The sequence below is a fragment of the Silene latifolia genome, chromosome Y (genome assembly GCF_048544455.1).
Source record: "Silene latifolia isolate original U9 population chromosome Y, ASM4854445v1, whole genome shotgun sequence".
Taxonomy (NCBI): Eukaryota; Viridiplantae; Streptophyta; class Magnoliopsida; order Caryophyllales; family Caryophyllaceae; genus Silene; species Silene latifolia.
The window spans coordinates 307,609,658-307,753,836 of record NC_133538.1 but is presented as its reverse complement, the minus strand read 5'-3'; the positions used below and the strand labels follow the sequence as shown (position 1 = coordinate 307,753,836).

Sequence of the window (144,179 nt, the reverse complement as noted above, 5' to 3'; positions counted from 1 at the left end):
CCCAAAAAGGGTTCACTCGGCCCCTCTAGGATGTCTTTTTGTCTAGCCGCCTTCGAATGAAAAGCAAGGGAACTAATCAAACCCTAATCCCTTTCCCGTCTAGTTTTAGGACTCCCGGTCCCCCCAAAAAGGGTTCACTCGGCCCCTCTAGGGTGTCTTTTTGTCTTGCCGGCTTGGATGAGAAGAAAGGGAAAGGGTTTAGGGTTTTATTAGGGGGATCCGTGGTAGTAGTCCGCCTAATCAAACCCTAAACCCTTTCCCGTCCCGTTTTAGGATACCCGGCCCCCCAAAAAAGGGTTCACTCGGCCCCTCTAGGTTGTCTTTTTGTCTTGCCGCCTTCAAAAGAGAAGCAAGGGAAAGGGTTTAGGGTTTGATTAGGAGGATTCGCGGTAGCGGTTCGCCAAATCAAACCCTAAACCCTTTCCCGTCCCGTTTTAGGATACCCTGTCACCCCAAAAAAGTGTTCACTCGGCCCCTCTAGGGTGTCTTTTTGTCTTGCCGCCTTCAAATGAGAAGCGGGGGGAAAGGGTTTAGGGTTTGATTAAGGGGATCCGCGGTAGCGGTCCGCCTAATCAAACCCTAAACCCTTTCCCGTCCCGCTTTAGGATACCCCCCCCCCAAAAAAAGTGTTCACTCGGCCCCTCTAGGGTGTCTTTTTGTCTTGCCGCCTTTGATTGAGAATTAAGGGAAAGGGTTTAGGGTTTGATTAGGGGATCCTAATCAAACCCTAAACCCTTTCCCGTCCGGTTTTAGGATATCGATCCCCCAAAAAGGGTTCACTCGGCCCCTCTAGGGTGTCTTTTTGTCTTGCCGCCTTCGAATGAGAAGCAAGGGAAAGGGTTTAGGGTTTGATTGGGGGATCCGCGGTAGCGGTGTGCCTAATCAAACCCTAAACCCTTTCCCGTCCCGTTTTAGGATACCCGGCCCCCCAAAAAAGGGTTCACTCGGCCCCTCTAGGGTGTCTTTTTGTCTTGCTGCCTTGAATTGAGATGCAAGGGAAAGGGTTTAGGGTTTGATTTGGGGGATCCGCGGTAGCGGTTCGCCTAATCAAACCCTAAACCCTTTCCCATCCCATTTTAGGATACCTGGTCCCCCAAAAAAGTGTTCACTCGGCCCCTCTAGGGTGTCTTTTTGTCTTGCCGCCTTTGATTGAGAAGCAAGGGAAAGGGTTTAGGGTTTGATTAGGGGATCCTAATCAAACCCCAACCCTTTCCCGTCCGGTTTTAGGATACCGCATCCCCCAAAAGGGTTCACTCGGCCCCTCTAGGGTGTCTTTTTGTCTTGCCGCCTTCGAATGAGAAGCAAGGGAAAGGGTTTAGGGTTTGATTGGGGGATCCGCGGTAGCGGTGTGCCTAATCAAACCCTAAACCCTTTCCCGTCCCGTTTTAGGATACCCGCCCCCCAAAAAAAGGGTTCACTCGGCCCCTCTAGGGTGTCTTATTGCCTTGCCGCCCTCAAATGAGAAGCGAGGAAAGTGTTTAGGGTTTTATTATGGGGATCCGTGGTAGCAAATCCGCCTAATCAAACCCTAAACCCTTTCCCGTCCCGTTTTAGGATACCCGGTCCCCCAAAAAGGGTTCACTCGGCCCCTCTAGGATGTCTTTTTGTCTAGCCGCCTTCGAATGAAAAGCAAGGGAACTAATCAAACCCTAATCCCTTTCCCGTCTAGTTTTAGGACTCCCGGTCCCCCCAAAAAGGGTTCACTCGGCCCCTCTAGGGTGTCTTTTTGTCTTGCCGCCTTCGGATGAGAAGAAAGGGAAAGGGTTTAGGGTTTTATTAGGGGGATCCGTGGTAGTAGTCCGCCTAATCAAACCCTAAACCCTTTCCCGTCCCGTTTAGGATACCCGGTGCCCCCAAAAAGGGTTCACTCGGCCCCTCTAGGTTGTCTTTTTGTCTTGCCGCCTTCAAAAGAGAGCAAGGAAAGGGTTTAGGGTTTGATTAGGAGGATCCGCGGTAGCGGTTCGCCAAATCAAACCCTAAACCCTTTCCCGTCCCGTTTTAGGATACCCGGCCCCCCAAAAAGTGTTCACTCGGCCCCTCTAGGGTGTCTTTTTGTCTTGCCGCCTTCAAATGAGAAGCGGGAAAGGGTTTAGGGTTTGATTAAGGGGATCCGCGCGTAGGCGGTCCGCCTAATCAAACCCTAAACCCTTTCCCCGTCCCGCTTTAGGATACCCCCCCCCCCCCAAAAAAAAGTGTTCACTCGGCCCCTCTAGGGTGTCTTTTTGTCTTGCCGCCTTCAAATGAGAAGCAGGGGAAAGGGTTTAGGGTTTGATTGGGGGATCCGCGGTAGCGTTTCGCCTAATCAAACCCTAAACCCTTTCCCGTCCCGTTTTAGGATACCCGGTCCCCAAAAAAGGGTTCACTCGGCCCCTCTAGGGTGTCTTTTTGTCTTGCCGCCTTCGATTGATAAGTAAGGAAAAGGGTTTAGGGTTTGATTTGGGGGATCCGCGGTAGCGGTTCGCCTAATCAAACCCTAAACCCTTTCCCATCCCAATTTAGGATACCCGGTCCCCCAAAAAACGGTTCACTCGGCCCCTCTAGGGTGTCTTTTTGTCTTGCCGCCTTTGATTAAGAAGCAAGGGAAAGGGTTTAGGGTTTGATTAGGGGGATCCTAATCAAACCCTGAACCCTTTCCCGTCCGGTTTTAGGATACCAGATCCCCCCAAAAAGGGTTCACTCGGCCCCTCTAGGGTGTCTTTTTGTCTTGCCGCCTTCGAATGAGAAGCAAGGGAAAGGGTTTAGGGTTTGATTGGGGGATCCGCGGTAGCGGTGTGCCTAATCAAACCCTAAACCCTTTCCCGTCCCGTTTTAGGATACCCGGCCCCCCAAAAAAGGGTTCACTCGGCCCCTCTAGGGTGTCTTTTTGTCTTGCTGCCTTGAATTGAGATGCAAGGGAAAGGGTTTAGGGTTTGATTTGGGGGATCCGCGGTAGCGGTTCGCCTAATCAAACCCTAAACCCTTTCCCATCCCATTTTAGGATACCTGGTCCCCCAAAAAAGTGTTCACTCGGCCCCTCTAGGGTGTCTTTTTGTCTTGCCGCCTTTGATTGAGAAGCAAGGGAAAGGGTTTAGGGTTTGATTAGGGGGATCCTAATCAAACCCTGAACCCTTTCCCGTCCGGTTTTAGGATACCAGATCCTCCCAAAAAGGGTTCACTCGGCCCCTCTAGGGTGTCTTTTTGTCTTGCCGCCTTCGAATGAGAAGCAAGGGAAAGGGTTTAGGGTTTGATTGGGGGATCCGCGGTAGCGGTGTGCCTAATCAAACCTTAAACCCTTTCCCGTCCCGTTTAGGATACCCGCCCCCAAAAAAAGGGTTCACTCGGCCCCTCTAGGGTGTCTTATTGCCTTGCCGCCCTCAAATGAGAAGCAAGGGAAAGTGTTTAGGGTTTTATTATGGGGATCTGTGGTAGCAGTCCGCCTAATCAAACCCTAAACCCTTTCCCGTCCCATTTTAGGATACCCGGTCCCCCCAAAAAGGGTTCACTCGGCCCCTCTAGGATGTCTTTTTGTCTAGCCGCCTTCGAATGAAAAGCAAGGGAACTAATCAAACCCTAATCCCTTTCCCGTCTAGTTTTAGGACTCCCGGTCCCCCCAAAAAGGGTTCACTCGGCCCCTCTAGGGTGTCTTTTTGTCTTGCCGCCTTGGATGAGAAGAAAGGGAAAGGGTTTAGGGTTTTATTAGGGGGATCCGTGGTAGTAGTCCGCCTAATCAAACCCTAAACCCTTTCCCGTCCCGTTTTAGGATACCCGGCCCCCCAAAAAAGGGTTCACTCGGCCCCTCTAGGTTGTCTTTTTGTCTTGCCGCCTTCAAAAGAGAAGCAAGGGAAAGGGTTTAGGGTTTGATTAGGAGGATCCGCGGTAGCGGTTCGCCAAATCAAACCCTAAACCCTTTCCCGTCCCGTTTTAGGATACCCGGCCCCCCAAAAAAGTGTTCACTAGGCCCCTCTAGGGTGTCTTTTTGTCTTGCCGCCTTCAAATGAGAAGCAGGGGAAAGGGTTTAGGGTTTGATTAAGGGGATCCGCGGTAGCGGTCCGCCTAATCAAACCCTAAACCCTTTCCCGTCCCGCTTTAGGATACCCCCCCCCCCCCCAAAAAAAAAGTGTTCACTCGGCCCCTCTAGGGTGTCTTTTTGTCTTGCCGCCTTCAAATGAGAAGCAGGGGAAAGGGTTTAGGGTTTGATTAGGGGGATCCGCGGTAGAGTTTCGCCTAATCAAACCCTAAACCCTTTCCCGTCCCCTTTTAGGATACCCGGTCCCCCAAAAAAGGGTTCACTCGGCCCCTCTAGGGTGTCTTTTTGTCTTGCCGCCTTCGATTGATAAGTAAGGAAAAGGGTTTAGGGTTTGATTTGGGGGATCCGCGGTAGCGGTTCGCCTAATCAAACCCTAAACCCTTTCCCATCCCAATTTAGGATACCCGGTCCCCCAAAAAACGGTTCACTCGGCCCCTCTAGGGTGTCTTTTTGTCTTGCCGCCTTTGATTAAGAAGCAAGGGAAAGGGTTTAGGGTTTGATTAGGGGGATCCTAATCAAACCCTGAACCCTTTCCCGTCCGGTTTTAGGATACCGGATCCCCCAAAAGGGTTCACTCGGCCCCTCTAGGGTGTCTTTTTGTCTTGCCGCCTTCGAATGAGAAGCAAGGGAAAGGGTTTAGGGTTTGATTGGGGGATCCGCGGTAGCGTCTGCCTAATCAAACCCTAAACCCTTTCCCGTCCCGTTTTTAGGATACCCGCCCCCAAAAAAGGGTTCACTCGGCCCCTCTAGGGTGTCTTTTTGTCTTGCTGCCTTGAATTGAGATGCAAGGGAAAGGGTTTAGGGTTTGATTTGGGGGATCCGCGGTAGCGGTTCGCCTAATCAAACCCTAAACCCTTTCCCATCCCATTTTAGGATACCTGGTCCCCCAAAAAAGTGTTCACTCGGCCCCTCTAGGGTGTCTTTTTGTCTTGCCGCCTTTGATTGAGAAGCAAGGGAAAGGGTTTAGGGTTTGATTAGGGGGATCCTAATCAAACCCTGAACCCTTTCCCGTCCGGTTTTAGGATACCAGATCCTCCCAAAAAGGGTTCACTCGGCCCCTCTAGGGTGTCTTTTTGTCTTGCCGCCTTCGAATGAGAAGCAAGGGAAAGGGTTTAGGGTTTGATTGGGGGATCCGCGGTAGCGGTGTGCCTAATCAAACCTTAAACCCTTTCCCGTCCCGTTTTAGGATACCCGCCCCCCAAAAAAAGGGTTCACTCGGCCCCTCTAGGGTGTCTTATTGCCTTGCCGCCCTCAAATGAGAAGCAAGGGAAAGTGTTTAGGGTTTTATTATGGGGATCTGTGGTAGCAGTCCGCCTAATCAAACCCTAAACCCTTTCCCGTCCCATTTTAGGATACCCGGTCCCCCCAAAAAGGGTTCACTCGGCCCCTCTAGGATGTCTTTTTGTCTAGCCGCCTTCGAATGAAAAGCAAGGGAACTAATCAAACCCTAATCCCTTTCCCGTCTAGTTTTAGGACTCCCGGTCCCCCCAAAAAGGGTTCACTCGGCCCCTCTAGGGTGTCTTTTTGTCTTGCCGCCTTGGATGAGAAGAAAGGGAAAGGGTTTAGGGTTTTATTAGGGGGATCCGTGGTAGTAGTCCGCCTAATCAAACCCTAAACCCTTTACCGTCCCGTTTTAGGATACCCGGCCCCCCAAAAAAGGGTTCACTCGGCCCCTCTAGGTTGTCTTTTTGTCTTGCCGCCTTCAAAAGAGAAGCAAGGGAAAGGGTTTAGGGTTTGATTAGGAGGATCCGCGGTAGCGGTTCGCCAAATCAAACCCTAAACCCTTTCCCGTCCCGTTTTAGGATACCCGGCCCCCCAAAAAAGTGTTCACTAGGCCCCTCTAGGGTGTCTTTTTGTCTTGCCGCCTTCAAATGAGAAGCAGGGGAAAGGGTTTAGGGTTTGATTAAGGGGATCCGCGGTAGCGGTCCGCCTAATCAAACCCTAAACCCTTTCCCGTCCCGCTTTAGGATACCCCCCCCCCCCAAAAAAAAAGTGTTCACTCGGCCCCTCTAGGGTGTCTTTTTGTCTTGCCGCCTTCAAATGAGAAGCAGGGGAAAGGGTTTAGGGTTTGATTAGGGGGATCCGCGGTAGAGTTTCGCCTAATCAAACTCTAAACCCTTTCCTGTCCCCTTTTAGGATACCCGGTCCCCCAAAAAAGGGTTCACTCGGCCCCTCTAGGGTGTCTTTTTGTCTTGCCGCCTTCGATTGATAAGTAAGGAAAAGGGTTTAGGGTTTGATTTGGGGATCCGCGAAGTAGCGGTTCGCTAATCAAACCCTAAACCCTTTCCCATCCCAATTTAGGATACCCGGTCCCCCAAAAAACGGTTCACTCGGCCCCTCTAGGGTGTCTTTTTGTCTTGCCGCCTTTGATTGAGAATTAAGGGAAAGGGTTTAGGGTTTGATTAGGGGGATCCTAATCAAACCCTAAACCCTTTCCCGTCCGGTTTTAGGATATCAGATCCCCCCAAAAAGGGTTCACTCGGCTCCTCTAGGGTGTCTTTTTGTCTTGCCGCCTTCGAATGAGAAGCAAGGGAAAGGGTTTAGGGTTTGATTAGGGGGATCTGCGGTAGCAGTCCGCCTAATCAAACCCTAAACCCTTTCCTGTCCCGTTTTAGGATACCCGGTCCTCCCAAAAAGAGTTCACTCGGCCCCTCTAAGGTGTCTTTTTGTTTTGCCGCCTTGAAATAAGAAGCAAGGCAAAGGGTTTAGGGTTTGATTGGGGGATCCGCGGTAGCGGTGTGCCTAATCAAACCCTAAACCCTTTCCCGTCCCGTTTTAGGATACCCGGCCCCCCAAAAAAGGGTTCACTCGGCCCCTCTAGGGTGTCTTTTTGTCTTGCTGCCTTGAATTGAGATGCAAGGGAAAGGGTTTAGGGTTTGATTTGGGATCCGCGGTGGGTCGCCTAATCAAACCCTAAACCCTTTCCCATCCCATTTTAGGATACCTGGTCCCCCAAAAAAGTGTTCACTCGGCCCCTCTAGGGTGTCTTTTTGTCTTGCCGCCTTTGATTGAGAAGCAAGGGAAAGGGTTTAGGGTTTGATTAGGGGGATCCTAATCAAACCCTGAACCCTTTCACGTCCGGTTTTAGGATACCAGATCCCCCCAAAAAGGGTTCACTCGGCCCCTCTAGGTTGTCTTTTTGTCTTGCCGCCTTCAAAAGAGAAGCAAGGGAAAGGGTTTAGGGTTTGATTAGGAGGATCCGCGGTAGCGGTTCGCCAAATCAAACCCTAAACCCTTTCCCGTCCCGTTTTAGGATACCCGGCCCCCCAAAAAAGTGTTCACTCGGCCCCTCTAGGGTGTCTTTTTGTCTTGCCGCCTTCAAATGAGAAGCAGGGGAAAGGGTTTAGGGTTTGATTAAGGGGATCCGCGGTAGCGGTCCGCCTAATCAAACCCTAAACCCTTTCCCGTCCCGCTTTAGGATACCCCCCCCCCCCCCCCCCCCCCCCCCAAAAAAAAAGTGTTCACTCGGCCCCTCTAGGGTGTCTTTTTGTCTTGCCGCCTTTGATTGAGAATTAAGGGAAAGGGTTTAGGGTTTGATTAGGGGGATCCTAATCAAACCCTAAACCCTTTCCCGTCCGGTTTTAGGATATCAGATCCCCCCAAAAAGGGTTCACTCGGCCCCTCTAGGGTGTCTTTTTGTCTTGCCGCCTTCGAATGAGAAGCAAGGGAAAGGGTTTAGGGTTTGATTGGGGGATCCGCGGTAGCGGTGTGCCTAATCAAACCCTAAACCCTTTCCCGTCCCGTTTTAGGATACCCGGCCCCCCAAAAAAGGGTTCACTCGGCCCCTCTAGGGTGTCTTTTTGTCTTGCTGCCTTGAATTGAGATGCAAGGGAAAGGGTTTAGGGTTTGATTTGGGGGATCCGCGGTAGCGGTTCGCCTAATCAAACCCTAAACCCTTTCCCATCCCATTTTAGGATACCTGGTCCCCCAAAAAAGTGTTCACTCGGCCCCTCTAGGGTGTCTTTTTGTCTTGCCGCCTTTGATTGAGAAGCAAGGGAAAGGGTTTAGGGTTTGATTAGGGGATCCTAATCAAACCCCGAACCCTTTCCCGTCCGGTTTTAGGATACCGCATCCCCCCAAAAGGGTTCACTCGGCCCCTCTAGGGTGTCTTTTGTCTTGCCGCCTTCGAATGAGAAGCAAGGGAAAGGGTTTAGGGTTTGATTGGGGGATCCGCGGTAGCGGTGTGCCTAATCAAACCCTAAACCCTTTCCCGTCCCGTTTTAGGATACCCGCCCCCCAAAAAAAGGGTTCACTCGGCCCCTCTAGGGTGTCTTATTGCCTTGCCGCCCCCTCAAATGAGAAGCGAGGAAAGTGTTTAGGGTTTTATTATGGGGATCCGTGGTAGCAAACCGCCTAATCAAACCCTAAACCCTTTCCCGTCCCGTTTTAGGATACCCGGTCCCCCAAAAAGGGTTCACTCGGCCCCTCTAGGATGTCTTTTTGTCTAGCCGCCTTCGAATGAAAAGCAAGGGAACTAATCAAACCCTAATCCCTTTCCCGTCTAGTTTTAGGACTCCCGGTCCCCCCAAAAAGGGTTCACTCGGCCCCTCTAGGGTGTCTTTTTGTCTTGCCGCCTTCGGATGAGAAGAAAGGGAAAGGGTTTAGGGTTTTATTAGGGGGATCCGTGGTAGTAGTCCGCCTAATCAAACCCTAAACCCTTTCCCGTCCCGTTTTAGGATACCCGGCCCCCCAAAAAAGGGTTCACTCGGCCCCTCTAGGTTGTCTTTTTGTCTTGCCGCCTTCAAAAGAGAAGCAAGGGAAAGGGTTTAGGGTTTGATTAGGAGGATCCGCGGTAGCGGTTCGCCAAATCAAACCCTAAACCCTTTCCCGTCCCGTTTTAGGATACCCGGCCCCCCAAAAAAGTGTTCACTCGGCCCCTCTAGGGTGTCTTTTTGTCTTGCCGCCTTCAAATGAGAAGCAGGGGAAAGGGTTTAGGGTTTGATTAAGGGGATCCGCGAGCGGTCCGCCTAATCAAACCCTAAACCCTTTCCCGTCCCGTTTTAGGATACCCGCCCCCCCCAAAAAAGGGTTCACTCGGCCCCTCTAGGGTGTCTTTTGTCTTGCCGCCTTCAAATGAGAAGCAGGGAAAGGGTTTAGGGTTTGATTAGGGGGATCCGCGGTAGAGTTTCGCCTAATCAAACTCTAAACCCTTTCCCCGTCCCCTTTTAGGATACCCTGGTCCCCCAAAAAGGGTTCACTCGGCCCCTCTAGGGTGTCTTTTTGTCTTGCCGCCTTCGATTGATAAGTAAGGAAAAGGGTTTAGGGTTTGATTTGGGGGATCCGCGGTAGCGGTTCGCCTAATCAAACCCTAAACCCTTTCCCATCCCAATTTAGGATACCCGGTCCCCCAAAAAACGGTTCACTCGGCCCCTCTAGGGTGTCTTTTTGTCTTGCCGCCTTCGAATGAGAAGCAAGGGAAAGGGTTTAGGGTTTGATTAGGGGGATCCTAATCAAACCCTGAACCCTTTCCCGTCCGGTTTTAGGATACCAGATCCCCCCAAAAAGGGTTCACTCGGCCCCTCTAGGGTGTCTTTTTGTCTTGCCGCCTTCGAATGAGAAGCAAGGGAAAGGGTTTAGGGTTTGATTGGGGGATCCGCGGTAGCGGTGTGCCTAATCAAACCCTAAACCCTTTCCCGTCCCGTTTTAGGATACCCGGCCCCCCAAAAAAGGGTTCACTCGGCCCCTCTAGGGTGTCTTTTTGTCTTGCTGCCTTGAATTGAGATGCAAGGGAAAGGGTTTAGGGTTTGATTTGGGGGATCCGCGGTAGCGGTTCGCCTAATCAAACCCTAAACCCTTTCCCATCCCATTTTAGGATACCTGGTCCCCCAAAAAAGTGTTCACTCGGCCCCTCTAGGGTGTCTTTTTGTCTTGCCGCCTTTGATTGAGAAGCAAGGGAAAGGGTTTAGGGTTTGATTAGGGGATCCTAATCAAACCCCGAACCCTTTCCCGTCCGGTTTAGGATACCGATCCTCCCAAAAAGGGTTCACTCGGCCCCTCTAGGGTGTCTTTTGTCTTGCCGCCTTCGAATGAGAAGCAAGGGAAAGGGTTTAGGGTTTGATTGGGGGATCCGCGGTAGCGTGCCCTAATCAAACCTTAAACCCTTTCCCGTCCCGTTTTAGGATACCCGCCCCCCAAAAAAAGGGTTCACTCGGCCCCTCTAGGGTGTCTTATTGCCTTGCCGCCCTCAAATGAGAAGCAAGGGAAAGTGTTTAGGGTTTTATTATGGGGATCTGTGGTAGCAGTCCGCCTAATCAAACCCTAAACCCTTTCCCGTCCCATTTTAGGATACCCTGGTCCCCCAAAAGGGTTCACTCGGCCCCTCTAGGATGTCTTTTTGTCTAGCCGCCTTGAATGAAAAGCAAGGAACTAATCAAACCCTAATCCCTTTCCCGTCTAGTTTTAGGACTCCCGGTCCCCAAAAAGGGTTCACTCGGCCCCTCTAGGGTGTCTTTTGTCTTGCCGCCTTGATGAGAAGAAAGGAAAGGGTTTAGGGTTTTATTAGGGATCCGTGGTAGCAGTCCGCCTAATCAAACCCTAAACCCTTTTCCCGTCCCGTTTTAGGATACCCGGTCCCCCAAAAAGGGTTCACTCGGCCCCTCTAGGTTGTCTTTTTGTCTTGCCGCCTTCAAAAGAGAAGCAAGGGAAAGGGTTTAGGGTTTGATTAGGAGGATCCGCGGTAGCGGTTCGCCAAATCAAACCCTAAACCCTTTCCCGTCCCGTTTTAGGATACCCGGCCCCCAAAAAAGTGTTCACTCGGCCCCTCTAGGGTGTCTTTTTGTCTTGCCGCCTTCAAATGAGAAGCGAGGGAAAGGGTTTAGGGTTTGATTAAGGGGATCCGCGGTGGCGGTCCGCCTAATCAAACCCTAAACCCTTTCCCCGTCCCGCTTTAGGATACCCCCCCAAAAAAAAAAAGTGTTCACTCGGCCCCTCTAGGGTGTCTTTTTGTCTTGCCGCCTTCAAATGAGAAGCGGGGAAAGGGTTTAGGGTTTGATTAGGGGATCCGCGGTGAGAGTTCGCCTAATCAAACTCTAAACCCTTTCCCCGTCCCCTTTAGGATACCCGGTCCCCAAAAAAGGGTTCACTCGGCCCCTCTAGGGTGTCTTTTTGTCTTGCCGCCTTCGATTGATAAGTAAGGAAAAGGGTTTAGGGTTTGATTTTGGGGATCCGCGGTAGCGGTTCGCCTAATCAAACCCTAAACCCTTTCCCATCCCATTTTAGGATACCCGGTCCCCCAAAAAAAGGTTCACTCGGCCCCTCTAGGGTGTCTTTTTGTCTTGCCGCCTTTGATTAAGAAGCAAGGGAAAGGGTTTAGGGTTTGATTAGGGGATCCTAATCAAACCCCCTGAACCCTTTCCCGTCCGGTTTTAGGATACCGTATCCCCCAAAAAGGGTTCACTCGGCCCTCTAGGGTGTCTTTTTGTCTTGCCGCCTTCGAATGAGAAGCAAGGGAAAGGGTTTAGGGTTTGATTGGGGGATCCGCGGTAGCGGTGTGCCTAATCAAACCCTAAACCCTTTCCCGTCCCGTTTTAGGATACCCGGCCCCCCAAAAAAGGGTTCACTCGGCCCCTCTAGGGTGTCTTTTTGTCTTGCTGCCTTGAATTGAGATGCAAGGGAAAGGGTTTAGGGTTTGATTTGGGGGATCCGCGGTAGCGGTTCGCCTAATCAAACCCTAAACCCTTTCCCATCCCATTTTAGGATACCTGGTCCCCCAAAAAAGTGTTCACTCGGCCCCTCTAGGGTGTCTTTTTGTCTTGCCGCCTTTGATTGAGAAGCAAGGGAAAGGGTTTAGGGTTTGATTAGGGGGATCCTAATCAAACCCTGAACCCTTTCCCGTCCGGTTTTAGGATACCAGATCCTCCCAAAAAGGGTTCACTCGGCCCCTCTAGGGTGTCTTTTTGTCTTGCCGCCTTCGAATGAGAAGCAAGGGAAAGGGTTTAGGGTTTGATTGGGGGATCCGCGGTAGCGGTGTGCCTAATCAAACCTTAAACCCTTTCCCGTCCCGTTTTAGGATACCCGCCCCCCAAAAAAAGGGTTCACTCGGCCCCTCTAGGGTGTCTTATTGCCTTGCCGCCCTCAAATGAGAAGCAAGGGAAAGTGTTTAGGGTTTTATTATGGGGATCTGTGGTAGCAGTCCGCCTAATCAAACCCTAAACCCTTTCCCGTCCCATTTTAGGATACCCGGTCCCCCCAAAAAGGGTTCACTCGGCCCCTCTAGGATGTCTTTTTGTCTAGCCGCCTTCGAATGAAAAGCAAGGGAACTAATCAAACCCTAATCCCTTTCCCGTCTAGTTTTAGGACTCCCGGTCCCCCCAAAAAGGGTTCACTCGGCCCCTCTAGGGTGTCTTTTTGTCTTGCCGCCTTGGATGAGAAGAAAGGGAAAGGGTTTAGGGTTTTATTAGGGGGATCCGTGGTAGTAGTCCGCCTAATCAAACCCTAAACCCTTTACCGTCCCGTTTTAGGATACCCGGCCCCCCAAAAAAGGGTTCACTCGGCCCCTCTAGGTTGTCTTTTTGTCTTGCCGCCTTCAAAAGAGAAGCAAGGGAAAGGGTTTAGGGTTTGATTAGGAGGATCCGCGGTAGCGGTTCGCCAAATCAAACCCTAAACCCTTTCCCGTCCCGTTTTAGGATACCCGGCCCCCCAAAAAAGTGTTCACTAGGCCCCTCTAGGGTGTCTTTTTGTCTTGCCGCCTTCAAATGAGAAGCGAGGGAAAGGGTTTAGGGTTTGATTAAGGGGATCCGCGGTAGGTGTCCGCCTAATCAAACCCTAAACCCTTTCCCGTCCCGCTTTAGGATACCCCCCCCCCCCCAAAAAAAGTGTTCACTCGGCCCCTCTAGGGTGTCTTTTTGTCTTGCCGCCTTCAAATGAGAAGCAGGGGAAAGGGTTTAGGGTTTGATTAGGGGGATCCGCGGTAGAGTTTCGCCTAATCAAACTCTAAACCCTTTCCTCGTCCCCTTTTAGGATACCCTCCCCCCAAAAAAGGGTTCACTCGGCCCCTCTAGGGTGTCTTTTTGTCTTGCCGCCTTCGATTGATAAGTAAGGAAAAGGGTTTAGGGTTTGATTTGGGGATCCATGAGGCTTTCGCCTAATCAAACCCTAAACCCTTTCCCATCCCAATTTAGGATACCCGGTCCCCCAAAAAACGGTTCACTCGGCCCCTCTAGGGTGTCTTTTTGTCTTGCCGCCTTTGATTGAGAATTAAGGGAAAGGGTTTAGGGTTTGATTAGGGGGATCCTAATCAAACCCTAAACCCTTTCCCGTCCGGTTTTAGGATATCAGATCCCCCCAAAAAGGGTTCACTCGGCTCCTCTAGGGTGTCTTTTTGTCTTGCCGCCTTCGAATGAGAAGCAAGGAAAGGGTTTAGGGTTTGATTAGGGGATCTGCGTAGCGATCCGCCTAATCAAACCCTAAACCCTTTCCTGTCCCGTTTTAGGATACCCGGTCCTCCCAAAAAGAGTTCACTCGGCCCCTCTAAGGTGTCTTTTTGTTTTGCCGCCTTGAAATAAGAAGCAAGGCAAAGGGTTTAGGGTTTGATTGGGGGATCCGCGGTAGCGGTGTGCCTAATCAAACCCTAAACCCTTTCCCGTCCCGTTTTAGGATACCCGGCCCCCCAAAAAAGGGTTCACTCGGCCCCTCTAGGGTGTCTTTTTGTCTTGCTGCCTTGAATTGAGATGCAAGGAAAGGGTTTAGGGTTTGATTTGGGGGATCCGCGGTGGCGTTCGCCTAATCAAACCCTAAACCCTTTCCCATCCCATTTTAGGATACCTGGTCCCCCAAAAAAGTGTTCACTCGGCCCCTCTAGGGTGTCTTTTTGTCTTGCCGCCTTTGATTGAGAAGCAATGGAAAGGGTTTAGGGTTTGATTAGGGGATCCTAATCAAACCCCGAACCCTTTCACGTCCGGTTTTAGGATACCGATCCCCCAAAAGGGTTCACTCGGCCCCTCTAGGTTGTCTTTTTGTCTTGCCGCCTTCAAAGAGAAGCAGGAAAGGGTTTAGGGTTTGATTAGGAGGATCCGCGGTAGCGGTTCGCCAAATCAAACCCTAAACCCTTTCCCGTCCCGTTTTAGGATACCCGGCCCCCCAAAAAAGTGTTCACTCGGCCCCTCTAGGGTGTCTTTTTGTCTTGCCGCCTTCAAATGAGAAGCAGGGGAAAGGGTTTAGGGTTTGATTAAGGGGATCCGCGGTAGCGGTCCGCCTAATCAAACCCTAAACCCTTTCCCGTCCCGCTTTAGGATACCCCCCCCCCCCCCCAAAAAAAAAGTGTTCACTCGGCCCCTCTAGGGTGTCTTTTTGTCTTGCCGCCTTCGATTGAGAATTAAGGGAAAGGGTTTAGGGTTTGATTAGGGGGATCCTAATCAAACCCTAAACCCTTTCCCGTCCGGTTTTAGGATATCGATCCCCCAAAAGGGTTCACTCGGCCCCTCTAGGGTGTCTTTTTGTCTTGCCGCCTTCGAATGAGAAGCAAGGGAAAGGGTTTAGTGTTTGATTGGGGGATCCGCGGTAGCGGTGTGCCTAATCAAACCCTAAACCCTTTCCCGTCCCGTTTTAGGATACCCGGTCCCCCCAAAAAGGGTTCACTCGGCCCCTCTAGGGTGTCTTTTTGTCTTGCTGCCTTGAATTGAGATGCAAGGGAAAGGGTTTAGGGTTTGATTTGGGGGATCCGCGGTAGCGGTTCGCCTAATCAAACCCTAAACCCTTTCCCGTCCCATTTTAGGATACCCGGTCCCCCAAAAAAGTGTTCACTCGGCCCCTCTAGGGTGTCTTTTTGTCTTGCCGCCTTTGATTGAGAAGCAAGGGAAAGGGTTTAGGGTTTGATTAGGGGGATCCTAATCAAACCCTGAACCCTTTCCCGTCCGGTTTTAGGATACCAGATCCCCCCAAAAAGGGTTCACTCGGCCCCTCTAGGGTGTCTTTTTGTCTTGCCGCCTTCGAATGAGAAGCAAGGGAAAGGGTTTAGGGTTTGATTGGGGGATCCGCGGTAGCGGTGTGCCTAATCAAACCCTAAACCCTTTCCCGTCCCGTTTTAGGATACCCGCCCCCCAAAAAAAGGGTTCACTCGGCCCCTCTAGGGTGTCTTATTGCCTTGCCGCCCTCAAATGAGAAGCGAGGAAAGTGTTTAGGGTTTTATTATGGGGATCCGTGGTAGCGCCTAATCAAACCCTAAACCCTTTCCCGTCCCATTTTAGGATACCCGGTCCCCCCAAAAAGGGTTCACTCGGCCCCTCTAGGATGTCTTTTTATCTAGCCGCCTTCGAATGAAAAGCAAGGGAACTAATCAAACCCTAATCCCTTTCCCGTCTAGTTTTAGGACTCCCGGTCCCCCCAAAAAGGGTTCACTCGGCCCCTCTAGGTTGTCTTTTTGTCTTGCCGCCTTCAAAAGAGAAGCAAGGGAAAGTGTTTAGGGTTTTATTATGGGGATCTGTGGTAGCAGTCCGCCTAATCAAACCCTAAACCCTTTCCCGTCCCATTTTAGGATACCCGGTCCTCCCAAAAAGGGTTCACTCGGCCCCTCTAGGATGTCTTTTTATCTAGCCGCCTTCGAATGAAAAGCAAGGGAACTAATCAAACCCTAATCCCTTTCCCGTCTAGTTTTAGGACTCCCTGGTCCCCCAAAAGGGTTCACTCGGCCCCTCTAGGGTGTCTTTTTGTCTTGCCGCCTTCGGATGAGAAGAAAGGGAAAGGGTTTAGGGTTTTATTAGGGGGATCCGTGGTAGTAGTCCGCCAAATCAAACCCTAAACCCTTTCCCGTCCCGTTTTAGGATACCCGGCCCCCCAAAAAAGTGTTCACTCGGCCCCTCTAGGGTGTCTTTTTGTCTTGCCGCCTTCAAATGAGAAGCAGGGGAAAGGGTTTAGGGTTTGATTAAGGGATCCGCGTAGCGGTCCGCCTAATCAAACCCTAAACCCTTTCCCCCCCGCTTTAGGATACCCCCCCAAAAAAAAGTTTTCACTCGGCCCCTCTAGGGTGTCTTTTTGTCTTGCCGCCTTCAAATGAGAAGCAGGGGAAAGGGTTTAGGGTTTGATTAGGGGGATCCGCGGTAGAGTTTCGCCTAATCAAACTCTAAACCCTTTCCTGTCCCCTTTTAGGATACCCGGTCCCCCAAAAAAGGGTTCACTCGGCCCCTCTAGGGTGTCTTTTTGTCTTGCCGCCTTCAATTGATAAGTAAGGAAAAGGGTTTAGGGTTTGATTTGGGGGATCCGCGGTAGCGGTTCGCCTAATCAAACCCTAAACCCTTTCCCATCCCAATTTAGGATACCCGGTCCCCCAAAAAACGGTTCACTCGGCCCCTCTAGGGTGTCTTTTTGTCTTGCCGCCTTTGATTAAGAAGCAAGGGAAAGGGTTTAGGGTTTGATTAGGGGGATCCTAATCAAACCCTAAACCCTTTCCCGTCCGGTTTTAGGATACCAGATCCCCCCAAAAAGGGTTCACTCGGCCCCTCTAGAGTGTCTTCTTGTCTTGCCGCCTTCGAATGAGAAGCAAGGGAAAGGGTTTAGGGTTTGATTGGGGGATCCGCGGTAGCGGTGTGCCTAATCAAACCCTAAACCCTTTCCCGTCTCGTTTTAGGATACCCGCCCCCCAAAAAAAGGGTTCACTCGGCCCCTCTAGGGTGTCTTATTGCCTTACCGCCTTCAAATGAGAAGAAAGGGAAAGTGTTTAGGGTTTTATTATGGGGATCTGTGGTAGCAGTCCGCCTAATTAAACCCTAAACCCTTTTCCGTCCCATTTTAGGATACCCGGTCCCCCCAAAAAAGGTTCACTCGACCCCTCTAGGGTGTCTTTTTGTCTAGCCGCCTTCGAATGAGAAGCAAGGGAACTAATCAAACCCTAATCCCTTTCCCGTCTAGTTTTAGGACTCCCGGTCCCCCCAAAAAGGGTTCACTCGGCCCCTCTAGGGTGTCTTTTTTTCTTGCCGCCTTCGGATGAGAAGAAAGGGAAAGGGTTTAGGGTTTTATTAGGGGGATCCGTGGTAGTAGTCCGCCTAATCAAACCCTAAACACTTTCCCGTCCCGTTTTAGGATACCCGGCCCCCCAAAAAAGGGTTCACTCGGCCCCTCTAGGGTGTCTTTTTGTCTTGCCGCCTTCGAATGAGAAGCAAGAGAAAGGGTTTAGGGTTTGATTAAGGGGATCCGCGGTAGCGGTCCGCCTAATCAAACCCTAAACCCTTTCCCGTCCCATTTTAGGATACCTGGCCCCCCAAAAAAGTGTTCACTCGGCCCCTCTAGGGTGTCTTTTTGTCTTGCCGCCTTCAAATGAGAAGCAGGGGAAAGGGTTTAGGGTTTGATTAGAGGGATCCGCGGTAGCGGTTCGCCAAATCAAACCCTAAACCCTTTCCCGTCCCGTTTTAGGATACCCGGCCCCCCAAAAAAGTGTTCACTCGGCCCCTCTAGGGTGTCTTTTTGTCTTGCCGCCTTCAAATGAGAAGCAGGGGAAAGGGTTTAGGGTTTGATTAAGGGGATCCACGGTAGCGGTCCGCCTAATCAAACCCTAAACCCTTTCCCGTCCCGCTTTAGGATACCCCCCCAAAAAAAAAAAGTGTTCACTCGGCCCCTCTAGGGTGTCTTTTTGTCTTGCCACCTTCAAATGAGAAGCAGGGGAAAGGGTTTAGGGTTTGATTAGGGGGATCCGCGGTAGAGTTTCGCCTAATCAAACTCTAAACCCTTTTCTGTCCCCTTTTAGGATACCCGGTCCCCCAAAAAAGGGTTCACTCGGCCCCTCTAGGGTGTCTTTTTGTCTTGCCGCCTTCGATTGATAAGTAAGGAAAAGGGTTTAGGGTTTGATTTGGGGGATCCGCGGTAGCGGTTCGCCTAATCAAACCCTAAACCCTTTCCCATCCCATTTTAGGATACCCGGTCCCCCAAAAAACGGTTCACTCGGCCCCTCTAGGGTGTCTTTTTGTCTTGCCGACTTTGATTAAGAAGCAAGGGAAAGGGTTTAGGGTTTGATTAGGGGGATCCTAATCAAACCCTAAACCCTTTCCCGTCCGGTTTTAGGATACCAGATCCCCCCAAAAAGGGTTCACTCGGCCCCTCTAGAGTGTCTTCTTGTCTTGCCGCCTTCGAATGAGAAGCAAGGGAAAGGGTTTAGGGTTTGATTGGGGGATCCGCGGTAGCGGTGTGCCTAATCAAACCCTAAACCCTTTCCCGTCCCGTTTTAGGACACCCGCCCCCCAAAAAAAGGGTTCACTCGGCCCCTCTAGGGTGTCTTATTGCCTTACCGCCTTCAAATGAGAAGAAAGGGAAAGTGTTTAGGGTTTTATTATGGGGATCTGTGGTAGCAGTCCGCCTAATTAAACCCTAAACCCTTTTCCGTCCCATTTTAGGATACCCGGTCCCCCCAAAAAGGGTTCACTCGACCCCTCTAGGGTGTCTTTTTGTCTAGCCGCCTTCGAATGAGAAGCAAGGGAACTAATCAAACCCTAATCCCTTTCCCGTCTAGTTTTAGGACTCCCGGTCCCCCCAAAAAGGGTTCACTCGGCCCCTCTAGGGTGTCTTTTTTTCTTGCCGCCTTCGGATGAGAAGAAAGGGAAAGGGTTTAGGGTTTTATTAGGGGGATCCGTGGTAGTAGTCCGCCTAATCAAACCCTAAACACTTTCCCGTCCCGTTTTAGGATACCCGGTCCCCCCAAAAAAGGTTCACTCGGCCCCTCTAGGGTGTCTTTTTGTCTTGCCGCCTTCGAATGAGAAGCAAGGGAAAGGGTTTAGGGTTTGATTAAGGGGATCCGCGGTAGCGGTCCGCCTAATCAAACCCTAAACCCTTTCCCGTCCCGTTTTAGGATACCTGGCCCCCCAAAAAAGTGTTCACTCGGCCCCTCTAGGGTGTCTTTTTGTCTTGCCGCCTTCAAATGAGAAGCAGGGGAAAGGGTTTAGGGTTTGATTAGAGGGATCCGCGGTAGAGTTTCGCCTAATCAAACCCTAAACCCTTTCCCGTCCCCTTTTAGGATACCCGGTCCCCCAAAAAAGGGTTCACTCGGCCCCTCTAGGGTGTCTTTTTGTCTTGCCGCCTTCGATTGATAAGTAAGGAAAAGGGTTTAGGGTTTGATTTTGGGGATCCGCGGTAGCGGTTCGCCTAATCAAACCCTAAACCCTTTCCCATCCCATTTTAGAATACCTGGTCCCCCAAAAAAAGGGTTCACTCGGCCCCTCTAGGCTGTCTTTTTATCTTGCCGCCTTCGATTGAGAAGCAAGGGAAAGGGTTTAGGGATTGATTAGGGGGATCCTAATCAAACCCTAAACCCTTTCCCGTCCGGTTTTAGGATACCCGGTCCCCCCAAAAAGAATTCACTCGGCCCCTATAGGGTGTCTTTTTGTCTTGCGCCTTCGAATGAGAAGCAAGGGAAAGGGTTTAGGGTTTGATTAGGGGATACGCGGTAGCGGTCTGCCTAATCAAACCCTAAACCCTTTCCCGTCCCGTTTTAGGATACCCTGAGGGGTAATATCCGTATAAAACCCTTAAATTTTAGGACTATAACGTAAAATTAACATGCGATTTATGGTCATAAAAGAAAAACAATAGAGAAACGATAAAGAACAAGAATCAACCTCGGGTCCTTTGAAATGCGGCCTAAGAACAGAAATCAAAGTAGATTTCCTCATAATCGTTGTACCCAAGACCGTCTGAGACTATGCCCCTTATGCTAGAAATACTCTCTAATTGACTTGCAATATTGAGAGAGTTGTTGTGAGGTTTTTCGATGTGAGATCTAGAATTTCAGAGGAAATTGCCCCGAAACCCTAATTTGTTTGCAAATTAGATGATTAGGTCACAAAAGGAGAGTCCTCTTCCTTTTGTTCCATTCGGCCGTGGGTTATAGAAGGAGGGAGTGGGCTTTCCACTTTCTCCTTATTTTTAACTCGTGGTCCGACACCATTTTCGCTAAATGTATATGACGGGATTTTATTATAAATCATCATCGGTTATCGGTTATTAAAATATCAACTAGTAACATGACTCAGTCGATATATTAATACATGTCCGACAAAGACAATATTGTATAATTAATTCAATATACATCAATTAAATATAATCGTTTATATTCAATTTACGAATTAACCGCTTAATTCGTCTTAGCCATTATTATTTAATCCGTATTAAATAATTATCTCAACATCGCATTTGACTAATTATTAGTCAATAACTCCGACTAACTGCTTAGTCATATTAGGCATCAATATGACTGTATTTTCATACCGTCACATCTCTCAAACGTATCCTATAGGTGTGACTTTTAGGGACCAGTTGATCACCGCCATATGTATGACAATAACGCCAAACTTATCTAGCAAGCCAACCGTTATTGATAAACGTGGACCAACCGATAATAATACAAAAGTATACCCTTTGATCCTTTTAGAGATTTAAATGTTATTGCACTAATTGTAGAGGACACCAGCCCTAACAAGCTCCCACTTGTCCGTACAAGTGTATGTGCAATAACGTTATCCGCACTAACCGGAGGACACGGCTCCAACAAACTCCCACTTGTCCGTACAAGTGTATGTGCGATAACGATTCTCATATTCATTTAAAATTTCTCCCACTCAATGTAAAACAATTTGCGATCCGGATCCGCAAAGGTCGTATTTTACAATCAATCAGATCAAGAGTGGTTTCCCGACTAGAGAGTAACTCAACCGATAAAACGACCGTATTCGAGCATGGCCATGCATTTCAGCTTATAGCTCCTCGAGTGGTCCCGAGAAATATCGAGTACCGATAAAGGTCAATATTTCCTTCAACTCGACTCCTACCGATTTAAGCACAGCATGAAATGACCCGTAAAAATCTACTTGGCCCCCTCACACGGATGACCGTGAGAAAGAAACCAAAGTCACCCAAAATCCGCCTTAGTCTCAAGAGACAATCGATAGTCAAAAGAATCGACTCTTAGGATCACCATGGAGGTCCTATCCACGACCTGGCACCGAATGTTATAAAACATTTAGGACTCCATGTCGATGTCACAATTGTGTCCTACGAGATATCCGTATAACTCGCCTCTCGTGATTGGTCACAACCTTTTTGACTTATGGCTCGTTGAACCCACCATCAACCAAAGATCACAAAATAATTGCCGAGTTATCACTCACGTGGGCAATTAAGGACCAAAAATATAATGTTTGTTCTGTTCACTTTGTGGTGTTCAAAATTGTCGTACAAATCCACATGAAAAACAAAATATATAAATATCAAAACGATGATGTCGTATAGAGTACAAAAGAGAATGAATCTAATCCATAAAAGAGTACTACAACTCGGAACACGTTTAATTCCCATGGAATTAACATGCCCTTCATGCTTATCTTGTCGTAATGGTTTAGTGAGAGGATCTCTATGTTATCATCTCAGAACAATCTTTTCTATCACTACCTCCTTTTGCTCCACGTAATCTCGGATTAGATGAGCTTTCCGTTGTACATGTCTAGACTTGTTGCTAGACTTAGGCTCCTTAGCTTGGAAGATGGCACCTCTATTGTCGCAATAGATGTTGATCGGGTCATTCGAACTAGGCACGATAGTCCTTGTAAGAATTGACGCATCCATATCGCTTCCTTTGCGACTTGACGCTGCATAGTACTCGGACTTCGACGTAGAATCTGCTGTAACAAATCCAGATCGAGATTTCGAGTCATCTTGATCCGTTTTGGAAGCTAGGATCTCACAGAACGGTTGCGCATAGCTTTTGTTCCCCTCCATAAGTCAATGCCCAATCTTTAGTCCTCCGTAGGTACTTAAGAATGTTCTTGACAGCCATCCAATGTGATTCACCTGGATGCTGTTGGAATCGACTTGTCATACTCAATGCATATGCCACATCCGGACGTGTCCATATCATGGCATACATGATTGATCCTATAGCCGAGGCATAAGGAATCCGTGTCATGCGCTCTTTCTCTTCCGGTGTCTCCGTGCCTCGAGACTTGCTCAAATGCACCCCCGGAGCCATAGGAAGAAACCCCTTTTTGGAGTTAGTCATGCTGAATCTCTCTAGTATCTTGTCTATATAAGACTCTGATCGAGAGATAACATCCGACGTGATCTATCTCGATAGATACGGATGCCCAAAATTCTTTGTGCCTCACCCAGATCTTTCATCTGGAAATGGTTCTTCAACCATACTTTTACCGAAGTTAAGAGAGGTATGTCATTCCCAATCAGGAGTATGTCATCGACATACAATATTAGGAAGACAATCTTGCTCCCACTCGACTTGATATATAGACATGGTTCCTCGACCGATCGAGTAAATCCATTTTCTTTTATCACTTGGTCGAAACGATGATTCCAACTCCTAGAATCTTGCTTAAGTCCATAAATGGAACGCTTAAGCTTGCATACTTTCTTAGGATGTTCAGGATCGATGAAACCTTCGGGTTGTACCATGTACAACTCTTCCTCCAAAAAACCATTTAAGAAGGCTGTTTTCACATCCATCTGCCAAATTTCATAGTCATGAAAAGCGGCAATCACTAAGATAATCCGAATGGAACGCAGCATGACTACGGGTGCAAAAATTTAATCGTAGTGCAAACCTGGCACCTGGGTGAAACCTTTAGCAACTAGTCGTGCTTTATAGATATCTTGTTGACCTTCCACAGAATGCTTTATCTTGTAAAGCCATTTGCATTGAAGGGGACGAACCTTAGCAGGTAAGTCAACAAGAACCCATACGTTGTTCTCATACATAGAGTCCATCTCGGATTGCATGGCCTCAAGCCATAGCTTTGAGTCGGAACTAGTCATGGCACCTTTATAGGTTGCGGGTTCACTACTTGTTAAGAGTAGAATGTCATCTATGTCATGTTCCTCGACCATACCAATGTATCTCATGCGGAGGAATAGAGACTCTTCCCGACCTCCTAGGTTCCTCAGGAATATTAACCGTAGCCGGGATTGAAGGAATTGGTTCCTCCAATGGTTGCTCGGTATTTGGTTCTGGAATCTCCGACAGTTCGAAGGTTCTATTACTCTTTGCATTCTCGAGAAATTCCTTCTCTAAGAATGTTGCACTAGCCGCAACAAATACACGTTGTTCGGTTGGCGAATTCAAGTAATGACCAAGCGTTCCTTTAGGATAACCTATAAAGTATGTCTTGACCGATCGCGGGCCGAGCTTATCCTCGTGTCTCCACTTTACATAAGCCTCGCAGCCCCAAACCCGTATAAAGGACAAGTTAGGGACCGTTCCCTTCCATAGTTCATATGGAGTCTTGTCAACAGCTTTAGACGGACTTCGGTTAAGTATTAGAGCAGCTGACAAGAGCATAACCCCACAATGAGTCAGGCAACTCGGTGTGACTCATCATGGATCGAACCATATCATGTAGTGACTCATCATGGATCGAACCATTCAACTGAGGTGTTCCAGGTGGAGTTAAATGCAAGGTAATGCCACAGTCTTTGAGGTGTTGATCAAATTCGTGAGAAAGATACTCGCCACCACGGTCTGAGCGCAGTGTTTTAATCTTTCTACTCAGTAGGTTTTGTACCCGATTCTGGTATTCCTTGACTTTCTCAAAGGATTCACTTTTGTGCTTCATTAAGTAGACATAGCCATATCTACTTAAATCATCCGTGAAAGTGATGAAATACCTATAGCCTTCTCGTGCGGTGATTGACATAGGTCCACACACATCCGTATGTATGAGTCCTAATAGGTCAGCAGCGCGCATTCCAACACCTTTGAAGGAAATTCGAGTCATCTTACCAATGAGACATGATTCACACGTGCCAAATGATTGAAAATCAAAGGCCGAGATAGCGCCATTCTGTATGAGCTGTTTAACGCGTTTCTCATTAATGTGTCCCATACGGCAGTGCCATAGATAAGTTTGATCTTTGTCACCAATCTTTAACTTTTTATTCATTACGTGCAATATTTCAGTGGTCTGATCTAAAACATAAATTCCATTCATGGAGACTGCCTTGCCATAAATCATATCGTGTAATGAGAAAATGCAAGTATTATTCTCTATTACAAATGAAAAACCAAGTTTGTCAAGTGCAGAAACTGAAATAATGTTTTTAGAAAGACTGGGTACATAATAGCAGTTATATAAAAATAACTCAAATCTGCTGGAAAGCTGGATCACGTATGTTCCCCTCGAGACGGCAGCCACTCGTGCTCCATTCCCGACACGCAGGTCCACCTCACCCTTTACGAGGGGTTCTGTGACACCCTCACAAGAAAGAGTACTATCAAATGGCGTTAAGGGAGGATTAGCAAGGAACAAAGGACAAGTTAGGAGTACAAGCGTAGCTTTTAAAGTAAAACTGAAGGGAGTTTAGAAGGAGGATAAGCACCAAGAGATTAAGAATAAGGCGAGATACAAAAAGAACGAGAAACATCTTCAAGGAAGTAGAAGCATTCTTCAAAGGTTGAACAATCTTCAATCCTCAGCAATAGGCACTAAATCTTGATCTTCTTAAAATATAAGTGTCCTTTCAATGGAACGGAGATACTCTTGGCGATCACTCAAGAACATCCATATTCCAATTCAAAGACATAAAAATACATTTTTACACCAACAAATGATAAAACTAATTATCAGACGTCTCCAATAACAAGCTTTAACACTAATTGACGTTAAAACCAGTGAAAAACATTAAAATATTTTCAAAACCTTTAGTTCAATTTTTTTTTTTTTTTTTTTTTTTTTTTTTTTTATAATAAGGGTAATAACTCCATTAGCTATAGATAAGCTCACGGTCATTGATCCAAGAACGCAACAATTATTAAATGACAATCAACAAACAGGTTAGTACCTAACAAAGAGCAAACACAAAGAGACTACAACATAAGATCCTAAATCTACCCATCTTACCCATCTCTCAAGTTTATTATTTTAAGGTCAAGTTATTTATATTGGGGTGCACAAACGTGCGTCGGGAGCAAATATGCTCTGATACCAACTGTGACACCCTCACATATTGCGGAAAAGTAAACACGTAATTCTAGATGCATGGATATGTTTGTAATAGGTTCATTATAGTAAAAACCTGTAATTTTTAAAACTTTTCCTAAACCATTCACAAACATCTCCAAATTTAAGAGTGCCAATACCTGCAAAAGCTAATAAACTAATTTACATAACCACGCTAAAGACACGGGGATATAATGATACAAACCAAATATGAGAAAGGGAGACATATGTCCCTAAAATGTATGTGACATAAAAAGGGTTTAAGGGTTACAATAAAATAAAACCAATCTAGGTCCCAAGGTTACTTTGCTCGCTAGCTCGTCCATGTACCCCATATATGCATCACCTACCTGTCATTCGCATTTTATACAAATACGAAAGCCACGCGGTCGAGGGGGAGTAACTCCGAGTTCTCCCAGCCACGAAATGTCATAATTAATGTAACATGTAAACATAAGAATATGAATATGAATAACACATAGCCTTAGCATATAGATGCTAGACAATCGTGCTTATCATGTGAACAACAATATAACAACACATAGTCCTAGCATGCGAATACTAGACCGACTCATACTACACTATCATGTGAATCACATAACATCCAGGAATCCAAACTCTATCAACCATAGCCGGCTTGCATCTCACCTTCTATGATTCATAGAATCACCATACAAGAAAGGGCAATATATCAAAGACAGGCATAAGTTCTTAGTCCCGTCAATAGTCACTTTGTAACTCAAATCTATACCACGAGGTAGGGAAGGTAATCGAACCGGTATCTTGGCTCAGCGGTTACTATTAAGAAAACATGGCCAAGAGACAACACAACCCTAGCCTAAAATCTGCGCAGACCTAGACATGCGGATACACACCACCGCACCCAAGACTCACAACTTTTTTTAAAACAAAGTGAAGTGAGTACCCTAAGGACACCACCGAAGGGTCGGCTAGTACTTAAGCTGACCCCATACTATCAAAATAAGTACCTGAGGTCATGCCCCAACTTGGATAAACATCCACTAGTCAGGAACACAAAGGCTATCAAGCAGTGAACATATACTCGTCAGAGACTATAAAGACCTATCTATGATGAAGGCCGAAATACTCACCTAGGACCTAGTCACAGCTAGTCTATTTTATTAAGTTGGATAAAATTCTTTTAATTGCTATTTTGAATTTAATTACATCATTTGACGATTTATATATATATATGCTTAGCTAATTAATTAATTTCATCATAAGTCGATACGTTAATTTTAATAATCATTAATAAGTTTATTTAAAGTTAGTTCGAGTTTATTGAAATTAGTTCGAGTTTATTTATTTAATAATTTCCGTTTCTTTACGAGTCCTTATGAAAGTTGTTTTAAGTGAACCCGAGATGGATTTTGGGAACAAAACCGTCCAATTAGCTATTTTGAGCTTATTTCACTAAAATAGCAATTTTTATTAATATCCGTTAGTTTCAAAAATCGCTAATAATTCGATTCAAGTGATATCGTATTATTTCCGTTAACTAGCCGAGTTTATTTTATTTTCACTCATTAAATTTATTTATTATTGATTCGTTTTATTAAAAACTTTTACTTAAATCGGTTAAATTTAACTCGAAACGATTTTAATAACGATCGAAGTTTCTTAACGACGAAGAAACGTCACGTATAATAAATAGCAGGCTAGCAATAGTCAGTCTTTGTCTCATTTATAAACAACGACGCTTTGTTTTCTTCTTCTTCCTTCTTTTTCCTTCCTTTTCGATCGTTCTTTGAAATTTGATCTGTTGATCGACGCTTTATTTCGTTCCTTATCCGTTTTCAACTATTTTTGTTCCATAGCGCTCCTTTCGTCGTTCTCGTCAATCCGTTGTAAGTAAAATTCATTTTCGTTATGTATTTTTACAAACCCAATTTATATTTTTAGCTTTGTTTATTATAAGACGGTTGTATGTACTAAAATAGACGGTCTGGTAGAATATTTGTTAGTCATAAATGATTAGTTCAATCGGAAAAAGGTAATAATGATAGGTTACTCAGTATTACTTGTTAAATATGTGTATTTTGAAAGCTGGTTAGTCTGTTTTATAGTTGAGACGGTGTATAATTATATATTGGGATCATTATGGATGTTAATTAGTCAGTTGTATAGTTGAGACGGTGTATACTGAAATGTGGAGATGATTGAGACGGTGTATACTGACCTCTAGGGATCATTTGGGACGCTAGCTAGTAAGTGGTATATTTGAGACGGTGTATACTGACATGAATAGATTGTTTTGGGATGCTATTTGGGATCTTGTTTAGTTGTGGTATTGTGCAGTAGATTAGGACTGTTTTTGAGTCCGCTTTGCAGGTACTTTGGGACATTTTGGGACTGTTTTGACTCGGTTTAGACTTTTAAGTTTAGGATTGATTGAACTCGTTTTGGTACCGAGTTTTTGTGCAGCCTTCTGAGTGTTTTGGGACAGTCGAAATGGAGGCCGTGTGGGCTGTTTTGGCCTCGGTTTTGGGAGCCGTGACAGGCTGAGTTGGGCTCAGTTTTGGGACGGATAAAATGGTGCTTTATGGGACTATTTCTAGGGCGTAAAAGTTGTGACAATTTTCTGGTATGCTGTCAAAAGGGAGGGTCATAATGGTTTATGAACATAAGACAGTAGCTAATGAATATGATTTACATGTTTTGATTTAAATTAATTTCCGTCTCATATTTTATATAACGATAATTCGTTAATATCGTCCCTTCACATAATTATTTTAGGTGGCTCATATGGGGTTGAAGATGAAGAGTAATTTTGGGGTTTTAGAAGCTTTCTCAAGTTTTTACTTGTCTCTTTGCTAGCGTAAGGTAACTATTCCGAGTTACTCGATTTAATTAATGTCACATTAGTAGTTAATGTGTGCCTGTTGTTTGATAAGTGTTTAGGTGAATGAATAATGTTAGTAGTAAAGATAATAAGGATGGTAAAATTGTGCTCATATTAATAGTTATCACATGTTAGGATAGTTTACAAAATGAAATTGTAATTAATAGGCTCAAATGAATTTTATAGCGATAATTGTAATGTTTTGTTGATTGTGCAAAACGAGCCTTAGTCCCTTTGACGATGCGATGTCGATTAATTGAGTGATTGGTCACCGCAATTTGACCCGTACTGTCGCAGTAGGTGGGGTTGCGGGTAAAAATTCGGTTGGATGAAATTTTGAATGAATTAGATAGTCGGCCTTTTTCTTGTTTTAGGCCATTCATTATATTTTTATCTCACATGTGTAATTAGTTGATTTAAGTAGCTTCTTATATTGTAGAAATGGCCCTAGTTTCCCCTGAAGCCTTTAATATGGTTACTATTGTTAGAATTAGAAATTAGTATTGAATACTTATTGAGGATTCATTTGGGATTGTATCTTTGTAAATAGACATTTATATAGCTTTCACATGATAGAATGTTAGAATTTATGTTGGTAAGTAGGACTTTTTGCCCTCTTAAGGTTAAGTGGGTGTCTTACTTGACGTATGTGGTGAGTTTTGGGTGGTGTGGGCTAAAATATTCAAGCTGGGACTAGCTGTGACTAGGTCCTAGGTGAGTATTTCGGCCTTCATCATAGATAGGTCTTTATAGTCTCTGACGAGTATATGTTCACTGCTTGATAGCCTTTGTGTTCCTGACTAGTGGATGTTTATCCAAGTTGGGGCATGACCTCAGGTACTAATTTTGATAGTATGGGGTCAGCTTAAGTACTAGCCGACCCTTCGGTGGTGTCCTTAGGGTACTCACTTCACTTTGTTTTAAAAAAGTTGTGAGTCTTGGGTGCGGTGGTGTGTATCCGCATGTCTAGGTCTCTTGTGATTTTAGGCTAGGGTTGTGTTGTCTCTTGGCCATGTTTTCTTAATAGTAACCGCCGAGCCAAGATACCAGTTCGATTACCTTCCCTACCTCGTGGTATAGACTTGAGTTACAAAGTGACTATTGACGGGACTAAGAACTTATGCCTGTCTTTGATATATTGCCCTTTCTTGTTTGGTGATTCTATGAATCATAGAAGGTGAGATGCAAGCCGGCTATGGTTGATAGAGTTTGGATTCCTGATACCAACTTTGACACCCTCACTTATTGCGGAAAAGTAAACACGTAATTCTACGGAAAAACTGACAGGATATGTTTGTAATTGGTTCAACTAATTAAAACCTGTTATTTTTAAAACTTTTCTAAACCATTCACAAACATTTCCAGAAGGAGGATGCCAACACCGCAAATGCTAATGTACTAATTTACATAACTATACTAAAGTCATGCGAATAAAGTGATACAAACCAAAGAAAAAGAGGGAGACATATGTCCCTAAAATGTATGTGACATAAAAAGGGTTTAAGGGTCACAATGAAATAAAACCAGTCTAGGTCCCAAGGTTACTTTGCTCGCTAGCTCGTCCATGTACCCCATATATGCATCACCTACCTGTCATTCGCATTTTATACAAATACGAAAGCCACAATCAGTGGGGAGTAACTCCGAGTTCTCCCAGCCACGAAATGTCATAATTAATATAACATGTAAACATAAGAATATGAATACGAATCACACACTGCCTTAGCATATAGATGCTAGACAATCGTGCTTATCATGTGAACAACAATATAACAACACATAGTCCTAGCATGTGAATACTAGACCGACTCATACTACACTATCATGTGAATCACATAACATCCAGAATCCAAACTCTATCAACCATAGCCGGCTTGCATCTCACCTTCTATGATTCATAGAATCACCAAACAAGAAAGGGCAATATATCAAAGACAGGCATAAGTTCTTAGTCCCGTCAATAGTCACTTTGTAACTCAAGTCTATACCACGAGGTAGGGAAGGTAATCGAACCGGTATCTTGGCTCAGCGGTTACTATTAAGAAAACATGGCCAAGAGACAACACAACCCTAGCCTAAAATCTGCGCAGACCTAGACATGCGGATACACACCACCGCACCCAAGACTCACAACTTTTTTTAAAACAAAGTGAAGTGAGTACCCTAAGGACACCACCGAAGGGTCGGCTAGTACTTAAGCTGACCCCATACTATCAAAATTAGTACCTGAGGTCATGCCCCAACTTGGATAAACATCCACTAGTCGGAACACAAAGGCTATCAAGCAAAGAACATATACTCGTCAGAGACTATAAAGACCTATCTATGATGAAGGCCGAAATACTCACCTAGGACCTAGTCACACTAGTCCCGACTTGAATATTTTAGCCCACACCACCCAAAACTCACCACATACGTCAAGTAAGACACCCACTTAACCTTAAGAGGGCAAAAAGTCCTACTTACCAACATAAATTCTAACATTCTATCATGTGAAAGCTATATAAATGTCTATTTACAGCATACAATCCCAACAGAATCCTCAATAAGTATTCAATACTAATTTCTAATTCTAACAATAGTAACCATATTAAAGGCTTCAGGGGAAACTAGGGCCATTTCTACAATATAAGAAGCTACTTAAATCAACTAATTACACATGTGAGATAAAAATATAATGAATGGCCTAAAACAAGAAAAAGGCCGACTATCTAATTCATTCAAAATTTCATCCAACCGAATTTTTACCCGCAACCCCACCTGCGGACAGTACGGGTCAAATTGCGGCCGACCAATCACTCAATTAACCGACATCGCATCGCCAAAGGGACTAAGGCTCAGTTTTCGGCACAATCAACAAAACATTACAATTATCGCTATAAAATTCATTTGAGCCTATTAATTACAATTTCATTTTGTAAACTATCCTAACATGTGATAACTATTAATATGAGCACAATTTTACCATCCTTATTATCTTTACTACTAACATTATTCATTCACCTAAACACTTATCAAACAACATGCACACATTAACTACTAATGTGACATTAATTCGTCGAGTAACTCGGAATAGTTACCTTACGCTAGCAAAGAGACAAGTAAAAACTTGAGAAAGCTTCTAAAACCCCAAAATTACTCTTCATCTTCAACCCCATATGAGCCACCTAAAATAATTATGTGAAGGGACGATATTAACGAATTATCGTTATATAAAATATGAGACGGAAATTAATTTAAATCAAAACATGTAAATCATATTCATTAGCTACTGTCTTATGTTCATAAACCATTATGACCCTCCCTTTTGACAGGCATACCCAGAAAATTGTCACAACTTTTACGCCCTAGAAATAGTCCCATAAAGCACCATTTTATCCGTCCCAAAATCGAGCCCAACTCACCTGTCACGGCTCCCAAAACCGAGGCCAAAACAGCCCACACGGCCTCCATTTCGACTGTCCCAAAACAACAATGCGCACAAAAATCGGTACCAAAACAGAGTTCAATCAATCCTAAACCAGTCCTAAACCGAGTCAAAACAGTCCCAAAAATGTCTCAAAGTACCTGCAAAGCGGACTCAAAAACAGTCCTAATCTACTGCACAATACCACAACTAAACAAGATCCCAAATAGCATCCCAAAACAATCCCTACATGTCAGTATACACCGTCTCAAATATACCACTTACTAGCTAGCGTCCCAAATGATCCCTAGAGGTCAGTATACACCGTCTCAATCATCTCCACATTTCAGTATACACCGTCTCAACTATACAACTGACTAATTAACATCCATAATGATCCCAATATATAATTATACACCGTCTCAACTATAAAACAGACTAACCAGCTTTCAAAATACACATATTTAACAAGTAATACTGAGTAACCTATCATTATTACCTTTTTCCGATTGAACTAATCATTTATGACTAACAAATATTCTACCGCACTGTCTATTTTAGTACATACAACCGTCTTATAATAAACAAAGCTAAAAATATAAATTGGGTTTGTAAAAATACATAACGAAAATGAATTTTACTTACAACGGATTGACGAGAACGACGAAAGGAGCGCTATGGAACAAAAATAGTTGAAAACGGATAAGGAACGAAGTACCGACGTCGATCAACAGATCAAATTTCAAAGAACAAGATTTAAAAAAGGAAGGAAAAAGAAGGAAGAAGAAGAAAACAAAGCGTCGTTGTTTATAAATGAGACAAAGACCGCTAGCCTCGCTATTTATTATACGTACGTTTCTTCGTCGTTAAGAAACTTCGATCGTTATTAAAATCGTTTCGAGTTAAATTTAACCGATTTAAGTAAAAGTTTCAGTAATAAAACGGAATCAATAATAAATAAATTTAATGAGTGAAAATAAAATAAACTCAAATAGTTAACGAAATAATACGATATCGCCTTGAATCGGAATTATTAGCGATTTTTACAAAACTAACGGATATTAATAAAAATTGCTATTTTAGTGAAATAAGCTCAAAATAGCTAATTGGACGGTTTTGTTCCCAAAATCCATCTCGGTTCACTTAAAACAACTTTCATAAGGACTCGTAAAGAAACGGAAATTATTAAATAAATAAACTCGAACTAATTTCAATAAACTCGAACTAACTTTAAATAAACTTATTAATGATTATTAAAATTAACGTATCGACTTATGATGAAATTAATTAATTAGCTAAGCATATATATATATAAATCGTCAAATGATGTAATTAAATTCAAAATAGCAATTAAAAGAATTTTATCCAACTTAATAAAATACGGGGTGTTACAATCACCCCATCTTTTAAAAAGTTTCGTCCTCGAAACTTGAAAGTATAAATGAAAGGTTATAAAAATAAAACTGGAATTGGAATCGGTAACCAAAACATTTTAAAGGTTATTTATCGTAAGAATCAAAATTCTTTCAAAAGTTTCAAATAAAATTTTCCGACGAACCGATTCTCATCAAAGGAACCTAAGTGCTCTCGTTGCGCATTCAAGAACATCACATTCCAAATCCAAGATAAGGTCAAAGGCAAATCATTTGTATAAATCGAAAATCAAAATACTTTCAGAAACATTAATGAAAAGTTTTCAAATGTATAAGTCTCATTCATGGAACGAAATTGCCCTTGTCGTGCACACAAGAGCGCTAACTTTCCAAGTCAAAGACAAATTTAAAACCGAAAATCACTCGTCGACAAGAGTAGAACAAGTTATTAAACGTTTCTAATAACTAGTTCTAATATCCGATCAACGTTAAAATCAAAAGAAAAGGAAATCCATTCAAATTTTCTTTTGCAAAAGCCAAAATGGAAATAAAGGTTTCACCTTTAAACTCAAAGGGGAATCAAATTCCTGAAAATATCATATTAAACTTTGACAAAGAAGTCATAAATAGACCAAGGTTAATAGAAATTGGATAAAATTTACAAAAATCTCAGGTTTAGCAACTCAAAACCATGATAAGGAAGTCTATACTCAAAGAACAATTAGAGAATCAAATCGAATTTTTATTTTCCAAATCTTTACAAGTAGGGAAAATTTTGTGAGGGTAACATAAATTTTTAACAACGAACCAAAAATAGTAGTTTACGGTACTAATTGACCTGGGTCCAGATGGATCAGTTAGCCATCATTTAACGCCGATTATCTCGCTTAAATTTAACGATTTGATAAGTGTTTCAATTACGTGTTGTGAACATTAATGCATGAGTTACAAAGTGAAGTGAGGAACAATTAAGAAAGCCAACACGTAATTGGGTTTTCGGTAATACGGGGCTAGCGAATTATTCTATCAATAATAATAAATACGTTATTTTAAATTAACTCGGAATTGTGATATAATGGCATATATGGGTGTCACAGTTGGTATCCCTAGAATGACCCCTACCTGAGAAGTTGTGATATTGGAAGGACTTAGGTTGAGTGTTATACCTTAGGAGTAAACACGGAGTAAGGTTTATGATGTGATTTTGGAAAGAGATACCTTTAGGATGTTGATAGCCATACATAAATTGATGTAGTTACCTTACGCTAGCAAAGAGACAAGTAATAAACTTGAGAAAGCTTCTAAAACCCAAAATTACTCTTCATCTTCAACCACATATGAGTCACCTAAAATAATTATGTGAAAGGACGATATTAACGAATTATCGTTATATAAAATATGAGACGGAAATTAATTTAATTATATTTTAAATAAACCAAACTAGCGTCAAAACAATTTATAGATACGGCCCAAACTCGCGACTTAGCCAAAGCCACGCTGCCAGCCACAAACAGCCAACCTTATAATAGTCACTCTCGTCCCAATAATTAATTCAATCTCAACTCTCTACCCCATCTCTCTCATTACTCCGTCCTACTCATTACTCCGTCTCATAATATAATACTCCATAGTAACCAGATTTCCATCTCAATTTCAATATCGATATTGTCAAATATTCCATTAAAGGAATTGCTCAACATTTAGAGTATAACTCCAAGCTACTCATCCACTGGCCAAGAACAAAGGATACGACAATTAAAATATAATACCAACCAAATTCCAATAAAATAACTCAATATGAGAACTTGTTTCCAAAATAACATTCTATCGTAATTAATGGCACTTTAAGCGAGATAATCGGCGTTAATAGTAATTGGTTCATTTTTATACATTATAAGACCGTCTGAAAATTAATTAATCGTCCCCAATTCAATTTTGATAATTTAAACAGTCAGTGGGGAGTAACTCCGAGTTCTCCCAGCCACGAAATGTCATAATTAATATAACATGTAAACATAAGAATATGAATACGAATCACACAATGCCTTAGCATATAGATGCTAGACAAACGTGCTTATCATGTGTACAACAATATAACAACACATAGTCCTAGCATGTGAATACTAGACCGACTCAAGCTACACTATCATGTGAGTCACATAACATCCAGGAATCCAAACTCTATCAACCATAGCCGGCTTGCATCTCACCTTCTATGATTCATAGAATCACCATACAAGAAAGGGCAATATATCAAAGACAGGCATAAGTTCTTAGTCCCGTCAATAGTCACTTTGTAACTCAAGTCTATACCACGAGGTAGGGAAGGTAATCGAACCGGTATCTTGGCTCAGCGGTTACTATTAAGAAAACATGGCCAAGAGACAACACAACCCTAGCCTAAAATCTGCGCAGACCTAGACATGCGGATACACACCACCGCACCCAAGACTCACAACTTTTTTTAAAACAAAGTGAAGTGAGTACCCTAAGGACACCACCGAAGGGTCGGCTAGTACTTAAGCTTGTTATTGGAGAAGCTAATGAACAATTCCCAAAACTAATTGTTCCCAAAACCGAAGAAAGCGACAATTAAAATACAATATCACAACTCATGTTAGTACCGTAAATTTGTCTAGTACTTAAGCTTTCTTAATCACATTTTATACAAACATGAAAGCCACAATTCAGTGGGGATTAACTTCGAGTCCTCCCAGCCACGAATCGTCAAAATTAATGTAACATGTACTGTAACATGTAAACAATTTGATAAACCATTTACTTTGCATGTATTCTAACAAATGACCCCTAAACTGACCAGTTTAAAGGTGTTGAAGATGAAGAGATTTTAAATTAACAAAGTGAAGTGAGTACCCTAAGGACAGACACCTTCTGACTGTTTTGGGACAGCCGAAATGGAGGCCGTGTGGGCTGTTTTGGCCTCGGTTTTGGGAGCCGTGACAGGCTGAGTTGGGCTCAGTTTTGGGACGGATAAAATGGTGCTTTATGGGACTTTTTCTAGGGCGTAAAAGTTGTGACAATTTTCTGGGTATGCCTGTCAAAAGGGAGGGTCATAATGGTTTATGAACATAAGACAGTAGCTAATGAATATGATTTACATGTTTTGATTTAAATTAATTTCCGTCTCATATTTTATATAACGATAATTCGTTAATATCGTCCCTTCACATAATTATTTTAGGTGGCTCATATGGGGTTGAAGATGAAGAGTAATTTTGGGGTTTTAGAAGCTTTCTCAAGTTTTTACTTGTCTCTTTGCTAGCGTAAGGTAACTATTCCGAGTTACTCGACGAATTAATGTCACATTAGTAGTTAATGTGTGCCTGTTGTTTGATAAGTGTTTAGGTGAATGAATAATGTTAGTAGTAAAGATAATAAGGATGGTAAAATTGTGCTCATATTAATAGTTATCACATGTTAGGATAGTTTACAAAATGAAATTGTAATTAATAGGCTCAAATGAATTTTATAGCGATAATTGTAATGTTTTGTTGATTGTCCAAAAACGAGCCTTAGTCCCTTTGACCGATGCGATGTCGATTAATTGAGTGATTGGTCACCGCAATTTGACCCGTGACTGCACGGGGCTGGGGTTGCGGGTAAAAATTCGGTTGGATGAAATTTTGAATGAATTAGATAGTCGGCCTTTTTCTTGTTTTAGGCCATTCATTATATTTTTATCTCACATGTGTAATTAGTTGATTTAAGTAGCTTCTTATATTGTAGAAATGGCCCTAGTTTCCCTGAAGCCTTTAATATGGTTACTATTGTTAGAATTAGAAATTAGTATTGAATACTTATTGAGGATTCTGTTGGGATTGTATCTTTGTAAATAGACATTTATATAGCTTTCACATGATAGAATGTTAGAATTTATGTTGGTAAGTAGGACTTTTTGCCCTCTTAAGGTTAAGTGGGTGTCTTACTTGACGTATGTGGTGAGTTTTGGGTGGTGTGGGCTAAAATATTCAAGCTGGGACTAGCTGTGACTAGGTCCTAGGTGAGTATTTCGGCCTTCATCATAGATAGGTCTTTATAGTCTCTGACGAGTATATGTTCACTGCTTGATAGCCTTTGTGTTCCTGACTAGTGGATGTTTATCCAAGTTGGGGCATGACCTCAGGTACTAATTTTGATAGTATGGGGTCAGCTTAAGTACTAGCCGACCCTTCGGTGGTGTCCTTAGGGTACTCACTTCACTTTGTTTTAAAAAAGTTGTGAGTCTTGGGTGCGGTGGTGTGTATCCGCATGTCTAGGTCTCAAGGCAGATTTTAGGCTAGGGTTGTGTTGTCTCTTGGCCATGTTTTCTTAATAGTAACCGCTGAGCCAAGATACCGATTCGATTACCTTCCCTACCTCGTGGTATAGACTTGAGTTACAAAGTGACTATTGACGGGACTAAGAACTTATGCCTGTCTTTGATATATTGCCCTTTCTTGTTTGGTGATTCTATGAATCATAGAAGGTGAGATGCAAGCCGGCTATGGTTGATAGAGTTTGGATTCCTGGATGTTATGTGATTCACATGATAGTGTAGTATGAGTCGGTCTAGTATTCACATGCTAGGACTATGTGTTGTTATATTGTTGTTCACATGATAAGCACGATTGTCTAGCATCTATATGCTAAGGCAGTGTGTGATTCGTATTCATATTATTATGTTTACATGTTATATTAATTATGACATTTCGTGGCTGGGAGAACTCGGAGTTACTCTATTAACCAAATTAAAGGCTTCGGGGAAACTAGGGCCGTTTTTACAATATAAGAAGCTAATTAAATCAACTAATTACACATGTGAGATAAAAATATAATGAATGGCCTAAAACAAGAAAAAGGCCGACTATCTAATTCATTCAACCGAATTTTTACCCGCAACCCCAGCCCTGCGACAGGTACGGGTTAAATTGCGGCTGACCAATCACTCAATTGACTGACATCGCATCAGTCAAAGGGACAAAGGCTCGGTTTTCGGCACAATCAACAAAACATGGCAATTATTGCTATAAAATTTACCTTGAGCCTAAAATTCTTATGTTAATTTAAAATCTTAAGTACTAGACAATCGTGCTTGTCACAGTTGGCTTTCTTAATTGTTCCTCAATAAGAATTCAATACTAATTTCCAATCCTAGCAATTATAACAATATAAAAGCTAAGCTTCTTTAGTGAAGTGAGTACCCTAAGGACACCACCGAAGGGTCGGCTAGTACTTAAGCTGACCCCATACTATCAAAATTAGTACCTGAGGTCATGCCCCAACTTGGATAAACATCCACTAGTCAGAACACAAAGGCTATCAAGCAAAGAACATATACTCGTCAGAGACTATAAAGACCTATCTATGATGAAGGCCGAAATACTCACCTAGGACCTAGTCACGCCTAGTCCCGACTTGAATATTTTAGCCCACACCACCCAAAACTCACCACATACGTCAAGTAAGACACCCACTTAACCTTAAGAGGGCAAAAAGTCCTACTTACCAACATAAATTCTAACATTCTATCATGTGAAAGCTATATAAATGTCTATTTACAAAGATACAATCCCAACAGAATCCTCAATAAGTATTCAATACTAATTTCTAATTCTAACAATAGTAACCATATTAAAGGCTTCAGGGGAAACTAGGGCCATTTCTACAATATAAGAAGCTACTTAAATCAACTAATTACACATGTGAGATAAAAATATAATGAATGGCCTAAAACAAGAAAAAGGCCGACTATCTAATTCATTCAAAATTTCATCCAACCGAATTTTTACCCGCAACCCCAGCCTGCGACAGTGCGGGTCAAATTGCGGCTGACCAATCACTCAATTAATCGACATCGCATCAGTCAAAGGGACTAAGGCTCGTTTTGGCACAATCAACAAAACATTACAATTATCGCTATAAAATTCATTTGAGCCTATTAATTACAATTTCATTTTGTAAACTATCCTAACATGTGATAACTATTAATATGAGCACAATTTTACCATCCTTATTATCTTTACTACTAACATTATTCATTCACCTAAACACTTATCAAACAACAGGCACACATTAACTACTAATGTGACATTAATTCGTCGAGTAACTCGGAATAGTTACCTTACGCTAGCAAAGAGACAAGTAAAAACTTGAGAAAGCTTCTAAAACCCCAAAATTACTCTTCATCTTCAACCCCATATGAGCCACCTAAAATAATTATGTGAAGGGACGATATTAACGAATTATCGTTATATAAAATATGAGACGGAAATTAATTTAAATCAAAACATGTAAATCATATTCATTAGCTACTGTCTTATGTTCATAAACCATTATGACCCTCCCTTTTGACAGGCATACCCAGAAAATTGTCACAACTTTTACGCCCTAGAAATAGTCCCATAAAGCACCATTTTATCCGTCCCAAAACTGAGCCCAACTCAGCCTGTCACGGCTCCCAAAACCGAGGCCAAAACAGCCCACACGGCCTCCATTTCGACTGTCCCAAAACAGTCAGAAGGCTGCACAAAAACTGGTACCAAAACAGAGTTCAATCAATCCTAAACCAGTCCTAAACCGAGTCAAAACAGTCCCAAAAATGTCCCAAAGTACCTGCAAAGCGGACTCAAAAACAGTCCTAATCTACTGCACAATACCACAACTAAACAAGATCCCAAATAGCATCCCAAAACAATCCCTACATGTCAGTATACACCGTCTCAAATATACCACTTACTAGCTAGCATCCCAAATGATCCCTAGAGGTCAGTATACACCGTCTCAATCATCTCCTCATTTCAAAATACACATATTTAACAAGTAATACTGAGTAACCTATCATTATTACCTTTTTCCGATTGAACTAATCATTTTTCTTGTTTTAGGCTATTCACATGCTAACATGTATAATTCATAGTCCTACCTGTATGATTCATAGAATCACTAGTGGATGTTTATCCAAGTTGGGGCATGACCTCAGGTACTAATTTTGATAGTATGGGGTCAGCTTAAGTACTAGCCGACCCTTCGGTGGTGTCCTTAGGGTACTCACTTCACTTTGTTTTAAAAAAAGTTGTGAGTCTTGGGTGCGGTGGTGTGTTTCACATGTTAAACTTAGTTGCATGCAAGCTTAATTTGTGCCTTTTGGTAGTTTAAATTATCAAAATTGAATTGGGGACGATTAATTAATTTTCAGACGGTCTTATAATGTATAAAAATGAAAAAAAAAGAGAGGAGAAATTGTCCGGCAGCGGGCCCGGCAGCAGCCGGCAGGCCGTGGCAGGCCCGTGGTAGGCCCACGGCTAGCCATGGTTGGCCCGGGTTGGTCCGTGCTTGTTTCGCGGGTTTTCGTGCAATCTTGGTCTTTCCCAAAAGCCTAAACCAATCACAACCATATCCTACCAGTTTTTCTGTAGAATTACGTGTTTACTTTTCCGCAATAAATGAGGGTGTCACAGTTGGTATCAGAGCAACAGCAACAACAACAATTAAGTTAACAAATAGTAATCCAAACTTGATAGCTATTCCGACAGAACCAGATTCTCATCAAGGGAACGAAAGTGTTCTCGTTACGTATTCAAGAACATCACATTCCAAATCAAAGATAAGGTCAAAAGGCAAATCATTTGTATAAATCAAAAATCAAAATACCTTCAAAAACATTAATGAAGAGTTTTCAAAAATATAAGTCTCATTCATGGAACGGAATTGCTCTTGTCGTGCACACAAGAACGTTAACTTTCCAAGTCAGAGACAAGTTTAAAACAAATACTATTCGCCGACAAGCGTAGAACAAGTTATCAAACGTTTCCAATAACTAGTTCTAACATCCGATCAACGTTAAAATCAAAATAAGGGAAAGGTAATCTCCTCAAATGTTCTTTTGCAAAAAGCCAAAGTAGAAATAAAGGTTTCACCTTTAAACTAAAAGAGGAGTGAAATTCCGGAAATATAATATTAAACTTTGACAAAGAAGTCATAAATAGATCAAGGTTAATAGAAATTGGATAAAATTTAAAGAAATTTCGGGTCTAGTAATTAAAATTACGATAAATGAGTTTATATTCAAGGAAGGAATAGGGAACTAAATCAAATTTTCATTTTCAAGTCTTCAAAAATAGGTTAGGTTTGCAGAAGTGACATAAACTTTTAAGAATGAATCGAAACTGGTAGCTTGAAAGCTACCAGTTTTATTCTATTGGAAGTTAGTATTGAATTCTTATGTTCATAAACCATTATGAATCATAGAAGGTGAGATGCAAGCCGGCTATGGTTGATAGAGTTTGGATTCCTGGATGTTATGTGATTCACATGATAGTGTAGTATGAGTCGGTCTAGTATTCACATGCTAGGACTATGTGTTGTTATATTGTTGTTCACATGATAAGCACGATTGTCTAGCATTTATATGCTAAGGCATTGTGTGATTCGTATTCATATTCTTATGTTTACATGTTATATTAATTATGACATTTCGTGGCTGGGAGAACTCGGAGTTACTCCCCACTGACTGTGGCTTTCGTATTTGTATAAAATGCGAATGACAGGTAGGTGATGCATATATGGGGTACATGGACGAGCTAGCGAGCAAAGTAACCTTGGGACCTAGACTGGTTTTATTTCATTGTGACCTTAAACCCTTTTTATGTCACATACATTTTATTCAATTAGCCAAAAACCTGTAATTTCAAACGAACTACTTTACATGCCATAGCTAACGATAAGAAAATGTAATGATACAAACCCAAAATAGAAAAGGGAGACATATGTCCCTAAAAAGTATGTGACATAAAAAGGGTTTAAGGTCACAATGAAATAAAACCAGTCTAGGTCCCAAGGTTACTTTGCTCGCTAGCTCGTCCATGTACCCCATATATGCATCACCTACTTTTCCATTCGCATTTTATACAAATACGAAAGCCACGATCGATGGGGAGTAACTCCGAGTTCTCCCAGCCACGAAATGTCATAATTAATATAACATGTAAACATAAGAATATGAATACGAATCACACAATGCCTTAGCATATAAATGCTAGACAATCGTGCTTATCATGTGAACAACAATATAACAACACATAGTCCTAGCATGTGAATACTAGACCGACTCATACTACACTATCATGTGAATCACATAACATCCAGAATCCAAACTCTATCAACCATAGCCGGCTTGCATCTCACCTTCTATGATTCATAGAATCACCATACAAGAAAGGGCAATATATCAAAGACAGGCATAAGTTCTTAGTCCCGTCAATAGTCACTTTGTAACTCAAGTCTATACCACGAGGTAGGGAAGGTAATCGAACCGGTATCTTGGCTCAGCGGTTACTATTAAGAAAACATGGCCAAGAGACAACACAACCCTAGCCTAAAATCTGCGCAGACCTAGACATGCGGATACACACCACCGCACCCAAGACTCACAACTGTTTTTAAAACAAAGTGAAGTGAGTACCCTAAGGACACCACCGAAGGGTCGGCTAGTACTTAAGCTGACCCCATACTATCAAAATTAGTACCTGAGGTCATGCCCCAACTTGGATAAACATCCACTAGTCAGGAACACAAAGGCTATCAAGCAGTGAACATATACTCGTCAGAGACTATAAAGACCTATCTATGATGAAGGCCGAAATACTCACCTAGGACCTAGTCACAGCTAGTCCCAGCTTGAATATTTTAGCCCACACCACCCAAAACTCACCACATAAGTCAAGTAAGACACCCACTTAACCTTAAGAGGGCAAAAAGTTCTACTTACCAACATAAATTCTAACATTCTATCATGTGAAAGCTATATAAATGTCTATTTACAGCATACAATCCCAACAGTTCCTCAATAAGAATTCAATACTAACTTCCAATTCTAGCAATTAACAATATAAAAGGCTTCAGGGAAAACTAGGGCCATTTCTACAAAATAAGAAGCTATTTAATTAAATTATCCAACATGATTCCCCACTCCACCAAGAATCCAAAGGTACCAACTTTTCTCAAAACGGATAAGTAAAACTCGTATAAAACCGTCTCAAACCAACACCACATGAACATTCAATTATGAAAATTTCCCCAAATTATGACCATACGAGTCTACGTGTAATTACCAACTAGCATGACCATAAAGTCAAGATCAATCAGTTACCAAACTTTTCTTTCACATAAACCAATAATCCTCGATCCATTAGCCGCTAATTGCAAACAACTGTATTACTTTCCAATCCAACATTAATCAAGATTAATCAATGCTACACCAATACCAAACTTATCTCACCTCAGGCTTATCAACAAAAGCTTAACAATTATCACTATAAAATTCATTTTGAGCCTATTAATTACAATTTCAATTTACAAACTATCCTAACATGTGATAATTATCAACCACCTAAACACTTATCAAACAACAAACACAACATCAACTACTAATGTGACATTAATTCGTCGAGTAACTCGGAATAGTTACCTTACGCTAGCAAAGAGACAAGTAAAAACTTGAGAAAGCTTCTAAAACCCCAAAATTACTCTTCATCTTCAACCCCATATGAGTCACCTAAAATAATTATGTGAAAGGACGATATTAACGAATTATCGTTATATAAAATATGAGACGGAAATTAATTTAATTATATTTTAAATAAACCAAACTAGCGTCAAGCAAGAAAAATGATTAGTTCAATCGGAAAAAGGTAATAATGATAGGTTACTCAGTATTACTTGTTAAATATGTGTATTTTGAAATGAGGAGATGAACAATTAAGAAAACTGACCAGTCTAGGTCCCAAGGTTACTTTGCTCGCTAGCTCGTCCATGTACCCCATATATGCATCACCTACCTGTCATTCGCATTTTATACAAATACCTTATCCTGTCAGTTTTTCTGTAGAATTACGTGTTTACTTTTCCGCAATAAATGAGGGTGTCACAGTTGGTATCAGAGCTGAGTTTATTTTAAAAGCTAATCGGTAATTATAATATTTTGTTCGTAGGGTACTCACTTCACTTTGTTTTAAAAAAAGTTGAGGCATGACCTTGTTTATTTGAAACTTTTGAAAGAATTTTGATTTAACAATTAGTTATATATGTAAGTGTTTCAAGTCACAGTTGGCCGATTATCTAATTCATTCATAATGGTTTATGAACAAGGTCAGTATACACCGTCATGTTTAATTAGGTGAAGGATTGGAAGACGAGTTCGGGGACTCGTATATTGTAGAGGATAGCGGTTAGTTGTGGTTAGGGTTTCGGTTTTGAGGATTAATTGCTCATTTTCTAGCTTAAGGTAACATATTTCGAGCTACTCGACGAATTATCGTCACATGTTTTTGATTTTTGTATGTTTGGTGAATTTTTGTTTGGGTAGTAATTTTTCACATGTTAAACTTAGTTGCATGCAAGCTTAATTTGTGCCTTTTGGTAGTTTAAATTATCAAAATTGAATTGGGGACGATTAATTAATTTTCAGACGGTCTTATAATGTATAAAAATGAAAAAAAAAAAGAGAGGAGAAATTGTCCTAAGAATGGCGGGCCAAGCAGCGGCCCGTGGGGCCGTGGCAGGCCCGTGGTAGGCCCACGGCTAGCCATGGTTGGCCCGGGTTGGTCCGTGCTTGTTTCGCGGGTTTTAAATGCAATCTTGGTCTTTCCTAGGTTAATTAATATTAGAATAGTATAAGTAACAAAAGGGTAGTAATTTGAATTGAAGCATACTAGTAACAAATATTATGTTAACGGAAAAATTGTGCTTATATTAATAGTTATCACATGTTAGGATAGTTTACAAAATGAATTTTATAGCTATAATTGTAATGCTTTGTTGATTGTCTTGCCAAAATCGAGCCTTAGTCCCTTTGACCGATGCGATGTCGATTAATTGAGTGATTGGTCGGCCACATTTGACCCGTGCACTGTCGCAGGTCAGGTTGCGGGTAAAAATTCGGTTGAATGAATTAGATAATCGGCCTTTTTCTTGTTTTAGGCCATTTATTATATCTCTATTTCACATGTTTAGTTAGTTGAATTTAAATAGCTTCTTATTTAGTTAGTTGAATTTAAATAGCTTCTTATTTTGTAGTAATGGCCCTAGTTTCCCCTAAAGCCTTTTATATTGTTATAATTGCTAGGATTGGAAATTAGTATTGAATTCTTATTGAGGAACTGTTGGGATTGTATGCTGTAAATAGACATTTATATAGCTTTCACATGATAGAATGTTAGAATTTATGTTGGTAAGTAGGACTTTTTGCCCTCTTAAGGTTAAGTGGGTGTCTTACTTGACTTATGTGGTGAGTCTTGGGTGGTGTGGGCTAAAATATTCAAGCTGGGACTAGGCGTGACTAGGTCCTAGGTGAGTACTTCGGCCTTCATCATAGATAGGTCTTTATAGTCTTGACGAGTATATGTTCACTGCTTGATAGCCTTTGTGTTCTTGACTAGTGGATGTTTATCCAAGTTGGGGCATGACCTCAGGTACTAATTTTGATAGTATGGGGTCTGCTTAAGTACTAGCCGACCCTTCGGTGGTGTCCTTAGGGTACTCACTTCACTTTGTTTTAAAAAAAACGTTGTGAGTCTTGGGTGCGGTGGTGTGTATCCGCATGTCTAGGTCTCAAGTGATTTTAGGCTAGGGTTGTGTTGTCTCTTGGCCATGTTTTCTTAATAGTAACCGCCGAGCCAAGATACCGGTTCGATTACCTTCCCTACCTCGTGGTATAGACTTGAGTTACAAAGTGACTATTGACGGGACTAAGAACTTATGTCTGTCTTTGTTATATTGCCCTTTCTTGTATGGTGATTTTATGAACTGTAATAGGTGAGATGTAAGCGTTACTGATTGATAAAGTTTGGATTACTATTTGTTATCTGATTCACATGATAGTTTAGTTTGGTCAGTTTAGGGGTCATTTGTTAGAATACATGCAAAGTAAATGGTTTATCAAATTGTTTACATGTTACAGTACATGTTACATTAATTTTGACGATTCGTGGCTGGGAGGACTCGAAGTTACTCCCCACTGAATTGTGGCTTTCGTGTTTGTATAAAATGTGATTGACAGGTTGTTGATGCTTAGTTGGGTGTCACAGACGGCTAGTGAGCAAGGAACCTTGGACCTAGTTTTGGCTATTTTATTAGACAACCTTTTACACTTTTGGTTTGTATATAATTCGAAGGGACATATGTAGAAACGTACGTATAATTAGTGTTAAAGCTTGTTATTGGAGACGTCTGATAATTAGTTTTATCATTTGTTGGTGTAAAAATGTATTTTTATGTCTTTGGATTGGAATATTGATGTTCTTGAGTGATCGCCAAGAGTATCTCTGTTCCATTGAAAGGACACTTATATTTTACAAAGATCAAGATTTAGTGCCGATTGCTGAGGATTGAAGAATTGTTCAACCTTTGAAGAATGCTTCTACTTCCTTGAAGATGTTTCTCGTTCTTTTTGTATCTCGCCTTATTCTTAATCTCTTGGTGCCTATCCTTCTTCTAAACTCTCTATTCTTCTTCCTAGGAAGTTACATTTGTATCCTCCCAACTTGTCCTTTCACCCTTGCTAATTCTCCCTTAACGCCTTTTAGATAGTTATCTTTCTTTTGTGGGGTGTTAACCTTGGTTGGATAATTTGGTTTGTGGAGTTGTTTTTTCCTTGACCTATAACCCGGTTTTGAGAAGTTGTGATATTGGAAGGACTTAGGTTGAGTGTTATACCTTAGGAGTAAACACGGAGTAAGGTTTATGATGTGATTTTGGAAAGAGATACCTTTAGGATGTTGATAGCCATACATAAATTGATGTTACCTTATGACATTATTGTTTGAGATTTGAGTATCTGACTTTTCCTTGTTGTCTAATTTCCATTTCTCCTTGATCATGAGCGTTACCGTTCATACCTCCTTTCCTCGCTTCATCTTGCTCCTCCTTTAAGTTTGACACTCGTATCTTGTGAAACTCTATCTTTGACATCCTTGTAATTTTGACTTCAATTTTTACCCTATGAAAGTCATTATAGCTTTCTTGTGGCTTAAGTTTGAGCTCTCTTAACATACTTTGTTTTTATGCTATCTAAGTTACTTTCCTTTTTGTACAACTTCTAAACTTTCAAGCTACCAGTTTCGATTCATTCTTAAAAGTTTATGTCACTTCTGCAAACCTAACCTATTTTTGAAGACTTGAAAATGAAAATTTGATTTAGTTCCCTATTCCTTCCTTGAATATAAACTCATTTATCGTAATTTTAATTACTAGAACCGAAATTTCTTTAAATTTTATCCAATTTCTATTAACCTTGATCTATTTATGACTTCTTTGTCAAAGTTTAATATTATATTTCCGGAATTTCACTCCTCTTTTAGTTTAAAGGTGAAACCTTTATTTCTACTTTGGCTTTTTGCAAAAGAACATTTGAGGAGATTACCTTTCCCTTATTTTGATTTTAACGTTGATCGGATGTTAGAACTAGTTATTGGAAACGTTTGATAACTTGTTCTACGCTTGTCGGCGAATAGTATTTGTTTTAAACTTGTCTCTGACTTGGAAAGTTAACGTTCTTGTGTGCACGACAAGAGCAATTCCGTTCCATGAATGAGACTTATATTTTTGAAAACTCTTCATTAATGTTTTTGAAGGTATTTTGATTTTTGATTTATACAAATGATTTGCCTTTTGACCTTATCTTTGATTTGGAATGTGATGTTCTTGAATACAAACGAGAACACTTTCGTTCCCTTGATGAGAATCGTTACGTCGGAAAATTTTATTTGAAACTTTTGAAAGAATTTTGATTCTTACGATAAATAACCTTTAAAATGTTTTGGTTACCGATTCCAATTTCAGTTTTATTTTCATAACCTTCCATTTATACTTTCAAGTTTCGAGGACGAAACTTTTTAAAAGATGGGGTGATTGTAACACCCGTATTTTATTAAGTTGGATAAAATTCTTTTAATTGCTATTTTGAATTTAATTACATCATTTAACGATTTATATATATATGCTTAGCTAATTAATTAATTTCATCATAATTCGATACGTTAATTTTAATAATCATTAATAAGTTTATTTAAAATTAGTCCGAGTTTATTTATTTAATAATTTCCGTTTCTTTACGAGTCCTTATGAAAGTTGTTTTAAGTAAACCCGAGATGGATTTTGGGAACAAAACCGTCCAATTAGCTATTTTGAGCTTATTTCACTAAATTAGCAATTTTTATTAATATCCGTTAGTTTTGTAAAAATCGCTAATAATTCCGATTCAAGCTGATATCGTATTATTTCCGTTAACTAGCTGAGTTTATTTTATTTTCACTCATTAAATTTATTTATTATTAATTTCGTTTTATTACTGAAACTTTTATTAAAAACCGATTTTATTAACTCGAAACGGTTTTAAAAGCGAACGAAATTACTTAACGATGAAGAAACGTACGTATAATTAGAAGCTAGCAAGCTAGCTGGTGTATCATTATTATTATTATTATTATTATTATTATTGTTGTTGTTGATGATGTACCGTCACTTTTCCCCCTTCCATTTTCTTTATTTTTTTTCTGTCATTCGCTCAACAGCAACAACAACAATCAATCACGACTCCATCACCTATTTTCCGATCATTCAAACCTCAGATCCCGCCTCCATTCTCAACCAAATTCCGTAATTTTTGTACCATTCTCTTCCCCTTTCCTTCCTCCTCCTTTTAAGGTGACTCATATGGGGTTGAAGATGAAGAGTAATTTTGGGGTTTTAGAAGCTTTCTCAAGTTTTTACTTGTCTCTTTGCTAGCGTAAGGTAACTATTCCGAGTTACTCGACGAATTAATGTCACATTAGTAGTTGATGTTGTGTTTGTTGTTTGATAAGTGTTTAGGTGGTTGATAATTATCACATGTTAGGATAGTTTGTAAATTGAAATTGTAATTAATAGGCTCAAAATGAATTTTATAGTGATAATTGTAATGTTTTGTTGATTGTGCTGAAAACGAGCCTTAGTCCCTTTGATTGATGCGATGTCGATTAATTGAGTGATTGGTCGCCATAATTTGACCCGTTACTGTCGCGGGGCTGGGGTTGCGGGTAAAAATTCGGTTGAATGAATTAGATAATCGGCCTTTTTCTTGTTTTAGGCCATTTATTATATCTCTATTTCACATGTGTAGTTAATTGAATTTAAATAGCTTCTTATTTAGTTAGTTGAATTTAAATAGCTTCTTATTTTGTAGAAATGGCCCTAGTTTTCCCTGAAGCCTTTTATATTGTTAATTGCTAGAATTGGAAGTTAGTATTGAATTCTTATTGAGGAACTGTTGGGATTGTATCTTTGTAAATAGACATTTATATAGCTTTCACATGATAGAATGTTAGAATTTATGTTGGTAAGTAGAACTTTTTGCCCTCTTAAGGTTAAGTGGGTGTCTTACTTGACTTATGTGGTGAGTTTTGGGTGGTGTGGGCTAAAATATTCAAGCTGGGACTAGGCGTGACTAGGTCCTAGGTGAGTATTTCGGCCTTCATCATAGATAGGTCTTTATAGTCTCGGCGAGTATATGTTCAACTTGCTTGATAGCCTTTGTGTTTCTGACTAGTGGATGTTTATCCAAGTTGGGGCATGACCTCAGGTACTAATTTTGATAGTATGGGGTCAGCTTAAGTACTAGCCGACCCTTCGGTGGTGTCCTTAGGGTACTCACTTCACTTTGTTTTAAAAAAAACGTTGTGAGTCTTGGGTGCGGTGGTGTGTATCCGCATGTCTAGGTCTCTGCATTTTTAGGCTAGGGTTGTGTTGTCTCTTGGCCATGTTTTCTTAATAGTAACCGCTGAGCCAAGATACCGGTTCGATTACCTTCCCTACCTCGTGGTATAGACTTGAGTTACAAAGTGACTATTGACGGTACTAAGAACTTATACCTGTCTTTGATATATTGCCCTTTCTTGTATGGTGATTCTATGAATCATAGAAGGTGAGATGCAAGCCGGCTATGGTTGATAGAGTTTGGATTCCTGGATGTTATGTGATTCACATGATAGTGTAGTATGAGTCGGTCTAGTATTCACATGCTAGGACTATGTGTTGTTATATTGTTGTTCACATGATAAGCACGATTGTCTAGCATTTATATGCTAAGGCATTGTGTGATTCGTATTCATATTCTTATGTTTACATGTTATATTAATTATGACATTTCGTGGTGGGAGAACTCGGAGTTACTCCCCACCGTGGCTTTCGTATTTGTATAAAATGCGAATGACGGTGAGGTGATGCATATATGGGGTACATGGACGAGCTAGCGAGCAAAGTAACCTTGGGACCTAGACTGGTTTTATTTCATTGTGACCTTAAACCCTTTTTATGTCACATACTTTTTAGGGACATATGTCTCCCTTTTCTATTTTGGGTTTGTATCATTACATTTTCTTATCGTTAGCTATGGCATGTAAAGTAGTTCGTTTGAAATTACAGGTTTTTGGCTAATTGAACCAATTACAAACATATCCTACCAGTTTTTCTGTAGAATTACGTGTTTACTTTTCCGCAATAAATGGGGGTGTCACAGTTGGTATCAACTGTGAATGTTGGACCCCATATGAGCTCGTCCTAGGTGAGTATTTCGGCCTTCATCATAGATAGGTCTTTATAGTCTCTGACGAGTATATGTTCACTGCTTGATAGCCTTTGTGTTCCTGACTAGTGGATGTTTATCCAAGTTGGGGCATGACCTCAGGTACTAATTTTGATAGTATGGGGTCAGCTTAAGTACTAGCCGACCCTTCGGTGGTGTCCTTAGGGTACTCACTTCACTTTGTTTTAAAAAACGTTGTGAGTCTTGGGTGCGGTGGTGTGTATCCGCATGTCTAGGTCTGCGCAGATTTTAGGCTAGGGTTGTGTTGTCTCTTGGCCATGTTTTCTTAATAGTAACCGAGCCAAGATACTGGTTCGATTACCTTCCCTACCTCGTGGTATAGACTTGAGTTACAAAGTGACTATTGACGGGACTAAGAACTTATGCCTGTCTTTGATATATTGCCCTTTCTTGTATGGTGATTCTATGAATCATAGAAGGTGAGATGCAAGCCGGCTATGGAATAAATGTGTATAATCCAAACGAAATATTATAAAGATAGTTTAAAGTATAGAAAAACAAAATAGATAGATAGTAACAAAGGAGAATAATTATAGTAGGTACTAAATACAATAATTGGTAAACAGAAATTAACATATTTTCTTATAGTTATAATAAATTTATATTTTTAGTTTTTTATTATTATAAAATGAATTTTTTATAATATGTTTTAAATGTATATTATTATATTGTAATCAATTCTTATTATATTTATATTGTCTATTTACTGTATTATTTATTCATATTTTATTTGTAATTTTATTAAGACTAAATTAAACAATTTATTAATTTGCTTATTATAAATTATTATGTATTTGTTGCGTATTGTAGTATGTATTTCTAATATTTTACTGTATGTGATTTAATTAATTAGTCTTAAATATAAATAATAATGTATTATTTTATAGTAATGGTGTTTTTGATAGTTTTATGTATTTGATTTTTTATAATAGTTTTATTAAATCTAATGATTTTCTATAAATGTTTATGTTTTGTAATTTAAATATGTAATTATATATATTATTTGAATATATATCTTGTTTTTTTATTACAATTATGAAATAATGCTATCATTATTTTATTTGAGACTAATTAATTAAATCACATACAGTAAAATATTAGAAATACATACTACAATACGCAACAAATACATAATAATTTATAATAAGCAAATTAATAAATTGTTTAATTTAGTCTTAATAAAATTACAAATAAAATATGAATAAATAATACAGTAAATAGACAATATAAATATAATAAGAATTGATTACAATATAATAATATACATTTAAAACATATTATAAAAAATTCATTTTATAATAATAAAAAACTAAAAATATAAATTTATTATAACTATAAGAAAATATGTTAATTTCTGTTTACCAATTATTGTATTTAGTACCTACTATAATTATTCTCCTTTGTTACTATCTATCTATTTTGTTTTTCTATACTTTAAACTATCTTTATAATATTTCGTTTGGATTATACACATTTATTTTGAAACTTTTGAAAGAATTTTGATTCTTACGATAAATAACCTTTAAAATGTTTTGGTTACCGATTCCAATTCCAGTTTTATTTTTATAACCTTTCATTTATACTTTCAAGTTTCGAGGACGAAACTTTTTAAAAGATGGGGTGATTGTAACACCCCGTATTTTATTAAGTTGGATAAAATTCTTTTAATTGCTATTTTGAATTTAATTACATCATTTGACGATTTATATATATATATGCTTAGCTAATTAATTAATTTCATCATAAGTCGATACGTTAATTTTAATAATCATTAATAAGTTTATTTAAAGTTAGTTCGAGTTTATTTATTTAATAATTTCCGTTTCTTTACGAGTCCTTATGAAAGTTGTTTTAAGTGAACCCGAGATGGATTTTGGGAACAAAACCGTCCAATTAGCTATTTTGAGCTTATTTCACTAAAATAGCAATTTTTATTAATATCCGTTAGTTTCGTAAAAATCGCTAATAATTCCGATTCAAGCTGATATCGTATTATTTCCGTTAACTAGTTGAGTTGAGAGAGATTTAGTATTGAGAAGAATTTGTTAACCCTATAGTTGTATAAACCTTGAGGTCGCATTGAGTACTTGAGATGATGGGATGATGTCGTAGCTGAGTGTAGCTGAGTGTAGTTCCGCTTTTGGGAATCCTTGATAAGTAAAAGGATAGAGAAACTTGAGATCCTATTGATTACAATTTCATTATTTACGTTTCAAAATAAATGTGTATAATCCAAACGAAATATTATAAAGATAGTTTAAAGTATAGAAAAACAAAATAGATAGATAGTAACAAAGGAGAATAATTATAGTAGGTACTAAATACAATAATTGGTAAACAGAAATTAACACAAAAAAAAATATATAAGATAATTAAATTATTATCATATAGAAATATTTTTAAAAGTATTAATATGCTTATATAATTAATTATATTAAAATTAATATTAATAATAACAAAAAAATACAAAATTTCTAATGTACAATATATAAAATTAGTTGACATAACATATCAAAATAAATATCAAAATTATAATAATGTTATATCATTAATATTTCCATATTTAACTCATTATTTATAATTTATTCATTATTATCATCTTTTTTATATTCATACTATCATACTTTTTCCTTCTTACATGATAAAATTTCAGACAATTCATTTATATTTTAATTTATTATATTTTTTTTTATGTTAATTTCTGTTTACCAATTATTGTATTTAGGCATTAAAATGATAGTATCCATTCAATTAAATTATCCAACATGATTCCCCACTCCACCAAGAATCCAAAGGTACCAACTTTTCTCAAAACGGATAAGTAAAACTCGTATAAAACCGTCTCAAACCAACACCACAATAATAACGTGCAGTTGACTAATTTTTCTTAGCATAATGCATAAGCTGATACATTCAAATGCTTTGGTCCTCATTATAATCCTCCATTCTTAATGACCAAGTTTCTCGCTTAAAGTGCCATTACCAACAGCAGCTATTCCGTACCAAAATAATCAACAATACTAACTAATAACTTTTCAAGTTGACAAATTCTCACTTCCCGTAATATCAACTCAAAGTCGAATGATATCTTAAATACTAATCTCAAAAGCGGTAATCCTGACAATTAATTATCACACTATTCAATTGTACCCACATGTGTTTCATAAATCAAACTCTTGTGTTTATGTTGGCTCCATACGAATCCCATATGTACCACACTACTAATTCACACAATTATTATCTCCAACTTGTCTCCAGCACTACTCCCTCAAACACTTAATCTAACGCATTGCCCCGTATTACCGAAAACCCAATTTGCAATAAAAAGATGTGCACCTAACTAATAATATCAATTTTCGGCCATCAAGCTAAATTGGGCAACATATCCCCAAAACGAATCTCAATTAACTGAAACAACGATGACAAATGAGTACTGGAGACTAGTTACTCGTTTCTCATACCCCTTCCGTCACAGTCATTTGTGTACATTCGATTAAAATAGCACTCACAAATAATTAAAAACAAATGATTGAGACGGATATAGAGTACTAATTACCAACAGCTAATAAGGTGTTAATTAACCAACTACACCGATAACTATTGACAAAAGAGCAAGAAAACGGAATAAAGAAGCTAAAAGACGACACTTTTATAAGGCGGCGAAAGACGAAACCACTACAAAAAGGAGACTTTCTTACCTTAAAAGGAGGAGGAAGGAAAGGGGAAGAGAATGGTACAAAAATTACGAATTTGGTTGAGAATGGAGGCGGGATCCGAGGTTTGAATGATCGGAAAATAGGTGATGGAGTCGTTGATTGTTGTTGTTGCTGTTGAGCGAATGACAGAAAAAAAATAAAGAAAATGGAAGGGGGAAAAGTGACGGTACATCATCAACAACAACAATAATAATAATAATAATAATAATAATAAATAAATTTAATGAGTGAAAATAAAATAAACTCAGCTAGTTAACGGAAATAATACGATATCAGCTTGAATCGGAATTATTAGCGATTTTTACAAAACTAACGGATATTAATAAAAATTGCTAATTTAGTGAAATAAGCTCAAAATAGCTAATTGGACGGTTTTGTTCCCAAAATCCATCTCGGGTTTACTTAAAACAACTTTCATAAGGACTCGTAAAGAAACGGAAATTATTAAATAAATAAACTCGGACTAATTTTAAATAAACTTATTAATGATTATTAAAATTAACGTATCGAATTATGATGAAATTAATTAATTAGCTAAGCATATATATATAAATCGTTAAATGATGTAATTAAATTCAAAATAGCAATTAAAAGAATTTTATCCAACTTAATAAAATACGGGGTGTTACAATCACCCCATCTTTTTAAAAAGTTTCGTCCTCGAAACTTGAAAGTATAAATGGAAGGTTATGAAAATAAAACTGAAATTGGAATCGGTAACCAAAACATTTTAAAGGTTATTTATCGTAAGAATCAAAATTCTTTCAAAAGTTTCAAATAAAATTTTCCGACAGAACCAGATTCTCATCAAGGGAACGAAAGTGTTCTCGTTACGTATTCAAGAACATCACATTCCAAATCAAAGATAAGGTCAAAAGGCAAATCATTTGTATAAATCAAAAATCAAAATACCTTCAAAAACATTAATGAAGAGTTTTCAAAAATATAAGTCTCATTCATGGAACGGAATTGCTCTTGTCGTGCACACAAGAACGTTAACTTTCCAAGTCAGAGACAAGTTTAAAACAAATACTATTCGCCGACAAGCGTAGAACAAGTTATCAAACGTTTCCAATAACTAGTTCTAACATCCGATCAACGTTAAAATCAAAATAAGGGAAAGGTAATCTCCTCAAATGTTCTTTTGCAAAAAGCCAAAGTAGAAATAAAGGTTTCACCTTTAAACTAAAAGAGGAGTGAAATTCGGAAATATAATATTAAACTTTGACAAAGAAGTCATAAATAGATCAAGGTTAATAGAAATTCGATAAAATTTAAAGAAATTTCCGGTCTAGTAATTAAAATTACGATAAATGAGTTTATATTCAAGGAAGGAATAGGGAACTAAATCAAATTTTCATTTTCAAGTCTTCAAAAATAGGTTAGGTTTGCAGAAGTGACATAAACTTTTAAGAATGAATCGAAACTGGTAGCTTGAAAGTTTAGAAGTTGTACAAAAAGGAAAGTAACTTAGATAGCATAAAAACAAAGTATGTTAAGAGAGCTCAAACTTAAGCCACAAGAAAGCTATAATGACTTTCATAGGGTAAAAATTGAAGTCAAAATTACAAGGATGTCAAAGATAGAGTTTCACAAGATACGAGTGTCAAACTTAAAGGAGGAGCAAGATGAAGCGAGGAAAGGAGGTATGAACGGTAACGCTCATGATCAAGGAGAAATGGAAATTAGACAACAAGGAAAAGTCAGATACTCAAATCTCAAACAACAATGTCATAAGGTAACATCAATTTATGTATGGCTATCAACATCCTAAAGGTATCTCTTTCCAAAATCACATCATAAACCTTACTCCGTGTTTACTCCTAAGGTATAACACTCAACCTAAGTCCTTCCAATATCACAACTTCTCAAAACACTTATCAAACAACAAACACAACATCAACTACTAATGTGACATTAATTCGTCGAGTAACTCGGAATAGTTACCTTACGCTAGCAAAGAGACAAGTAAAAACTTGAGAAAGCTTCTAAAACCCCAAAATTACTCTTCATCTTCAACCCCATATGAGTCACCTAAAATAATTATGTGAAAGGACGATATTAACGAATTATCGTTATATAAAATATGAGACGGAAATTAATTTAAATCAAAACATGTAAACATATTCATGCAGTTTTATTCTAGAATTACGTGTTTACTTTTCCGCAATAAGTGAGGGTGTCACAGTTGGTATCAGAGCATATTTGCTCCCGACGCACGTTTGTGCACCCCAATATAAATAACTTGACCTTCAAATAATAAACTTGAGAGATGGGTAGGATGGGTAGATTTAGGATCTTATGTTGTAGTCTCTTTGTGTTTGCTCTTTGTTAGGTACTAACATGTTTGTTGATTGTTATTTAATAATCGTTGCGTTCTTGATCAATGACCGTGAGCTTATCTATAGCTAATGGGGTTATTACCCTTATTATAAAAAAAAATTTTGAACTAAAGGTTTTAAAAATATTTTAATGTTTTTCACTGGTTTTAACGTCAATTAGTGTTAAAGCTTGTTATTGGAGACGTCTGATAATTAGTTTTATCATTTGTTGGTGTAAAAATGTATTTTTATGTCTTTGGATTGGAATATTGATGTTCTTGAGTGATCGCCAAGAGTATCTCTGTTCCATTGAAAGGACACTTATATTTTACAAAGATCAAGATTTAGTGCCGATTGCTGAGGATTGAAGAATTGTTCAACCTTTGAAGAATGCTTCTACTTCCTTGAAGATGTTTCTCGTTCTTTTTGTATCTCGCCTTATTCTTAATCTCTTGGTGCCTATCCTTCTTCTAAACTCTCTATTCTTCTTCCTAGGAAGTTACATTTGTATCCTCCCAACTTGTCCTTTCACCCTTGCTAATTCTCCCTTAACGCCTTTTAGATAGTTATCTTTCTTTTGTGGGGTGTTAACCTTGGTTGGATAATTTGGCTGTGGAGTTGTTTCTGGTTGACCTATAACCCCGGTTTTGAGAAGTTGTGATATTGGAAGGACTTAGGTTGAGTGTTATACCTTAGGAGTAAACACGGAGTAAGGTTTATGATGTGATTTTGGAAAGAGATACCTTTAGGATGTTGATAGCCATACATAAATTGATGTTACCTTATGACATTGTTGTTTGAGGGGAATCATGTTGGATAATTTAATTGAATGGATACTATCATTTTAATGCTTAAAATTTCGTCTTAAGACGGTCACAAATGAGCTTCTTTAATAGTGAAAATGGGTTTTGTCGAGCAGTTTTAGCGGGCTGTTTTGACGGGTTTCTTTATGTTAATATGAACCAACCTCTTAGCTAACGTCTCAAGTACATGTACATGTTGGGTTTGGGTCTTTTGTTTGGGTGGTATCCGTCGTGGTTTGGCCTAGGAAACCGTCCTAAGACGGCTGGACAGTAGGGTGTAGCCTGGCCGTGGCCTAGGCAGTGGCCTGGCCGTGGCCTAGGCAGTGGCCTGGCTAAGTCGCGAGTTTGGGCCGTATCTATAAATTGTTTTGACGCTAGTTTGGTTTATTTAAAATATAATTAAATTAATTTCCGTCTCATATTTTATATAACGATAATTCGTTAATATCGTCCTTTCACATAATTATTTTAGGTGACTCATATGGGGTTGAAGATGAAGAGTAATTTTGGGGTTTTAGAAGCTTTCTCAAGTTTTTACTTGTCTCTTTGCTAGCGTAAGGTAACTATTCCGAGTTACTCGACGAATTAATGTCACATTAGTAGTTGATGTTGTGTTTGTTGTTTGAGATTTGAGTATCTGACTTTTCCTTGTTGTCTAATTTCCATTTCTCCTTGATCATGAGCGTTACCGTTCATACCTCCTTTCCTCGCTTCATCTTGCTCCTCCTTTAAGTTTGACACTCGTATCTTGTGAAACTCTATCTTTGACATCCTTGTAATTTTGACTTCAATTTTTACCCTATGAAAGTCATTATAGCTTTCTTGTGGCTTAAGTTTGAGCTCTCTTAACATACTTTGTTTTTATGCTATCTAAGTTACTTTCCTTTTTGTACAACTTCTAAACTTTCAAGCTACCAGTTTCGATTCATTCTTAAAAGTTTATGTCACTTCTGCAAACCTAACCTATTTTTGAAGACTTGAAAATGAAAATTTGATTTAGTTCCCTATTCCTTCCTTGAATATAAACTCATTTATCGTAATTTTAATTACTAGACCCGAAATTTCTTTAAATTTTATCCAATTTCTATTAACCTTGATCTATTTATGACTTCTTTGTCAAAGTTTAATATTATATTTCCGGAATTTCACTCCTCTTTTAGTTTAAAGGTGAAACCTTTATTTCTACTTTGGCTTTTTGCAAAAGAACATTTGAGGAGATTACCTTTCCCTTATTTTGATTTTAACGTTGATCGGATGTTAGAACTAGTTATTGGAAACGTTTGATAACTTGTTCTACGCTTGTCGGCGAATAGTATTTGTTTTAAACTTGTCTCTGACTTGGAAAGTTAACGTTCTTGTGTGCACGACAAGAGCAATTCCGTTCCATGAATGAGACTTATATTTTTGAAAACTCTTCATTAATGTTTTTGAAGGTATTTTGATTTTTGATTTATACAAATGATTTGCCTTTTGACCTTATCTTTGATTTGGAATGTGATGTTCTTGAATACGTAACGAGAACACTTTCGTTCCCTTGATGAGAATCTGGTTCTGTCGGAAAATTTTATTTGAAACTTTTGAAAGAATTTTGATTCTTACGATAAATAACCTTTAAAATGTTTTGGTTACCGATTCCAATTTCAGTTTTATTTTCATAACCTTCCATTTATACTTTCAAGTTTCGAGGACGAAACTTTTTAAAAGATGGGGTGAAGATACCAACTGTGACACCCTCAGCAATAGGCACTAAATCTTGATCTTCTTAAAATATAAGTGTCCTTTCAATGGAACGGAGATACTCTTGGCGATCACTCAAGAACATCAATATTCCAATTCAAAGACATAAAAATACATTTTTACACCAACAAATGATAAAACTAATTATCAGACGTCTCCAATAACAAGCTTTAACACTAATTGACGTTAAAACCAGTGAAAAACATTAAAATATTTTCAAAACCTTTAGTTCAAAATTTTTTTTTTATAATAAGGGTAATAACCCCATTAGCTATAGATAAGCTCACGGTCATTGATCCAAGAACGCAACAATTATTAAATGACCATCAACAAACAGGTTAGTACCTAACAAAGAGCAACCACAAAGAGACTACAACATAAGATCCTAAATCTACCCATCTTACCCATCTCTCAAGTTTATTATTTTAAGGTCAAGTTATTTATATTGGGGTGCACAAACGTGCGTCGGGAGCAAATATGCTCTGATACCAACTAATCGTGGCATAAAATTGAATCATATAATTAGTCTAAGATAATGTAACCTTGTGGCTCACGCTGAAATAAGAACCCCATGAATCAATATCATGCACTAATCCAAATGCATTCATGTACCACTGATCAGCGATAATACAATGTCCGACCTTATGTTGGTATCACGCCACTAACTTTTACTCTTTCTGAAAGCTTAATTCCAACCCATAAAAAGTCAACTAAACAAACTCGAGCTAACTTTTAAAAGAACTTATTAACGATTATTAAATTTAACGTAACGAATTATAATGAAATTAATTAATTAGCTGAGAAAATAAATATATAAATCGTTAAATGATGTAATTAAATTCAAAATAGCAATTAAAAGAATTTTATTCAACTTAATAAAATACGGGGTGTTACAATCACCCCATCTTTTAAAAAGTTTCGTCCTCGAAACTTGAAAGTATAAATGGAAGGTTATGAAAATAAAACTGAAATTCAAATCGGTAACTAAAACATTTAAAAGGTCACTTATCGTAAAGAATCAAAATTCTTTCAAAAGTTTCAAATAAAATTTTCCGACAGAACCAGATTCTCATCAAGGGAACGAAAGTGTTCTCGTTACGTATTCAAGACAAGGAAATAACGAGTAAACTTTTATACTTAAGAATCAAATCCCAAACAAAAACAACAAAGCCAAGTTCTATAACTTTAGTAACATAGGCAACTCACTCTTAACACACATAATTCCACCTATCCCTTATACTCACATTACCAAGGGGTTAGGTATAAGAATCCCCAAGTACGTCTCACCACACTACCTAAGTCCTTTCAATATCACAACTTCTCAAAACCGGGGTTATAGGTCAACCAGAAACAACTCCACAAGCCAAATTATCCAACCAAGGTTAACACCCCACAAAAGAAAGAGAACTATCTAAAAGGCGTTAAGGGAGGATTAGCAAGGGTGAAAGGACAAGTTGGGAGGATACAAATGTAACTTCCTAGGAAGAAGAATAGAGAGTTTAGAAGAAGGATAGGCGCCAAGATATTAAGAATAAGGCGAGATACAAAAAGAACGAGAAACATCTTCAAGGAAGTAGAAGCATTCTTCAAAGGTTGAACAAATCTTCAATCCTCAGCTAGTTAACGGAAATAATACGATATTAGCTCGAATCGGAATTATTAGAGATTTTAACTAAATTAGCGGCTTTTAAAGATATTTGCTAATTTAGCGGAACAAACTCGAAATAGCTAACTGATCCATCTGGAGCCCACTTAGCTCGACATCGATAGCGGACTTAGAAAGAAACAAAAAGTTATTAAATAAATAAAACTATTTACATGAACCCATAAAAAGTCAACTAAACAAACTCGAGCTAACTTTTAAAAGAACTTATTAACGATTATTAAATTTAACGTAACGAATTATAATGAAATTAATTAATTAGCTGAGAAAATAAATATATAAATCGTTAAATGATGTAAGATACCAACTGTGACACCCCCATTTATTGCGGAAAAGTAAACACGTAATTCTACAGAAAAACTGGTAGGATATGTTTGTAATTGGTTCAATTAGCCAAAAACCTGTAATTTCAAACGAACTACTTTACATGCCATAGCTAACGATAAGAAAATGTAATGATACAAACCCAAAATAGAAAAGGGAGACATATGTCCCTAAAAAGTATGTGACATAAAAAGGGTTTAAGGTCACAATGAAATAAAACCAGTCTAGGTCCCAAGGTTACTTTGCTCGCTAGCTCGTCCATGTACCCCATATATGCATCACCTACCTGTCATTCGCATTTTATACAAATACGAAAGCCACAGTCAGTGGGGAGTAACTCCGAGTTCTCCCAGCCACGAAATGTCATAATTAATATAACATGTAAACATAAGAATATGAATACGAATCACACAATGCCTTAGCATATAAATGCTAGACAATCGTGCTTATCATGTGAACAACAATATAACAACACATAGTCCTAGCATGTGAATACTAGACCGACTCATACTACACTATCATGTGAATCACATAACATCCAGGAATCCAAACTCTATCAACCATAGCCGGCTTGCATCTCACCTTCTATGATTCATAGAATCACCATACAAGAAAGGGCAATATATCAAAGACAGGCATAAGTTCTTAGTCCCGTCAATAGTCACTTTGTAACTCAAGTCTATACCACGAGGTAGGGAAGGTAATCGAACCGGTATCTTGGCTCAGCGGTTACTATTAAGAAAACATGGCCAAGAGACAACACAACCCTAGCCTAAAATCTGCGCAGACCTAGACATGCGGATACACACCACCGCACCCAAGACTCACAACGTTTTTTAAAACAAAGTGAAGTGAGTACCCTAAGGACACCACCGAAGGGTCGGCTAGTACTTAAGCTGACCCCATACTATCAAAATTAGTACCTGAGGTCATGCCCCAACTTGGATAAACATCCACTAGTCAGGAACACAAAGGCTATCAAGCAGTGAACATATACTCGTCAGAGACTATAAAGACCTATCTATGATGAAGGCCGAAATACTCACCTAGGACCTAGTCACAGCTAGTCCCAGCTTGAATATTTTAGCCCACACCACCCAAAACTCACCACATAAGTCAAGTAAGACACCCACTTAACCTTAAGAGGGCAAAAAGTTCTACTTACCAACATAAATTCTAACATTCTATCATGTGAAAGCTATATAAATGTCTATTTACAAAGATACAATCCCAACAGTTCCTCAATAAGAATTCAATACTAACTTCCAATTCTAGCAATTAACAATATAAAAGGCTTCAGGGAAAACTAGGGCCATTTCTACAAAATAAGAAGCTATTTAAATTCAACTAACTAAATAAGAAGCTATTTAAATTCAATTAACTACACATGTGAAATAGAGATATAATAAATGGCCTAAAACAAGAAAAAGGCCGATTATCTAATTCATTCAACCGAATTTTTACCCGAACCCCAGCCCTGCGGCAGTGCGGGTCAAATTGCATGGTGACCAATCACTCAATTAACTGACATCGCATCAGTCAAAGGGACTAAGGCTCAGTTTTCGGCACAATCAACAAAACATTACAATTATCACTATAAAATTCATTTTGAGCCTATTAATTACAATTTCAATTTACAAACTATCCTAACATGTGATAATTATCAACCACCTAAACACTTATCAAACAACAAACACAACATCAACTACTAATGTGACATTAATTCGTCGAGTAACTCGGAATAGTTACCTTACGCTAGCAAAGAGACAAGTAAAAACTTGAGAAAGCTTCTAAAACCCCAAAATTACTCTTCATCTTCAACCCCATATGAGTCACCTAAAATAATTATGTGAAAGGACGATATTAACGAATTATCGTTATATAAAATATGAGACGGAAATTAATGTCACATTAGTAGTTGATGTATAACATAATTAAACACCAATAAATGAGAAAATCCATTACTGGGACGTCTCCAACAACGAGATTTAATATTCACTAATGTTAAAACCATTGAAAATCATAAAAGCCTTTTCAACCTTTTAGTTTAAAATTCTATAGTAAGAATACTATCTTTACTAAATATGATTATACAAGGCTTAGAAATTCGGAACAAAAGTAAGAAAAAGGAATACCTTACGGAAATAAATCAAAATTCATTTTCAAATCCTTAAAAATAGGTTAGGTTTGCAGAAGTGACATAAACTTTCAAGAATGAATCGAAACTGGTAGCTTGAAATATTTAGAAATTCCCCGAAGTGAAAAGTAACTTAGACCTCATCGGAGCAGGTATGCTAAAAGGATTCAAGCTTAACTAATCAAAAAAAACTATGATGAATTTTATGGGGTAAGAATTGAAGTCATAATTACAAGGATGTCAAAGATAGAGTTTCATAAGTTACCAACATCAAACTTACGAGAAGAGTATGATGATGTAAGGAAGAGAGATAGGAGTGCTCTGATACCAACTGTGACACCCTTGAATTTAGCCTTAATTATATACGTAAATTCTACAGAAAAACTGGTAGGATATGTTTGTAAATGGTTCAACTAGTCCAAAAACCTGCAATTTCAAAAATTTTCTAACTAAACCATTCACAACCAATTCCAACTCAAGAAGAGTGTCATAAACCCTGCAACAACTAGCCGCTATCCTTTATAATATACGAGTCCCCGAACTCGTCTTCCACTCCTTCACCTAAATAAACAATTAAAACACAATAATTAAACATATATACCGAAAATTCCGACATTTGGTCTTAAAATAACTTAATGAAAACTATCATGTGAATCATATATATATAAATGTCTATTTACAGCATACAATCCCAACAGTTCCTCAATAAGAATTCAATACTAATTTCCAATCCTAGCAATTATAACAATATAAAAGGCTTTAGGGGAAACTAGGGCCATTACTACAAAATAAGAAGCTATTTAAATTCAACTAACTAAATAAAAAAACTATTTAAATTCAACTAATTACACATGTGAAATAGAGATATAATAAATGGCCTAAAACAAGAAAAAGGCCGATTATCTAATTCATTCAACCGAATTTTTACCCGCAACCCCACCTGCGGCGAGTGCACGGTCAAATTGCGGCTGACCAATCACTCAATTAACTGACATCGCATCAGTCAAAGGGACTAAGGCTCAGTTTTCGGCACAATCAACAAAGCATTACAATTATAGCTATAAAATTCATTTTGTAAATTATCGTCACATGTTTTTGATTTTTTGTATGTTTGGTGATTTTTGTTGGTGTAGTAATTTTCACATGTTTAGTATAGTTGCATGCATGTCAATTGTTAGCTTAAATTATGCCTTTTGTTAGTTTAAATTATCAAAGTTGAATTTGGGGACGATTAATTAATTTTCAGACGGTCTTATAATGTATAAAAATGAAAAAAAAAGGATAAATGGTGCGGCAGCGGGCCCGGCAGCGGCCGGCAGGCCCACGGCAGCCCCGGCCGGTCTTGGGGTTGGCCCGGGTCGGTCCGTTGCTTGTTTCGCGGTTTTCCATGCTTTGTCCGTCATTTTAGGTTCATCATGGATATAATTAGAATAGTATAAGTAACAAAAAGAGTAGTAATTTGAATTGAAATATACTAGTAACAAAAATTATGTTAATGGAAAAATTGTGCTTATATTAATAGTTATAGTCTTAAAATAACTTAATGAAAATTGAAATTAGAACATACTAAGTTGTAGATCGTGGCGAGGGGATTCCGGAAAGGTAAATTCGGTATTTGTGTTTAATTTTTGTGTTTTTATTGTTTAATTAGGTGAAGGATTGGAAGACGAGTTCGGGGACTCGTATATTGTAGAGGATAGCGGTTAGTTGTGGTTAGGGTTTCGGTTTTGAGGATTAATTGCTCATTTTCTAGCTTAAGGTAACATATTTCGAGCTACTCGACGAATTATCGTCACATGTTTTTGATTTTTGTATGTTTGGTGAATTTTTGTTTGGGTAGTAATTTTTCACATGTTAAACTTAGTTGCATGCAAGCTTAATTTGTGCCTTTTGGTAGTTTAAATTATCAAAATTGAATTGGGGACGATTAATTAATTTTCAGACGGTCTTATAATGTATAAAAATGAAAAAAAAAGAGAGGAGAAATTGTCCGGCAGCGGGCCTGGCAGAAATGGCAAGAGCCGTGGCAGGCCCGTGGTAGGCCCACGGCTAGCCATGGTTGGCCCGGGTTGGTCCGTGCTTGTTTCGCGGGTTTTCGTGCAATCTTGGTCTTTCCGGGTTAATTAATATTAGAATAGTATAAGTAACAAAAGGGTAGTAATTTGAATTGAAGCATACTAGTAACAAATATTATGTTAACGGAAAAATTGTGCTTATATTAATAGTTATCACATGTTAGGATAGTTTACAAAATGAATTTTATAGCTATAATTGTAATGCTTTGTTGATTGTCTTTAAAACCGAGCCTTAGTCCCTTTGATCGATGCGATGTCGATTAATTGAGTGATTGGTCACCGCAATTTGACCCGCACTGCCGCGGGGTGGGGTTGCGGGTAAAAATTCGGTTGAATGGATTAGATAATCGGCCTTTTTCTTGTTTTAGGCCATTTATTATATCTCTATTTCACATGTTTAATTAGTTGAATTTAAATAGTTTCTTATTTAGTTAGTTGAATTTAAATAGCTTCTTATTTTGTAGTAGTGGCCCTAGTTTCCCCTAAAGCCTTTTATATTGTTATAATTGCTAGGATTGGAAATTAGTATTGAATTCTTATTGAGGAACTGTTGGGATTGTATGCTGTAAATAGACATTTATATAGCTTTCACATGATAGAATGTTAGAATTTATGTTGGTAAGTAGGACTTTTTGCCCTCTTAAGGTTAAGTGGGTGTCTTACTTGACTTATGTGGTGAGTCTTGGGTGGTGTGGGCTAAAATATTCAAGTGGGACTAGCCGTGACTAGGTCCTAGGTGAGTATTTCGGCCTTCATCATAGATAGGTCTTTATAGTCTCTGACGAGTATATGTTCACTGCTTGATAGCCTTTGTGTTCCTGACTAGTGGATGTTTATCCAAGTTGGGGCATGACCTCGTACTAATTTTGATAGTATGGGGTCACTTAAGTACTAGCCGACCCTTCCTGGTGTCCTTAGGGTACTCACTTCACTTTGTTTTAAAAAAACGTTGTGAGTCTTGGGTGCGGTGGTGTGTATCCGCATGTCTAGGTCTCAAGGCAGATTTTAGGCTAGGGTTGTGTTGTCTCTTGGCCATGTTTTCTTAATAGTAACCGCCGAGCCAAGATACCGGTTCGATTACCTTCCCTACCTCGTGGTATAGACTTGAGTTACAAAGTGACTATTGACGGGACTAAGAACTTATGCCTGTCTTTGTTATATTGCCCTTTCTTGTATGGTGATTTTATGAATCTAATAGGTGAGATGTAAGCGATTCTGATTGATAAAGTTTGGATTACTATTTGTTATCTGATTCACATGATAGTTTAGTTTGGTCAGTTTAGGGGTCATTTGTTAGAATACATGCAAAGTAAATGGTTTATCAAATTGTTTACATGTTACAGTACATGTTACATTAATTTTGACGATTCGTGGCTGGGAGGACTCGAAGTTACTCCCCACTGAATTGTGGCTTTCGTGTTTGTATAAAATGTGATTGACAGGTTGTTAAGGCTAGATTTAAGGGTGTCACAGTTGGTATCAGAGCGTCGAGTAACTCGGAATAGTTACCTTACGCTAGCAAAGAGACAAGTAAAAACTTGAGAAAGCTTCTAAAACCCCAAAATTACTCTTCATCTTCAACCCCATATGAGTCACCTAAAATAATTATGTGAAAGGACGATATTAACGAATTATCGTTATATAAAATATGAGACGGAAATTAATGTCACATTAGTAGTTGATGTTGTGTTTGTTGTTTGATAAGTGTTTAGGTGGTTGATAATTATCACATGTTAGGATAGTTTGTAAATTGAAATTGTAATTAATAGGCTCAAAATGAATTTTATAGTGATAATTGTAATGTTTTGTTGATTGTGCCGAAAACTGAGCCTTAGTCCCTTTGACTGATGCGATGTCGATTAATTGAGTGATTGGTCGCCGCAATTTGACCCGTACACTGTCAGTAGGTCAGGGTTGCGGGTAAAAATTCGGTTGAATGAATTAGATAATCGGCCTTTTTCTTGTTTTAGGCCATTTATTATATCTCTATTTCACATGTGTAGTTAATTGAATTTAAATAGCTTCTTATTTAGTTAGTTGAATTTAAATAGCTTCTTATTTTGTAGAAATGGCCCTAGTTTTCCCTGAAGCCTTTTATATTGTTAATTGCTAGAATTGGAAGTTAGTATTGAATTCTTATTGAGGAACTGTTGGGATTGTATCTTTGTAAATAGACATTTATATAGCTTTCACATGATAGAATGTTAGAATTTATGTTGGTAAGTAGAACTTTTTGCCCTCTTAAGGTTAAGTGGGTGTCTTACTTGACTTATGTGGTGAGTTTTGGGTGGTGTGGGCTAAAATATTCAAAGCTGGGACTAGGCGTGACTAGGTCCTAGGTGAGTATTTCGGCCTTCATCATAGATAGGTCTTTATAGTCTCTGACGAGTATATGTTCACCGCTTGATAGCCTTTGTGTTCCTGACTAGTGGATGTTTATCCAAGTTGGGCATGACCTCAGGTACTAATTTTGATAGTATGGGGTCAGCTTAAGTACTAGCCGACCCTTCGGTGGTGTCCTTAGGGTACTCACTTCACTTTGTTTTAAAAAACGTTGTGAGTCTTGGGTGCGGTGGTGTGTATCCGCATGTCTAGGTCTGCGCAGATTTTAGGCTAGGGTTGTGTTGTCTCTTGGCCATGTTTTCTTAATAGTAACCGCCGAGCCAAGATACCGGTTCGATTACCTTCCCTACCTCGTGGTATAGACTTGAGTTACAAAGTGACTATTGACGGGACTAAGAACTTATGTCTGTCTTTGATATATTGCCCTTTCTTGTATGGTGATTCTATGAATCATAGAAGGTGAGATGCAAGCCGGCTATATGGTTGATAGAGTTTGGATTCCTGGATGTTATGTGATTCACATGATAGTGTAGTATGAGTCGGTCTAGTATTCACATGCTAGGACTATGTGTTGTTATATTGTTGTTCACATGATAAGCACGATTGTCTAGCATTTATATGCTAAGGCATTGTGTGATTCGTATTCATATTCTTATGTTTACATGTTATATTAATTATGACATTTCGTGGTTGGGAGAACTCGGAGTTACTCCCCACTGACGGTGGCTTTCGTATTTGTATAAAATGCGAATGACAAGTAGGTGATGCATATATGGGGTACATGGACGAGCTAGCGAGCAAAGTAACCTTGGGACCTAGACTGGTTTTATTTCATTGTGACCTTAAACCCTTTTTATGTCACATACTTTTTAGGGACATATGTCTCCCTTTTCTATTTTGGGTTTGTATCATTACATTTTCTTATCGTTAGCTATGGCATGTAAAGTAGTTCGTTTGAAATTACAGGTTTTTGGCTAATTGAACCAATTACAAACATATCCTACCGTTTTTCTCGTAGAATTACGTGTTTACTTTTCCGCAATAAATGGGGTGTCACATTGGTATCGAGCATATTTGCTCCCGACGCACGTTTGTGCACCCCAATATAAATAACTTGACCTTCAAATAATAAACTTGAGAGATGGGTAGGATGGGTAGATTTAGGATCTTATGTTGTAGTCTCTTTGTGTTTGCTCTTTGTTAGGTACTAACATGTTTGTTGATTGTTATTTAATAATCGTTGCGTTCTTAGATCAATGACCGTGAGCTTATCTATAGCTAATGGGGTTATTACCCTTATTATAAAAAAATTTTGAACTAAAGGTTTTGAAAATATTTTAATGTTTTTCACTGGTTTTAACGTCAATTAGTGTTAAAGCTTGTTATTGGAGACGTCTGATAATTAGTTTTATCATTTGTTGGTGTAAAAATGTATTTTTATGTCTTTGGATTGGAATATTGATGTTCTTGAGTGATCGCCAAGAGTATCTCTGTTCCATTGAAAGGACACTTATATTTTACAAAGATCAAGATTTAGTGCCGATTGCTGAGGATTGAAGAATTGTTCAACCTTTGAAGAATGCTTCTACTTCCTTGAAGATGTTTCTCGTTCTTTTTGTATCTCGCCTTATTCTTAATCTCTTGGTGCCTATCCTTCTTCTAAACTCTCTATTCTTCTTCCTAGGAAGTTACATTTGTATCCTCCCAACTTGTCCTTTCACCCTTGCTAATTCTCCCTTAACGCCTTTTAGATAGTTATCTTTCTTTTGTGGGGTGTTAACCTTGGTTGGATAATTTGGGTGTGAGTTGTTTACGGTTGACCTATAATCCCGGTTTTGAGAAGTTGTGATATTGGAAGGACTTAGGTTGAGTGTTATACCTTAGGAGTAAACACGGAGTAAGGTTTATGATGTGATTTTGGAAAGAGATACCTTTAGGATGTTGATAGCCATACATAAATTGATGTTACCTTATGACATTGTTGTTTGAGATTTGAGTATCTGACTTTTCCTTGTTGTCTAATTTCCATTTCTCCTTGATCATGAGCGTTACCGTTCATACCTCCTTTCCTCGCTTCATCTTGCTCCTCCTTTAAGTTTGACACTCGTATCTTGTGAAACTCTATCTTTGACATCCTTGTAATTTTGACTTCAATTTTTACCCTATGAAAGTCATTATAGCTTTCTTGTGGCTTAAGTTTGAGCTCTCTTAACATACTTTGTTTTTATGCTATCTAAGTTACTTTCCTCACATAACATCCAGGAATCCAAACTCTATCAACCATAGCCGGCTTGCATCTCACCTTCTATGATTCATAGAATCACCAAACAAGAAAGGGCAATATATCAAAGACAGGCATAAGTTCTTAGTCCCGTCAATAGTCACTTTGTAACTCAAGTCTATACCACGAGGTAGGGAAGGTAATCGAACTGGTATCTTGGCTCAGCGGTTACTATTAAGAAAACATGGCCAAGAGACAACACAACCCTAGCCTAAAATCTGCGCAGACCTAGACATGCGGATACACACCACCGCACCCAAGACTCACAACTTTTTTTAAAACAAAGTGAAGTGAGTACCCTAAGGACACCACCGAAGGGTCGGCTAGTACTTAAGCTGACCCCATACTATCAAACAGGTTTCGATCCTGGGACCTGTGGGTTATGGGCCCACCACGCTTCCGCTGCGCAACTCTGATACCAACTGTGACACCCTCATTTATTGCGGAAAAGTAAACACGTAATTCTACAGAAAAACTGGTAGGATATGTTTGTAATTGGTTGAACTAGCCAAAAACCTGTAATTTCAAAAATTTTCTAAACCAATCACAACATTTCCAACATTCCCAGAAGCGGGTGCCAAAACCTGCAAAGCTAATGAACTACTTTACATACATAGCTAATGATAAGAAAAAGTAAAGATACAAACCCAAAATAGAAAAGGGAGACATATGTCCCTAAAATGTATGTGACATAAAAAGGGTTTAAGGGTCACAATGAAATAAAACCAGTCTAGGTCCCAAGGTTACTTTGCTCGCTAGCTCGTCCATGTACCCCATATGTGCATCACCTACATCATTCGCATTTTATACAAATACGAAAGCCACGATCGGGGGGAGTAACTCCGAGTTCTCCCAAATACGAAATGTCATAATTAATATAACATGTAAACATAAGAATATGAATACGAATCACACAATGCCTTAGCATATAGATGCTAGACAAACGTGCTTATCATGTGTACAACAATATAACAACACATAGTCCTAGCATGTGAATACTAGACCGACTCAAGCTACACTATCATGTGAGTCACATAACATCCAGGAATCCAAACTCTATCAACCATAGCCGGCTTGCATCTCACCTTCTATGATTCATAGAATCACCATACAAGAAAGGGCAATATATCAAAGACAGGCATAAGTTCTTAGTCCCGTCAATAGTCACTTTGTAACTCAAGTCTATACCACGAGGTAGGGAAGGTAATCGAACCGGTATCTTGGCTCAGCGGTTACTATTAAGAAAACATGGCCAAGAGACAACACAACCCTAGCCTAAAATCTGCGCAGACCTAGACATGCGGATACACACCACCGCACCCAAGACTCACAACTTTTTTTAAAACAAAGTGAAGTGAGTACCCTAAGGACACCACCGAAGGGTCGGCTAGTACTTAAGCTGACCCCATACTATCAAAATTAGTACCTGAGGTCATGCCCCAACTTGGATAAACATCCACTAGTCAGGAACACAAAGGCTATCAAGCAGTGAACATATACTCGTCAGAGACTATAAAGACCTATCTATGATGAAGGCCGAAATACTCACCTAGGACCTAGTCACAAACTAGTCCCACTTGAATACTTTAGCCCACACCACACAAGACTCACCACACAAGTCAAGTAAGACACCCACTTAATCTTAAGAGGGCAAAAAGTCCTACTTACCAACATGAATTCTAACATTCTATCATGTGAAAGGCTATATAATATTGTCTATTCAGCAGATAAACCAACAGTTCCTCCATACCAATTCAATACTAACTTCCAATTCTAGCAATTTTAACAATATTAAAGGCTTCAGGGGAAACTAGGGCCATTTCTACAAAATAAGAAGCTATTTAAATTCAACTAACTAAATAAGAAGCTATTTAAATTCAATTAACTACACATGTGAAACAGAGATATAATAAATGGCCTAAAACAAGAAAAAGGCCGATTATCTAATTCATTCAACCGAATTTTTACCCGCAACCCCAGCCCTGCGACAGGTACGGGTCAAATTGCGGCTGACCAATCACTCAATTAACTGACATCGCATCAGTCAAAGGGACTAAGGCTCAGTTTTCGGCACAATCAACAAAACATGGCAATTATTGCTATAAAATTCATTTCCATACTAATATGTGAACTTGTACTTACAAAAGGCATGAATTTGACTCATATTTTCATGTGAAATAAACTACTCAAATAACATTCACAAAATCATACAAGAAAACAAAGAATGTGACATTTATTCGTCGAGTAACTCGGAATAGTTACCTTACGCTAGCAAAGAGACAAGTAATAACTTGAGAAAGCTTCTAAAACCCCAAAATTACTCTTCATCTTCAACCCCATATGAGCCACCTAAAATAATTATGTGAAAGGACGATATTAACGAATTATCTTTATATAAAATATGAGACGTAAATTAATTTAATTATATTTTAAATAAACCAAACTAGCGTCAAAACAATTTATAGATACGGCCCAACCTCGCGACTTAGCCAGGCCACTGCCTAGGCCACGGCCAGCCTTATAAAAGTCACTCTCGTCCCATAAATTAACTCAATCTCAACTCTCTACTCCATCTCACTCATTACTCCGTCTGACTCATTACTCCGTCTCAAATTCAATATCGATATTGTCAAATATTCCATTAAAGGAATTGCTCAACATTTAGAGTATAACTCCAAGCTACTCACCCACTTACCAAACCGAAGAAAGCGACAATTAAAATACAATATCAGACACAATACCCAACTAATCGTGGCATAAAATTGAATCATATAATTAGTCTAAGATAATGTAACCTTGTGGCTCACGCTGAAATAAGAACCCCATGAATCAATATCATGCACTAATCCAAATGCATTCATGTACCACTGATCAGCGATAATACAATGTCCGACCTTATGTTGGTATCACGCCACTAACTTTTACTCTTTCTGAAAGCTTAATTCCAACCCATCTCACAAACTACTCCGTATATAATAGTAGTACAAAAACAAAATATTATAATTACCGATAAAATTAATAATCATAACTATTATAAATAATCATCACACATAATCACTTTGATTATCAAAGTAGATGAATACAAACAAATATCACATAATCAAACAACCCCGAATAATAATAAGATTAATAGGATCGGTAGGATCGTGTTACCTTAAACGCCCCTTATTCTTCGAATAAATGGTCCACAAGGCACGAGCCTCACCCCGGGTCTTCGAATCCTTCATAAAAGGGCAAGAAAACGGAATAAAGAAGCTAAAAGACGACACTTTTATAAGACGGCGAAAGACGAAACCACTACGAAAAGGAGACTTTCTTACCTTAAAAGGAGGAGGAAGGAAAGGGGAAGAGAATGGTACAAAAATTACGGAATTTGGTTGAGAATGGAGGCGGGATCTGGGGTTTGAATGATCGGAAAAGGGGTGTTTTGGTTTCACTGGTTGTTGTTGCTGCTGTTGAAACGAAAAGGGAAAAGAAAAGTGAAGGGGATGGGGGACGTGGGATAATAATAATAATAATAATAATAATAATAATAAATGACGAGCTTGCTTGCCTGCTATATATTATACGTACGTTACTTCATCGTTAAGTAATTTCGTTCGTTTTTAAAACCGTCTCGAGTTAATAAAAATCGGTTTTTAGTAAAAGTTTCAGTAATAAAACGGAATTAATAATAAATAAATTTAACGAGTGAAAATAAAATAAACTCAGCTAGTTAACGGAAATAATACGATATTAGCTCGAATCGGAATTATTAGAGATTTTAACTAAATTAGCGGCTTTTAAAGATATTTGCTAATTTAGCGGAACAAACTCGAAATAGCTAACTGATCCATCTGGAGCCCACTTAGCTCGACTTCGATAAGGGACTTAGAAAGAAACAAAAAGTTATTAAATAAATAAAACTATTTACATGAACCCATAAAAAGTCAACTAAACAAACTCGAGCTAACTTTTAAAAGAACTTATTAACGATTATTAAATTTAACGTAACGAATTATAATGAAATTAATTAATTAGCTGAGAAAATAAATATATAAATCGTTAAATGATGTAATTAAATTCAAAATAGCAATTAAAAGAATTTTATTCAACTTAATAAAATACGGGGTGTTACAATCACCCCATCTTTTAAAAAGTTTCGTCCTCGAAACTTGAAAGTATAAATGGAAGGTTATGAAAATAAAACTGAAATTCAAATCGGTAACTAAAACATTTAAAAGGTCACTTATCGTAAAGAATCAAAATTCTTTCAAAAGTTTCAAATAAAATTTTCCGACAGAACCAGATTCTCATCAAGGGAACGAAAGTGTTCTCGTTACGTATTCAAGAACATCACATTCCAAATCAAAGATAAGGTCAAAAGGCAAATTATTTGTATAAGTCAAAATCAAAATACCTTCAAAAACATTAATGAAGAGTTTTCAAAAATATAAGTCTCATTCATGGAACGGAATTGCCCTTGTCGTGCCCACAAGAACGCTAACTTCCCAAGTCAGAGACAAATTTAAAACAAAAATTATTCGCTGACAAGTGTAGAACAAGCTATTAAACGTTTCTAATAACGAGTTCTAACATCCGATCAACGTTAAAATCAAAAGAAAAGGAAATTCATTCAAATTTTCTTTTGCAAAAGCCAAAATGGAAATAAAGGTTTCACCTTTAAATAACTAAAAGAGGAGTTAAATTCCTGAAATATAATACTAAACTTTGACAAAGGCATCATAATAGATCAAAGTGAATAGAAATTGGATAAAATTTAAAGAAATCTCGGGTTTAGCGATTAAAATCATGATAAAGAAGTCTATACTCAAAGAACAATTAGAGAATCAAATCGAATTTTCATTTTCCAAATCTTTACAAGTAGGGAAAATTTTGTAATGGTAACATAAATTTTTAACAACGAACCAAAAATAGTAGTTTTTAGTCCCGTCAATAGTCACTTTGTAACTCAAGTCTATACCACGAGGTAGGGAAGGTAATCGAACCGGTATCTTGGCTCAGCGGTTACTATTAAGAAAACATGGCCAAGAGACAACACAACCCTAGCCTAAAATCTGCGCAGACCTAGACATGCGGATACACACCACCGCACCCAAGACTCACAACTTTTTTTAAAACAAAGTGAAGTGAGTACCCTAAGGACACCACCGAAGGGTCGGCTAGTACTTAAGCTGACCCCATACTATCAAAATTAGTACCTGAGGTCATGCCCCAACTTGGATAAACATCCACTAGTCAGGAACACAAAGGCTATCAAGCAGTGAACATATAGTTTTTTTTGATTAGTTCCGCTTTTGGGAATTACGTGTTTACTCTTCTAATTTCCATCCGCACGTATTTTTTTATCCTTTCTTTTCCTCTTACACGGCATCCCCCCTCCCTTTTCTTTCTTTTTCTGTTTTTCCTACCGTCATCTCCTCCATCTTCAAAAAAATAAGAACAAAACACCATTAACATCAAAATCAAGCTTAAAATCGCCATAAAATCTTCGTTTCTTGTCCGTTTTTCGCGAAATTTACCTTTCCGGAATCCCCTCGCCACGATCTACAACTTAGTATGTTCTAATTTCAATTTTCATTAAGTTATTTTAAGACTATATTTCGGTAAATTCGGTATTTGTGTTTAATTTTTGTGTTTTTATTGTTTAATTAGGTGAAGGATTGGAAGACGAGTTCGGGGACTCGTATATTGTAGAGGATAGCGGTTAGTTGTGGTTAGGGTTTCGGTTTTGAGGATTAATTGCTCATTTTCTAGCTTAAGGTAACATATTTCGAGCTACTCGACGAATTATCGTCACATGTTTTTGATTTTTGTATGTTTGGTGAATTTTTGTTTGGGTAGTAATTTTTCACATGTTAAACTTAGTTGCATGCAAGCTTAATTTGTGCCTTTTGGTAGTTTAAATTATCAAAATTGAATTGGGGACGATTAATTAATTTTCAGACGGTCTTATAATGTATAAAAATGAAAAAAAAAGAGAGGAGAAATTGTCCGGCAGCGGGCCCGGCAGCAGCCGGCAGGCCGTGGCAGGCCCGTGGTAGGCCCACGGCTAGCCATGGTTGGCCCGGGTTGGTCCGTGCTTGTTTCGCGGGTTTTCGTGCAATCTTGGTCTTTCCGGGTTAATTAATATTAGAATAGTATATGTAACAAAAGGGTAGTAATTTGAATTGAAGCATACTAGTAACAAATATTATGTTAACGGAAAAATTGTGCTTATATTAATAGTTATCACATGTTAGGATAGTTTACAAAATGAATTTTATAGCTATAATTGTAATGCTTTGTTGATTGTGCCGAAAACTGAGCCTTAGTCCCTTTGACTGATGCGATGTCAGTTAATTGAGTGATTGGTCAGCCGCAATTTGACCCGTACCTGTCGCAGGGCTGGGGTTGCGGGTAAAAATTCGGTTGAATGGATTAGATAATCGGCCTTTTTCTTGTTTTAGGCCATTTATTATATCTCTATTTCACATGTTTAATTAGTTGAATTTAAATAGTTTCTTATTTAGTTAGTTGAATTTAAATAGCTTCTTATTTTGTAGTAATGGCCCTAGTTTCCCCTAAAGCCTTTTATATTGTTATAATTGCTAGGATTGGAAATTAGTATTGAATTCTTATTGAGGAACTGTTGGGATTGTATGCTGTAAATAGACATTTATATAGCTTTCACATGATAGAATGTTAGAATTTATGTTGGTAAGTAGGACTTTTTGCCCTCTTAAGGTTAAGTGGGTGTCTTACTTGACTTATGTGGTGAGTCTTGGGTGGTGTGGGCTAAAATATTCAAGCTGGGACTAGCTGTGACTAGGTCCTAGGTGAGTATTTCGGCCTTCATCATAGATAGGTCTTTATAGTCTCTGACGAGTATATGTTCACTGCTTGATAGCCTTTGTGTTCCTGACTAGTGGATGTTTATCCAAGTTGGGGCATGACCTCAGGTACTAATTTTGATAGTATGGGGTCAGCTTAAGTACTAGCCGACCCTTCGGTGGTGTCCTTAGGGTACTCACTTCACTTTGTTTTAAAAAAAACGTTGTGAGTCTTGGGTGCGGTGGTGTGTATCCGCATGTCTAGGTCTGCGCAGATTTTAGGCTAGGGTTGTGTTGTCTCTTGGCCATGTTTTCTTAATAGTAACCGCTGAGCCAAGATACCGGTTCGATTACCTTCCCTACCTCGTGGTATAGACTTGAGTTACAAAGTGACTATTGACGGGACTAAGAACTTATGCCTGTCTTTGTTATATTGCCCTTTCTTGTATGGTGATTTTATGAACTGTAATAGGTGAGATGTAAGCCGGTTACAGTTGATAAAGTTTGGATTACTATTTGTTATCTGATTCACATGATAGTTTAGTTTGGTCAGTTTAGGGGTCATTTGTTAGAATACATGCAAAGTAAATGGTTTATCAAATTGTTTACATGTTACAGTACATGTTACATTAATTTTGACGATTCGTGGCTGGGAGGACTCGAAGTTACTCCCCACTGAATTGTGGCTTTCGTGTTTGTATAAAATGTGATACCAACTGTGACACCCCCATTTATTGCGGAAAAGTAAACACGTAATTCTACAGAAAAACTGGTAGGATACAAATGTAACTTCCTAGGAAGAAGAATAGAGAGTTTAGAAGAAGGATAGGCACCAAGAGATTAAGAATAAGGCGAGATACAAAAAGAACGAGAAACATCTTCAAGGAAGTAGAAGCATTCTTCAAAGGTTGAACAATTCTTCAATCCTCAGCAATCGGCACTAAATCTAACGCATTGCCCCGTATTAAATAACAATCAACAAACATGTTAGTACCTAACAAAGAGCAAACACAAAGAGACTACAACATAAGATCCTAAATCTACCCATCCTACCCATCTCTCAAGTTTATTATTTGAAGGTCAAGTTATTTATATTGGGGTGCACAAACGTGCGTCGCGAAACCACTACAAAAAGGAGACTTTCTTACCTTAAAAGGAGGAGGAAGGAAAGGGGAAGAGAATGGTACAAAAATTACGGAATTTGGTTGAGAATGGAGGCGGGATCTGAGGTTTGAATGATCGGAAAATAGGTGATGGAGCTGTTGATTGTTGTTGTTGCTGTTGAGCGAATGACAGAAAAAAAATAAACTCGGAATAGTTACAAAGTGACTATTGACGGGACTAAGAACTTATGCCTGTCTTTGATATATTCCTCAATAAGGAAGTTTGATAGCATCATTATATTGAATTTGATCTATGGCTCTGATAATTTCTCAGCTAATCAGATAACGTACTCGTATGAACAAGCTAATGAACAATTAAGTTGGATAACAAATAGAATTTCATTTATTGGTGTTTAACACTAATTGACGCTAAAGATCAAGGAGAAATGGAAATTAGACAACAAGGAGCAAAGGTAAACATTATCTTTGTAAACTGATAATCGTTTATAGATGCTATTATGCAACTCGATTGGTGAAGGATGACAACGAAAAAGCTTTCTTTTATCTTGAAAAGCTCTCCCCTAAGATCAAAAGCATGGTCCGTCGGGATTCCACTAGCTTTGTTTCCATCTATAATGATGCTTTATGGGCCGAGAATTCATTGAAAGAAATTGAAAATGAAGCTCGTGCAACTAGTTCTAGTCTTGGCAAGAGGCCTTTGTATCCTTCTTCTAGGCCCTTTACTCCTTCACCCAGGTTCATTTCATCTCCCTCTGACCCAAACAAGAGGCGATTTGTTTCTAATGTTCAAGCTAACCGGGGCGGTCAATCTTCAGCTGTTAGTGATAATAAAGGTATTAGAGACCGATTGTGCTATAACTGCAAGAAACCAGCACACCCTGGTAAATGCTTCATTGACCCTATTATATGCTTTACTTGTAACAAACCGGGTCATAAGGCTAATGTTTGCCCGGAGAGGAAGGTGATGGCTTCTACCACTCCTGTCGTCCCGGTGAGGCCTGTGAGGCCGAAGGGTCGTATCTTTGTTATGAGCCGAGCTGAAGCTGAGGCACATCCTGATATCATTACCGGTACATTTTCTATTTTTGATGCTCCTTGTTTGGTACTATTTGATACGGGTGCCTCTTTATCTTTTATTTCAATAAAACTTTCCAATAAATTATCACTTGAATCATCACAAGAAGAAAGCACATCTATATCCTTACCCTCTGGTGATGTCTTTTCCTGTTCAAAAATCTATTCGGAAGTTCCTATTTCTATTATGGGATCAATATTTCCAACAAATCTTTTCCAATTTCCACTTGAAGAATTTGATGTCATTTTGGGCATGGATTGGTTACATACTTATCATGCTCGATTTGAATGTCGAGATCAGAAAATAATTCTTACAAACCCTTCAGGTCACCGTGTGTCTTATCAAATGGTTAAAAGACAAACCGGTACTAAACTAATTTCCGCTATGAAGTTTGTCAATGCAATGAAAAAGGGTCATCAAGCCTTTTTGTGTATGGTGACTACTTCTGATTCTTCTTCTCTGCCTCCTAAAGAGAACATTCCAGTAGTATGTGAATTTCCCGATGTTTTTCCTGATGAGCTACCGGGAATTCCTCCTGAAAGGGAAGTTGAATTTGCGTTTGACTTACGGATTTAACTATTATTGAAACGAGTCAAAACCGACTCGTTAAAAATCCCGACTAAAAATTCCGCACGTATTTTTTTATCCTTTCTTTTCCTCTTACACGGCATCCCCCCTCCCTTTTCTTTCTTTTTCTGTTTTTCCTACCGTCATCTCCTCCATCTTCAAAAAAATAAGAACAAAACACCATTAACATCAAAATCAAGCTTAAAATCGCCATAAAATCTTCGTTTCTTGTCCGTTTTTCGCGAAATTTACCTTTCCGGAATCCCCTCGCCACGATCTACAACTTAGTATGTTCTAATTTCAATTTTCATTAAGTTATTTTAAGACTATATTTCGGTAAATTCGGTATTTGTGTTTAATTTTTGTGTTTTTATTGTTTAATTAGGTGAAGGATTGGAAGACGAGTTCGGGGACTCGTATATTGTAGAGGATAGCGGTTAGTTGTGGTTAGGGTTTCGGTTTTGAGGATTAATTGCTCATTTTCTAGCTTAAGGTAACATATTTCGAGCTACTCGACGAATTATCGTCACATGTTTTTGATTTTTGTATGTTTGGTGAATTTTTGTTTGGGTAGTAATTTTTCACATGTTAAACTTAGTTGCATGCAAGCTTAATTTGTGCCTTTTGGTAGTTTAAATTATCAAAATTGAATTGGGGACGATTAATTAATTTTCAGACGGTCTTATAATGTATAAAAATGAAAAAAAAAAAAAAGAGGAGAAATTGTCCGGCAATGGGCGGCGAAGAAATGCCGGCAGTCGTGGCAGGCCCGTGGTAGGCCCACGGCTAGCCATGGTTGGCCCGGGTTGGTCCGTGCTTGTTTCGCGGGTTTTCGTGCAATCTTGGTCTTTCCGGGTTAATTAATATTAGAATAGTATAAGTAACAAAAGGGTAGTAATTTGAATTGAAGCATACTAGTAACAAATATTATGTTAACGGAAAAATTGTGCTTATATTAATAGTTATCACATGTTAGGATAGTTTACAAAATGAATTTTATAGCTATAATTGTAATGCTTTGTTGATTGTGCTGAAAAAATCGAGCCTTAGTCCCTTTGGTGATGCGATGTCGATTAATTGAGTGATTGGTCACCATGCAATTTGACCCGCACTGTCGCAGGTGGGGTTGCGGGTAAAAATTCGGTTGAATGAATTAGATAATCGGCCTTTTTCTTGTTTTAGGCCATTTATTATATCTCTATTTCACATGTTTAATTAGTTGAATTTAAATAGTTTCTTATTTAGTTAGTTGAATTTAAATAGCTTCTTATTTTGTAGTAATGGCCCTAGTTTCCCCTAAAGCCTTTTATATTGTTATAATTGCTAGGATTGGAAATTAGTATTGAATTCTTATTGAGGAACTGTTGGGATTGTATCTTTGTAAATAGACATTTATATAGCTTTCACATGATAGAATGTTAGAATTTATGTTGGTAAGTAGGACTTTTTGCCCTCTTAAGGTTAAGTGGGTGTCTTACTTGACTTATGTGGTGAGTCTTGGGTGGTGTGGGCTAAAATATTCAAGCTGGGACTAGCTGTGACTAGGTCCTAGGTGAGTATTTCGGCCTTCATCATAGATAGGTCTTTATAGTCTCTGACGAGTATATGTTCACTGCTTGATAGCCTTTGTGTTCCTGACTAGTGGATGTTTATCCAAGTTGGGGCATGACCTCAGGTACTAATTTTGATAGTATGGGGTCAGCTTAAGTACTAGCCGACCCTTCGGTGGTGTCCTTAGGGTACTCACTTCACTTTGTTTTAAAAAAAACGTTGTGAGTCTTGGGTGCGGTGGTGTGTATCCGCATGTCTAGGTCTGCAGATTTTTAGGCTAGGGTTGTGTTGTCTCTTGGCCATGTTTTCTTAATAGTAACCGCTGAGCCAAGATACCGGTTCGATTACCTTCCCTACCTCGTGGTATAGACTTGAGTTACAAAGTGACTATTGACGGGACTAAGAACTTATGCCTGTCTTTGTTATATTGCCCTTTCTTGTATGGTGATTTTATGAATCGTAATAGGTGAGATGTAAGCGATTCTGATTGATAAAGTTTGGATTACTATTTGTTATCTGATTCACATGATAGTTTAGTTTGGTCAGTTTAGGGGTCATTTGTTAGAATACATGCAAAGTAAATGGTTTATCAAATTGTTTACATGTTACAGTACATGTTACATTAATTTTGACGATTCGTGGCTGGGAGGACTCGAAGTTACTCCCCACTGAATTGTGGCTTTCGTGTTTGTATAAAATGTGATTGACAGGTTGTTGATGCTTAGTTGGGTGTCACAGACGGCTAGTGAGCAAGGAACCTTGGACCTAGTTTTGGCTATTTTATTAGACAACCTTTTACACTTTTGGTTTGTATATAATTCGAAGGGACATATGTCTCCCTTTCTATTTTTGGTTTGTATCATTATATTTCCGCGTCTTTAGTTATATATGTAAGTTAGTTTATCAGCTGTTGCAGGGTTATGACACTCTTCTTGAGTTGGAATTGGTTGTGAATGGTTTAGTTAGAAAATTTTTTGAAATTGCAGGTTTTTGGACTAGTTGAACCATTTACAAACATATCCTACCAGTTTTTCTGTAGAATTTACGTATATAATTAAGGCTAGATTTAAGGGTGTCACAGTTGGTATCAGAGCTTCATATGGTGCCATTTTAAAGGAAGTTTGATAGCTGTTGTTGTAAGAGAATTCAACCAAAGGTAAACATTTCTCCCAAGAAGCTTTCTTATATTTTTAGCTAGTCTATACCACGAGGTAGGGAAGGTAATCGAACCTGTCGCAGGATTAAGACCTTGTTTTAGGCCATTTATTATATATATAAGTTGAACCAAAATTACTTTACATAATGAGTCAGACGGACTGTGACACCCTCATTTATTGCGGAAAAGTAAACACGTAATTCTACAGAAAAACTGGTAGGATATGTTTGTAATTGGTTGAACTAGCCAAAAACCTGTAATTTCAAAAATTTTCTAAACCAATCACAACATTTCCAACATTCCCAGAAGCGGGTGCCAAAACCTGCAAAGCTAATGAACTACTTTACATACATAGCTAATGATAAGAAAAAGTAAAGATACAAACCCAAAATAGAAAAGGGAGACATATGTCCCTAAAATGTATGTGACATAAAAAGGGTTTAAGGGTCACAATGAAATAAAACCAGTCTAGGTCCCAAGGTTACTTTGCTCGCTAGCTCGTCCATGTACCCCATATGTGCATCACCTACCTGTCATTCGCATTTTATACAAATACGAAAGCCACAGTCAGTGGGGAGTAACTCCGAGTTCTCCCAGCCACGAAATGTCATAATTAATATAACATGTAAACATAAGAATATGAATACGAATCACACACTGCCTTAGCATATAGATGCTAGACAATCGTGCTTATCATGTGAACAACAATATAACAACACATAGTCCTAGCATGTGAATACTAGACCGACTCATACTACACTATCATGTGACTCACATAACATCCAGGAATCCAAACTCTATCAACCATAGCCGGCTTGCATCTCACCTTCTATGATTCATAGAATCACCAAACAAGAAAGGGCAATATATCAAAGACAGGCATAAGTTCTTAGTCCCGTCAATAGTCACTTTGTAACTCAAGTCTATACCACGAGGTAGGGAAGGTAATCGAACTGGTATCTTGGCTCAGCGGTTACTATTAAGAAAACATGGCCAAGAGACAACACAACCCTAGCCTAAAATCTGCGCAGACCTAGACATGCGGATACACACCACCGCACCCAAGACTCACAACTTTTTTAAAACAAAGTGAAGTGAGTACCCTAAGGACACCACCGAAGGGTCGGCTAGTACTTAAGCTGACCCCATACTATCAAAATTAGTACCTGAGGTCATGCCCCAACTTGGATAAACATCCACTAGTCAGGAACACAAAGGCTATCAAGCAGTGAACATATACTCGTCAGAGACTATAAAGACCTATCTATGATGAAGGCCGAAATACTCACCTAGGACCTAGTCACAGCTAGTCCCAGCTTGAATATTTTAGCCCACACCACCCAAAACTCACCACATACGTCAAGTAAGACACCCACTTAACCTTAAGAGGGCAAAAAGTCCTACTTACCAACATAAATTCTAACATTCTATCATGTGAAAGCTATATAAATGTCTATTTACAGCATACAATCCCAACAGAATCCTCAATAAGTATTCAATACTAATTTCTAATTCTAACAATAGTAACCATATTAAAGGCTTCATGGGAAACTAGGGCCATTTCTACAATATAAGAAGCTACTTAAATCAACTAATTACACATGTGAGATAAAAATATAATGAATGGCCTAAAACAAGAAAAAGGCCGACTATCTAATTCATTCAAAATTTCATCCAACCGAATTTTTACCCGCAACCCCAGCCCTGCGACAGGTACGGGTCAAATTGCGGCTGACCAATCACTCAATTAATCGACATCGCATCGGTCAAAGGGACTAAGGCTCGGTTTTCGGCACAATCAACAAAACATTACAATTATCGCTATAAAATTCATTTGAGCCTATTAATTACAATTTCATTTTGTAAACTATCCTAACATGTGATAACTATTAATATGAGCACAATTTTACCATCCTTATTATCTTTACTACTAACATTATTCATTCACCTAAACACTTATCAAACAACAGGCACACATTAACTACTAATGTGACATTAATTCGTCGAGTAACTCGGAATAGTTACCTTACGCTAGCAAAGAGACAAGTAAAAACTTGAGAAAGCTTCTAAAACCCCAAAATTACTCTTCATCTTCAACCCCATATGAGCCACCTAAAATAATTATGTGAAGGGACGATATTAACGAATTATCGTTATATAAAATATGAGACGGAAATTAATTTAAATCAAAACATGTAAATCATATTCATTAGCTACTGTCTTATGTTCATAAACCATTATGACCCTCCCTTTTGACAGGCATACCCAGAAAATTGTCACAACTTTTACGCCCTAGAAATAGTCCCATAAAGCACCATTTTATCCGTCCCAAAATCGAGCCCAACTCGGCTGTCACGGCTCCCAAAACCGAGGCCAAAACAGCCCACACGGCCTCCATTTCGATTGTCCCAAAACAAAGGAAGGCTGCACAAAAACTGGTACCAAAACAGAGTTCAATCAATCCTAAACCAGTCCTAAACCGAGTCAAAACAGTCCCAAAAATGTCTCAAAGTACACTGCAAAGCGGACTCAAAAAACAGTCCTAATCTCTTGCACAATACCACAACTAAACAAGATCCCAAATAGCATCCCAAAACAATCCTACATGTCGGTATACACCGTCTCAAATATACCACTTACTAGCTAGCATCCCAAATGATCCCTAGAGGTCGGTATACACCGTCTCAATCATCTCCACATTTCAAAGATACACCGTCTCAACTATACAACGGACTAATTAACATCCATAATGATCCCAATATATAATTATACACCGTCTCAACTATAAAACAGACTAACCAGCTTTCAAAATACACATATTTAACAAGTAATACTGAGTAACCTATCATTATTACCTTTTTCCGATTGAACTAATCATTTATGACTAACAAATATTCTACCAGACCGTCTATTTTAGTACATACAACCGTCTTATAATAAACAAAGCTAAAAATATAAATTGGGTTTGTAAAAATACATAACGAAAATGAATTTTACTTACAACGATAATTGTAATGTTTTGTTGATTGTGCCGAAAACTGAGCCTTAGTCCCTTTGACTGATGCGATGTCAGTTAATTGAGTGATTGGTCAGCCGCAATTTGACCCGTACCTGTCGCAGGGCTGGGGTTGCGGGTAAAAATTCGGTTGGATGAAATTTTGAATGAATTAGATAGTCGGCCTTTTTCTTGTTTTAGGCCATTCATTATATTTTTATCTCACATGTGTAATTAGTTGATTTAAGTAGCTTCTTATATTGTAGAAATGGCCCTAGTTTCCCCTGAAGCCTTTAATATGGTTACTATTGTTAGAATTAGAAATTAGTATTGAATACTTATTGAGGATTCTGTTGGGATTGTATGCTGTAAATAGACATTTATATAGCTTTCACATGATAGAATGTTAGAATTTATGTTGGTAAGTAGGACTTTTTGCCCTCTTAAGGTTAAGTGGGTGTCTTACTTGACGTATGTGGTGAGTTTTGGGTGGTGTGGGCTAAAATATTCAAGGCGGGACTAGGCGTGACTAGGTCCTAGGTGAGTACTTCGGCCTTCATCATAGATAGGTCTTTATAGTCTTGACGAGTATATGTTCACTGCTTGATAGCCTTTGTGTTCCTGACTAGTGGATGTTTATCCAAGTTGGGGCATGACCTCGGGTACTAATTTTGATAGTATGGGGTCAGCTTAAGTACTAGCCGACCCTTCGGTGGTGTCCTTAGGGTACTCACTTCACTTTGTTTTAAAAAAAGTTGTGAGTCTTGGGTGCGGTGGTGTGTATCCGCATGTCTAGGTCTGCGCAGATTTTAGGCTAGGGTTGTGTTGTCTCTTGGCCATGTTTTCTTAATAGTAACCGCTGAGCCAAGATACCAGTTCGATTACCTTCCCTACCTCGTGGTATAGACTTGAGTTACAAAGTGACTATTGACGGGACTAAGAACTTATGCCTGTCTTTGATATATTGCCCTTTCTTGTTTGGTGATTCTATGAATCATAGAAGGTGAGATGCAAGCCGGCTATGGTTGATAGAGTTTGGATTCCTGGATGTTATGTGATTCACATGATAGTGTAGTATGAGTCGGTCTAGTATTCACATGCTAGGACTATGTGTTGTTATATTGTTGTTCACATGATAAGCACGATTGTCTAGCATCTATATGCTAAGGCAGTGTGTGATTCGTATTCATATTATTATGTTTACATGTTATATTAATTATGACATTTCGTGGCTGGGAGAACTCGGAGTTACTCCCCACTGACTGTGGCTTTCGTATTTGTATAAAATGCGAATGACAGGTAGGTGATGCATATATGGGGTACATGGACGAGCTAGCGAGCAAAGTAACCTTGGGACCTAGACTGGTTTTATTTCATTGTGACCCTTAAACCCTTTTTATGTCACATACATTTTAGGGACATATGTCTCCCTCTTTTTCTTTGGTTTGTATCACTTTATTCTCGACTTTAGTATAGTTATGTAAATTAGTCTGTTAGCATTTGCGGTGTTGGCATCCTCATTCGGAAATGTTTGTGAATGGTTTAGAAAAGTTTTAAAAATAACAGGTTTTAATTAGTTGAACCAATTACAAACATATCCTGTCAGTTTTTCCGTAGAATTACGTGTTTACTTTTCCGCAATAAGTGAGGGTGTCAAAGTTGCTAAAAATATAAATTGGGTTTGTAAAAATACATAACGAAAATGAATTTTACTTACAACGGATTGACGAGAACGACGAAAGGAGCGCTATGGAACAAAAATAGTTGAAAACGGATAAGGAACGAAGTACCAACGTCGATCAACAGATCAAATTTCAAAGAACAGTACGAAAAGGAAGGAAAAAGAAGGAAGAAGAAGAAAACAGGCGTGCGTTGTTTATAAATGAGACAATGACTGCTAGCCTTGCTATTTATTATACGTCGTTTCTTAAATCGTTAAGAAACTTCGATCGTTATTAAAACCGTTTGAGTTAAATTTAACCGATTTAAGTAAAAGTTTCAGTAATAAAACGGAATCAATAATAAATAAATTTAATGAGTGAAAATAAAATAAACTCAGCTAGTTAACGGAAATAATACGATATCAGCTTGAATCGGAATTATTAGCGATTTTTACGAAACTAACGGATATTAATAAAAATTGCTATTTTAGTGAAATAAGCTCAAAATAGCTAATTGGACGGTTTTGTTCCCAAAATCCATCTCGGGTTCACTTAAAACAACTTTCATAAGGACTCGTAAAGAAACGGAAATTATTAAATAAATAAACTCGAACTAATTTCAATAAACTCGAACTAACTTTAAATAAACTTATTAATGATTATTAAAATTAACGTATCGACTTATGATGAAATTAATTAATTAGCTAAGCATATATATATATAAATCGTCAAATGATGTAATTAAATTCAAAATAGCAATTAAAAGAATTTTATCCAACTTAATAAAATACGGGGTGTTACAATCACCCCATCTTTTAAAAAGTTTCGTCCTCGAAACTTGAAAGTATAAATGAAAGGTTATAAAAATAAAACTGGAATTGGAATCGGTAACCAAAACATTTTAAAGGTTATTTATCGTAAGAATCAAAATTCTTTCAAAAGTTTCAAATAAAATTTTCCAAAATAAACGATTCTCATCAAAGGAACGGAAGTGCTCTCGTTGCGCATTCAAGAACATCACATTCCAAATCCAAGATAAGGTCAAAGGCAAATCATTTGTATAAATCGAAAATCAAAATACTTTCAGAAACATTAATGAAAAGTTTTCAAATGTATAAGTCTCATTCATGGAACGAAATTGCCCTTGTCGTGCACACAAGAGCGCTAACTTTCCAAGTCAAAGACAAATTTAAAACCGAAAATCACTCGTCGACAAGAGTAGAACAAGTTATTAAACGTTTCTAATAACTAGTTCTAATATCCGATCAACGTTAAAATCAAAAGAAAAGGAAATCCATTCAAATTTTCTTTTGCAAAAGCCAAAATGGAAATAAAGGTTTCACCTTTAAACTCAAAGGGGAATCAAATTCCTGAAAATATCATATTAAACTTTGACAAAGAAGTCATAAATAGACCAAGGTTAATAGAAATTGGATAAAATTTACAAAAATCTCAGGTTTAGCAACTCAAAACCATGATAAGGAAGTCTATACTCAAAGAACAATTAGAGAATCAAATCGAATTTTTATTTTCCAAATCTTTACAAGTAGGGAAAATTTTGTGAGGGTAACATAAATTTTTAACAACGAACCAAAAATAGTAGTTTTAAATATTTAGAAATTGTGTGAAATGAAAAGTAAGTTAGACATCATAGATACAAGTATGCTAAGAGGGTTCAAGCTTAACCAACAAAAGAGGTATGATGAACATCCTAGGGATAAGAATTGAAGTCAAATTTACAAGGATGTCAAAGATAGAGTTTCACCAGATACGAGTGTCAAACTTAAAGGAGGAGCAAGATGAAGCGAGGAAAGAAGGTATGAACGGTAACGCTCATGATCAAGGAGAAAAGAAAATTAGACAAGAAGGAAACGCCAAGTACTCGAATCTCAAATAACAACATCAGCCTAAACGGTTTCGAAAACTTCCCAACGACAAAACTTATGACCAAAACACTTCCAAGGATTTCCTCAAATCATTTATGTTACTTCATCCTAATTTATCCCCTAAAACATGGTACTCCACTATAAGTGTGACTTCATCACTCCAAATCCCCAAACATCCACCAACATCTTCCACAAGATCAAGGTCAACTGGTCAAGGTTTCCAACAAAGCTATACTCATATCCAACTAGTGTCAACCATGGGTTTCTCAAAAAGTAAAACCCCAAAATCTGAAAAATCAATAGGATCTCAAGTTTCTCTATCCTTTTATTTATTTAAGAATTTCGAGTTTATTTATTTAATAATTAAATTCAACTAATTAAACATGTGAAATAGCTCTGATACCAACTGTGACACCCCCATTTATTGCGGAAAAGTAAACACGTAATTCTACAGAAAAACTGGTAGGATATGTTTGTAATTGGTTCAATTAGCCAAAAACCTGTAATTTCAAACGAACTACTTTACATGCCATAGCTAACGATAAGAAAATGTAATGATACAAACCCAAAATAGAAAAGGGAGACATATGTCCCTAAAAAGTATGTGACATAAAAAGGGTTTAAGGTCACAATGAAATAAAACCAGTCTAGGTCCCAAGGTTACTTTGCTCGCTAGCTCGTCCATGTACCCCATATATGCATCACCTACCTGTCATTCGCATTTTATACAAATACGAAAGCCACAGTCAGTGGGGAGTAACTCCGAGTTCTCCCAGCCACGAAATGTCATAATTAATATAACATGTAAACATAAGAATATGAATACGAATCACACAATGCCTTAGCATATAAATGCTAGACAATCGTGCTTATCATGTGAACAACAATATAACAACACATAGTCCTAGCATGTGAATACTAGACCGACTCATACTACACTATCATGTGAATCACATAACATCCAGGAATCCAAACTCTATCAACCATAGCCGGCTTGCATCTCACCTTCTATGATTCATAGAATCACCATACAAGAAAGGGCAATATATCAAAGACAGGCATAAGTTCTTAGTCCCGTCAATAGTCACTTTGTAACTCAAGTCTATACCACGAGGTAGGGAAGGTAATCGAACCGGTATCTTGGCTCAGCGGTTACTATTAAGAAAACATGGCCAAGAGACAACACAACCCTAGCCTAAAATCTGCATAGACCTAGACATGCGGATACACACCACCGCACCCAAGACTCACAACGTTTTTTAAAACAAAGTGAAGTGAGTACCCTAAGGACACCACCGAAGGGTCGGCTAGTACTTAAGCTGACCCCATACTATCAAAATTAGTACCTGAGGTCATGCCCCAACTTGGATAAACATCCACTAGTCAGGAACACAAAGGCTATCAAGCAGTGAACATATACTCGTCAGAGACTATAAAGACCTATCTATGATGAAGGCCGAAATACTCACCTAGGACCTAGTCACAGCTAGTCCCAGCTTGAATATTTTAGCCCACACCACCCAAAACTCACCACATAAGTCAAGTAAGACACCCACTTAACCTTAAGAGGGCAAAAAGTTCTACTTACCAACATAAATTCTAACATTCTATCATGTGAAAGCTATATAAATGTCTATTTACAGCATACAATCCCAACAGTTCCTCAATAAGAATTCAATACTAACTTCCAATTCTAGCAATTAACAATATAAAAGGCTTCAGGGAAAACTAGGGCCATTTCTACAAAATAAGAAGCTATTTAAATTCAACTAACTAAATAAGAAGCTATTTAAATTCAATTAACTACACATGTGAAATAGAGATATAATAAATGGCCTAAAACAAGAAAAAGGCCGATTATCTAATTCATTCAACCGAATTTTTACCCGCAACCCCACCCTACGGCAGTGCACGGGTCAAATTGCGGTGACCAATCACTCAATTAATCGACATCGCATCGATCAAAGGGACTAAGGCTCGGTTTTACACAATCAACAAAACATTACAATTATCACTATAAAATTCATTTTGAGCCTATTAATTACAATTTCAATTTACAAACTATCCTAACATGTGATAATTATCAACCACCTAAACACTTATCAAACAACAAACACAACATCAACTACTAATGTGACATTAATTTCCGTCTCATATTTTATATAACGATAATTCGTTAATATCGTCCTTTCACATAATTATTTTAGGTGACTCATATGGGGTTGAAGATGAAGAGTAAGATTTAGGATCTTATGTTGTAGTCTCTTTGTGTTTGCTCTTTGTTAGGTACTAACCTGTTTGTTGATTGTCATTTAATAATTGTTGCGTTCTTGGGTCAATGACCGTGAGCTTATCTATAGCTAATGGAATTATTACCCTTATTATAAAAAAAAAGAAAATTTGAACTAAAGGTTTTGAAAATATTTTAATGTTTTTCACTGGTTTTAACGTCAATTAGTGTTAAAGCTTGTTATTGGAGACGTCTGATAATTAGTTTTATCATTTGTTGGTGTAAAAATGTATTTTTATGTCTTTGAATTGGAATATTGATATTCTTGAGTGATCGCCAAGAGTATCTCCGTTCCATTGAAAGGACACTTATATTTTAAGAAGATCAAGATTTAGTGCCTTTTGCTGAGGATTGAAGATTTGTTCAACCTTTGAAGAATGCTTTTACTTCCTTGCAGATGTTTCTCGTTCTTTTTGTATCTCGCCTTATTCTTAATCTCTTGGTGCTTATCCTCCTTCTAAACTCCCTTCGAGTTTACTTTAAAAGCTACGCTTGTACTCCTAACTTGTCTTTTGTTCCTTGCTTATCCTCCCTTAACGCCATTAGATAGTACTCTTTCTTTTGAGGAATGTTGATCCTGGTTGGAAAATTCGACTTTTGAGGAGATTGTTTGTGTCGACCCTTAACCCTGGCTTTGAGAAGTCGTGATGTTAGAAAGACTTAGGTAAGGTGATGAGACATACTTAGTGATTCTTATACCTAGTTCCTTGAATAAGTAAGTCGAGTTGTGATTGGCTTCCATAATCACTTTGGACATGAGAGTTTGATAATGGGTATGACCATATGAGAAAAGCTAATGTGGGATTATTAGTTGGCTCTTGAGAGTTCTTGAGTTGAGAGAGATTTAGTATTGAGAAGAATTTGTTAACCCTATAGTTGTATAAACCTTGAGGTCGCATTGAGTACTTGAGATGATGGGATGATGTCGTAGCTGAGTGTAGCTGAGTGTAGTTCCGCTTTTGGGAATCCTTGATAAGTAAAAGGATAGAGAAACTTGAGATCCTATTGATTTTTCAGATTTTGGGGTTTTACTTTTTGAGAAACCCATGGTTGACACTAGTTGGATATGAGTATAGCTTTGTTGGAAACCTTGACCAGTTGACCTTGATCTTGTGGAAGATGTTGGTGGATGTTTGGGGATTTGGAGTGATGAAGTCACACTTATAGTGGAGTACCATGTTTTAGGGGATAAATTAGGATGAAGTAACATAAATGATTTGAGGAAATCCTTGGAAGTGTTTTGGTCATAAGTTTTGTCGTTGGGAAGTTTTCGAAACCGTTTAGGCTGATGTTGTTATTTGAGATTCGAGTACTTGGCGTTTCCTTCTTGTCTAATTTTCTTTTCTCCTTGATCATGAGCGTTACCGTTCATACCTTCTTTCCTCGCTTCATCTTGCTCCTCCTTTAAGTTTGACACTCGTATCTGGTGAAACTCTATCTTTGACATCCTTGTAAATTTGACTTCAATTCTTATCCCTAGGATGTTCATCATACCTCTTTTGTTGGTTAAGCTTGAACCCTCTTAGCATACTTGTATCTATGATGTCTAACTTACTTTTCATTTCACACAATTTCTAAATATTTAAAACTACTATTTTTGGTTCGTTGTTAAAAATTTATGTTACCCTCACAAAATTTTCCCTACTTGTAAAGATTTGGAAAATAAAAATTCGATTTGATTCTCTAATTGTTCTTTGAGTATAGACTTCCTTATCATGGTTTTGAGTTGCTAAACCTGAGATTTTTGTAAATTTTATCCAATTTCTATTAACCTTGGTCTATTTATGACTTCTTTGTCAAAGTTTAATATGATATTTTCAGGAATTTGATTCCCCTTTGAGTTTAAAGGTGAAACCTTTATTTCCATTTTGGCTTTTGCAAAAGAAAATTTGAATGGATTTCCTTTTCTTTTGATTTTAACGTTGATCGGATATTAGAACTAGTTATTAGAAACGTTTAATAACTTGTTCTACTCTTGTCGACGAGTGATTTTCGGTTTTAAATTTGTCTTTGACTTGGAAAGTTAGCGCTCTTGTGTGCACGACAAGGGCAATTTCGTTCCATGAATGAGACTTATACATTTGAAAACTTTTCATTAATGTTTCTGAAAGTATTTTGATTTTCGATTTATACAAATGATTTGCCTTTGACCTTATCTTGGATTTGGAATGTGATGTTCTTGAATGCGCAACGAGAGCACTTCCGTTCCTTTGATGAGAATCGTTCATTTCGGAAAATTTTATTTGAAACTTTTGAAAGAATTTTGATTCTTACGATAAATAACCTTTAAAATGTTTTGGTTACCGATTCCAATTCCAGTTTTATTTTTATAACCTTTCATTTAGACTTTCAAGTTTCGAGGACGAAACTTTTTAAAAGATGGGGTGATTGTAACACCCGTATTTTATTAAGTTGGATAAAATTCTTTTAATTGCTATTTTGAATTTAATTACATCATTTGACGATTTATATATATATATGCTTAGCTAATTAATTAATTTCATCATAAGTCGATACGTTAATTTTAATATTCATTAATAAGTTTATTTAAAGTTAGTTCGAGTTTATTGAAATTAGTTCGAGTTTATTTATTTAATAATTTCCGTTTCTTTACGAGTCCTTATGAAAGTTGTTTTAAGTGAACCCGAGATGGATTTTGGGAACAAAACCGTCCAATTAGCTATTTTGAGCTTATTTCACTAAAATAGCAATTTTTATTAATATCCGTTAGTTTCGTAAAAATCGCTAATAATTCCGATTCAAGCTGATATCGTATTATTTCCGTTAACTAGCTGAGTTTATTTTATTTTCACTCATTAAATTTATTTATTATTGATTCCGTTTTATTACTGAAACTTTTACTTAAATCGGTTAAATTTAACTCGAAACGATTTTAATAACGATCGAAGTTTCTTAACGACGAAGAAACGTACGTATAATAAATAGCGAGGCTAGCGGTGCTTGTCTCATTTATAAACAACGCACGCTTTGTTTTCTTCTTCTTCCTTCTTTTTCCTTCCTTTTAAATCTTGTTCTTTGAAATTTGATCTGTTGATCGACGTTGGTACTTCGTTCCTTATCCGTTTTCAACTATTTTTGTTCCATAGCGCTCCTTTCGTCGTTCTCGTCAATCCGTTGTAAGTAAAATTCATTTTCGTTATGTATTTTTACAAACCCAATTTATATTTTTAGCTTTGTTTATTATGAGACGGTGTATAATTATATATTGGGATCATTATGGATGTTAATTAGTCAGTTGTATAGTTGAGACGGTGTATACTGAAATGTGGAGATGATTGAGACGGTGTATACTGACCTCTAGGGATCATTTGGGACGCTAGCTAGTAAGTGGTATATTTAAGACGGTGTATATTGACATGTAGGGATTGTTTTGGGATGCTATTTGGGATCTTGTTTAGTTGTGGTATTGTGCGATGATTAGGATTTTTTTTGAGTCCGCTTTGCAGTACTTTGAGACATTTTGGGACTTTTTTTGACTCGGTTTAGGACTGGTTTAGGATTGATTGAACTGTTTTTGGTACCGATTTTGTGCGACCTTCCGATTTTTTTGGGACATCGAAATGGAGGCCGTGTGGGCTGTTTTGGCCTCGGTTTTGGGAGCCGTGACAGTGAGTTGGGCTCGATTTTGGGACGGATAAAATGGTGCTTTATGGGACTATTTCTAGGGCGTAAAAGTTGTGACAATTTTCTGGGTATGCCAGCAAAAGGGAGGGTCATAATGGTTTATGAACATAAGACAATAGCTAATGAATATGATTTACATGTTTTGATTTAAATTAATTTCCGTCTCATATTTTATATAACGATAATTCGTTAATATCGTCCCTTCACATAATTATTTTAGGTGGCTCATATGGGGTTGAAGATGAAGAGTAATTTTGGGGTTTTAGAAGCTTTCTCAAGTTTTTACTTGTCTCTTTGCTAGCGTAAGGTAACTATTCCGAGTTACTCGACGAATTAATGTCACATTAGTAGTTAATGTGTGCCTGTTGTTTGATAAGTGTTTAGGTGAATGAATAATGTTAGTAGTAAAGATAATAAGGATGGTAAAATTGTGCTCATATTAATAGTTATCACATGTTAGGATAGTTTACAAAATGAAATTGTAATTAATAGGCTCAAATGAATTTTATAGCGATAATTGTAATGTTTTGTTGATTGTGCCGAAAAACGAGCCTTAGTCCCTTTGACGATGCGATGTCGATTAATTGAGTGATTGGTCACCGCAATTTGACCCGTACCGTCGCAGGTGGGGTTGCGGGTAAAAATTCGGTTGGATGAAATTTTGAATGAATTAGATAGTCGGCCTTTTTCTTGTTTTAGGCCATTCATTATATTTTTATCTCACATGTGTAATTAGTTGATTTAAGTAGCTTCTTATATTGTAGAAATGGCCCTAGTTTCCCCTGAAGCCTTTAATATGGTTACTATTGTTAGAATTAGAAATTAGTATTGAATACTTATTGAGGATTCTGTTGGGATTGTATGCTGTAAATAGACATTTATATAGCTTTCACATGATAGAATGTTAGAATTTATGTTGGTAAGTAGGACTTTTTGCCCTCTTAAGGTTAAGTGGGTGTCTTACTTGACGTATGTGGTGAGTTTTGGGTGGTGTGGGCTAAAATATTCAAGCTGGGACTAGCTGTGACTAGGTCCTAGGTGAGTATTTCGGCCTTCATCATAGATAGGTCTTTATAGTCTCTGACGAGTATATGTTCACTGCTTGATAGCCTTTGTGTTCCTGACTAGTGGATGTTTATCCAAGTTGGGGCATGACCTCAGGTACTAATTTTGATAGTATGGGGTCAGCTTAAGTACTAGCCGACCCTTCGGTGGTGTCCTTAGGGTACTCACTTCACTTTGTTTTAAAAAAAGTTGTGAGTCTTGGGTGCGGTGGTGTGTATCCGCATGTCTAGGTCTGCGCAGATTTTAGGCTAGGGTTGTGTTGTCTCTTGGCCATGTTTTCTTAATAGTAACCGCTGAGCCAAGATACCGGTTCGATTACCTTCCCTACCTCGTGGTATAGACTTGAGTTACAAAGTGACTATTGACGGGACTAAGAACTTATGCCTGTCTTTGATATATTGCCCTTTCTTGTTTGGTGATTCTATGAATCATAGAAGGTGAGATGCAAGCCGGCTATGGTTGATAGAGTTTGGATTCCTGGATGTTATGTGATTCACATGATAGTGTAGTATGAGTCGGTCTAGTATTCACATGCTAGGACTATGTGTTGTTATATTGTTGTTCACATGATAAGCACGATTGTCTAGCATCTATATGCTAAGGCAGTGTGTGATTCGTATTCATATTATTATGTTTACATGTTATATTAATTATGACATTTCGTGGCTGGGAGAACTCGGAGTTACTCCCCACTGACTGTGGCTTTCGTATTTGTATAAAATGCGAATGACAGGTAGGTGATGCATATATGGGGTACATGGACGAGCTAGCGAGCAAAGTAACCTTGGGACCTAGACTGGTTTTATTTCATTGTGACCCTTAAACCCTTTTTATGTCACATACATTTTAGGGACATATGTCTCCCTCTTTTTCTTTGGTTTGTATCACTTTATTCTCGCAGCTTTAGTATAGTTATGTAAATTAGTCTGTTAGCATTTGCAGGTGTTGGCATCCTCCTTCTGGAAATGTTTGTGAATGGTTTAGAAAAGTTTTAAAAATAACAGGTTTTAATTAGTTGAACCAATTACAAACATATCCTGTCAGTTTTTCCGTAGAATTACGTGTTTACTTTTCCGCAATAAGTGAGGGTGTCAAAGTTGGTATCAGAGCATATTTGCTCCCGACGCACGTTTGTGCACCCCAATATAAATAACTTGACCTTAAAATAATAAACTCCCTTCCCATATATTTTGCTAAAATACACATAGAAATTATGAGTGTATTACTTAACCAGCAACTTAGGAGCAAAGTTGTACCTCTAGTCCGAGTTCTTTGGCGTTGTGGAAATGTCGAAGAAGAGACTTGGGAGACTGAAGCTTCTATGTTAGCTAAATATCCTGAATTATTCTCGTAAGGTATTCTTTTTCTTACTCTTTTTCCGAGTTCTAAGCCTTGTATAATCATATTGGTAAAGATAGTATTCTTACTATAGAATTTTAAACTAAAAGTTTGAAAATGCTTTTATGATTTTCAATGGTTTTAACATTAGTGAATGTTGAATCTCGTTGTTGGTGACGTCCCAATAATGGGTTTTCTCATTTATTGGTGTAGAAATATTTTTTTTTATATCTTGATATGAATATGGATGTTCTTGTCTGATCAACAAGAGTATCACCGTTTCATTGAAAAGATACCTATATTTTCTTATAACTATAATTTCTCCTTCTAAGTTTCGAGGGCGAAACTTTTTAAAAGGAGGGGTGATTGTAACGCCCCGTAAATTTCGGACCGTTAATATATTTCAGAAATAATTTATTAATCAAAATAAAAGTGATAATTAAGTATTTAAAGTAAAAATAATTTAAAGAAATATAATTTTATTATATTTTGAAGAAAAGTATTTATTTTGATAGTTTTGAAATGTTTAAAAATAGTTTAAACCGTGAAAAATCTTTTATTTTGAAATAAGGGCGTATCGGGGGGAAAATGACAATTCGTTTGAACGTTGGGTAAACGAATTTGGAAATGGGTCGTGTGAATACTCAATTTTATTGTAATCTCGTGTTTAAAGACTTTGGACTTGACGGAATTTGCGTTTGACTTACGGATTTAACTATTATTGAAACGAGTCAAAACCGACTCGTTAAAAATCCCGACTAAAAATTCCGCACGTATTTTTTTATCCTTTCTTTTCCTCTTACACGGCATCCCCCCTCCCTTTTCTTTCTTTTTCTGTTTTTCCTACCGTCATCTCCTCCATCTTCAAAAAAATAAGAACAAAACACCATTAACATCAAAATCAAGCTTAAAATCGCCATAAAATCTTCGTTTCTTGTCCGTTTTTCGCGAAATTTACCTTTCCGGAATCCCCTCGCCACGATCTACAACTTAGTATGTTCTAATTTCAATTTTCATTAAGTTATTTTAAGACTATATTTCGGTAAATTCGGTATTTGTGTTTAATTTTTGTGTTTTTATTGTTTAATTAGGTGAAGGATTGGAAGACGAGTTCGGGGACTCGTATATTGTAGAGGATAGCGGTTAGTTGTGGTTAGGGTTTCGGTTTTGAGGATTAATTGCTCATTTTCTAGCTTAAGGTAACATATTTCGAGCTACTCGACGAATTATCGTCACATGTTTTTTGATTTTTGTATGTTTGGTGAATTTTTGTTTGGGTAGTAATTTTTCACATGTTAAACTTAGTTGCATGCAAGCTTAATTTGTGCCTTTTGGTAGTTTAAATTATCAAAATTGAATTGGGGACGATTAATTAATTTTTAGACGGTCTTATAATGTATAAAAATGAAAAAAAAAGAGAGAGAGAAATTGTCCAATGGGCCCGAGCAAAGGCCGGCAGGCCGTGGCAGGCCCGTGGTAGGCCCACGGCTAGCCATGGTTGGCCCGGGTTGGTCCGTGCTTGTTTCGCGGGTTTTCGTGCAATCTTGGTCTTTCCTAAGGTTAATTAATATTAGAATAGTATAAGTAACAAAAGGGTAGTAATTTGAATTGAAGCATACTAGTAACAAATATTATGTTAACGGAAAAATTGTGCTTATATTAATAGTTATCACATGTTAGGATAGTTTACAAAATGAATTTTATAGCTATAATTGTAATGCTTTGTTGATTGTCTTGGCGAGCCTTAGTCCCTTTGACCGATGCGATGTCGATTAATTGAGTGATTGGTCAGCCGCAATTTGACCCGCACTGTCCGCAGTGGCTGGGGTTGCGGGTAAAAATTCGGTTGAATGAATTAGATAATCGGCCTTTTTCTTGTTTTAGGCCATTTATTATATCTCTATTTCACATGTTTAATTAGTTGAATTTAAATAGTTTCTTATTTAGTTAGTTGAATTTAAATAGCTTCTTATTTTGTAGTAATGGCCCTAGTTTCCCCTAAAGCCTTTTATATTGTTATAATTGCTAGGATTGGAAATTAGTATTGAATTCTTATTGAGGAACTGTTGGGATTGTATCTTTGTAAATAGACATTTATATAGCTTTCACATGATAGAATGTTAGAATTTATGTTGGTAAGTAGGACTTTTTGCCCTCTTAAGGTTAAGTGGGTGTCTTACTTGACTTATGTGGTGAGTCTTGGGTGGTGTGGGCTAAAATATTCAAGCTGGGACTAGCTGTGACTAGGTCCTAGGTGAGTATTTCGGCCTTCATCATAGATAGGTCTTTATAGTCTCCCGACGAGTATATGTTCAACTTTGCTTGATAGCCTTTGTGTTTCTGACTAGTGGATGTTTATCCAAGTTGGGGCATGACCTCAGGTACTAATTTTGATAGTATGGGGTCAGCTTAAGTACTAGCCGACCCTTCGGTGGTGTCCTTAGGGTACTCACTTCACTTTGTTTTAAAAAAAACGTTGTGAGTCTTGGGTGCGGTGGTGTGTATCCGCATGTCTAGGTCTCAAGATTTTAGGCTAGGGTTGTGTTGTCTCTTGGCCATGTTTTCTTAATAGTAACCGCTGAGCCAAGATACCGGTTCGATTACCTTCCCTACCTCGTGGTATAGACTTGAGTTACAAAGTGACTATTGACGGGACTAAGAACTTATGCCTGTCTTTGTTATATTGCCCTTTCTTGTATGGTGATTTTATGAACTGTAATAGGTGAGATGTAAGCCGGTTACAGTTGATAAAGTTTGGATTACTATTTGTTATCTGATTCACATGATAGTTTAGTTTGGTCAGTTTAGGGGTCATTTGTTAGAATACATGCAAAGTAAATGGTTTATCAAATTGTTTACATGTTACAGTACATGTTACATTAATTTTGACGATTCGTGGCTGGGAGGACTCGAAGTTACTCCCCACTGAATTGTGGCTTTCGTGTTTGTATAAAATGTGATTGACAGGTTGTTGATGCTTAGTTGGGTGTCACAGACGGCTAGTGAGCAAGGAACCTTGGACCTAGTTTTGGCTATTTTATTAGACAACCTTTTACACTTTTGGTTTGTATATAATTCGAAGGGACATATGTCTCCCTTTCTATTTTTGGTTTGTATCATTATATTTCCGCGTCTTTAGTTATATATGTAAGTTAGTTTATCAGCTGTTGCAGGGTTATGACACTCTTCTTGAGTTGGAATTGGTTGTGAATGGTTTAGTTAGAAAATTTTTTGAAATTGCAGGTTTTTGGACTAGTTGAACCATTTACAAACATATCCTACCAGTTTTTCTGTAGAATTTACGTATATAATTAAGGCTAGATTTAAGGGTGTCACAGTTGGTTGTGTAACACCCCGTATTTTATTAAGTTGGATAAAATTCTTTTAATTGCTATTTTGAATTTAATTACATCATTTAACGATTTATATATATATGCTTAGCTAATTAATTAATTTCATCATAATTCGATACGTTAATTTTAATAATCATTAATAAGTTTATTTAAAATTAGTCCGAGTTTATTTATTTAATAATTTCCGTTTCTTTACGAGTCCTTATGAAAGTTGTTTTAAGTAAACCCGAGATGGATTTTGGGAACAAAACCGTCCAATTAGCTATTTTGAGCTTATTTCACTAAATTAGCAATTTTTATTAATATCCGTTAGTTTTGTAAAAATCGCTAATAATTCCGATTCAAGCTGATATCGTATTATTTCCGTTAACTAGCTGAGTTTATTTTATTTTCACTCATTAAATTTATTTATTATTAATTTCGTTTTATTACTGAAACTTTTATTAAAAACCGATTTTATTAACTCGAAACGGTTTTAAAAACGAACGAAATTACTTAACGATGAAGAAACGTACGTATAATTAGAAGCTAGCAAGCTAGCTGGTGTATCATTATTATTATTATTATTATTATTATTATTGTTGTTGTTGATGATGTACCGTCACTTTTCCCCCTTCCATTTTCTTTATTTTTTTTCTGTGTCATTCGCTCAACAGCAACAACAACAATCAACAGCTCCATCACCTATTTTCCGATCATTCAAACCTCAGATCCCGCCTCCATTCTCAACCAAATTCCGTAATTTTTGTACCATTCTCTTCCCCTTTCCTTCCTCCTCCTTTTAAGGTAAGAAAGTCTCCTTTTTGTAGTGGTTTCGTCTTTCGCCGCCTTATAAAAGTGTCGTCTTTTAGCTTCTTTATTCCGTTTTCTTGCTCTTTTGTCAATAGTTATCGGTGTAGTTGGTTAATTAACACCTTATTAGCTGTTGGTAATTAGTACTCTATATCCGTCTCAATCATTTGTTTTTAATTATTTGTGAGTGCTATTTTAATCGAATGTACACAAATGACTGTGACGGAAGGGGTATGAGAAACGAGTAACTAGTCTCCAGTACTCATTTGTCATCGTTGTTTCAGTTAATTGAGATTCGTTTTGGGGATATGTTGCCCAATTTAGCTTGATGGCCGAAAATTGATATTATTAGTTAGGTGCACATCTTTTTATTGCAAATTGGGTTTTCGGTAATACGGGGCAATGCGTTAGATTAAGTGTTTGAGGGAGTAGTGCTGGAGACAAGTTGGAGATAATAATTGTGTGAATTAGTAGTGTGGTACATATGGGATTCGTATGGAGCCAACATAAACACAAGAGTTTGATTTATGAAACACATGTGGGTACAATTGAATAGTGTGATAATTAATTGTCAGGATTACCGCTTTTGAGATTAGTATTTAAGATATCATTCGACTTTGAGTTGATATTACGGGAAGTGAGAATTTGTCAACTTGAAAAGTTATTAGTTAGTATTGTTGATTATTTTGGTACGGAATAGCTGCTGTTGGTAATGGCACTTTAAGCGAGAAACTTGGTCATTAAGAATGGAGGATTATAATGAGGACCAAAGCATTTGAATGTATCAGCTTATGCATTATGCTAAGAAAAATTAGTCAACTGCACGTTATTATTGTGGTAAGTAATATTGAGGATTGAACTTTCTTCTTTTCAGTTGTTAAGCTTTTGTTGATAAGCCTGAGGTGAGATAAGTTTGGTATTGGTGTAGCATTGATTAATCTTGATTAATGTTGGATTGGAAAGTAATACAGTTGTTTGCAATTAGCGGCTAATGGATCGAGGATTATTGGTTTATGTGAAAGAAAAGTTTGGTAACTGATTGATCTTGACTTTATGGTCATGCTAGTTGGTAATTACACGTAGACTCGTATGGTCATAATTTGGGGAAATTTTCATAATTGAATGTTCATGTGGTGTTGGTTTGAGACGGTTTTATACGAGTTTTACTTATCCGTTTTGAGAAAAGTTGGTACCTTTGGATTCTTGGTGGAGTGGGGAATCATGTTGGATAATTTAATTGAATGGATACTATCATTTTAATGCTTAAAATTTCGTCTTAAGACGGTCACAAATGAGCTTCTTTAATAGTGAAAATGGGTTTTGTCGAGCAGTTTTAGCGGGCTGTTTTGACGGGTTTCTTTATGTTAATATGAACCAACCTCTTAGCTAACGTCTCAAGTACATGTACATGTTGGGTTTGGGTCTTTTGTTTGGGTGGTATCCGTCGTGGTTTGGCCTAGGAAACCGTCCTAAGACGGCTGGACAGTAGGGTGTAGCCTGGCCGTGGCCTAGGCAGTGGCCTGGCCGTGGCCTAGGCAGTGGCCTGGCTAAGTCGCGAGTTTGGGCCGTATCTATAAATTGTTTTGACGCTAGTTTGGTTTATTTAAAATATAATTAAATTAATTTCCGTCTCATATTTTATATAACGATAATTCGTTAATATCGTCCTTTCACATAATTATTTTAGGTGACTCATATGGGGTTGAAGATGAAGAGTAATTTTGGGGTTTTAGAAGCTTTCTCAAGTTTTTACTTGTCTCTTTGCTAGCGTAAGGTAACTATTCCGAGTTACTCGACGAATTAATGTCACATTAGTAGTTGATGTTGTGTTTGTTGTTTGATAAGTGTTTAGGTGGTTGATAATTATCACATGTTAGGATAGTTTGTAAATTGAAATTGTAATTAATAGGCTCAAAATGAATTTTATAGTGATAATTGTAATGTTTTGTTGATTGTGCCGAAAACTGAGCCTTAGTCCCTTTGACTGATGCGATGTCAGTTAATTGAGTGATTGGTCAGCCGCAATTTGACCCGTACCTGTCGCAGGGCTGGGGTTGCGGGTAAAAATTCGGTTGAATGAATTAGATAATCGGCCTTTTTCTTGTTTTAGGCCATTTATTATATCTCTATTTCACATGTGTAGTTAATTGAATTTAAATAGCTTCTTATTTAGTTAGTTGAATTTAAATAGCTTCTTATTTTGTAGAAATGGCCCTAGTTTTCCCTGAAGCCTTTTATATTGTTAATTGCTAGAATTGGAAGTTAGTATTGAATTCTTATTGAGGAACTGTTGGGATTGTATGCTGTAAATAGACATTTATATAGCTTTCACATGATAGAATGTTAGAATTTATGTTGGTAAGTAGAACTTTTTGCCCTCTTAAGGTTAAGTGGGTGTCTTACTTGACTTATGTGGTGAGTTTTGGGTGGTGTGGGCTAAAATATTCAAGCTGGGACTAGCTGTGACTAGGTCCTAGGTGAGTATTTCGGCCTTCATCATAGATAGGTCTTTATAGTCTCCTCGACGAGTATATGTTCACTGCTTGATAGCCTTTGTGTTCCTGACTAGTGGATGTTTATCCAAGTTGGGGCATGACCTCAGGTACTAATTTTGATAGTATGGGGTCAGCTTAAGTACTAGCCGACCCTTCGGTGGTGTCCTTAGGGTACTCACTTCACTTTGTTTTAAAAAAGTTGTGAGTCTTGGGTGCGGTGGTGTGTATCCGCATGTCTAGGTCTGCGCAGATTTTAGGCTAGGGTTGTGTTGTCTCTTGGCCATGTTTTCTTAATAGTAACCGCTGAGCCAAGATACCGGTTCGATTACCTTCCCTACCTCGTGGTATAGACTTGAGTTACAAAGTGACTATTGACGGGACTAAGAACTTATGCCTGTCTTTGATATATTGCCCTTTCTTGTATGGTGATTCTATGAATCATAGAAGGTGAGATGCAAGCCGGCTATGGTTGATAGAGTTTGGATTCCTGGATGTTATGTGATTCACATGATAGTGTAGTATGAGTCGGTCTAGTATTCACATGCTAGGACTATGTGTTGTTATATTGTTGTTCACATGATAAGCACGATTGTCTAGCATTTATATGCTAAGGCATTGTGTGATTCGTATTCATATTCTTATGTTTACATGTTATATTAATTATGACATTTCGTGGCTGGGAGAACTCGGAGTTACTCCCCACTGACTGTGGCTTTCGTATTTGTATAAAATGCGAATGACAGGTAGGTGATGCATATATGGGGTACATGGACGAGCTAGCGAGCAAAGTAACCTTGGGACCTAGACTGGTTTTATTTCATTGTGACCTTAAACCCTTTTTATGTCACATACTTTTTAGGGACATATGTCTCCCTTTTCTATTTTGGGTTTGTATCATTACATTTTCTTATCGTTAGCTATGGCATGTAAAGTAGTTCGTTTGAAATTACAGGTTTTTGGCTAATTGAACCAATTACAAACATATCCTACCAGTTTTTCTGTAGAATTACGTGTTTACTTTTCCGCAATAAATGGGGGTGTCACAGTTGGTATCAGAGCATATTTGCTCCCGACGCACGTTTGTGCACCCCAATATAAATAACTTGACCTTCAAATAATAAACTTGAGAGATGGGTAGGATGGGTAGATTTAGGATCTTATGTTGTAGTCTCTTTGTGTTTGCTCTTTGTTAGGTACTAACATGTTTGTTGATTGTTATTTAATAATCGTTGCGTTCTTAGATCAATGACCGTGAGCTTATCTATAGCTAATGGGGTTATTACCCTTATTATAAAAAAAAATTTTGAACTAAAGGTTTTAAAAATATTTTAATGTTTTTCACTGGTTTTAACGTCAATTAGTGTTAAAGCTTGTTATTGGAGACGTCTGATAATTAGTTTTATCATTTGTTGGTGTAAAAATGTATTTTTATGTCTTTGGATTGGAATATTGATGTTCTTGAGTGATCGCCAAGAGTATCTCTGTTCCATTGAAAGGACACTTATATTTTACAAAGATCAAGATTTAGTGCCGATTGCTGAGGATTGAAGAATTGTTCAACCTTTGAAGAATGCTTCTACTTCCTTGAAGATGTTTCTCGTTCTTTTTGTATCTCGCCTTATTCTTAATCTCTTGGTGCCTATCCTTCTTCTAAACTCTCTATTCTTCTTCCTAGGAAGTTACATTTGTATCCTCCCAACTTGTCCTTTCACCCTTGCTAATTCTCCCTTAACGCCTTTTAGATAGTTATCTTTCTTTTGTGGGGTGTTAACCTTGGTTGGATAATTTGGCTGTGGAGTTGTTTCTGGTTGACCTATAACCCCGGTTTTGAGAAGTTGTGATATTGGAAGGACTTAGGTTGAGTGTTATACCTTAGGAGTAAACACGGAGTAAGGTTTATGATGTGATTTTGGAAAGAGATACCTTTAGGATGTTGATAGCCATACATAAATTGATGTTACCTTATGACATTGTTGTTTGAGATTTGAGTATCTGACTTTTCCTTGTTGTCTAATTTCCATTTCTCCTTGATCATGAGCGTTACCGTTCATACCTCCTTTCCTCGCTTCATCTTGCTCCTCCTTTAAGTTTGACACTCGTATCTTGTGAAACTCTATCTTTGACATCCTTGTAATTTTGACTTCAATTTTTACCCTATGAAAGTCATTATAGCTTTCTTGTGGCTTAAGTTTGAGCTCTCTTAACATACTTTGTTTTTATGCTATCTAAGTTACTTTCCTTTTTGTACAACTTCTAAACTTTCAAGCTACCAGTTTCGATTCATTCTTAAAAGTTTATGTCACTTCTGCAAACCTAACCTATTTTTGAAGACTTGAAAATGAAAATTTGATTTAGTTCCCTATTCCTTCCTTGAATATAAACTCATTTATCGTAATTTTAATTACTAGACCCGAAATTTCTTTAAATTTTATCCAATTTCTATTAACCTTGATCTATTTATGACTTCTTTGTCAAAGTTTAATATTATATTTCCGGAATTTCACTCCTCTTTTAGTTTAAAGGTGAAACCTTTATTTCTACTTTGGCTTTTTGCAAAAGAACATTTGAGGAGATTACCTTTCCCTTATTTTGATTTTAACGTTGATCGGATGTTAGAACTAGTTATTGGAAACGTTTGATAACTTGTTCTACGCTTGTCGGCGAATAGTATTTGTTTTAAACTTGTCTCTGACTTGGAAAGTTAACGTTCTTGTGTGCACGACAAGAGCAATTCCGTTCCATGAATGAGACTTATATTTTTGAAAACTCTTCATTAATGTTTTTGAAGGTATTTTGATTTTTGATTTATACAAATGATTTGCCTTTTGACCTTATCTTTGATTTGGAATGTGATGTTCTTGAATACGTAACGAGAACACTTTCGTTCCCTTGATGAGAATCTGGTTCTGTCGGAAAATTTTATTTGAAACTTTTGAAAGAATTTTGATTCTTACGATAAATAACCTTTAAAATGTTTTGGTTACCGATTCCAATTTCAGTTTTATTTTCATAACCTTCCATTTATACTTTCAAGTTTCGAGGACGAAACTTTTTAAAAGATGGGGTGATTGTAACACCCCGTATTTTATTAAGTTGGATAAAATTCTTTTAATTGCTATTTTGAATTTAATTACATCATTTAACGATTTATATATATATGCTTAGCTAATTAATTAATTTCATCATAATTCGATACGTTAATTTTAATAATCATTAATAAGTTTATTTAAAATTAGTCCGAGTTTATTTATTTAATAATTTCCGTTTCTTTACGAGTCCTTATGAAAGTTGTTTTAAGTAAACCCGAGATGGATTTTGGGAACAAAACCGTCCAATTAGCTATTTTGAGCTTATTTCACTAAATTAGCAATTTTTATTAATATCCGTTAGTTTTGTAAAAATCGCTAATAATTCCGATTCAAGCTGATATCGTATTATTTCCGTTAACTAGCTGAGTTTATTTTATTTTCACTCATTAAATTTATTTATTATTAATTTCGTTTTATTACTGAAACTTTTATTAAAAACCGATTTTATTAACTCGAAACGGTTTTAAAAGCGAACGAAATTACTTAACGATGAAGAAACGTACGTATAATTAGAAGCTAGCAAGCTAGCTGGTGTATCATTATTATTATTATTATTATTATTATTATTGTTGTTGTTGATGATGTACCGTCACTTTTCCCCCTTCCATTTTCTTTATTTTTTTTCTGTCATTCGCTCAACAGCAACAACAACAATCAACAGCTCCATCACCTATTTTCCGATCATTCAAACCTCAGATCCCGCCTCCATTCTCAACCAAATTCCGTAATTTTTGTACCATTCTCTTCCCCTTTCCTTCCTCCTCCTTTTAAGGTAAGAAAGTCTCCTTTTTGTAGTGGTTTCGTCTTTCGCCGCCTTATAAAAGTGTCGTCTTTTAGCTTCTTTATTCCGTTTTCTTGCTCTTTTGTCAATAGTTATCGGTGTAGTTGGTTAATTAACACCTTATTAGCTGTTGGTAATTAGTACTCTATATCCGTCTCAATCATTTGTTTTTAATTATTTGTGAGTGCTATTTTAATCGAATGTACACAAATGATCGTGATTTTAAAGGTATGAGAAACGAGTAACTAGTCTCCAGTACTCATTTGTCATCGTTGTTTCGATTAATTGAGATTCGTTTTGGGGATATGTTGCCCAATTTAGCTTGATGGCCGAAAATTGATATTATTAGTTAGGTGCACATCTTTTTATTGCAAATTGGGTTTTCGGTAATACGGGGCAATGCGTTAGATTAAGTGTTTGAGGGAGTAGTGCTGGAGACAAGTTGGAGATAATAATTGTGTGAATTAGTAGTGTGGTACATATGGGATTCGTATGGAGCCAACATAAACACAAGAGTTTGATTTATGAAACACATGTGGGTACAATTGAATAGTGTGATAATTAATTGTCAGGATTACCGCTTTTGAGATTAGTATTTAAGATATCATTCGACTTTGAGTTGATATTACGGGAAGTGAGAATTTGTCAACTTGAAAAGTTATTAGTTAGTATTGTTGATTATTTTGGTACGGAATAGCTGCTGTTGGTAATGGCACTTTAAGCGAGAAACTTGGTCATTAAGAATGGAGGATTATAATGAGGACCAAAGCATTTGAATGTATCAGCTTATGCATTATGCTAAGAAAAATTAGTCAACTGCACGTTATTATTGTGGTAAGTAATATTGAGGATTGAACTTTCTTCTTTTCAGTTGTTAAGCTTTTGTTGATAAGCCTGAGGTGAGATAAGTTTGGTATTGGTGTAGCATTGATTAATCTTGATTAATGTTGGATTGGAAAGTAATACAGTTGTTTGCAATTAGCGGCTAATGGATCGAGGATTATTGGTTTATGTGAAAGAAAAGTTTGGTAACTGATTGATCTTGACTTTATGGTCATGCTAGTTGGTAATTACACGTAGACTCGTATGGTCATAATTTGGGGAAATTTTCATAATTGAATGTTCATGTGGTGTTGGTTTGAGACGGTTTTATACGAGTTTTACTTATCCGTTTTGAGAAAAGTTGGTACCTTTGGATTCTTGGTGGAGTGGGGAATCATGTTGGATAATTTAATTGAATGGATACTATCATTTTAATGCTTAAAATTTCGTCTTAAGACGGTCACAAATGAGCTTCTTTAATAGTGAAAATGGGTTTTGTCGAGCAGTTTTAGCGGGCTGTTTTGACGGGTTTCTTTATGTTAATATGAACCAACCTCTTAGCTAACGTCTCAAGTACATGTACATGTTGGGTTTGGGTCTTTTGTTTGGGTGGTATCCGTCGTGGTTTGGCCTAGAAAACCGTCCTAAGACGGCCGGGACAAGAGGGGTGTAGCACAGCCGTGGCCTGGCAAAGCGTGGCCGGCCGTGGCCTAGGCGTTGGCCTTGGCTAAGTCGCGAGTTTGGGCCGTATCTATAAATTGTTTTGACGCTAGTTTGGTTTATTTAAAATATAATTAAATTAATTTCCGTCTCATATTTTATATAACGATAATTCGTTAATATCGTCCTTTCACATAATTATTTTAGGTGACTCATATGGGGTTGAAGATGAAGAGTAATTTTGGGGTTTTAGAAGCTTTCTCAAGTTTTTACTTGTCTCTTTGCTAGCGTAAGGTAACTATTCCGAGTTACTCGACGAATTAATGTCACATTAGTAGTTGATGTTGTGTTTGTTGTTTGATAAGTGTTTAGGTGGTTGATAATTATCACATGTTAGGATAGTTTGTAAATTGAAATTGTAATTAATAGGCTCAAAATGAATTTTATAGTGATAATTGTAATGTTTTGTTGATTGTGCAAAAATCGAGCCTTAGTCCCTTTGACCGATGCGATGTCGATTAATTGAGTGATTGGTCACCGCAATTTGACCCGCACTGTCGCAGGGGCTGGGGTTGCGGGTAAAAATTCGATTGAATGAATTAGATAATCGGCCTTTTTCTTGTTTTAGGCCATTTATTATATCTCTATTTCACATGTGTAGTTAATTGAATTTAAATAGCTTCTTATTTAGTTAGTTGAATTTAAATAGCTTCTTATTTTGTAGAAATGGCCCTAGTTTTCCCTGAAGCCTTTTATATTGTTAATTGCTAGAATTGGAAGTTAGTATTGAATTCTTATTGAGGAACTGTTGGGATTGTATGCTGTAAATAGACATTTATATAGCTTTCACATGATAGAATGTTAGAATTTATGTTGGTAAGTAGAACTTTTTGCCCTCTTAAGGTTAAGTGGGTGTCTTACTTGACTTATGTGGTGAGTTTTGGGTGGTGTGGGCTAAAATATTCAAGCTGGGACTAGCGTGACTAGGTCCTAGGTGAGTACTTCGGCCTTCATCATAGATAGGTCTTTATAGTCTCTGACGAGTATATGTTCACTGCTTGATAGCCTTTGTGTTCCTGACTAGTGGATGTTTATCCAAGTTGGGGCATGACCTCAGGTACTAATTTTGATAGTATGGGGTCAGCTTAAGTACTAGCCGACCCTTCGGTGGTGTCCTTAGGGTACTCACTTCACTTTGTTTTAAAAAACGTTGTGAGTCTTGGGTGCGGTGGTGTGTATCCGCATGTCTAGGTCTGCGCAGATTTTAGGCTAGGGTTGTGTTGTCTCTTGGCCATGTTTTCTTAATAGTAACCGCTGAGCCAAGATACCGGTTCGATTACCTTCCCTACCTCGTGGTATAGACTTGAGTTACAAAGTGACTATTGACGGGACTAAGAACTTATGCCTGTCTTTGATATATTGCCCTTTCTTGTATGGTGATTCTATGAATCATAGAAGGTGAGATGCAAGCCGGCTATGGTTGATAGAGTTTGGATTCCTGGATGTTATGTGATTCACATGATAGTGTAGTATGAGTCGGTCTAGTATTCACATGCTAGGACTATGTGTTGTTATATTGTTGTTCACATGATAAGCACGATTGTCTAGCATTTATATGCTAAGGCATTGTGTGATTCGTATTCATATTCTTATGTTTACATGTTATATTAATTATGACATTTCGTGGCTGGGAGAACTCGGAGTTACTCCCCACTGACTGTGGCTTTCGTATTTGTATAAAATGCGAATGACAGGTAGGTGATGCATATATGGGGTACATGGACGAGCTAGCGAGCAAAGTAACCTTGGGACCTAGACTGGTTTTATTTCATTGTGACCTTAAACCCTTTTTATGTCACATACTTTTTAGGGACATATGTCTCCCTTTTCTATTTTGGGTTTGTATCATTACATTTTCTTATCGTTAGCTATGGCATGTAAAGTAGTTCGTTTGAAATTACAGGTTTTTGGCTAATTGAACCAATTACAAACATATCCTACCAGTTTTTCTGTAGAATTACGTGTTTACTTTTCCGCAATAAATGGGGGTGTCACAGTACTTTGACACCCTCACTTATAGCGGAACACCCTCACTTATAGCGGAAAAGTAAACACGTAATTCTACGGAAAAACTGACAGGATATGTTTGTAATTGGTTCAACTAATTAAAACCTGTCATTTTTAAAACTTTTCTAAACCATTCACAAACATTTCCAGGAAGGAGGATGCCAACACCCGCAAATGCTAACGACTAATTTACATAACTATACTAAAGTTGCGAGAATAAAGTGATACAAACCAAAGAAAAAGAGGGAGACATATGTCCCTAAAATGTATGTGACATAAAAAGGGTTTAAGGGTCACAATGAAATAAAACCAGTCTAGGTCCCAAGGTTACTTTGCTCGCTAGCTCGTCCATGTACCCCATATATGCATCACCTACCTGTCATTCGCATTTTATACAAATACGAAAGCCACGGTCGGGGGGAGTAACTCCGAGTTCTCCTACCACGAAATGTCATAATTAATATAACATGTAAACATAAGAATATGAATATGAATAACACATCGCCTTAGCATATAGATGCTAGACAATCGTGCTTATCATGTGAACAACAATATAACAACACATAGTCCTAGCATGTGAATACTAGACCGACTCATACTACACTATCATGTGAATCACATAACATCCAGAATCCAAACTCTATCAACCATAGCCGGCTTGCATCTCACCTTCTATGATTCATAGAATCACCAAACAAGAAAGGGCAATATATCAAAGACAGGCATAAGTTCTTAGTCCCGTCAATAGTCACTTTGTAACTCAAGTCTATACCACGAGGTAGGGAAGGTAATCGAACCGGTATCTTGGCTCAGCGTTTACTATTAAGAAAACATGGCCAAGAGACAACACAACCCTAGCCTAAAATCACAGAGACCTAGACATGCGGATACACACCACCGCACCCAAGACTCACAACTTTTTTTAAAACAAAGTGAAGTGAGTACCCTAAGGACACCACCGAAGGGTCGGCTAGTACTTAAGCCGACCCCATACTATCAAAATTAGTACCTGAGGTCATGCCCCAACTTGGATAAACATCCACTAGTCAAGAACACAAAGGCTATCAAGCAGTGAACATATACTCGTCAGAGACTATAAAGACCTATCTATGATGAAGGCCGAAATACTCACCTAGGACCTAGTCACACTAGTCCCAAATTTGAATATTTTAGCCCACACCACCCAAAACTCACCACATACGTCAAGTAAGACACCCACTTAACCTTAAGAGGGCAAAAAGTCCTACTTACCAACATAAATTCTAACATTCTATCATGTGAAAGCTATATAAATGTCTATTTACAAAGATACAATCCCAACGTATCCTCAATAAGTATTCAATACTAATTTCTAATTCTAACAATAGTAACCATATTAAAGGCTTCATGGGAAACTAGGGCCATTTCTACAATATAAGAAGCTACTTAAATCAACTAATTACACATGTGAGATAAAAATATAATGAATGGCCTAAAACAAGAAAAAGGCCGACTATCTAATTCATTCAAAATTTCATCCAACCGAATTTTTACCCGCAACCCCACCTGCGACGAGTGCGGGTCAAATTGCGGCCGACCAATCACTCAATTAATCGACATCGCATCATCAAAGGGACTAAGGCTCGATTTTTGCACAATCAACAAAACATTACAATTATCGCTATAAAATTCATTTGAGCCTATTAATTACAATTTCATTTTGTAAACTATCCTAACATGTGATAACTATTAATATGAGCACAATTTTACCATCCTTATTATCTTTACTACTAACATTATTCATTCACCTAAACACTTATCAAACAACAGGCACACATTAACTACTAATGTGACATTAATTCGTCGAGTAACTCGGAATAGTTACCTTACGCTAGCAAAGAGACAAGTAAAAACTTGAGAAAGCTTCTAAAACCCCAAAATTACTCTTCATCTTCAACCCCATATGAGCCACCTAAAATAATTATGTGAAGGGACGATATTAACGAATTATCGTTATATAAAATATGAGACGGAAATTAATTTAAATCAAAACATGTAAATCATATTCATTAGCTACTGTCTTATGTTCATAAACCATTATGACCCTCCCTTTTGACAGGCATACCCAGAAAATTGTCACAACTTTTACGCCCTAGAAATAGTCCCATAAAGCACCATTTTATCCGTCCCAAAACTGAGCCCAACTCAGCCTGTCACGGCTCCCAAAACCGAGGCCAAAACAGCCCACACGGCCTCCATTTCGACTGTCCCAAAACAAATCGGAAGGCTGCACAAAAACTGGTACCAAAACATAGTTCAATCAATCCTAAACCAGTCCTAAACCGAGTCAAAACAGTCCCAAAAATGTCCCAAAGTACCTGCAAAGCGGACTCAAAAATGATCTAATCTACGCACAATACCACAACTAAACAAGATCCCAAATAGCATCCCAAAACAATCCCTACATGTCAGTATACACCGTCTCAAATATACCACTTACTAGCTAGCATCCCAAATGATCCCTAGAGGTCAGTATACACCGTCTCAATCATCTCCACATTTCAGTATACACCGTCTCAACTATACAACGGACTAATTAACATCCATAATGATCCCAATATATAATTATACACCGTCTCAACTATAAAACAGACTAACCAAATTTCAAAATACACATATTTTACAAGTAATATTGAGTAACCTATCATTATTACCTTTTTCCGATTGAACTAATCATTTATGACTAACAAATCTTCTACCAGATCGTCTATTTTAGTACATACAACCGTCTTATAATAAACAAAGCTAAAAATATAAATTGGGTTTGTAAAAATACATAACGAAAATGAATTTTACTTACAACGGATTGACGAAAACGACGAAAGGAGCGCTATGGAACAAAAATAGTTGAAAACGGATAAGGAACGAATGCGCGTCGATCAACAGATCAAATTTCAAAGAACGATTTAAAAGGAAGGAAAAAGAAGGAAGAAGAAGAAAACAAAGCGTCGTTGTTTATAAATGAGACAAAGACACTGCTTAGCTTTATTTATTATACGTACGTTTCTTCGTCGTTAAGAAACTTCGATCGTTATTAAAACCGTTTGAGTTAAATTTAACCGATTTAAGTAAAAGTTTCAGTAATAAAACGGAATCAATAATAAATAAATTTAATGAGTGAAAATAAAATAAACTCAGCTAGTTAACGGAAATAATACGATATCAGCTTGAATCGGAATTATTAGCGATTTTTACGAAACTAACGGATATTAATAAAAATTGCTATTTTAGTGAAATAAGCTCAAAATAGCTAATTGGACGGTTTTGTTCCCAAAATCCATCTCGGGTTCACTTAAAACAACTTTCATAAGGACTCGTAAAGAAACGGAAATTATTAAATAAATAAACTCGAACTAATTTCAATAAACTCGAACTAACTTTAAATAAACTTTTTAATGATTATTAAAATTAACGTATCGACTTATGATGAAATTAATTAATTAGCTAAGCATATATATATATAAATCGTCAAATGATGTAATTAAATTCAAAATAGCAATTAAAAGAATTTTATCCAACTTAATAAAATACGGGTGTTACAATCACCCCATCTTTTAAAAAGTTTCGTCCTCGAAACTTGAAAGTATAAATGAAAGGTTATAAAAATAAAACCTGAATTGGAATCGGTAACCAAAACATTTTAAAGGTTATTTATCGTAAGAATCAAAATTCTTTCAAAAGTTTCAAATAAAATTTTCCGAATTTAAACCGATTCTCATCAAAGGAACGGAAGTGCTCTCGTTGCGCATTCAAGAACATCACATTCCAAATCCAAGATAAGGTCAAAGGCAAATCATTTGTATAAATCGAAAATCAAAATACTTTCAGAAACATTAATGAAAAGTTTTCAAATGTATAAGTCTCATTCATGGAACGAAATTGCCCTTGTCGTGCACACAAGAGCGCTAACTTTCCAAGTCAAAGACAAATTTAAAACCGAAAATCACTCGTCGACAAGAGTAGAACAAGTTATTAAACGTTTCTAATAACTAGTTCTAACATCCGATCAACGTTAAAATCAAAAGAAAAGGAAATCCATTCAAATTTTCTTTTGCAAAAGCCAAAATGGAAATAAAGGTTTCACCTTTAAACTCAAAGGGGAATCAAATTCCTGAAAATATAATATTAAACTTTGACAAAGAAGTCATAAATAGACCAAGGTTAATAGAAATTGGATAAAATTTACAAAAATCTCAGGTTTAGCAACTCAAAACCATGATAAGGAAGTCTATACTCAAAGAACAATTAGAGAATCAAATCGAATTTTTATTTTCCAAATCTTTACAAGAAAGAGTACTATCTAATGGCGTTAAGGGAGGATAAGCAAGGAACAAAAGACAAGTTAGGAGTACAAGCGTAGCTTTTAAAGTAAAACTGAAGGGAGTTTAGAAGGAGGATAAGCACCAAGAGATTAAGAATAAGGCGAGATACAAAAAGAACGAGAAACATCTGCAAGGAAGTAAAAGCATTCTTCAAAGGTTGAACAAATCTTCAATCCTCAGCAAAAGGCACTAAATCTTGATCTTCTTAAAATATAAGTGTCCTTTCAATGGAACGGAGATACTCTTGGCGATCACTCAAGAATATCAATATTCCAATTCAAAGACATAAAAATACATTTTTAACTTTGACACCCTCACTTATAGCGGAACACCCTCACTTATAGCGGAAAAGTAAACACGTAATTCTACGGAAAAACTGACAGGATATGTTTGTAATTGGTTCAACTAATTAAAACCTGTCATTTTTAAAACTTTTCTAAACCATTCACAAACATTTCCAGAAGGAGGATGCCAACACCTGCAAATGCTAACGAGACTAATTTACATAACTATACTAAAGTCATGAGAATAAAGTGATACAAACCAAAGAAAAAGAGGGAGACATATGTCCCTAAAATGTATGTGACATAAAAAGGGTTTAAGGGTCACAATGAAATAAAACCAGTCTAGGTCCCAAGGTTACTTTGCTCGCTAGCTCGTCCATGTACCCCATATATGCATCACCTACCTGTCATTCGCATTTTATACAAATACGAAAGCCACGGTCGGTGGGGAGTAACTCCAGTTCTCCCGACCACGAAATGTCATAATTAATATAACATGTAAACATAAGAATATGAATATGAATAACACATCGCCTTAGCATATAGATGCTAGACAATCGTGCTTATCATGTGAACAACAATATAACAACACATAGTCCTAGCATGTGAATACTAGACCGACTCATACTACACTATCATGTGAATCACATAACATCCAGGAATCCAAACTCTATCAACCATAGCCGGCTTGCATCTCACCTTCTATGATTCATAGAATCACCAAACAAGAAAGGGCAATATATCAAAGACAGGCATAAGTTCTTAGTCCCGTCAATAGTCACTTTGTAACTCAAGTCTATACCACGAGGTAGGGAAGGTAATCGAACTGGTATCTTGGCTCAGCGGTTACTATTAAGAAAACATGGCCAAGAGACAACACAACCCTAGCCTAAAATCTGCGCAGACCTAGACATGCGGATACACACCACCGCACCCAAGACTCACAACTTTTTTTAAAACAAAGTGAAGTGAGTACCCTAAGGACACCACCGAAGGGTCGGCTAGTACTTAAGCTGACCCCATACTATCAAAATTAGTACCTGAGGTCATGCCCCAACTTGGATAAACATCCACTAGTCAGGAACACAAAGGCTATCAAGCAGTGAACATATACTCGTCAGAGACTATAAAGACCTATCTATGATGAAGGCCGAAATACTCACCTAGGACCTAGTCACAGCTAGTCCCAGCTTGAATATTTTAGCCCACACCACCCAAAACTCACCACATACGTCAAGTAAGACACCCACTTAACCTTAAGAGGGCAAAAAGTCCTACTTACCAACATAAATTCTAACATTCTATCATGTGAAAGCTATATAAATGTCTATTTACAGCATACAATCCCAACAGAATCCTCAATAAGTATTCAATACTAATTTCTAATTCTAACAATAGTAACCATATTAAAGGCTTCAGGGGAAACTAGGGCCATTTCTACAATATAAGAAGCTACTTAAATCAACTAATTACACATGTGAGATAAAAATATAATGAATGGCCAAAACAGCCCACACGGCCTCCATTTCGACTGTCCCAAAACAGTCAGAAGGCTGCACAAAAACTGGTACCAAAACAGAGTTCAATCAATCCTAAACCAGTCCTAAACCGAGTCAAAACAGTCCCAAAAATGTCCCAAAGTACCTGCAAAGCGGACTCAAAAACAGTCCTAATCTACTGCACAATACCACAACTAAACAAGATCCCAAATAGCATCCCAAAACAATCCCTACATGTCAGTATACACCGTCTCAAATATACCACTTACTAGCTAGCATCCCAAATGATCCCTAGAGGTCAGTATACACCGTCTCAATCATCTCCACATTTCAGTATACACCGTCTCAACTATACAACTGACTAATTAACATCCATAATGATCCCAATATATAATTATACACCGTCTCAACTATAAAACAGACTAACCAGCTTTCAAAATACACATATTTAACAAGTAATACTGAGTAACCTATCATTATTACCTTTTTCCGATTGAACTAATCATTTATGACTAACAAATATTCTACCAGACCGTCTATTTTAGTACATACAACCGTCTTATAATAAACAAAGCTAAAAATATAAATTGGGTTTGTAAAAATACATAACGAAAATGAATTTTACTTACAACGGATTGACGAGAACGACGAAAGGAGCGCTATGGAACAAAAATAGTTGAAAACGGATAAGGAACGAAGTACCGACGTCGATCAACAGATCAAATTTCAAAGAACAGTACGAAAAGGAAGGAAAAAGAAGGAAGAAGAAGAAAACAGGCGTGCGTTGTTTATAAATGAGACAAAGAAATGACACTAGCCTGCTATTTATTATACGTACGTTTCTTCGTCGTTAAGAAACTTCGATCGTTATTAAAACCGTTTGAGTTAAATTTAACCGATTTAAGTAAAAGTTTCAGTAATAAAACGGAATCAATAATAAATAAATTTAATGAGTGAAAATAAAATAAACTCAGCTAGTTAACGGAAATAATACGATATCAGCTTGAATCGGAATTATTAGCGATTTTTACGAAACTAACGGATATTAATAAAAATTGCTATTTTAGTGAAATAAGCTCAAAATAGCTAATTGGACGGTTTTGTTCCCAAAATCCATCTCGGGTTCACTTAAAACAACTTTCATAAGGACTCGTAAAGAAACGGAAATTATTAAATAAATAAACTCGAACTAATTTCAATAAACTCGAACTAACTTTAAATAAACTTTTTAATGATTATTAAAATTAACGTATCGACTTATGATGAAATTAATTAATTAGCTAAGCATATATATATATAAATCGTCAAATGATGTAATTAAATTCAAAATAGCAATTAAAAGAATTTTATCCAACTTAATAAAATACGGGGTGTATAAAAATACATTTTTACACCAACAAATGATAAAACTAATTATCAGACGTCTCCAATAACAAGCTAAAAGACGACACTTATATTTTACAAAGATCAAGATTTAGTGCCGATTGCTGGGGATATGTTGCCCAATTTAGCTTGATGGCCGAAAATCGATATTATTAGTTAGGTGCACATCTTTTTATTGCAAATTGGGTTTTCGGTAATACGGGGCAATGCGTTAGATTAAGTGTTTGAGGGAGTAGTGCTGGAGACAAGTTGGAGATAATAATTGTGTGAATTAGTAGTGTGGTACATATGGGATTCGTATGGAGCCAACATAAACACAAGAGTTTGATTTATGAAACACATGTGGGTACAATTGAATAGTGTGATAATTAATTGTCAGGATTACCGCTTTTGAGATTAGTATTTAAGATATCATTCGACTTTGAGTTGATATTACGGGAAGTGAGAATTTGTCAACTTGAAAAGTTATTAGTTAGTATTGTTGATTATTTTGGTACGGAATAGCTGCTGTTGGTAATGGCACTTTAAGCGAGTAACTAGTCTCCAGTACTCTTTTGTCATCGTTGTTTCAGTTAATTGAGATTCGTTTTGGGGTTTTAGAAGCTTTCTCAAGTTTTTACTTGTCTCTTTGCTAGCGTAAGGTAACTATTCCGAGTTACTCGACGAATTAATGTCACATTAGTAGTTGATGTTGTGTTTGTTGTTTGATAAGTGTTTAGGTGGTTGATAATTATCACATGTTAGGATAGTTTGTAAATTGAAATTGTAATTAATAGGCTCAAAATGAATTTTATAGTGATAATTGTAATGTTTTGTTGATTGTGCGAAATCGAGCCTTAGTCCCTTTGGTGATGCGATGTCGATTAATTGAGTGATTGGTCGGCCGCAATTTGACCGTGCACTGTCGCGGGGCTGGGGTTGCGGGTAAAAATTCGGTTGAATGAATTAGATAATCGGCCTTTTTCTTGTTTTAGGCCATTTATTATATCTCTATTTCACATGTGTAGTTAATTGAATTTAAATAGCTTCTTATTTAGTTAGTTGAATTTAAATAGCTTCTTATTTTGTAGAAATGGCCCTAGTTTTCCCTGAAGCCTTTTATATTGTTAATTGCTAGAATTGGAAGTTAGTATTGAATTCTTATTGAGGAATCGTTGGGATTGTATCTTTGTAAATAGACATTTATATAGCTTTCACATGATAGAATGTTAGAATTTATGTTGGTAAGTAGAACTTTTTGCCCTCTTAAGGTTAAGTGGGTGTCTTACTTGACTTATGTGGTGAGTTTTGGGTGGTGTGGGCTAAAATATTCAAAAGCTGGGACTAGGCGTGACTAGGTCCTAGGTGAGTATTTCGGCCGTCATCATAGATAGGTCTTTATAGTCTCGGACGAGTATATGTTCACTGCTTGATAGCCTTTGTGTTTCTGACTAGTGGATGTTTATCCAAGTTGGGGCATGACCTCAGGTACTAATTTTGATAGTATGGGGTCAGCTTAAGTACTAGCCGACCCTTCGGTGGTGTCCTTAGGGTACTCACTTCACTTTGTTTTAAAAAACGTTGTGAGTCTTGGGTGCGGTGGTGTGTATCCGCATGTCTAGGTCTGCTTGTGATTTTAGGCTAGGGTTGTGTTGTCTCTTGGCCATGTTTTCTTAATAGTAACCGCCGAGCCAAGATACCGGTTCGATTACCTTCCCTACCTCGTGGTATAGACTTGAGTTACAAAGTGACTATTGACGGGACTAAGAACTTATGTCTGTCTTTGATATATTGCCCTTTCTTGTATGGTGATTCTATGAATCATAGAAGGTGAGATGCAAGCCGGCTATGGTTGATAGAGTTTGGATTCTGGATGTTATGTGATTCACATGATAGTGTAGTATGAGTCGGTCTAGTATTCACATGCTAGGACTATGTGTTGTTATATTGTTGTTCACATGATAAGCACGATTGTCTAGCATTTATATGCTAAGGCATTGTGTGATTCGTATTCATATTCTTATGTTTACATGTTATATTAATTATGACATTTCGTGGCTGGGAGAACTCGGAGTTACTCCCCAGCGACTATTGTGGCTTTCGTATTTGTATAAAATGCGAATGACCGGTAGGTGATGCATATATGGGGTACATGGACGAGCTAGCGAGCAAAGTAACCTTGGGACCTAGACTGGTTTTATTTCATTGTGACCTTAAACCCTTTTTATGTCACATACTTTTTAGGGACATATGTCTCCCTTTTCTATTTTGGGTTTGTATCATTACATTTTCTTATCGTTAGCTATGGCATGTAAAGTAGTTCGTTTGAAATTACGGGTTTTGGCTATTTGAACCAATTACAAACATATCCTACCATTTTACGTAGAATTACGTGTTTACTTTTCCGATAATAAATGGGGTGTCACGGTCCACCGTGACACCCCCATTTATTGCGAAAAAGTAAACACGTAATTCTACGTAAAAACCGGTAGGATATGTTTGTAATTGGTTCAATTAGCCAAAAACCTGTAATTTCAAACGAACTACTTTACATGCCATAGCTAACGATAAGAAAATGTAATGATACAAACCCAAAATAGAAAAGGGAGACATATGTCCCTAAAAAGTATGTGACATAAAAAGGGTTTAAGGTCACAATGAAATAAAACCAGTCTAGGTCCCAAGGTTACTTTGCTCGCTAGCTCGTCCATGTACCCCATATATGCATCACCTACTGTCATTCGCATTTTATACAAATACGAAAGCCACAAAGTGGGGAGTAACTCCGAGTTCTCCCCAACCAAAATGTCATAATTAATATAACATGTAAACATAAGAATATGAATACGAATCACACAATGCCTTAGCATATAAATGCTAGACAATCGTGCTTATCATGTGAACAACAATATAACAACACATAGTCCTAGCATGTGAATACTAGACCGACTCATACTACACTATCATGTGAATCACATAACATCCAGAATCCAAACTCTATCAACCATAGCCGGCTTGCATCTCACCTTCTATGATTCATAGAATCACCATACAAGAAAGGGCAATATATCAAAGACATGCATAAGTTCTTAGTCCCGTCAATAGTCACTTTGTAACTCAAGTCTATACCACGAGGTAGGGAAGGTAATCGAACCGGTATCTTGGCTCAGCGGTTACTATTAAGAAAACATGGCCAAGAGACAACACAACCCTAGCCTAAAATCTGCGCAGACCTAGACATGCGGATACACACCACCGCACCCAAGACTCACAACGTTTTTTAAAACAAAGTGAAGTGAGTACCCTAAGGACACCACCGAAGGGTCGGCTAGTACTTAAGCTGACCCCATACTATCAAAATTAGTACCTGAGGTCATGCCCCAACTTGGATAAACATCCACTAGTCAGGAACACAAAGGCTATCAAGCAGTGAACATATACTCGTCAGAGACTATAAAGACCTATCTATGATGAAGGCCGAAATACTCACCTAGGACCTAGTCACAGCTAGTCCCAGCTTGAATATTTTAGCCCACACCACCCAAAACTCACCACATAAGTCAAGTAAGACACCCACTTAACCTTAAGAGGGCAAAAAGTTCTACTTACCAACATAAATTCTAACATTCTATCATGTGAAAGCTATATAAATGTCTATTTACAGCATACAATCCCAACAGTTCCTCAATAAGAATTCAATACTAACTTCCAATTCTAGCAATTAACAATATAAAAGGCTTCAGGGAAAACTAGGGCCATTTCTACAAAATAAGAAGCTATTTAAATTCAACTAACTAAATAAGAAGCTATTTAAATTCAATTAACTACACATGTGAAATAGAGATATAATAAATGGCCTAAAACAAGAAAAAGGCCGATTATCTAATTCATTCAACCGAATTTTTACCCGCAACCCCACTTCGCGACAGTGCGGGTCAAATTGCGGCTGACCAATCACTCAATTAACTGACATCGCATCAGTCAAAGGGACTAAGGCTCAGTTTTCGGCCATCAAGCTAAATTGGGCAACATATCCCCAAAACGAATCTCAATTAACTGAAACAACGATGACAAATGAGTACTGGAGACTAGTTACTCGTTTCTCATACCCCTTCCGTCACAGTCATTTGTGTACATTCGATTAAAATAGCACTCACAAATAATTAAAAACAAATGATTGAGACGGATATAGAGTACTAATTACCAACAGCTAATAAGGTGTTAATTAACCAACTACACCGATAACTATTGACAAAAGAGCAAGAAAACGGAATAAAGAAGCTAAAAGACGACACTTTTATAAGGCGGCGAAAGACGAAACCACTACAAAAAGGAGACTTTCTTACCTTAAAAGGAGGAGGAAGGAAAGGGGAAGAGAATGGTACAAAAATTACGGAATTTGGTTGAGAATGGAGGCGGGATCTGAGGTTTGAATGATCGGAAAATAGGTGATGGAGCTGTTGATTGTTGTTGTTGCTGTTGAGCGAATGACAGAAAAAAAATAAAGAAAATGGAAGGGGGAAAAGTGACGGTACATCATCAACAACAACAATAATAATAATAATAATAATAATAATAATGATACACCAGCTAGCTTGCTAGCTTCTAATTATACGTACGTTTCTTCATCGTTAAGTAATTTCGTTCGTTTTTAAAACCGTTTCGAGTTAATAAAATCGGTTTTTAATAAAAGTTTCAGTAATAAAACGAAATTAATAATAAATAAATTTAATGAGTGAAAATAAAATAAACTCAGCTAGTTAACGGAAATAATACGATATCAGCTTGAATCGGAATTATTAGCGATTTTTACAAAACTAACGGATATTAATAAAAATTGCTAATTTAGTGAAATAAGCTCAAAATAGCTAATTGGACGGTTTTGTTCCCAAAATCCATCTCGGGTTTACTTAAAACAACTTTCATAAGGACTCGTAAAGAAACGGAAATTATTAAATAAATAAACTCGGACTAATTTTAAATAAACTTATTAATGATTATTAAAATTAACGTATCGAATTATGATGAAATTAATTAATTAGCTAAGCATATATATATAAATCGTTAAATGATGTAATTAAATTCAAAATAGCAATTAAAAGAATTTTATCCAACTTAATAAAATACGGGGTGTTACAATCACCCCATCTTTTAAAAAGTTTCGTCCTCGAAACTTGAAAGTATAAATGGAAGGTTATGAAAATAAAACTGGAATTGGAATCGGTAACCAAAACATTTTAAAGGTTATTTATCGTAAGAATCAAAATTCTTTCAAAAGTTTCAAATAAAATTTTCCGACAGAACCAGATTCTCATCAAGGGAACGAAAGTGTTCTCGTTACGTATTCAAGAACATCACATTCCAAATCAAAGATAAGGTCAAAAGGCAAATCATTTGTATAAATCAAAAATCAAAATACCTTCAAAAACATTAATGAAGAGTTTTCAAAAATATAAGTCTCATTCATGGAACGGAATTGCTCTTGTCGTGCACACAAGAACGTTAACTTTCCAAGTCAGAGACAAGTTTAAAACAAATACTATTCGCCGACAAGCGTAGAACAAGTTATCAAACGTTTCCAATAACTAGTTCTAACATCCGATCAACGTTAAAATCAAAATAAGGGAAAGGTAATCTCCTCAAATGTTCTTTTGCAAAAAGCCAAAGTAGAAATAAAGGTTTCACCTTTAAACTAAAAGAGGAGTGAAATTCCGGAAATATAATATTAAACTTTGACAAAGAAGTCATAAATAGATCAAGGTTAATAGAAATTGGATAAAATTTAAAGAAATTTCGGGTCTAGTAATTAAAATTACGATAAATGAGTTTATATTCAAGGAAGGAATAGGGAACTAAATCAAATTTTCATTTTAGGTACTAATTTCTAATTCTAACAATAGTAACCATATTAAAGGCTTCAGGGGAAACTAGGGCCATTTCTACAATATAAGAAGCTACTTAAATCAACTAATTACACATGTGAGATAAAAATATAATGAATGGCCTAAAACAAGAAAAAGGCCGACTATCTAATTCATTCAAAATTTCATCCAACCGAATTTTTACCCGCAACCCCAGCCCTGCGACAGTGCGGGTCAAATTGCGGTGACCAATCACTCAATTAATCGACATCGCATCGATCAAAGGGACTAAGGCTCAGTTTTCGGCACAATCAACAAAACATTACAATTATCGCTATAAAATTCATTTGAGCCTATTAATTACAATTTCATTTTGTAAACTATCCTAACATGTGATAACTATTAATATGAGCACAATTTTACCATCCTTATTATCTTTACTACTAACATTATTCATTCACCTAAACACTTATCAAACAACAGGCACACATTAACTACTAATGTGACATTAATTCGTCGAGTAACTCGGAATAGTTACCTTACGCTAGCAAAGAGACAAGTAAAAACTTGAGAAAGCTTCTAAAACCCCAAAATTACTCTTCATCTTCAACCCCATATGAGCCACCTAAAATAATTATGTGAAGGGACGATATTAACGAATTATCGTTATATAAAATATGAGACGGAAATTAATTTAAATCAAAACATGTAAATCATATTCATTAGCTACTGTCTTATGTTCATAAACCATTATGACCCTCCCTTTTGACAGGCATACCCAGAAAATTGTCACAACTTTTACGCCCTAGAAATAGTCCCATAAAGCACCATTTTATCCGTCCCAAAACTGAGCCCAACTCAGCCTGTCACGGCTCCCAAAACCGAGGCCAAAACAGCCCACACGGCCTCCATTTCGACTGTCCCAAAACAGTCAGAAGGCTGCACAAAAACTGGTACCAAAACAGAGTTCAATCAATCCTAAACCAGTCCTAAACCGAGTCAAAACAGTCCCAAAAATGTCCCAAAGTACCTGCAAAGCGGACTCAAAAACAGTCCTAATCTACTGCACAATACCACAACTAAACAAGATCCCAAATAGCATCCCAAAACAATCCCTACATGTCAGTATACACCGTCTCAAATATACCACTTACTAGCTAGCATCCCAAATGATCCCTAGAGGTCAGTATACACCGTCTCAATCATCTCCACATTTCAGTATACACCGTCTCAACTATACAACTGACTAATTAACATCCATAATGATCCCAATATATAATTATACACCGTCTCAACTATAAAACAGACTAACCAGCTTTCAAAATACACATATTTAACAAGTAATACTGAGTAACCTATCATTATTACCTTTTTCCGATTGAACTAATCATTTATGACTAACAAATATTCTACCAGACCGTCTATTTTAGTACATACAACCGTCTTATAATAAACAAAGCTAAAAATATAAATTGGGTTTGTAAAAATACATAACGAAAATGAATTTTACTTACAACGGATATTAATAAAAATTGCTATTTTAGTGAAATAAGCTCAAAATAGCTAATTGGACGGTTTTGTTCCCAAAATCCATCTCGGGTTCACTTAAAACAACTTTCATAAGGACTCGTAAAGAAACGGAAATTATTAAATAAATAAACTCGAACTAATTTCAATAAACTCGAACTAACTTTAAATAAACTTTTTAATGATTATTAAAATTAACGTATCGACTTATGATGAAATTAATTAATTAGCTAAGCATATATATATATAAATCGTCAAATGATGTAATTAAATTCAAAATAGCAATTAAAAGGGCTAAAATATTCAAGCTGGGACTAGCTGTGACTAGGTCCTAGGTGAGTATTTCGGCCTTCATCATAGATAGGTCTTTATAGTCTCTGACGAGTATATGTTCACTGCTTGATAGCCTTTGTGTTCCTGACTAGTGGATGTTTATCCAAGTTGGGGCATGACCTCGGTACTAATTTTGATAGTATGGGGTCGACTTAAGTACTAGCCCCCCTTCGGTGGTGTCCTTAGGGTACTCACTTCACTTTGTTTTAAAAAAAGTTGTGAGTCTTGGGTGCGGTGGTGTGTATCCGCATGTCTAGGTCTCAAGTGATTTTAGGCTAGGGTTGTGTTGTCTCTTGGCCATGTTTTCTTAATAGTAACCGCCGAGCCAAGATACCGGTTCGATTACCTTCCCTACCTCGTGGTATAGACTTGAGTTACAAAGTGACTATTGACGGGACTAAGAACTTATGCCTCTTTTGATATATTGCCCTTTCTTGTTTGGTGATTCTATGAATCATAGAAGGTGAGATGCAAGCCGGCTATGGTTGATAGAGTTTGGATTCCTGGATGTTATGTGATTCACATGATAGTGTAGTATGAGTCGGTCTAGTATTCACATGCTAGGACTATGTGTTGTTATATTGTTGTTCACATGATAAGCACGATTGTCTAGCATCTATATGCTAAGGCAGTGTGTGATTCGTATTCATATTATTATGTTTACATGTTATATTAATTATGACATTTCGTGGCTGGGAGAACTCGGAGTTACTCCCCACTGACTGTGGCTTTCGTATTTGTATAAAATGCGAATGACAGGTAGGTGATGCATATATGGGGTACATGGACGAGCTAGCGAGCAAAGTAACCTTGGGACCTAGACTGGTTTTATTTCATTGTGACCCTTAAACCCTTTTTATGTCACATACATTTTAGGGACATATGTCTCCCTCTTTTTCTTTGGTTTGTATCACTTTATTCTCGCAGCTTTAGTATAGTTATGTAAATTAGTCTGTTAGCATTTGCAGGTGTTGGCATCCTCCTTCTGGAAATGTTTGTGAATGGTTTAGAAAAGTTTTAAAAATAACAGGTTTTAATTAGTTGAACCAATTACAAACATATCCTGTCAGTTTTTCCGTAGAATTACGTGTTTACTTTTCCGCAATAAGTGAGGGTGTCAAAGTTGGTATCAGAGCATATTTGCTCCCGACGCACGTTTGTGCACCCCAATATAAATAACTTGACCTTAAAATAATAAACTGGAGAGATGGGTAAGATGGGTAGATTTAGGATCTTATGTTGTAGTCTCTTTGTGTTTGCTCTTTGTTAGGTACTAACCTGTTTGTTGATTGTCATTTAATAATTGTTGCGTTCTTGGGTCAATGACCGTGAGCTTATCTATAGCTAATGGAATTATTACCCTTATTATAAAAAAAAAGAAAATTTGAACTAAAGGTTTTGAAAATATTTTAATGTTTTTCACTGGTTTTAACGTCAATTAGTGTTAAAGCTTGTTATTGGAGACGTCTGATAATTAGTTTTATCATTTGTTGGTGTAAAAATGTATTTTTATGTCTTTGAATTGGAATATTGATATTCTTGAGTGATCGCCAAGAGTATCTCCGTTCCATTGAAAGGACACTTATATTTTAAGAAGATCAAGATTTAGTGCCTTTTGCTGAGGATTGAAGATTTGTTCAACCTTTGAAGAATGCTTTTACTTCCTTGCAGATGTTTCTCGTTCTTTTTGTATCTCGCCTTATTCTTAATCTCTTGGTGCTTATCCTCCTTCTAAACTCCCTTCAGTTTTACTTTAAAAGCTACGCTTGTACTCCTAACTTGTCTTTTGTTCCTTGCTTATCCTCCCTTAACGCCATTAGATAGTACTCTTTCTTGTGAGGAATGTTGACCTGGGTTGGAAAATTCGACTTTTGAGGAGATTGTTTGTGTCTGACCCTTAACCCTGGCTTTGAGAAGTCGTGATGTTAGAAAGACTTAGGTAAGGTGATGAGACATACTTAGTGATTCTTATACCTAGTTCCTTGAATAAGTAAGTCGAGTTGTGATTGGCTTCCATAATCACTTTGGACATGAGAGTTTGATAATGGGTATGACCATATGAGAAAAGCTAATGTGGGATTATTAGTTGGCTCTTGAGAGTTCTTGAGTTGAGAGAGATTTAGTATTGAGAAGAATTTGTTAACCCTATAGTTGTATAAACCTTGAGGTCGCATTGAGTACTTGAGATGATGGGATGATGTCGTAGCTGAGTGTAGCTGAGTGTAGTTCCGCTTTTGGGAATCCTTGATAAGTAAAAGGATAGAGAAACTTGAGATCCTATTGATTTTTCAGATTTTGGGTGTCTTACTTGACGTATGTGGTGAGTTTTGGGTGGTGTGGGCTAAAATATTCAAGCTGGGACTAGCTGTGACTAGGTCCTAGGTGAGTATTTCGGCCTTCATCATAGATAGGTCTTTATAGTCTCTGACGAGTATATGTTCACTGCTTGATAGCCTTTGTGTTCCTGACTAGTGGATGTTTATCCAAGTTGGGGCATGACCTCGGTACTAATTTTGATAGTATGGGGTCGGCCTTAAGTACTAGCCGACCCTTCGGTGGTGTCCTTAGGGTACTCACTTCACTTTGTTTTAAAAAAAGTTGTGAGTCTTGGGTGCGGTGGTGTGTATCCGCATGTCTAGGTCTCTTGTGATTTTAGGCTAGGGTTGTGTTGTCTCTTGGCCATGTTTTCTTAATAGTAACCGCTGAGCCAAGATACCAGTTCGATTACCTTCCCTACCTCGTGGTATAGACTTGAGTTACAAAGTGACTATTGACGGGACTAAGAACTTATGCCTGTCTTTGATATATTGCCCTTTCTTGTTTGGTGATTCTATGAATCATAGAAGGTGAGATGCAAGCCGGCTATGGTTGATAGAGTTTGGATTCCTGGATGTTATGTGATTCACATGATAGTGTAGTATGAGTCGGTCTAGTATTCACATGCTAGGACTATGTGTTGTTATATTGTTGTTCACATGATAAGCACGATTGTCTAGCATCTATATGCTAAGGCAGTGTGTGATTCGTATTCATATTATTATGTTTACATGTTATATTAATTATGACATTTCGTGGCTGGGAGAACTCGGAGTTACTCCCCACTGACTGTGGCTTTCGTATTTGTATAAAATGCGAATGACAGGTAGGTGATGCATATATGGGGTACATGGACGAGCTAGCGAGCAAAGTAACCTTGGGACCTAGACTGGTTTTATTTCATTGTGACCCTTAAACCCTTTTTATGTCACATACATTTTAGGGACATATGTCTCCCTCTTTTTCTTTGGTTTGTATCACTTTATTCTCGCAGCTTTAGTATAGTTATGTAAATTAGTCTGTTAGCATTTGCAGGTGTTGGCATCCTCCTTCTGGAAATGTTTGTGAATGGTTTAGAAAAGTTTTAAAAATAACAGGTTTTAATTAGTTGAACCAATTACAAACATATCCTGTCAGTTTTTCCGTAGAATTACGTGTTTACTTTTCCGCAATAAGTGAGGGTGTCATACAATCCCAACAGTTCCTCAATAAGAATTCAATACTAATTTCCAATCCTAGCAATTATAACAATATAAAAGGCTTTAGGGGAAACTAGGGCCATTACTACAAAATAAGAAGCTATTTAAATTCAACTAACTAAATAAGAAACTATTTAAATTCAACTAATTAAACATGTGAAATAGAGATATAATAAATGGCCTAAAACAAGAAAAAGGCCGATTATCTAATTCATTCAACCGAATTTTTACCCGAACCCCACCTGCGGCGTGTACGGTCAAATTGCGGTGACCAATCACTCAATTAATCGACATCGCATCGATCAAAGGGACTAAGGCTCGGTTTTCGGACAATCAACAAAGCATTACAATTATAGCTATAAAATTCATTTTGTAAACTATCCTAACATGTGATAACTATTAATATAAGCACAATTTTTCCGTTAACATAATATTTGTTACTAGTATGCTTCAATTCAAATTACTACCCTTTTGTTACTTATACTATTCTAATATTAATTAACCCTAAAGACCAAGATTGCACGAAAACCCGCGAAACAAGCACGGACCAACCCGGGCCAACCATGGCTAGCCGTGGGCCTACCACGGCTGCCACGCACTTGGCTTTCTTTGCCGGCCCGCTTTCCGGACAATTTCTCCTCTCTTTTTTTTTCATTTTTATACATTATAAGACCGTCTGAAAATTAATTAATCGTCCCCAATTCAATTTTGATAATTTAAACTACCAAAAGGCACAAATTAAGCTTGCATGCAACTAAGTTTAACATGTGAAAAATTACTACCCAAACAAAAATTCACCAAACATACAAAAATCAAAAACATGTGACGATAATTCGTCGAGTAGCTCGAAATATGTTACCTTAAGCTAACAATAGACATGCATATAGCTTTCACATGATAGAATGTTAGAATTTATGTTGGTAAGTAGGACTTTTTGCCCTCTTAAGGTTAAGTGGGTGTCTTACTTGACTTATGTGGTGAGTCTTGGGTGGTGTGGGCTAAAATATTCAAGTCGGGACTAGGCGTGACTAGGTCCTAGGTGAGTATTTCGGCCTTCATCATAGATAGGTCTTTATAGTCTCTGACGAGTATATGTTCACTGCTTGATAGCCTTTGTGTTCCTGACTAGTGGATGTTTATCCAAGTTGGGGCATGACCTCAGGTACTAATTTTGATAGTATGGGGTCAGCTTAAGTACTAGCCGACCCTTCGGTGGTGTCCTTAGGGTACTCACTTCACTTTGTTTTAAAAAAAACGTTGTGAGTCTTGGGTGCGGTGGTGTGTATCCGCATGTCTAGGTCTCAAGAGATTTTAGGCTAGGGTTGTGTTGTCTCTTGGCCATGTTTTCTTAATAGTAACACGAGCCAAGATACCGGTTCGATTACCTTCCCTACCTCGTGGTATAGACTTGAGTTACAAAGTGACTATTGACGGGACTAAGAACTTATGCCTGTCTTTGTTATATTGCCCTTTCTTGTATGGTGATTTTATGAACTCGTAATAGGTGAGATGTAAGCGATTCTGATTGATAAAGTTTGGATTACTATTTGTTATCTGATTCACATGATAGTTTAGTTTGGTCAGTTTAGGGGTCATTTGTTAGAATACATGCAAAGTAAATGGTTTATCAAATTGTTTACATGTTACAGTACATGTTACATTAATTTTGACGATTCGTGGCTGGGAGGACTCGAAGTTACTCCCCACTGAATTGTGGCTTTCGTGTTTGTATAAAATGTGATTGACAGGTTGTTGATGCTTAGTTCGTTTAATAACTTGTTCTACTCTTGTCGACGAGTGATTTTCGGTTTTAAATTTGTCTTTGACTTGGAAAGTTAGCGCTCTTGTGTGCACGACAAGGGCAATTTCGTTCCATGAATGAGACTTATACATTTGAAAACTTTTCATTAATGTTTCTGAAAGTATTTTGATTTTCGATTTATACAAATGATTTGCCTTTGACCTTATCTTGGATTTGGAATGTGATGTTCTTGAATGCGCAACGAGAGCACTTCCGTTCCTTTGATGAGAATCTGTTCTCCCTGAAAATTTTATTTGAAACTTTTGAAAGAATTTTGATTCTTACGATAAATAACCTTTAAAATGTTTTGGTTACCGATTCCAATTCCAGTTTTATTTTTATAACCTTTCATTTATACTTTCAAGTTTCGAGGACGAAACTTTTTAAAAGATGGGGTGATTGTAACACCCCGTATTTTATTAAGTTGGATAAAATTCTTTTAATTGCTATTTTGAATTTAATTACATCATTTGACGATTTATATATATATATGCTTAGCTAATTAATTAATTTCATCATAAGTCGATACGTTAATTTTAATAATCATTAAAAAGTTTATTTAAAGTTAGTTCGAGTTTATTGAAATTAGTTCGAGTTTATTTATTTAATAATTTCCGTTTCTTTACGAGTCCTTATGAAAGTTGTTTTAAGTGAACCCGAGATGGATTTTGGGAACAAAACCGTCCAATTAGCTATTTTGAGCTTATTTCACTAAAATAGCAATTTTTATTAATATCCGTTAGTTTCGTAAAAATCGCTAATAATTCCGATTCAAGCTGATATCGTATTATTTCCGTTAACTAGCTGAGTTTATTTTATTTTCACTCATTAAATTTATTTATTATTGATTCCGTTTTATTACTGAAACTTTTACTTAAATCGGTTAAATTTAACTCGAAACGATTTTAATAACGATCGAAGTTTCTTAACGACGAAGAAACGTCGATATAATAAATAGCGAGCTAGCAATCATTGTCTCATTTATAAACAACGCACGCCTGTTTTCTTCTTCTTCCTTCTTTTTTTCCTTCCTTTTCGTCTTCGTTCTTTGAAATTTGATCTGTTGATCGACGTCGGTGCTTCGTTCCTTATCCGTTTTCAACTATTTTTGTTCCATAGCGCTCCTTTCGTCGTTCTCGTCAATCCGTTGTAAGTAAAATTCATTTTCGTTATGTATTTTTACAAACCCAATTTATATTTTTAGCTTTGTTTATTATAAGACGGTTGTATGTACTAAAATAGACGGTCTGGTAGAATATTTGTTAGTCATAAATGATTAGTTCAATCGGAAAAAGGTAATAATGATAGGTTACTCAGTATTACTTGTTAAATATGTGTATTTTGAAAGCTGGTTAGTCTGTTTTATAGTTGAGACGGTGTATAATTATATATTGGGATCATTATGGATGTTAATTAGTCATTGTATAGTTGAGACGGTGTATCTTTGAAATGTGGAGATGATTGAGACGGTGTATACCGACCTCTAGGGATCATTTGGGATGCTAGCTAGTAAGTGGTATATTTAAGACGGTGTATATTGACATGTAGGGATTGTTTTGGGATGCTATTTGGGATCTTGTTTAGTTGTGGTATTGTGCGATGATTAGACTTTGTTTTTGAGTCCGCTTTGCAGTACTTTGGGACATTTTGGGACTTGTTTTGACTCGGTTTAGGACTGGTTTAGGATTGATTGAACTCTGTTTTGGTACCAGTTTTGTGCGACCTTCCTGATTTTTTGGGACGATCGAAATGGAGGCCGTGTGGGCTGTTTTGGCCTCGGTTTTGGGAGCCGTGACAGTGAGTTGGGCTCGATTTTGGGACGGATAAAATGGTGCTTTATGGGACTATTTCTAGGGCGTAAAAGTTGTGACAATTTTACGGTATGCACAAAAGGGAGGGTCATAATGGTTTATGAACATAAGACAGTAGCTAATGAATATGATTTACATGTTTTGATTTAAATTAATTTCCGTCTCATATTTTATATAACGATAATTCGTTAATATCGTCCCTTCACATAATTATTTTAGGTGGCTCATATGGGGTTGAAGATGAAGAGTAATTTTGGGGTTTTAGAAGCTTTCTCAAGTTTTTACTTGTCTCTTTGCTAGCGTAAGGTAACTATTCCGAGTTACTCGATTTAATTAATGTCACATTAGTAGTTAATGTGTGCCTGTTGTTTGATAAGTGTTTAGGTGAATGAATAATGTTAGTAGTAAAGATAATAAGGATGGTAAAATTGTGCTCATATTAATAGTTATCACATGTTAGGATAGTTTACAAAATGAAATTGTAATTAATAGGCTCAAATGAATTTTATAGCGATAATTGTAATGTTTTGTTGATTGTGCTAAAATGAGCCTTAGTCCCTTTGACGATGCGATGTCGATTAATTGAGTGATTGGTCACCGCAATTTGACCCGTGCACTGTCGCAGGTCAGGTTGCGGGTAAAAATTTGGTTGGATGAAATTTTGAATGAATTAGATAGTCGGCCTTTTTCTTGTTTTAGGCCATTCATTATATTTTTATCTCACATGTGTAATTAGTTGATTTAAGTAGCTTCTTATATTGTAGAAATGGCCCTAGTTTCCCCTGAAGCCTTTAATATGGTTACTATTGTTAGAATTAGAAATTAGTATTGAATACTTATTGAGGATTCTTTGGGATTGTATCTTTGTAAATAGACATTTATATAGCTTTCACATGATAGAATGTTAGAATTTATGTTGGTAAGTAGGACTTTTTGCCCTCTTAAGGTTAAGTGGGTGTCTTACTTGACGTATGTGGTGAGTTTTGGGTGGTGTGGGCTAAAATATTCAAAGGTGGGACTAGGCGTGACTAGGTCCTAGGTGAGTATTTCGGCCTTCATCATAGATAGGTCTTTATAGTCTCTGACGAGTATATGTTCACTGTTTGATAGCCTTTGTGTTCCTGACTAGTGGATGTTTATCCAAGTTGGGGCATGACCTCGGTACTAATTTTGATAGTATGGGGTCGACTTAAGTACTAGCCGACCCTTCGGTGGTGTCCTTAGGGTACTCACTTCACTTTGTTTTAAAAAAGTTGTGAGTCTTGGGTGCGGTGGTGTGTATCCGCATGTCTAGGTCTGCGCAGATTTTAGGCTAGGGTTGTGTTGTCTCTTGGCCATGTTTTCTTAATAGTAACCACTGAGCCAAGATACCAGTTCGATTACCTTCCCTACCTCGTGGTATAGACTTGAGTTACAAAGTGACTATTGACGGGACTAAGAACTTATGCCTGTCTTTGATATATTGCCCTTTCTTGTTTGGTGATTCTATGAATCATAGAAGGTGAGATGCAAGCCGGCTATGGTTGATAGAGTTTGGATTCCTGGATGTTATGTGATTCACATGATAGTGTAGTATGAGTCGGTCTAGTATTCACATGCTAGGACTATGTGTTGTTATATTGTTGTTCACATGATAAGCACGATTGTCTAGCATCTATATGCTAAGGCGGTGTGTGATTCGTATTCATATTCTTATGTTTACATGTTATATTAATTATGACATTTCGTGGTTTTGGAGAACTCGGAGTTACTCCCCACTGACTGTGGCTTTCGTATTTGTATAAAATGCGAATGACAGGTAGGTGATGCATATATGGGGTACATGGACGAGCTAGCGAGCAAAGTAACCTTGGGACCTAGACTGGTTTTATTTCATTGTGACCCTTAAACCCTTTTTATGTCACATACATTTTAGGGACATATGTCTCCCTCTTTTTCTTTGGTTTGTATCACTTTATTCTCATGACTTTAGTATAGTTATGTAAATTAGTCTGTTAGCATTTGCAGGTGTTGGCATCCTCCTTCTGGAAATGTTTGTGAATGGTTTAGAAAAGTTTTAAAAATGACAGGTTTTAATTAGTTGAACCAATTACAAACATATCCTGTCAGTTTTTCCGTAGAATTACGTGTTTACTTTTCCGCTATAAGTGAGGGTGTTCCGCTATAAGTGAGGGTGTCAAAGTTGTAACACCCCGTATTTTATTAAGTTGGATAAAATTCTTTTAATTGCTATTTTGAATTTAATTACATCATTTGACGATTTATATATATATATGCTTAGCTAATTAATTAATTTCATCATAAGTCGATACGTTAATTTTAATAATCATTAAAAAGTTTATTTAAAGTTAGTTCGAGTTTATTGAAATTAGTTCGAGTTTATTTATTTAATAATTTCCGTTTCTTTACGAGTCCTTATGAAAGTTGTTTTAAGTGAACCCGAGATGGATTTTGGGAACAAAACCGTCCAATTAGCTATTTTGAGCTTATTTCACTAAAATAGCAATTTTTATTAATATCCGTTAGTTTCGTAAAAATCGCTAATAATTCCGATTCAAGCTGATATCGTATTATTTCCGTTAACTAGCTGAGTTTATTTTATTTTCACTCATTAAATTTATTTATTATTGATTCCGTTTTATTACTGAAACTTTTACTTAAATCGGTTAAATTTAACTCGAAACGATTTTAATAACGATCGAAGTTTCTTAACGACGAAGAAACGTACGTATAATAAATAGCAGGCTAGCAAGTTTCATTGTCTCATTTATAAACAACGACGCTTTGTTTTCTTCTTCTTCCTTCTTTTTCCTTCCTTTTCGATCGTTCTTTGAAATTTGATCTGTTGATCGACGTCGGTACTTCGTTCCTTATCCGTTTTCAACTATTTTTGTTCCATAGCGCTCCTTTCGTCGTTCTCGTCAATCCGTTGTAAGTAAAATTCATTTTCGTTATGTATTTTTACAAACCCAATTTATATTTTTAGCTTTGTTTATTATAAGACGGTTGTATGTACTAAAATAGACAGTCCAGGTAGAATATTTGTTAGTCATAAATGATTAGTTCAATCGGAAAAAGGTAATAATGATAGGTTACTCAAGTATTACTTGTTAAATATGTGTATTTTGAAAGTTGGTTAGTCTGTTTTATAGTTGAGACGGTGTATAATTATATATTGGGATCATTATGGATGTTAATTAGTCGGTTGTATAGTTGAGACGGTGTATCTTTTGAAATGTGGAGATGATTGAGACGGTGTATACTGACCTCTAGGGATCATTTGGGATGCTAGCTAGTAAGTGGTATATTTAAGACGGTGTATATTGACATGTAGGGATTGTTTTGGGATGCTATTTGGGATCTTGTTTAGTTGTGGTATTGTGCGAGATTAGGACTGTTTTTGAGTCCGCTGCGAGTACTTTGGGACATTTTTGGGACTGTTTTGACTCGGTTTAGGACTGGTTTAGGATTGATTGAACTCTGTTTTGGTACCGATTTTGTGCGGCCTTGACTGTTTTGGGACAGTCGAAATGGAGGCCGTGTGGGCTGTTTTGGCCTCGGTTTTGGGAGCCGTGACAGTGAGTTGGGCTCGATTTTGGGACGGATAAAATGGTGCTTTATGGGACTATTTCTAGGGCGTAAAAGTTGTGACAATTTTCTCGGGTATGCCACAAAAGGGAGGGTCATAATGGTTTATGAACATAAGACAAAGAGCTAATGAATATGATTTACATGTTTTGATTTAAATTAATTTCCGTCTCATATTTTATATAACGATAATTCGTTAATATCGTCCCTTCACATAATTATTTTAGGTGGCTCATATGGGGTTGAAGATGAAGAGTAATTTTGGGGTTTTAGAAGCTTTCTCAAGTTTTTACTTGTCTCTTTGCTAGCGTAAGGTAACTATTCCGAGTTACTCGATGAATTAATGTCACATTAGTAGTTAATGTGTGCCTGTTGTTTGATAAGTGTTTAGGTGAATGAATAATGTTAGTAGTAAAGATAATAAGGATGGTAAAATTGTGCTCATATTAATAGTTATCACATGTTAGGATAGTTTACAAAATGAAATTGTAATTAATAGGCTCAAATGAATTTTATAGCGATAATTGTAATGTTTTGTTGATTGTGCCGAAAACCAGCCTTAGTCCCTTTGACTCGATGCGATGTCGATTAATTGAGTGATTGGTCAGCCGCAATTTGACCCGTACTGTCGCAGGGTGGGGTTGCGGGTAAAAATTCGGTTGGATGAAATTTTGAATGAATTAGATAGTCGGCCTTTTTCTTGTTTTAGGCCATTCATTATATTTTTATCTCACATGTGTAATTAGTTGATTTAAGTAGCTTCTTATATTGTAGAAATGGCCCTAGTTTCCACTGAAGCCTTTAATATGGTTACTATTGTTAGAATTAGAAATTAGTATTGAATACTTATTGAGGATTCTGTTGGGATTGTATCTTTGTAAATAGACATTTATATAGCTTTCACATGATAGAATGTTAGAATTTATGTTGGTAAGTAGGACTTTTTGCCCTCTTAAGGTTAAGTGGGTGTCTTACTTGACGTATGTGGTGAGTTTTGGGTGGTGTGGGCTAAAATATTCAAGTGGGACTAGTTTGTGACTAGGTCCTAGGTGAGTATTTCGGCCTTCATCATAGATAGGTCTTTATAGTCTCTGACGAGTATATGTTCACTGCTTGATAGCCTTTGTGTTCCTGACTAGTGGATGTTTATCCAAGTTGGGGCATGACCTCAGGTACTAATTTTGATAGTATGGGGTCAGCTTAAGTACTAGCCGACCCTTCGGTGGTGTCCTTAGGGTACTCACTTCACTTTGTTTTAAAAAAGTTGTGAGTCTTGGGTGCGGTGGTGTGTATCCGCATGTCTAGGTCTGCGCAGATTTTAGGCTAGGGTTGTGTTGTCTCTTGGCCATGTTTTCTTAATAGTAACCGCTGAGCCAAGATACCAGTTCGATTACCTTCCCTACCTCGTGGTATAGACTTGAGTTACAAAGTGACTATTGACGGGACTAAGAACTTATGCCTGTCTTTGATATATTGCCCTTTCTTGTTTGGTGATTCTATGAATCATAGAAGGTGAGATGCAAGCCGGCTATGGTTGATAGAGTTTGGATTCCTGGATGTTATGTGATTCACATGATAGTGTAGTATGAGTCGGTCTAGTATTCACATGCTAGGACTATGTGTTGTTATATTGTTGTTCACATGATAAGCACGATTGTCTAGCATCTATATGCTAAGGCAGTGTGTGATTCGTATTCATATTCTTATGTTTACATGTTATATTAATTATGACATTTCGTGGCTGGGAGAACTCGGAGTTACTCCCCACTGACTGTGGCTTTCGTATTTGTATAAAATGCGAATGACAGGTAGGTGATGCATATATGGGGTACATGGACGAGCTAGCGAGCAAAGTAACCTTGGGACCTAGACTGGTTTTATTTCATTGTGACCCTTAAACCCTTTTTATGTCACATACATTTTAGGGACATATGTCTCCCTCTTTTTCTTTGGTTTGTATCACTTTATTCTCATGACTTTAGTATAGTTATGTAAATTAGTCTGTTAGCATTTGCAGGTGTTGGCATCCTCCTTCTGGAAATGTTTGTGAATGGTTTAGAAAAGTTTTAAAAATGACAGGTTTTAATTAGTTGAACCAATTACAAACATATCCTGTCAGTTTTTCCGTAGAATTACGTGTTTACTTTTCCGCTATAAGTGAGGGTGTTCCGCTATAAGTGAGGGTGTCAAAGTTGGTATCAGAGCCAACTAATAATCCCACATTAGCTTTTCTCATATGGTCATACCCATTATCAAACTCTCATGTCCAAAGTGATTATGGAAGCCAATCACAACTCGACTTACTTATTCAAGGAACAAAAGACAAGTTAGGAGTACAAGCGTAGCTTTTAAAGTAAAACTGAAGGGAGTTTAGAAGGAGGATAAGCACCAAGAGATTAAGAATAAGGCGAGATACAAAAAGAACGAGAAACATCTGCAAGGAAGTAAAAGCATTCTTCAAAGGTGAAACCGTATAACCCCATACTATCAAGTTTTCGAGGACGAAACTTTTTAAAAGATGGGGTGATTGTAACACCCCGTATTTTATTAAGTTGAATAAAATTCTTTTAATTGCTATTTTGAATTTAATTACATCATTTAACGATTTATATATATATGCTTAGCTAATTAATTAATTTCATCATAATTCGATACGTTAATTTTAATAATCATTAACAAGTTTATTTAAAGTTAGTTCGAATTTATTGAAGTTAGTTCGGGTTTATTTATTTAATAATTCCCGTTTCTTTACGAGTCCTTATGAAAGTTGTTTTAAGTAAACCCGAGATGGATTTTGGGAACAAAACCGTCCAATTAGCTATTTTGAACTTATTTCACTAAATTAGCAATTTTTATTAATATCCGTTAGTTTCGTAAAAATCGCTAATAATTCCGATTCAAGCGGATATCGTATTATTTCCGCTAACTAGCTGAGTTTATTTTATTTTCACTCATTAAATTTATTTATTATTGATTCCGTTTTATTACTGAAACTTTTACTTAAATCGGTTAAATTTAACTCGAAACGGTTTTAATAACGATCGAAGTTTCTTAACGACGAAGAAACGTACGTATAATAAATAGCAGGCTGGCAGGCTGCTGCCTCATTTTCATCCCCTCACGTCTACTCTTCTTCTTCTACCTTCTTTTATGTTCTTTTTTTCTCCTTTTCAACGTTTCTATTTTTAATGGATACCGACGATTCATTTCACATCCGTTTTCAACTATTTTTGTTTCTTAGCGCTCCTCTCGTCATTCTCGTCATTCCGATGTAAGTAAAATTCATTTTCGTTATGTATTTTTACAAACCCATTTATATTTTTAGCTTTGTTTATTATAAGACGGTTGTATGTACTAAAATAGACGGTCTGGTAGAATATTTGTTAGTCATAAATGATTAGTTCAATCGGAAAAAGGTAACGGTGATAGGTTACTCGAATTATTTATAATACTAGCTATTATATTTCCTATTGTTAAGTTAATTAGTTGTAAGACGGGTTAAAAATAGCTGCTTTGGTTAGCACGAGAGTTTGGGATATTAGCGAGAAGGATTGAACGCTCACAAGCTTGGGCTTTATAAACACTAATATTGTGAAGACGAGGATCTAAACGATGATAATCATAAGGCTTTGGCTTTATCAAGGTGATAGTTATCATAACCAACTTTACTGATGTTGGTATTTGTGATTAATTACGTGGAATTGGGATTTTGGAAACAAGTTCTCATATTGAGTTATTTTATTGGAATTTGGTTGGTATTATATTTTAATTGTCGTATCCTTTGTTCTTGGCCAGTGGATGAGTAGCTTGGAGTTATACTCTAAATGTTGAGCAATTCCTTTAATGGAATATTTGACAATATCGATATTGAAATTGAGATGGAAATCTGGTTACTATGGAGTATTATATTATGAGACGGAGTAATGAGTAGGACGGAGTAATGAGAGAGATGGGGTAGAGAGTTGAGATTGAATTAATTATTGGGACGAGAGTGACTATTATAAGGTTGGCTGGCCGTGGCCTGGCGTGGCTTTAACTAAGTCGCGAGTTTGGGCCGTATCTATAAATTGTTTTGACGCTAGTTTGGTTTATTTAAAATATAATTAAATTAATTTCCGTCTCATATTTTATATAACGATAATTCGTTAATATCGTCCTTTCACATAATTATTTTAGGTGACTCATATGTGGTTGAAGATGAAGAGTAATTTTGGGTTTTAGAAGCTTTCTCAAGTTTATTACTTGTCTCTTTGCTAGCGTAAGGTAACTATTCCGAGTTACTCGACGAATTAATGTCACATTAGTAGTTAATGTTGTGCTTGTTGTTTGTTAAGTGTTTAGGCTCAAGGTAAATTTTATAGCAATAATTGCCATGTTTTGTTGATTGTCTTAAAACCGAGCCTTTGTCCCTTTGATGATGCGATGTCGGTCAATTGAGTGATTGGTCGGCCGCAATTTAACCCGTGCACTGTCCGCAGGTCAGGGTTGCGGGTAAAAATTCGGTTGAATGAATTAGATAGTCGGCCTTTTTCTTGTTTTAGGCCATTCATTATATTTTTATCTCACATGTGTAATTAGTTGATTTAATTAGCTTCTTATATTGTAAAAACGGCCCTAGTTTCCCCGAAGCCTTTAATTTGGTTCATATTGTTAGAATTGGAAATTAGTATTGAATTCTTATTGAGGAACTGTTGGGATTGTATCTTAAATAGACATTTATATAGCTTTCACATGATAGAATGTTAGAATTTATGTTGGTAAGTAGGACTTTTTGCCCTCTTAAGGTTAAGTGGGTGTCTTACTTGACTTATGTGGTGAGTTTTGGGTGGTGTGGGCTAAAATATTCAAGCCGGGACTAGGCGTGACTAGGTCCTAGGTGAGTATTTCGGCCTTCATCATAGATAGGTCTTTATAGTCTCTGACGAGTATATGTTCACTGCTTGATAGCCTTTGTGTTTCTGACTAGTGGATGTTTATCCAAGTTGGGGCATGACCTCAGGTACTTATTTTGATAGTATGGGGTCAACTTAAGTACTAGCCAACCCTTCGGTGGTGTCCTTAGGGTACTCACTTCACTTTGTTTTAAAAAAAGTTGTGAGTCTTGGGTGCGGTGGTGTGTATCCGCATGTCTAGGTCTGCGCAGATTTTAGGCTAGGGTTGTGTTGTCTCTTGGCCATGTTTTCTTAATAGTAACCGCTGAGCCAAGATACCGGTTCGATTACCTTCCCTACCTCGTGGTATAGACTTGAGTTACAAAGTGACTATTGACGGGACTAAGAACTTATGCCTGTCTTTGATATATTGCCCTTTCTTGTATGGTGATTCTATGAATCATAGAAGGTGAGATGCAAGCCGGCTATGGTTGATAGAGTTTGGATTCCTGGATGTTATGTGATTCACATGATAGTGTAGTATGAGTCGGTCTAGTATTCGCATGCTAGGACTATGTGTTGTTATATTGTTGTTCACATGATAAGCACGATTGTCTAGCATCTATATGCTAAGGCTATGTGTTATTCATATTCATATTCTTATGTTTACATGTTACATTAATTATGACATTTCGTGGGTACGGAGAACTCGAGTTACTCCCCACTGACTGTGGCTTTCGTATTTGTATAAAATGCGAATGACAGGTAGGTGATGCATATATGGGGTACATGGACGAGCTAGCGAGCAAAGTAACCTTGGGACCTAGATTGGTTTTATTTTATTGTAACCCTTAAACCCTTTTTATGTCACATACATTTTAGGGACATATGTCTCCCTTTCTCATATTTGGTTTGTATCATTATATCCCCGTGTCTTTAGCGTGGTTATGTAAATTAGTTTATTAGCTTTTGCAGGTATTGGCACTCTTAAATTTGGAGATGTTTGTGAATGGTTTAGGAAAAGTTTTAAAAATTACAGGTTTTTACTATAATGAACCTATTACAAACATATCCATGCATCTAGAATTACGTGTTTACTTTTCCGCAATATGTGAGGGTGTCACAGGTTCGATGTTTCGAAGCCCCTACACATGATTACACAGATGAGAACCACAACCAGTATCTAGTACCCAAGTTCTGTAACTTGCGTGGTTAATCTCAATCATATGAATAAAAGTAGAAGAGGAAGAAGACATACCAACAGGTTTAACGCGACCTGCTTTTATGTCCTCATGGTAAACAGGACATGTACGCCTCCAATGCCCAGTCTTGTGGCAGTGATGGCATTCCATGTTTTCGGTCTTGCTCTTTGTCGCGCCTGATGAGTTGCTCGACTCACCAGGCCCACTCTTACCTGATCCCGACTTCTTAAACTTCGGTTTACCTACCGCTAGGTCTGCCTGAGCTTTGCCCTTACCCTTGCCCTTGTTTGACACAACGAGAACATCCTGTTTCAAGCTCCCACTAAACTTCATATCCTTCTTCTCGGTCCGCATGCGAGAAGGGAGTGTAGTTCATGAGGAGTTTTCTTCAAATCATTCATATAGTAATTCGCTCTAAAGAGCGCAAAACCATCATGGAGTGAATGAAGCATGCGGTCAATCACGATGTTCTCGCTGATTTTACAATCAAGCGCCTCCAGTCTCTCGACATTCTCAATCATGCTTAGAATGTGTGGGCTAACCGGTTGGCCCTTCTGGAGTCTCGCATCAAAGAGGCGAGTGGTATGCTCATAGGTCATGATTCTCGGTGCTTTCGAGAATTCCTTTGTGATCGTGGTGAAAATCTTGTTTGCACCTTGGGCTATGAAGCATTTCTGCGAATTGGATTCCATTGCAAAAATGAGTACGTTTTTAATCGCACCCGCTTCCATGACGAAATCGTTATACTTGGCGATCTCGTTAGCTCCAGCCGTGGGGCCTGGGTTTGACAGGATGGGCTCAGTCAGATATTTGAGCTTCCCGTCGGCATCGGCGGCATTCCGTAATGCCGCCTCCCGATCCGCGAAGTTTGATCCATCATTCTTGATCGAGTAGACCGATTCATCCGATTCATGAAGATCCGAAGCCAGGACTCACGGTCCAATGTGGCACTTGGCATTGGGTCGTCAGCACGGCCAGCCATTTTGTTATTAGCAGTTTAAGTGATCGTGATCTACACTGAAAAGAAAGGAAAAACAAAACGAAATAAGCAACTCATCGAGGTGATTTAAGTCTATTTAAAATTCATTTTAATCGTGTAGACTCATTGCACTTGCATAATTGATCACCCTCAAGAATAAAACAAGTGATCCCAAGACTCAATTTCCGTAAATTGATAAGCCAACTGTTTAGCTAGTTCTATCGTTAGAACACTTGGTCGATAAATTTCCGTAAATCCTATCTATAGTCCACCATAATCACAGGATCGTACGAGTGACCATAGTGTTGAGATAAAATAGGTCAATCAGTTCCACCTTACCCGACGTAGAAGGGGTCATATTAT

The 144,179-nt window shown here is 37.7% G+C and overlaps 9 long non-coding RNA genes across 11 annotated transcripts; 7 read left to right on the top strand and 2 right to left on the bottom strand.

Moving 5' to 3' along the window:
• Positions 1-29,218: 29,218 nt before the first annotated feature.
• On the bottom strand, positions 29,219-73,094 carry LOC141633127 (uncharacterized). Of its 2 annotated transcripts, none has more exons than XR_012537930.1 (4): positions 72,919-73,094; positions 72,752-72,819; positions 33,823-33,909; positions 29,219-29,374 (listed from the first exon to the last, which is right to left on the bottom strand). It is a non-coding gene; the product is annotated as an uncharacterized LOC141633127 (long non-coding RNA). The 2 variants fall into 2 exon arrangements; XR_012537931.1 differs by lacking the exons at positions 29,219-29,374; positions 33,823-33,909 and adding exons at positions 60,844-61,048; positions 71,861-71,947.
• Positions 48,157-86,336, top strand: LOC141633130 (uncharacterized). The gene is made up of 3 exons (XR_012537934.1): positions 48,157-48,349; positions 57,511-57,597; positions 86,178-86,336. It is a non-coding gene; the product is annotated as an uncharacterized LOC141633130 (long non-coding RNA).
• LOC141633128 (uncharacterized) lies at positions 74,947-81,797 on the top strand. 2 transcript variants are annotated; one of them, XR_012537932.1, is made up of 4 exons: positions 74,947-75,155; positions 75,254-75,361; positions 79,562-79,669; positions 81,438-81,797. It is a non-coding gene; the product is annotated as an uncharacterized LOC141633128 (long non-coding RNA). The 2 variants fall into 2 exon arrangements; XR_012537933.1 differs by lacking the exons at positions 74,947-75,155; positions 75,254-75,361 and adding an exon at positions 79,210-79,463.
• LOC141633131 (uncharacterized) lies at positions 82,215-83,995 on the bottom strand. Its single transcript, XR_012537935.1, has 2 exons — positions 83,909-83,995; positions 82,215-82,413 (listed from the first exon to the last, which is right to left on the bottom strand). It is a non-coding gene; the product is annotated as an uncharacterized LOC141633131 (long non-coding RNA).
• Positions 86,337-94,579: 8,243 nt separating the features above from the next.
• Positions 94,580-96,360, top strand: LOC141627380 (uncharacterized). Its single transcript, XR_012536954.1, has 2 exons — positions 94,580-94,667; positions 96,159-96,360. It is a non-coding gene; the product is annotated as an uncharacterized LOC141627380 (long non-coding RNA).
• Positions 96,361-97,250: 890 nt separating this feature from the next.
• LOC141626488 (uncharacterized) lies at positions 97,251-100,101 on the top strand. Its single transcript, XR_012536070.1, has 3 exons — positions 97,251-97,756; positions 97,855-97,962; positions 99,731-100,101. It is a non-coding gene; the product is annotated as an uncharacterized LOC141626488 (long non-coding RNA).
• A 669-nt stretch (positions 100,102-100,770) lies between these two features.
• LOC141633107 (uncharacterized) lies at positions 100,771-104,670 on the top strand. The gene is made up of 3 exons (XR_012537913.1): positions 100,771-100,902; positions 102,596-102,682; positions 104,147-104,670. It is a non-coding gene; the product is annotated as an uncharacterized LOC141633107 (long non-coding RNA).
• A 2,411-nt stretch (positions 104,671-107,081) lies between these two features.
• On the top strand, positions 107,082-142,635 carry LOC141626851 (uncharacterized). Its single transcript, XR_012536435.1, has 3 exons — positions 107,082-107,264; positions 140,941-141,027; positions 142,401-142,635. It is a non-coding gene; the product is annotated as an uncharacterized LOC141626851 (long non-coding RNA).
• Positions 118,938-127,010, top strand: LOC141626441 (uncharacterized). The gene is made up of 2 exons (XR_012536022.1): positions 118,938-118,990; positions 126,809-127,010. It is a non-coding gene; the product is annotated as an uncharacterized LOC141626441 (long non-coding RNA).
• Positions 142,636-144,179: the final 1,544 nt, after the last annotated feature.